At 49.4% G+C, this 115,308-nt stretch overlaps 2 protein-coding genes across 11 annotated transcripts; both read left to right on the plus strand.

Moving 5' to 3' along the window:
* Window positions 1-13,666: 13,666 nt before the first annotated feature.
* RNF157 (ring finger protein 157) lies at window positions 13,667-94,922 on the plus strand. 9 transcript variants are annotated; one of them, XM_047706099.1, is made up of 21 exons: window positions 13,667-13,979; window positions 37,711-37,829; window positions 66,906-66,980; window positions 67,338-67,426; window positions 71,438-71,584; window positions 72,038-72,155; window positions 72,595-72,661; window positions 72,940-72,983; window positions 73,328-73,375; window positions 75,710-75,781; window positions 76,299-76,458; window positions 76,609-76,721; window positions 79,207-79,445; window positions 80,387-80,495; window positions 82,659-82,770; window positions 83,184-83,371; window positions 83,653-83,721; window positions 84,743-84,803; window positions 86,533-86,643; window positions 90,301-90,341; window positions 92,058-92,194. In XM_047706099.1, exons 1-20 carry the CDS (start codon window positions 13,892-13,894, stop codon window positions 90,339-90,341), a joined length of 2,070 nt encoding a protein of 689 aa, XP_047562055.1. In that variant the 5' UTR covers window positions 13,667-13,891; the 3' UTR covers window positions 92,058-92,194. The 9 variants fall into 9 exon arrangements, with proteins under 9 accessions (XP_047562055.1, XP_047562057.1, XP_047562049.1 ...); XM_047706101.1 differs by having other exon boundaries at window positions 84,743-84,791; XM_047706093.1 differs by lacking the exon at window positions 90,301-90,341 and having other exon boundaries at window positions 13,668-13,979; window positions 92,058-94,922.
* Window positions 94,923-95,892: 970 nt separating this feature from the next.
* On the plus strand, window positions 95,893-100,927 carry FOXJ1 (forkhead box J1). 2 transcript variants are annotated; one of them, XM_047706103.1, is made up of 3 exons: window positions 95,893-96,192; window positions 96,750-97,422; window positions 99,148-100,927. In XM_047706103.1, the coding sequence occupies exons 2-3, from the start codon at window positions 96,925-96,927 to the stop codon at window positions 99,913-99,915; spliced, it is 1,266 nt and encodes a 421-aa protein (XP_047562059.1). In that variant the 5' UTR covers window positions 95,893-96,192; window positions 96,750-96,924; the 3' UTR covers window positions 99,916-100,927. The 2 variants fall into 2 exon arrangements, with proteins under 2 accessions (XP_047562059.1, XP_047562060.1); XM_047706104.1 differs by having other exon boundaries at window positions 96,753-97,422.
* Window positions 100,928-115,308: the final 14,381 nt, after the last annotated feature.

The following is a 115,308-nucleotide window of genomic DNA, read 5'->3' on the forward strand; positions in this document are numbered from 1 at the left end:
GAATCTGGTTGGAGAGGAATGAGGGTAGGGCTTCCTTTTCTCAGGCCTGTTAACGCAGGAGTGTCACTGTCCTGGGAGCGCAGGTAGAACAAATGAGGTCATGTTTGTAGAGGGCTTTGAGCTGCTGGGATGAAAGCAACTCTCCAAGTGCGAGGTATTATTAACCGAAGGTATCATTATTTTAATCTGAGTGGACAATGTGCGGCAGGTAAAACGGCAATAAAAACACGCCCATTAATAACAAGTCAAACAGTAGTAGCCTCAGAAGGAAGAAAATCCTCATTCCATCAATAGTCTGAGCTACAGAGCGAGCCAAGACCTGGAAGAGAGACGCTCTCACCAGTATTTCCTCTGGCAGCTCCCAAGGATGTTGTGAATGGAAGTCGAGGAGTGGGTGCTGAGACAGGGGACAGCAGCCAGAACCACAGCAAACCACCGCCACCTACCAAGCGCTCCCTGCGAGCCACGCTCCTTTCTAGGAGGTTAATGTCTGCGAACTCATTTCGATCTTCACAACAATCCAGAGTCCCATGTCATGTGCCAGGCAGGTAAGGCACACCGGAGGGTAGGAGCCTCCTCAAGGTCACAGTAGTTAAGAGGTGGTATGGGCTAGGGTCTAGTTCCAGAACCTCGCGGTTACCCGCTACCACATGCCTCCTTCCTTCCTGCTGGAGTAGTTGCCTTGTCCACACAAGGGCTGTCAAGGGCACTGGGATTTCCACTGGGGGCACTTGAACATGAGTGAGCCCCCCTTGGGGGAAAAGGGGCACCAGCTCTCTTGGTATCTTCGTATTTCTTATTTCTCTATTGCTTCAAGTTGCCAGGACAAAGGGACAGGTGGCCAGGAGAAGCAGAAAGAAGTTGGGAGAAGGCGAGGGAGGGTGGGAAGGATGCCCGTGCCAGGATGAGAAGGCAGCATGAAGGCCCACCGGGCAGCTGGCTGAGGCTGGAGGGCCAGCCCAGGAAGGGGGGGGTCGGGTGCTGACCGGTGGGACCGCTCCCTTTCCCTGTCTCGGACTCCCGATGCTACGGCTCGCTTTTGTGTGCTTCCCGCAACGTAAGTTGTGCTACCACTTTTCAGTGAAAATTGATGCTATTTCTACTATATAGAGTGGGTTAGGAAGACCTTGTCACTTCGAAGCACTAATTTTTTTTTCTCGTCTTTCTCCTTAAAGAGGATGGGGGCTGGCGCAGCAGTGCTCTCTCTACTCCAGGCAAATCCCAGCTCTCCGTGATAACTGAGATTTACGTCTATTGAGAATGTACTATGAACCCAACTCTGTTTAAAACCTTTGTTTGAATTACCTTATTTAATAAGGTAATTACTTCATTTAACAACCCGGATGAGGTGTTGTTAGGTGATAGGGACTGTGCCTATCCCCAATTAGCAAGTGAGAAAAGCAGGGTCAGAGAGGGTAAGTGACTTGCTCAAGGTCACTCGGCTACCTCGGGGTGGAACTGAGCTCTGGGCTCGGCTGCTCGTGTTTGCCCCCCAAGCTGGTGCTCTTAAATATCAGAATCTACTTTCTGTCCCTGCCTGCCCCCTGGCATCCATCTTTTCTCCTCCGTCGGTGTTACTAGAAAGATAGAAAAGCCAGTCTGGGTTGTTGAAAGTAGCAGAAAGGTCAAAGCCATTCCACAAGGGATGAGTTCATGCTGGTTTACACCAGATTACATTTTCACCAAACGTCCCATGTCCCCCAAGGGACAAAGGCCATACCATGCCCAGCATCATTAATGGCATTTCCTAAAAGCAGCATGGGTGGCCTGCACTGCACTCCCTGTCCTGCGCCAGCCCTGCGATAAGGCGGCCCCGCCTTCCGTTGCCAGGTGTATCTCAGGGTAGGTGAGTCTCCAGCAACCTTTCCAAGGGACACCGGAGGCTGGGTCTTTGCCAACGCAGAGAGAAAGGCAGGGTAGAAAGACAACTTTCTAAGGAAGGGTCTCCTTCTGAGGGGCCTTCGATTGTCCGCTTGGACTCAGGCTCGCAGCACTTTCTCTCGACCGTCTACGAGTTGTCAGGCACGGAGCTGGGCCTCTGTAGCCACACCCTTGCGTTCAAAACATAGCAGGTCTGTTGCTGTAGCAGCTGCTGACTTCAGGTTTTACGACAACCTTCTTACCTGACCCACCTTTTTTTTTTTTTTTTTGAGAAATATATCACACCCCAAGAGTTTGTGTATAACCTACGCACAGTTGGAGGAATGAAGAACGATCACCCATGTACCCAACACAGAACCCAAAATGTCCAAGACTAGTACCTTCGAAAACTCTCACATGAGCCTCCCCAAAAGCATACCCTCCTTTCCTTCCAGACCGTAATTCTCAAATTTGCATTCATCATTCCCTCGCTTGTCTTTGTCGTTTACTTTTGTACGTATGTATCTCCAAACAAGGCACTGTGGGCGCGACAGATTGATTCCTTTGTGGATGTGAGTCGCCCTTCTCCCCTCCATGCCTCTCGCATTAACTCTGCTGGGTGAGCTTTGTGCCCCCCACCCCTTACCAACATGGGTCTCTCACAAACAGGGCTGGCTCTCTTGTTCTCTTTTCCACGACCCCAGACAGAAACTCTGATCTGAACTAACAATCATAGGTGGGAGAGGAGATAAGAAGGCTCCTTGGGGCGCCTGGGTGGCTCAGTGGGTTAAAGCCTCTGTCTTCAACTCAGGTCATAATCTCAGCGTCCTGGGATCAAGTCCCGCATCGGGCTCTCTGTTCAGCGGGGAGCCTGCTTCCTCCTCTCTCTCTGCCTGCCTCTCTGCCTACTTCTGATCTCTGTCTGTCAAATAAATAAACTCTTTTAAAAAAAAAGAAAAAAAGGAAGGCTCCTTAGGGGAGGAAGAAGTTAGCTGGAAAGGATTCAGGGAGATAGAAGGAGAATGAAAGGAATGTTCAAAGAGGGAACGGAGTGAATCAAGTCACAGAGTTACTTTGAAAGTGAGTTCATAGCAAGGAGGATTCAAGGGGATCTATTGGGAGACAGGCTGGAGGTGATGCTTAGCTTGGATAGGCAAGGGTTAGAGTGGACCTGCTCCTGGCAGTGGAGTAGGAGGGGGTGGTTAGTATCCTTCCCTTTATTTCCAAAAAATGGCACTTGCTTTCTCAAGGTAGTGCAGAGACTCCTCAAATTAATCCTGTCGGGGCGCCTGGGTGGCTCAGTGGTTAAACCTCTGCCTTTGGCTCTGGTCACGGTCTCAGGGTCCTGGGGTTGGGTCAAGCCCCACATCGGGCTCTCTGCTCAGCAGGGAGCCTGCTTCCCCCTCCCTCTGTCTGCCTGTCTCTCTGCCTACTTGTGATCTCTCTCTGTCAAAAAAATAAAAATCTTAAAAAAAAAAAAAAATCTGCCTTCGGCTCATGTCCTGATCCTGGAGTCCTGGGATTGAGCCCCACATCAGGCTCCCTGTTCAGTGGAGAGCCTGCTTCTCCCTGTCTCCCTGCTTGTGCTCTCTCTCTCTCTCACTCACTCACACTCTCTGTCAAATAAATAAATAAAAATATTTTTATTTTTATTATTTTTTTAATTTTTTTTAAGATTTTATTTATTCATTTGACAGACAGAGATCACAAGTAGGCAGAGAGGCAGGCAGAGAGAGAGGAGGAAGCAGGTTCCCCGCCGAGCAGAGAGCCCGATGTGGGGCTCGATCCCAGGACCCTGGGATCATGACCTGAGCCGAAGGCAGAGGCTTTAACCCACTGAGCCACCCAGGCGCCCCAATAAATAAAAATATTTTTAAAAAATTAGGTGAGGCTGAGCTATGTTCCGGCAATTACAATCCTAAGGTCTTACTTCTCAACAACACTAAGTTTGCTGCAGTTTGGTGACTCTTAAGAACTGCCCTCTGGGCAACGACTTGATGACCCAGACTGTGCGAGTTTCTACGATCCTGAAGCTCCCAGTTGGTAAACTCTAGCCCTTTGCGGGGAGGGAGGCGCTGCCTGTTTTTATAAATAAAGTTTTATTGGAACACAGTCGTCCTTACTGGTATTATCTATGACTGCTCTTGTACTGCGGCACAGCTGAATAATTGCAGTATGGATCTCAAAGCCTGAAAGGTTTCCATTCTGCCCTTTACGCTATGTGGAACATTCCAGCAGCCAATGCGAGTGCTGGACAGTCGAGCCTTGGGAATTAGGTGTTTTAGCCCGAAAGTAACACACCTCTGTTCATGGTTCCTTGTCCAGAAGAATCACATGGCCTCTCCTAACCCAGGGGGAAGCGAGAAATAGAGGAGACCAGGGTACTGGCGATTACAACAGCCATCTAAACCGCCGCTATGTGGCTCTTCCCCAGGCACGAGGCTGTAGGGCAGTGAGGATGAGGCTATTTTCACCTGCTTATCTCTAAATCCCAGAGGCGCAGAGGGAATTTGCGTAGGATTCAACAGACCAGAGGGCAAAGCTGAAGAGTCTGGAGTTTCTTTCTTTCTTTTTTTTTTTTAAGATTTTATTTATTTTTTTGACAGAGAGAGAGAGAGAGAGATCGCAAGTAGGCAGAGAGGCAGGCAGAGAGAGAGGGGGAAACAGGCTTCCTGCTGAGCAGAGAGCCCGATGTGGGGCTCAATCCTAGGACCTGAGATCCATGACCTCAGCCGAAGGCAAAGGCTTAACCCGCTGAGCCACCCAGGCGCCCCGAGTCTGGAGTTTCTGATGAGTTGCCGCTTGAGGTTTCAGGAATGTTCAGGAACACAGGAAGTCAGGGCAAATCCTGGAAGAGATGGGTTTGGTTAAAATAAAGTCCCTGATCTTTTTTTGCAAGTTTAGCAGTGATAGGCGCCCTTTTCCTCTAGGAACACAGGGCACCTTGGGGTGAACATTGGACGTGGGCTATTTCCTGACCCGAAAAGCCCAAGCCACACGGATCATTTCTTGAACCAAGCATGGGCGCTGTAAATAAACACAGGGCAGCATTCCGCATAAAGAGGAAGGAAGTATTTACTGAGAACAAGAGCCCTGGGTTGTACACAACAGAGTTGGGAAACCACCAGATTGTTCCTCCACACTAGCAGTGCCCAGGCCTAGCCTGCCCCGGTGCCCGAGAGCAGTCAGAGAAAATCCCATGTCCTGCCCTTCAGGAGCCTCCAGACCAGAGCTGCCCCACTGACCAGACTGGGTCCGGAGCCTGGACACCAGAAGGGACGGCTCCCGGAGACAGGGCGTCTGTCCACGTCCGAAGGCAGTCACCAGGCACGGGGTCCGCAGAATTTATAGGAGGGTAAGGGTTTTCATCTTCCAGAGCTCTTGGAGAGAAGTTCAAGGCCAAAAAGGATTTCTATAGGACGTAGAGCGGCAAAGGGCTTGTTAAAAAATAGTCCTAAAGGGGAAAAAAAAAAAGGTCCTAATTCAGATAAGGAGATGATGTGGAAGGAAGTGGGTAGGATAAGGAAGGCAGAATAAATATGGAGGGAGGCAAGGCAGAGGTGGGGCTGGAGCGAGCGCCGCAAGCATTGCCCTTTATTACCGACATCGAAGACTGAACAGACGGAACCACTATGTCGGCTCGGGGACCAGCAGGCCTGGCACTGGGTTCCCATGGAAGCTGGTCTGAGACTGGCAGTCTGTGGGGAAGACCGGGGCTTTGGATTCAGATGAACCTCAGGCAAGTTCCTGCTGCTTCCATCTCGCTGAGGGAGCTTGAGTTTTGCTTATCTCATAGGGTTGTTTTAAAGATTCAGTGAGATAATCCATTCAAAAGCACTTGGATGGAGTGATTGCGCAAAAATCATTATTCTTGGGGTGCTTGGGTGGCTCAGTCAGTTGAACGACCAAGTCTTGATTCCCGGTCAGGTCCTGATTTGGCAGGTGGGGGCGGGGTGGTCCTGAGACCCCGAATGCGTGGGCACGGGCTCGGGGCTCAGCGGGGAGTCAGCTTGAAACTGGATCCCTGATCCCTCTCCCTCCCGCCTCTGCCCCTTGTCCTCCCCCCACATACATGTGAGCGTATGCATGGGCACTCTCTCTCAAAGAAATAAATAAAATTTTTTCAAACAAAACAAAAATGATTCTTCTTTGGGGCACCTGATTGGCTCAGTCAGTAGAACAAGCAACTCTTGATCTCCGGGTTGTGAGTTGGAGCTCCACATTGGGTCTAGAGATTCCTTAAAAAAAAAAAAAACTTAAAAAAAAAAATGATCAGGGGCACCTGGGTGGCTCAGTTGGTTAAGCATCTGCCTTAGACGTGGGTCATGATCCCGAGGTTCTAGGATCAAGACCGGCATCAGGTTCCTTGCCTCTCCCTCTGCTACTCTCTCCCTCCTTCCCTCTCTCTCTCTCTCTGTGTGTCAAATAAATAAATAAAATCTGAAAATAAAATAAAATAAAATAAAAATTAAAAATATGGGAAACAATGTATCCAGTCCTTTGGTTGGGGGTGGTGCATTCAAAGAAACCTAAGACCAGGTTGGCAGGTAAACTGGCTCAGGGCATGGGCGAAGCCCTGATGGGCAGCATTTGTTGGTTTCTGTGCTTTAAATAGTCTCATTATGGCCAATTTCAAGCTACCAACAGTTTAACAACTGGTTGGCAAAATTCCTGAACAATCAGCTCGAGAGAACAGGCCCTAACCCAATGAGCTTTCTTTCTAGTTAGCAGACGACAGGTGAGTGCAAAGTTAACAGTAGCGACTCACAGATACACCCCCGGCCCCCGGATCCACAGAGGACTGATACAGATCTTAGGAGCTAGAGGGCCATTTGGGGGTGGCCGTCCGTTTGAGTGCAGGGACTGAAGCTGTTGCATTTGAGGGAGGATTTCTATACCTTTCTATACCTTGTCTAACTGAACGTTCAGACAGCGCTGTGCTATTCTCATATCATTTATAGAGGAGGAAAGTAAGGCTCAGGGAGATGCAAGGACGTTCCCAGGGCACACAGACGATAACAGAAGAGCTGGTTTTGAACCTTTTCCTACATGTAAGTATCAGATGACTTATACAGAAAATTATTCATGCACTGGGACTTCTATGAACGAAGAATCAGCGGTGCCAGGGTTCTCAGAGGAGGCTTCACAGAGGAGGTGGGATTTCATCTGAGGGGGGGGATTCATCTCTGCACACAAGAGTGGCACCCATAGAAAGGTTTTCCATGAACACATGAACAGGAATGATAGCTGCATTCGGGGTACAAGTAGGTTATATGGGAAGCAGAGGAAAGAAATACCTCAGGGGTAAAACACTTGTCTTATTTAAGATAATAGGGAGCCAGGGCGCCTGGGTGGCTCGGTGGGTTAAAGCCTCTGCCTTCGGCTCAGGTCGTGATCTCAGGGTCCTGGGATCCAGCCCCCATCGGGCTCTCTGCTCAGTGGGGGGTCTGCTTCCTCCTCTCTCTCTGCCTGCCTCTCTGCCTGCTTGTGATCTCTGTCTGTCAAATGAATGGATAAAATCTTAAAAAAAAAAAAAAAGATAATAGGGAGCCACTGAAGGTATATGGGCAAAGGAGTAGCATACCAGGAAATTTAACCCAAGAGTGATTTTTATTTTTTATTTTTTAAAGGGTTTTATCTATACATATGAGAGAGAACCGGGGTGGGGGCAAGGGATAGGGAAAGGCAGACTCCCTGCTGAGCAGGGAGCTGGACCTGGGGCTTGATCCCAGGACCCTGAGATCATGACCCAAGCTGAAGGCAGACACGTAACCCACTGAGCCTCCAGGCGACTCCTTCCCCTACCCCCCACAAGTGATTTTTAGAAGCAGGACCAAGAAGCAGGAAGACCAGAGAGGAAGCTAATGAAATTGCCAGACTTCTTTTCATACATAGATTTCATCTTGGAATATAAAAGATAACAGTATATAACTAAGCAATATAATAATACTAAGCAATACTATGCACCAATATAATGGTGCATAAAAAAAATCTAGGGCTTCCAACAGTTCCGTGAGAACCACAACAGTAGGTAGTATCTGTTTATTACTCTGGAGGCTCAACACAGAGTCTTTGAAGTGCCCTAATGAGGATGATAGTTATCACTTAAGTAAACAAGGAATTAGCTCAGGAATAAACATGTCGTTGTAAATGAAGTCACTGAATCCTGGGCCTGGGGTGGACTTTAGGCCATACTCAGGCTTTAGCAGAAACACACCATTAGTGTGTATAGGGAGGGCACTTTTAACCCACTTGGTAAGAATCTGCTCTGACCCTCCGTGGCCGCTTTCGCTCCCCTCTTCTCATCCGCGCTTTGGTTCCTGTGCCTGCAAGGAGTTAGGTGACGATCTGACCTCAGCTCCAGTTTCCGAGGAGTAGAGGGGGAAGTGCCGCTGAGAGAAGCTCAGGGTTTTCTTATTCCTACTTGAGCGTGGGTGTGGACAACATCTGCGCAACCCGGTTTATCGCCCACTGCATCCGCACGGTTTGCGCGCTGGGTTTCTGAGCTTTCTCCTCGGATTGATTTGTCCTCTTACATTGGCCCTACCACAGCCTACCCCAAAATAAAAAGAAACCAAACCAGCAGTGCAGGTTTCCCTTAGCAAGACCCAGCGCATGGAGCCTGGGGTCCCTGAGTTCTGAGCCATGCTGCTATTTGTACGCCTTGGGCCAGTCCCTTGCCCTCCCCAGGCTGCAGCTGACTCATTTGTCAGGTGCAGGGGTGGGACTAGATGACCTTCAGGCTTCTTGCAGATCTAATGCTCCAGCCAGGACATGCATGGTCAAGAAACTCTAGGAGAACAAGAATTCGTTCTCACTTTCTTCTTTTGCATAGTGGATCATTGGTTAAAGAGGGGTACGGGGGCTGTCGCCACGCTGCCTCTCTCACACTCTGGTTTCTCCGGGTCGCCGGAGATAGAGGCTGGACTTTTTGTCTGCCTGGTATGTTTACCTGAGAAGGGCAGAAGGGGCAGCCGAGTGGATACTGGGCTGAAATGTTAGTGGTGGGTTCTTTTCACACTGACTTCATTGCACGGAATGTGCAGCCCCAGGTGGGGCTGAGCCCAAAACCAAAAGCAGGGCTGGGCAGATTAAGGCAGAAGTGAGTGTACTGACACAAGCTAACACAAGCTAACAAGGTCTGGTATTTGATAGAACCATCTGGAAGTCAACTGAAATCGGGGCTCTGGGTGGCTCAGTCCGTGAAGCGTCTGCCTTCAGCTCAGGTCATGATCCCGGGGTCCTGGCCCCAAGCCCCTCATTGGGCTCCCTGCTCTGCCGGGAGCCTGCTTGTCCCTCTCCCTCTGCCCCCGACTCACGATCTCCCTCCCTCTCTCTCAAATAATAAAAAAAAAAATCTTTAATGGACCTAAACTAAAATAAAGTGTAATAGAACGGACTCTCCTAATTTCTTTAAACTAGTGCTTGAATAGGATTCATGTTCCAGGTCCCTCATTTCTGCAGATGCCAGATGCCCAGACAATGGCGCTAAAACGAGGGAGAGGCTGTTGGGGCGTCCGCCTGGCCGTGAGCACGAGCGCCACCTGAAGCCAACGCACCCTAGCACCTTACTCTCCTCACCCTGGGCTCAGCCACACAGGGCATCGCAAGCCTCGTCTTTCATTTCGGTCTTACGTGGAAAAGTCGATTAAGAAGCTAGAGACCCAGCTGAAGTTTGCAGCCCTGTGAACAGTTCTCCTTTGTTAGCAGCACACAGCTGAGGAGGAAATTAACAATGAGGAATTCACATTTGGCAAGAAGCAAAATATGAAAGCCTGATTGCTGGCTTCCTAATGGACAAGGTTATTTTCCTCAACGGAGAGCATTAGGTTGCTCGAGGAACCATCGGCAGGGTCTGAAAGCATTTGGGATCAGACCCTTCTGTCGGCCTCAGCCTCGTCCATGGATCTGGAGTAGGATGTGAAATTCTCTTCGGGTCGTTTTAGCTTTAATCCACTGAAGCCATGGTCCGAGGACTGAGAGAGGGATCAGGAGCCACGTGTTGCTGATCGGACCCTGTCTTTTGGAGAGACCCTGCATTCACTCAGAACAGCCAGAGATATAATCTTCCTATCACACTATCAGGGACGGAAGGGCCAAGGCAACAGCAAAGAAGGGGCCTGTCTTAGCCCCAGCCCGTTTGGGTCCCGGAGGCATCCTCCCCTTTCCCCTGCTGTCTTGGGAATGCTGTGCTACCCTCAGATCTGCATCTGTCAGCTTTTCACCTGCAGGCTCTCTCTCCTTCCTGTTACAGGAATCTGTGAGAATCGTTCAAATGAGTGGATGTGTCACAAAGGTGGAAAATGCACGTCTGAGCTGAAATCAGGACAGCGCCAAAGAACAAAATTGAAAGCTCTAAGGGGCGAGCTGACCTCAAAATTCCTCCTCCCTGTGCTCTTCCCCCTGCTCCCTGCTGCTTCTCCGTCCTCCCTTAGACCCAAGGTTGAGACGAGCTGGGACCTGATACAATGTGCGGCTCTTCCCTCCCGGCCTTGCGTGGATGCTTAGAGGAAACCTGTGAGACCCTTAAACGCCGGGTTCTCTGCAGAGATTCTCACCAGGGCTGCCAGTGTAGCATGCAAACGGAGAGGATGCTGTGAGGCTATTTACACAAAGGATGCCTCGTATTTGCATGTTATTTCCTCCCGAGCGATGCCACCCCTCACCAGACCATATATTCAAGTTAAAAGCATTTTTATGGCTCTCTTGATGGCAATCACCTCTGGATTTTTTCCTTTGTCTGTGCCGTCGTCTCCCTCGGGCCCTCCCCTGGCCCAGATCTCTGGTGAGGGAGCCAAGTGGCGTCAGGGAAGGACCAGAGAGGAACGCAGGACTGGACCCCCAGAGGTGGCTCCTCCAAACCTTTGTTGCCTATCTCTTCTTTGCCCTGGGCACTGGCTGAAGCTCTTTTCCCCCCCAAACAACACTATGTGATTACGTTGTAGAAAGTGGGACTTGAACTCCATTCCCAGAAAGTCTTTTTGAGCTACTATTTTCTCCAAACTATCCCCTATCTCTTTCTCTTCTGCCTCATGAGCCTAGATGGCTCGTTATCACTTCTTTTTGTTTTTTTAAATTAATTAAATTTTTTTGGAGTAGATTCCACACCCAAATGGGGCTTGAATTCATAACTCTGAGAGCAAGAGTTGTATGCTCTACCAACTAAGCCAGGCAGACACCCCTACTGTTTCTCTTTAATTAATTAATCAAGCAATCAATTAATTTTTCCTTTTATTTCTTTTAAAGATTATTTACTTATTTGAGATAGAGGGAGAGGAAGCACAAGCGGGGTGGGGGGGTGGGGGGGTGAGGAAGGGCAGATGGAGAGGGAGAAACAGGCTCCCTGCTGAGTAATGAGACAGATGTGGGGCTCTATTCCAGGACCCCGGGATCATGACCTGGGCCCAATTGCAGACGTTTAAACGACTGAGCCACCCAGGCATCCCTAAAGATAAATTCTTAATAAAATAAAATAACCTGGCCCTCACTGCCTGTTATGAAGAAGTGATGAGTGAATCAAAGCTCAGTTAAAAAGAAATAATAAAAAAAGTGGTACCTGGGTGACTCAGTTGGGGAGTAGCCTTCCTTTGGCTCAGGTCATGATCTGGCGGGGGGTGTCCTGGGATCCCTGCTCAGTGGGGAGCCTGCTTCTCCCTCTGCCTGATGCTCCCCCTGCTTGTGCCCTCTCTCTCTCTGACTAGTAAATAAATAAAATTTTTAATGATTTTATTTATTTGACAGAGATCACAAGTAGGTAGAGAGGCAGACAGAGGGAGGGATGCAGGCTCCCCGATGAGCAGAAAGCCCAACTCAGGGCTCAATCCTAGGACCCTGAGATCATGACCTGAGCCGAAGGCAGAGGCTTAAACCACTGAGCCACCCAGGCGCCCCTAAATAAATAAAATCTTAAAAAACAAAAAGAATTTATCTTTAAGTAATCTCTACACCAGACATGGGGCTTGAACTCAGAAGCCCTGAGTCACATGCTCTTCGGATGAATGCTTTAAAATGTAAAAGTGTTCAAAACAGGGCCTGGCAGAGAGAGTGGACAATAAATGTCCACTGATATTATTGTGCGGTGGTTTGTTTTCTTCTCCTACCCTAAGCGTTGGATTCCTGACTCATTCGTGGGAGGAGGAAGCAAGTTACAGGCTTGCACAGTGTTATCTAAGATGAGAAATGAACCCGTTTCCCAGCCTCAAAGCAGACTGAGTTGAGGCCAGAACAGATCCTCGAAAACAACAGAACTGAGCTGCCCTATTGAACCACATCCCCACTGGGCTCTGACTGAGACCCTCAGGTGGGGGGGAACCCATAAAGAGGATGATGCGGGATGTTGAGGGTAGGAAGAACAAAGGTTTCTGAAGGGGCCCAGGATGATAAGGCAACATTTTACTGCAATGTGCTGAAGGCCTCTGCTGTTCTAGATTCTTCGTGATTGGTAGTTTACTTTATTGTTACTAGAAGGTAGGACCAGCACGTGGGGAAAGGAGTATCAAGGAGGACAATTCCTTCCCGTTCTCTGGGAAGGCTTCTAGTCATTAGGGCCAGGGGCTGGAGGGAGGGCTCTGAACTCTGCCGGGTGCTGGGGAGACAAGCCCACCAGCTTGTCTAGGTCAGGGACTTGACCTGTAACTCCACCCGTTCTTAATCAGTCAATACAAAACACCAGTGTGTTCCTGCCGTCCTGGGGTCTAGGGAGAAAACCAAGGCAACTGGGCTTCCCTACCTTTAGCAGCAGGTCTGTTGGGTGCTGTTGAAAAGACGGCAATGAAAACTGCAAAATATAATCAGGAAAGAGCTAGACTCTGTAAAAAGGCTTTAGGAACCTAATCAAGGGAACTGCACACGCCACAGACTGTATTTCAAACATGATGAAAAGTTGTTGAAGTCATGTTCTAGCAGTTGAAATTTCTGCTGAGCAGTCCACCCTCTCAGAAAAAAAACCCACCAGAACCACAAATAAAATAAATGGTTTAAAATACAGGTGTCTATAATTAAGCTTTAGAATGGCGCCTTCTGCCCGTCCAAGCCTCCCGCTGTCTCGTGTGTTTTCATCAAGAGGGGCCCGGTGTTCTGCCTGACCCTGTTCGCGTTCCCCTGCGCTGACTTTCCGCACGCAGGCCTCCGAAGTTTCCAAAAGATGCAATCAGAGGTTGGATGTCTTGATCTTATCTTGGGCTGATGCGCTCCAAACTTCAGAGTTACAGGAGCGCCTCAGGGACCCAAAAACAGGGTGCGTGGATAGAGCTCGGCGCTCGGAAAGGAGCTACGTGAGAGGGATGGCGACATCTTCCTAGCGCGGGTCACCAGCCTTGGGTCATCTCCCCGACCCCTGGGAGAAGGGGATCAGCAGGGTACTTTGGGGCAGAGGCGCTGGGGACGAGCGAGACGCGGACGCCACGCAGTTCTCTGCTCGCAACGCACTCGGACCGCCACGGCTGGGGGCCGGGACTGGGGGCCGGGACTGGGGGCCGGGGCTTGGGGGCGCCCCTCTGCGGGCTCCTGACCGCCCGCTCGCGGATGCCAGGGGCGGAGCCGGAGCAGCCTTCCCTCCGCCGGACAGCCGCGCACCGCCTTCGGGGGTCTGGCAGAAGGGCGACAGGCTCCGGGGTGGACTGTCGTCCGACCCGCAGTCCGCAGAAACACCGGCCCGCTCCGGGAGCCTCGAGCCCCCGGCCGGCTCCCCGCGCCGGGACCGTGGCCGCTCCCGCCGCATCCCGCCGCCCATTGGCTGGCGCCGCCGCCGCCGCCCCGCCCCGCCCCGCCATTGGCCGCGGCCGCCGCGGGCCCCGCGCGCGAGCGGTCGCTGACATCACGCGGCCTGAGGCGGCGGCGGTGGCGCCCCCGGCCCCAGCCCGCAGCCTCCCTCGGCAGAGGCGCCGCGGCGGGGCCCGGCGGAGGATGGTGCGCGGCGCGCCGGGGGCTCCCCGCCGCCAGAGCCGCAGCGCCGAGGCGGGCCGCCGACCCCCGCACCGCGAGCCGGGCGAGCGGCCGCGGTGAGGCGCGAGGGCGGCGCGGGCGCAGCGCCATGGGGGCCCTGACCAGCCGGCAGCACGCGGGCGTGGAGGAGGTGGACATCCCGTCCAATTCCGTGTACCGCTACCCGCCCAAGTCCGGTGAGGGCCGGCGGGCCGGGCGCGCCCCGGGGCCGGGGGCGGGAGGTCTGCGGGCCGGTGTGTAGGGGCCCTTGGCGAGGTGGCCGCGGTGGCCTGCCGGCCGGGTCGCCCCAGGACGCGAAGGGGCCTGCAGGCCGTGCTCCCGGCGACAGACACGCGTGCGGGGGGACTGCGGCTCCAGAGGGGAGGGGTGCCCGCGGCCCCGGCGGGGCCCTTGTCCGCGCCCGCTGTGCCCTGTCCCCTCGGGAGCTGGAGGCTCGGGGAAGCGGGTCCGGCATCCGGCACGGGCGCCTGTCCTGGCGGGGGGCGGGGGTGGCGGCCGGAGACCAGCCGGGGTCCGCGCGTCCAGGCCTCTGGAAAGGGAGGCAGGGGCGCAGGTTGGAAGTAGGTTTCTCAGGGCGAAGCTTCCATTGCCTGCTGCAGGATGGAGGCCCAGAATGCGTTTGCAGGGCTGCGCTTTTCCAGAGGCTGTCACAAGCCGAAAGAAGTGTTTAACAGCAGTGTTTGGGAATCTGAGTAGCAGACTGCGCCGGGCGTCCCTTTGCCAGAGTAGCGGCAGACCTGGTTTTTGGAATGGGGATAGCCTGGGGACAGGGCACAGGTCTCTAAAATGTAGTGAAGTATTGCGTTTGTTTCCAGAATCATTAAACAGATACGAGTGTCCAGCCTCTGGGTTGTGGCATAACCATGGGAGGTGGAGGAGGATTTGACAGCGAGGTAGAGAGGATCGCAAGTGGATTGAGCACTGGCCAAGTCTGGACTCTGGTGCCTGACCCAAGTCTATGCTCTTTATTTTTCATTGCTTTTCTCCAGACTTCTGGGGGACCGGTGGCTACCACCTTCTCTTTGGCCTAGGACCTGAGGAGGATGTGGGTGATCTTGGAGAGGTGTCAGAACTGGAGTCTTAGAATAAAGACATGCTAATGAGATGAGCTGTTTTCCCAGCAGTGTGTCCGGCCTGTGCCAGGTGGAAGCGGGGACCAGACAGCGGACCTGCACCCTGCAGACTGTCTGCGAGAGCTGTGTTTCCCCATGCTTTTGTGCCAAAGCGTGAATCCTTGCCGAGATAAATAAGCTTAAGAGCTGTTTAAAAACAGTCTAGGATAAAGCTGCCGGTCTTTAGCGTTTTAATAAAACTCCAGCTGATTATGACTATATGAAACCAATGCCCAAAAAAGCATGCACTTTGCTTTCTAATAGACAAAAATATGCACAGGATTTGTGGGTGGTTCCCCCCCCCCCCCCCCGGAAATCACTTAGCTTTTATCGATCACAATATGGAGCGTGTTTTGCTGAGCTTAGAGATTTTGGTGGAGTTCGCAGTCTCAGAAGAGGATTCACCCTCCCTTCACGTGTGGGAATTCGCATAGGTAAATCCCTAGAAGGCTGTTTCCCAAAGGATAGTAATACAAGTATGAGTCTTGGATGATGAACCTAAAAGGATCAAAAGGCCAAACTCCAACTTTTCTTAACCACACACTCAGGGCTGGCAGGCCGAAATAATTCTCTTCACTCCATCCGTGCTTTAAAAGCGTTAACTGGTTCTAAGTAATTTCTAATTGGAAGTTATGTAAATGAGACATCTTTACAGCAAGGGGACCACATTATTTATGTTGAAGATAAAGCAGAAAAAATAAGAATCAGGGGCACCTGGGTGGCTCAGTTGGTTAGGCGTCTGCCTTCCGCTCAGGTCATGATTGGGCTCCCTGCTGGACAGTCAGTCTGCTTCTCCCTCTGCCCACACCCGCACCACCCCCCCCCCCCCCCGCCCACTGGTTCCCCTCTCTCTCTCTCAAACAAATAAATAAAATCTCTTTTAAAAAAGTAAGAATCAGAACATTCAGGTGCCAGTCAGCAAACCTCTGTGTACTTGAGAATTTTTATGAACTTGTGTACGCTCTCGTTTGGAGGCGTCTCCTACCCTTCATCTGATCTTTAAATTGACCTTTTTGTAGGATGGTAGTATTGCAGACCTGAAAGGAACCTTTGAGAGAATTTCGCCCCAGCTCCGCTCATCTCACCAGTAAGAAAATGGAAGTCCAGAGAAACAGATTAGGATGGCCAGGGTCACCCAGTTCGTGCTCTTCTCTCTAAGCCATCAGCCTCTGCCTTTCACGAGGACTTGAATTTGTGATGATTTGTGGAAAGGAGGCTGTTCCGCATCAAGACGGAGAGAAACTCAAAGGCCTGTCCTTGCCGAGGAATCAGACTGGGTTGATTTTGAGGTCTTCCTATCTCCAGTACTGATAGAACAAAGCAAATAGCACCGTCTGCTTTCTTCAGGGGACCAGCTCAGCTGAGACCTCTGGCTCTCTGGAAAGTCTCAAACTCTGCTGCCTGTGGCAGTTTCAAAAAGCAGCTCTGTCATCCGTCCCTGTTGTGATGGCCAAAGGGCCCAGCACAGCTGCTTTCCTCCTTTTGTATTTTTACATTTCTGATGCTCATTGAACTGGACATATTTAGAAATTATTGAGAACAGTAGATTTCATGTTGAAACTTAGGTTTCTTTCTTTTTTTTTTTTTTTTAGAGATGGGTGGAAATAAAATAGCCTAAATCGTTTACGGTTATTTTGGGGGAGGTGCCTGGGTCGCTCAGTCAGTTACTTGTCTGACTCTTGATCTCAGCTCAGGTCTTGATCTCGGGGTCATGAGTTCAAGCCCCCCACTTTAAAAAAAATGATTTAGTTTCTCAATAAGTAATGTAAGTTACATGATTCAAAGTTTTTTTTTTTAATTTTAAAAAATTTTATCTATTTATTTAGAGGGAGAGCGTGAGTGGCGGCGCGGGGGATAGAGGGAGAGGAAGAATCCCCAATAAACTCTGAGTGTAGCCAGAGGCGGGACTTGATCCCACGACCTCGAGATCGTGACCTGAGCCAAAATCAAGAATTGGACGCTTAACTGACTGAATGACCCAGGCGCCCCCATGTTTCAAAGTTTAATAGAATGAAAAGTCATACAGTGAAAATCTCGTTCTCACTCCACGTTTCATCCTCCCAGTTTCTTCCCATACACCTCCCATCCCTGTGTAACCACTTTTGGTTTCTTTGGAATTCTTCTAGAGTTTTCTTGTGCAGTAACAAGCATAACATGCTATTTAAACTGTTCTGCATCTTTTTTCTACTCTTTAAAAAAGATTTTACATTTTATTTTTTTATTTTTTAAAAGATTTTATTTATTTATTTGTCAGAGAGAATGAGCACAGGCAGACAGAGTGGCAGTCAGAGGCAGAGGGAGAAGCAGGCTCCCCGCCGAGCAAGGAGCCTGATGTGGGACGCGATCCCAGGACGCTGGGATCATGACCTGAGCCGAAGGCAGCCACTTAACCAGCTGAGCCACCCAGGCGTCCCAGATTTTACATTTTAATATAATCTCTATGCCCAATGTTGGGGCTTGAACTCACAACTCTGAGATCAAGAGTCACATGCTGTACTGACTGAACCAGCCAAGCATCCCTTTTTTTCCCCACTTTTAGAGATTTTGAAGATCTTTTTATATTATTTCCATATTAGAGAATATCTTTGTTCTTTTTTAAAAAATATTTTTATTTATTTATTTGAGAGACAGTGAGAGAGAGCACGAGTGAGGAGAAGGTCAGAGAGAGAAGCAGACTCCCTGTGGAGCTGGGAGCCCGATGTGGGACTTGATCACGGGATTCCGGGATCATGACCTGAGCCGAAGGCAGTCGTCCAACCAACTGAGCCACCCAGGCATCCCTTTTTTTTTTTTTTAAAGATTTTATTTATTTATTTGACAGAGACTGTGAGAGAGAGGGAACACAAGCAGGGGGAATGGGAGAGGGAGATGCAGGCTTCCCGCCTAGCAGAGACCCTGTTGCAGGGCTGGATCCTAGGACCCCGGGATAACGACCCAAGCGGAAGGCAGATGCTTAATGACTGAGCCACCCCGGTGCTCGGTGCTTGGAGTGTATCTTTGTTCTTAACAGCTGTATACTATTCCTTTATATTCTAATGCCCTGTTTTGACATAGTCCTCTTCTTCTTCTTCTTCTTCTTTTTTTTTTTAGATGTTTTATTTATTTATTTGACAGAGAAATAGCGAGAGAGAGAACATAAGCAGGGGGAGTGGGAGATGGAGAAGCAGGCTTCCTGCTGAGCCGGGAGCCCGACATGGGGCTCAGTCCCAGGACCCTGAGATCATGATCTGAGCTGAAGGCAGACGCTTTATGACTGAGCCACCCAGGTGCCCCTTAACGTAGTCTTCTGTTGGTGAATATTTGGGAGATTTTTTTTTTCCAACTTTTTTTCAATGTTTTACTGTTGTAAATAGTGCAGCAATGATTAATGTTATACATGTGTTCTTCTGTGATATTTGGCTTTGTTAATAAATACATGATTATTAGTCATTTAAATAACAAGGCATAGTGGGAGCTCATTTCTATATAGTGTTTCGGCATTAGCATAGAAAGCTATTTATAGCACTGTTCTGCATGTGGTCGTACCTTTGTCATTTTTGAGACAGAAGCTATGCATGCTTATAAATCCTTCTCCAAGATCTTCGCTTCTTTACACGCCCATGATCATTTGTTTAGCAAAGGTGTGGCTTTGCTGAGGTGGTTGTTTTTATGCATGCATATTCATCTTTTTTTTTATTTTTAAGATTTTATTTATTTGAGAGAAAGAGAGCATGAGAAGGCAGAGGGTCAGAGGGAGAAGCAGGCTCCCCACCAAGAAGGGAGCCTGAAGTGGGACTTGATCCCAGGACTCTGGGATCATGACCTGAGCTGAAGGCAGTCGTTTAACCCACTGAGCCACCCAAGCGCCCTGCATGCTCATCTTTTGAAAGGGGTATCCACATGGATAAAAGTCATTAGGCCTGCTTTTTCTATCCAGCAAGAAATGGGCATATTCTATAAAGACAATTTAATTCATTGTAATTCAGTGAATGAATTACAATGAATCTAGTTTATTTCCTTCTACGTATTTGAGTAAATTGAAAAACAAGAGTAATTCATTTTGCTCAGGTTGTTAAGAGCTAAACTTGTTATAAAAATTCAGAATGGTAGAGTCCTGAGCAGCTAGCATCATTATCCTCCAAATTTTTGTTATATTGGAAAACCTATATGCTTGTCACACGGGTCTGTCCTATGGTAAGAGCAGGTTTTAAAGCACGGGTAATGTCTTTGTCCATTAAATAGTTATAAAAGCTTCTCTTAGCTTTTAGGAACATCAGTTTTGAAACCAAGGACTTAAAAATCTGGAACTCACTACAGAATAAAGAATTGTTTGGTTTTGGCAGTTTGACTGATGACGTCAAAATTAAATAAGTTCCTGAAATTCATACCAAATACATTTAATACCATAAAAAACGTAGATGTTGCTCCATTTAATGCTAAAGTCATCAAGATCTAGAGTTCAAATGCTAATATTCTTTTTTTTTGGACAGACAGAGATCACAAGGAGGCAGAGAGGCAGGCAGAGAGAGAGGAGGAAGCAGGTTCCCTGCCGAGCAGAGAGCCTGATGCGGGGCTCGATCCCCAGACTCTGAGATCATGACCTGAGCCGAAGGCAGAGGCTTAACCCACTGAGCCACCCAGGCTCCCCTCTTTTTTTTTTTTTTTTTTTTGAGAGAGAGAGCAGGGGTGCATGCACATGCATTGAGGGGAGGGGCACAAGGAGAAGGGGAGAGAGAATCTTAAGCAGGCTCCGTGCCCAGCACAGAGCCTGATGTGGCTCCATCTCTGAGGTCATGACCTGGGTTGAAATCAAGAGTCCATCACTTAACTGAGCGAGCCACCCAGGCGCCCCTTAAATGCTAGTATTATTTTTTAAACACTTAAAATGTAGTACTTCTGTTTTGTTTTGTTTTGTTTTGTTTTAAGATTTTATTGATTCGAGAGATGCTGAACCAACTGAGCCACCCAGGCACCCACCCCCCTCTTCAAACCTCTAATATTTTTGCTTCATTTGTATCTCACTTCATCGTTAACAGACTGATTTCTTTCACTTCCTGATTTTGTCCTCAGATTTAGGGCCTTTGGTTTCCTTCCACGATGGCGGTTACGTTCTTTGGTTCTTTAGCATCTCTTTCCTCTTTCTGGGTTACCATCAGTGTGCGTTATTGAGCACTGCCTGTGCTCCAGTTGCAGATTCTGATCCTTGCACTCAGTGCTCCGATCCCTATGGCAAGCAGCAGGATAGCTCTCACATCAATGTTGTAAGTCAGAATATGAGTCACAGAAGGGAATATTAACAATACAGGCTGTTCGTATGAACAATTCAAGCTCTTTGGTGGCAGAATCATTTAGGATTCTCCAAGAAACAGAATCAATAGGAGATATATGTATATTTTAAAAATATATGTATATTCCTTAAAATAAATAATCCCTTAAAAATATTTTTAAAATATATGTCTATTCCTTAAAATAAAAAATAAAAATATATGTATATTCCTTAAAATAAAAAAATAAAAATATATGTATATTCCTTAAAATAAAAAAATAAAAATATATGTATATTCCTTAAAATAAAAAAAAAGTATAGTCCTTAAAATAAAATAAAATAAAATGTCTATTCCTTATTTTAAGGAATATACATTCCTTAAAATAAAAAGATTTATTTTAAGGAATTGGCTCCTGTGATTGTGGGGGCTGGCAAGTCTAAAATATTTAGGGCCCGCCAGCAAGCTGGAAATTCAGACAAGAGTTGATGTAGTCTTGAATCTGAAATCTGTAGAGCAAGCTGGCAGACTGGAAACTCAGGCAGGATTTCTATGTTAGAGTCTTAAGACAGAAAATTCCTTATTTTCTGGGGAACCTCCGTTTTTGCTCTTACAGTCTTCAACTGATTAGATGAAGCCCAACCACGTTATCAAGGGTAATCTCTTTTACTTAAAGTCAACTAATTATAGATGTTAATCACGTCTACAAAATACCCTCACAGCAACATCTAGATTAATGTTTGGACAAACAACTAGGCACCATAGCCAAGCCAAGTTGACACATAAAATTTAACAATTATAGTGATTTCCTATTCTAACTAATTTTCTTGCAAAATAGGTGCTAAGCTCAAGGTTTTAGTTGCTGAAAGAGTGCTTATGCTATGAAAACAGTTTTTTAATCTAAAATATATGGCCTTTAAACATCATTATTTAAAAATTATGCTCCTTCCAGAATTTCAGTGCTTATCATCTAATTCAGAGGTAGAATGCAGGCATACAGAGAGAACTAAGGATACAGACTATACCATAACCAAGTAGGATATATCCTGAGAATGCAGGGTTGGTTTGATGTCTGAAATCAATGTTAATATTTTATGTGACAATGATTAATAGCAAATATAAATGTATTATTTTAGTAGAATAAAGAATAAAACCACATGTTTATTTCAATACGTGGAGACAAAACATTTGACAAATCCAACCTTTCCAAGTTGAAGAACACTCAGCAAACTAGGCATAGAGGGAACTTCCTCAGCCTGATAAAGGGCATCTGTGAAAAGCCTGGCTAGTAATACTTAACGGTGAAATACAGAATGCTTTCCTGCTCAGATTGGGAACAAGGGAAGGATGTCTGCTTTTGCCATTCAGTGTTGATAGGAGATTCTGTCTAGTATGGCAAAATAAACAAACACACATACACATTTAAAAAAATATCTTTAAGGTATCCAGATTAGGGGTGCCTGGGTGGCTCAGTCATTAAGCATCTGCCTTCAGCTCAGGTCGTGATCCCATGGTCCTGGGATCAAGCCCCGCATCGGGCTCCCTGCTCCTTGGGAAGCCTGCTTCTCCCTCTCCCACTCTCCTTGCTTGTGTTCCCTCTCTCGCTGTGTCTCTTTGCCAAATAAATAAATACAATCTTAAAAAAAAAAAGGTATCCAGATTATAAGGGAAGAAGTAAAACTGTCTATTCACTGATGACATGACCCTATGTGTAGAAAACACCAAGGATTCCACAAAAATACCACTACAATTAATAAATGAGTTCAGAAGTTTGCACATCCAAGATCAACATACAAAAACCAATTCTATTTTTTTTTTTAATTCATTTATTTGACAGAGAGAGATCACAAGCAGGCGGAGAGGCAGGCAAAGAGAGAGGAGGAAGCAGGCTCCCTGCTGAGCAGAGAGCCCGATGCGGGGCTCGATCCCAGGACCCTGAGATCATGACCCGAGCCGAAGGCAGCGGCTTAACCCACTGAGCCACCCAGGCGCCCCAAAACCAATTCTATTTTTACATACAAACAATAATCTGAAAATTAAATTAAGAAAGCAGTTCATTCCCAATAGCATCAAAAAGAATAAAATTCTTAGAATAAATTTAACATAAGAAGTATAAGACTTGTAAGACTGAAGATTCTATAAGACTGAAAATTGTAAAATATTGCTGAGATTGATGCTTTAAAGAAGTTTAGAAAGATCTAAGTAATTAAACATTTCATGTTGGAAAAGTCAATATTGTCAAGATGCCAGCGTTCTCCAAATTGAGCTAAAAATTGAGTCAAAATCCCAACAGATGTTTTTTAAAAGAAATTGACTGGCTGGTTTTGTTTTGTTTTGTTTTTTAAGATTTTATTTATTTATTTATTTGACAGGGAGAGAACAAGCAGGAGAGTGGGAGAGGGAGAGGCAGGGTCCCCATTGAGCAGGGAGCCCAAAGCGGGGCTTGATCCCAGGACCCCGGGATCATGACCTGAGTTGAAGGCAGATGCCTAACTGACTGAGCCATCTAGGTGCCCCATAAATAAAACCTTTAAAAAAAAAAAATGTACCAAGGCATTTCAACAGGAAAAGAATAAGCCCCCCCATCCCCCACCCCCTGCCAAATGGTGCTGGGACATTTGAATAATAACAAGCAAACAAAATAAAACAAAACTTAAACTCTTCCTTCATATCACCAAAAATTACCTCGGAATGGATGATAGAATGAAAATACAAGTCACAGGACGGGAGAAAATATTAGTAAATCATATATATGATAAGGGATCTATATCAAGGATATAAAAAGAACTTGTACAATTCAATAAGAAAAAGACAACCCAACTAGAAAAGGAACAATGGTCCTGAATAGACCGAAAAGGTGTACACATGGACAATAAACACAGGAAAAGATGCTCACTCTCGTTAGCCATTAGGGAAATGCAACGCTGATTAGTTACCGCTTCGCACCCCGCAGGATGGCTGTAGTCAGTATAACGACTAATAACAAGTTTAGTGAAGATGTAGAGAAACTGAAACTCCGGCACCCTGCCGGCAGAAATGTAAAATAGTGCAGTTGTTTTGGAAAATGGTTTGACAGTTCCTTAAATGACTCAGTTAATTCCACTTCTAGGTATATATACACCCAAGAAAAAAATGGGAAAAAATGTGTGTACATCAGTGTTCATAGTAGCATTTTTCATAATAGCTAAAAGGTGGAAATAACCCAGATGTCCATCAACTGGCAAATGGAACAGTTGATAAAATATGGTAAGTCCACACAATGGAACATTATTTGGCAACAACAGGGACTGAAGTATTGGTATTTGCTCCACTGTGGATGAACCTTGAAATATTAATGTCGAGTAAAAGAAGCCAGAAGCAAAATGCTGTACGTTGTATAATCCTGAATGTCCGTGAGAGGCAAATCCTCTGAGACAGAAAGTAGATTAGCGAGTGTCAGTGGCTGGGGGGAGGGGGAAAGGGGGGGACTGCTAATGGGTTTCTTGTTGGGATAATGAAAATGTCCTAAAATTAGTGCTGGATAGTTACATAACTCTGTGAATATACTGGAAAACCATTGGATAGTACACTTTAAATAGGTGACTTGTGTGGTTTGTGAACTATATCTCAATAAAGCTGTTTAAAAAAATGGCCCAAATGTAAGAATGAAAACTGTAAAACCCCTGAAAGAAGATACAGGAGAAAATATTTATTTGATTCAAATTAGACAAGGAGTTCTTTGATAGAGCATCAAAAGCACAATCCAGAAGAGGAAAAAAAATGGTAAATTGGATTTCTCCAAAATTAAGGATGTTTCTGCTTCGGGAAACATTAAGAAGATGAAAAATCAAGCCACCTTCTGGATGAAAATCTTTGCAAAACACATAGATAGAGGATTTGCATCCAGAATGTCCCAAGAACTTGAACAACTTAGTATTAACAAGACAACCCAATTTAAAAATGGACAAAAGAGGGGTTCTTACATGGCTCAGTTGGCTAAGCGTCAGGCTATTGATCTCAGTTCAGGTCTTGATCTCAGAGTTGTGGGTTCAAGCCCTGCGTTGTTGGGCTCCACAAAAAATAAAAATAAAAATGGACAAAGGAGTTGGATAGAGATATCACCAAAGAAGATAAAAGGGTGGCTAATAAAACCATGGAAAAATGCTCACCAGTAGTTGTTAGGGAAATACAATTAAAACCACAATGAGGTAGTATTTCACAACCAAGGGGATCGCTACAGGAGCTCCTGGGTGGCTCCGTGGGTTAAATAAAGCCTTTGCCTTCGGCTCAGGTTGTGATCCCAGAGTCCTGGGATTGAGCCGCATAGAGCTGTCTGCTCAGCAGGGAGCCTGCTTCCCCCGCTCTCTCTGCCTGCTTCTCTGCCTACTTGTGATTTCTCTCTCTGTCAAATAAATAAAAATCTTTAAAAAAAAAAAAAAAAAAAGAGGATAGCTACAATAAAAAAGACAGAATCAGGGCACCTGGGTGGCTCAGTGGGTTAAAGCCTCTGCCTTTGGCTCAGGTCATGATCCCAGGGTCCTGGGATCGAGCCCCACATCAGGCTCTCTGCTCAGCAAGAAGCCTGCTTCCCCCCTCTCTCTGCCTGCCTCTCTGCCTACTTGTGATCTCTGTCTGTCAAATAAATAAATAAAATTTAAAAAAAAAAAGACAGTATCACGTGTTGGTGAGAATGTAGAGAATTTGCAATCCTTGTGCATTGCTGTTGGGAATGTAAAATGGTAACAGCCACTTTGGAAGAGTTTGGGAGAATCTTAAAAAGTTAAACTTAAGTTTACCTTATGGTCTAGCAGTTCCACTCCCACGCATCTCTCCAAAAGATTCACACACAGACATGCATGGGAATGTGGGTAGCAGCATTGTTCATAATAGCCCCCAAATGGAAAAGAATCCAAATGTTCAGCAGCTAGTGAATGGATCAACAAAGGGAGATATATTCATACAACAAAATGCTGTTCGGCCCCTTAAAGGAATGAACTGATGATACGTGCTGCACTACACAGATTAGCCTCAAAAACATTGTGTTACGTGCAAGAAACTGGATGTAAGACTGTACATGAGTCCATTTCTATGAAATGGCTAGAAAAGGCAAATTTATAGAGATGGGAAACAGCAGTGTTTGCCTAAGGCTGGGGAAAAGAGTGGGAATCAGTTGTAAACAGTGGAAGTGTTTTCAGTTGGATTGTGATAGTTACCAAAGCTATGGAATTGTACGATAGGTGAATTTTATGCTGTGTATAGTATACCTCAAAAAAGCTTTAAAAATGGCAGTACGGAGGGGTTTATACCAACTGAATAAAACAGAAGAGCTTGATCAGTTAGGGTAGAGTTCTTGGGAGCAATGGCTCTTCTGAACACATTGAGGGACTCCCAAATAGTCCGGGTGGCAAGTAGTATTTGTAATGGCCTGGAGGTTGCTGGTGTACTTTTTAAAAATTTTTTAAGTTTTAATTTTAATTTTTAAAGATTCAGTTATTGATTTTATTTTTATGTAATCTCTACACCCAACGCCAAAAGAGAAAGCCAAAAGAGAAGAACCAGGTGGTGTTCTGAGGAAGATTGATCTCTTAGAGGTATAGTTTGTAGGGAGAAAAAGACTAGAAACAGAGAGAGTTGCTAGGGAGCTATAACGTGATAATCCACTGTCATTGAACTTGGAAAGGGCTGAGGTCTTGACAAGGATGCTTTGCAGAAAAGCCACATTCTGTGTGTGTGCGGTTTTGAGGACTATGACATTTTTAACCTGGGTGATCAGAGAAGTAAAGCACCATTGACAGAAATTGGGAATCTGGGGGCAGACACTGCTTGTAAAGTGAGCCTCAGGGCTCAGTAAAGCAAAGGCTTTACTGCTTCTCAAGATCTAAACAAACTAGACAGAAACCCACCCATTCCCCCAAATCATAGAGTGTAGACTTCTCATGCCCCTTCCAAGATTTCTGCAAATTCCCAAATGACCCATGGCACAACCATGTTGGCTACTGACCTCCACTTGTTGTCTCTGGCCCACAATAAATATAATTCAGTCCATTCTTCAGTTTCTCCAAAAAATTCCGTTCACATATTCGAAGTGTAAATTCTACTAAAGATTTGCAGAGGATGATGCAGAGCTGGGGTTCACACTGCAGGAATGCGGAGGCACAGTAAGCCTCATCACTCCCAACTGTACTTCAGCCGGGGAGTTTCACTGGCTCTTCGGTTCACCAACGGTCCTTTCTCCATCCTAACATTTCTTTACTCTTCTCTTTTTTTTTTTTTTTTTGAGAGAGAGAGATCACAACTACGCAGAGAGGCAGGCAGGTGGGGGGTGGGAGCAGGCTCCCTGCTGACGCAGGGCTCAATCCCAGGACCCTGAGACCATGACCTGAGCCGAAGGCAGAAGCTTAACCCACTGACCCACCCAGGTGCCCCCTTCTTCTTTTTTGACTCTTCTCCTTACCTTTTCCTCTAAGAAGAAAAATTACAAAGCAGTTCGAGTAGCATCAGCAAGTATCAAAGGTACCCGTGACCTTGGTGTGTTGCTCTCCATGCTAAGTAGCTTACTAAGGTATATTCCAAAAAAGACCAAGGCTTTGCTAAGAGGAGTTCTGGTGGCAGCTCTTAGGATAAAATATTCTTTATTTCTGTTCTTCCAGAAAAAAAAAAAAGTTACTGAATTTGAAGCAAAGATGGGATATCTAGATGAAAAGTAGGTGGTTAAAGATTTGGACTGAAACTCCAAAGAAAGATCAGGAGACAATGTTTGGGAGTTATGGGAAAAGAGAAGCCAATGTGTGTTAATTGCCCACAGGGCCTAAAAACAATCCTTTTTGAAAGAGGCGTTACTCATAAAGACACCAAAGCCCAAAAAAGTTAAATAACTTGTCCTAGGTCACACAGTGGCAGAAGACAGCACCTGGATCAGATTCAGCTTTGTCTTAAATCAGAGCCTCTGCTTTTGATTCGATGCGGAAGAGAAAGGAGGGGGGGAATGAAAGAAAAGGAGAGACCTGCGCTTTTGAGGACACGTCCATGTATGTGGGCTGCACAGAAGCATGAAACGAGTGGTAGGTAGGAAAAGACTCAGAACCATGAGGATTTTGGAAGTCAAGGGGAAAAGAGTCCAAAAATGAGCGTGGAAATCTGAGCATTCATAAAGGGAGTGAATCGTGAGATTACGTTTGGCCTGCTGGGTGTTCCAGGGAAGAGTTTCAGCAGAGTGGTAGAAAGCACTGTAAAGGCTTGAGGAGTCCTTGGAGGTGGGTGGGAGCAGACAGGAATGACACATGAGGGGCCAGTGGGCGGATTTTAAGGCATGGCACATGGAACTCTTTTTGTATTTGTTTTTTAAGTCAGGAAGACCAGAATATGCTTACAGTGTGAGTTAGGTAAAAAGCCAAGTGGAAAGAGGGATAGAAACACTGAGAGGGAGGGAGGTTGTTGATGGGGTCTCAAGGAGGTCGAGGGAGTTGGGGATGGGCGCTCAAGTGGAAAAGTAAACTTTGGAACGGGAAGAGAAGGACTGCCTTCTTGAGACCAAGAGACAGTATGGATGAAAATATGGGGAAGAGGTAAGGTGTTGAAACTTAATGTTTCAACATGTAATGTGGAAGGGTTTTGAGGGAATGTCACAAAGTAGAAGGAAGACAGGTAGAAGGGTCAGGGTTGGGACCTTGAGAATGAGGGGAAGGTTTGGATCTGTTGAAGGTTTGGATCTGTTGATGTGTATTTTTTTTCAAATACCAGAAAGCTACAGTTGTTAAAACTATGTGGTACTCACGCAAACCCACTTCATTGTGCTCATTCAGAACAGACTAGAGTCCAGAGCTAGGGATATATATAGCATGATGAAAATATATTTTCAACTTAGTGGAGGAAATGGAACATTCAATAAATGGTGTTAGTAAAGTTTCCTATTTGGAAAAAAATGATTAACGCCTTATCCCACACAGTCCATAAGCACAAATTACAGATGTAAAAACAAATAGCAATAATAATACCACTCGGGAGGGGAAAAAGCAAGCAAGCAATGTAGACGAGAGAGGAGGAAATGTTCATCGGTAGGGAACAGATTAATTAAATCTGGGCACTCAGTGGGAATATAGTGTAATGGATAAGAGTATACATAGGCGTTTTGTAATAAAAATAGCTGGATTGGGGACCTGACACTGCCCCCCCCCTTTTTAAGATTTTATTTATCTGGGGAGCCTGGGTGGCTCAGTGGGTTAAAGACTCTGTCTTCAGCTCAGGTCATGATCTCAGGGTCCTGGGATCCAGCCCCGCATCGGGCTCTCTGTTCAACAGGGAGCCTGCTTCCCCCTCTCTCTCTGCCTGCTCCTCTGCCTGCTTGTGATCTCTGTCTGTCAAATAAATAAAATCTTTAAATTAAAAAAAAGATTTTATTTATCTGACAGAGACTCAGCGAGAGAGGGAATGCAAGGAGTGGGAGAGGGAGAAGTAGGCTTCCTGCTGAGCAGGGAGCCCAGTGCAGGGCTCCGGGGATCATGACCTGAGCTGAAGGCAGACGCTTAACGACTGAGCCACCCAGGTGCCCCCTGACATTGCCTCTTAACTACCTGTGTGACCTTGGATAAATTACTTACTTTCTCTGTACATTTATGATTAGTTCTGTAAAATAAAAAAAAAATTTGTATCACCCACCTGATAAGGTTGTTGTGAGGAATATCCTGTATGATACGTTATAGTACAGTGCTGGTACAGAGTAAGTCCTCAATGTGAGTTATTGTTATGTAGTCATTAGGAATAATGAGTTCGATCCGTAAGTGTGGACATGGAAGGATGCCTACAGTACATTAGGCAGAAAAAAAAGTAACTTATAGATCAATATGTGTAATATCCCAATTAAGTTAAAAAAGAAAATAAAACAGAAAACCCGAACGTGTTTATATATGTGTAGGAAAATCTGGAAGACCACAAACCAGTTGTTAAAAGTAAAGTTACTTATCCCAGAGTAGAGTGGGATTGTCACTTTTTAAATTACATACTTCTATGCATTTTTATTTTTTCCAAAAGCATGTAATTTTTAAAAAGATTTTCTTTATTTATTAGAGAGAAAGAGCACAAGTAGGGGGAAAAGGAGGGGAAGAAGCAGACCCCCCCACCGAGCAGGGAGGTTGATGAGGGACTTGATCCCAGGACCCTGGGATCATGACCTGAGCTGAAGGCAGGCACTTAACCCACTGAGCCACCCAGGCACCCCTAGGTGAAGATTTTTCAAATACATGAAAACCTAATAGGATTCCCATAGCCAGCTTTCTCATATTTTAATGTTGAATGAAATTATTTTTAAATACAATTCCATTTTCTGCAGTAATCGAGTATATAGCTCCATTAGTTAAAAAGCAAATAGTTGAGGATTAACATTTTTCACTTATAAGCAGGATTATTTTTTGTTTGTTTTACTGTGACATCAACAAAAACACAAAGAGAAGGGAATATTGCTTCCCTATCAAAATACCATCAACATTTCTCACAGAGCTGGGACAAATAATCCTAAAACTTGTATGGAACCAGAAAAGATACTGAATAGCTAAAAGAAAGTTGAAAAAGATAAACGAAAGCTGGTGGCATCACAATTTCGGACTTCCAGCGCTATTACAAAACTGTCATCATCCAGACAGCCTGGTACTGGCACAGAAACATAGATTAGGGGAACAGAATAGAGAACCCAGAAATGGACCCTCAACTCTATGCTCAATTAACCTTTGACAAAGCAGAAAGAATATCCAATGGAAAAAAGTCTCTTCAACAAATGGTGCTGGGAAAATTGGACAGTCACATGCAGAAGAATGAAACTGGACCATTTACTTATACACAAAAATAGAATCAAAATGAATGAAAGAACTAAATGTCGGACAAGAGTCTATCAAAATCCTAGAGAACGCAGGCAGCACCCTCTGTGACCTTGGCTGCACAACTTCTGGCTGGACACGTCTCCAAAGACAAGGGAAGCAAAGGCAATAATGAGCTATTGGGACTTCATCAAGATAAAAAGCTTTTACACAGCAAAGAAAATGGTCGACAAAACCAAAAGACAGCCTACAGAATGGGAGAAGATATTTGCAAATGTCTTATCAGATAAAGGGCTAATATCTAAAATCTATAAAGAACTAACCACGCTCAACACCCAAAGAGCAAATAGTTTGGTCAAGAAATGGGCAGAAGACATGAACAGACACTTCTGCAAAGAAGACATCCAGATGGCCAACAGACACATGAAAGAGTGCTCCACATCACTCGGCATCAGGGAAACACACATCAAAACCACAATGAGATCCCACCTCACACCAGTCAGAATGGCTAAAATTAACAAGTCTGGAAACGACAGATGCTGGCGAGGATGCAGAGAAAGGGGAACCCTCCTATACTGTTGATAGGAATGCAAGCTGGAGCAGCCACTCTGGAAAACAGTATGGAGGTTCCTCAAAAAGTTGAAAATAGAGCTACCCTACGACCCAGGAATTGCACTACTGGGTATTTACCCCAAAGATACAAATGCAGTGATCCGAAGGGGCATCTGTACCCCAGTGTTTATAGCAGCAATGTCCGCAATAGCCAAAGAGCCCAGCTGTTTACTGACAGATGAATGATAAAGAAGATGCGGTATGTGTATACAATGGAATATTACTCAGCCATCAAAAAATGAAATCCTGCCTTTGCAAAAACGTGGATAGAACTAGAGGGTATTATGCTAAGTGAAATAAGTCAATCAGAGAAAGACAGTTATAGGATTCACCTATATGTGGAATTTAAGAAAACAGGAATGTAGAAAAAGGGAGGGAAAAATAAAAAAAGACTTATCAGACAGGGAGAGAAACCATAAGAGACTCTTAACCATAGGAAATAAACTGAGGGTTGCTGGAGGGGGTGGGGTGGGGCATAGGGTAACTGAGTGATGGCATTAGGGAAGACAAGTGATGTAATGAGCTCTGGGTGTTATATACGATTGAATCACTAAACTGTACCTCTGAAACTAATAATACACTGTATATTAATTAATTGAATTTAAACAAAAGAAGGGAAGATTGCTTATAGATCTTGCAATAAAAATTCCCACTTAGCATAAGATAGTGGCTAAAATCCCAAATACAATTTACTTTATCATTTAATCCACACAAATGTCAAATTTTTTTGTTAACTCAACATTTTTGTTTTCATTCTATAAAACATAAAGTTTACATGACTTTAAAAGTCTAAAATCTTTGATTTGCGGTTGTGCCATGACAGTAAATAAATTCCTATTACTTAGAGCCTTAGGCAGGTTTTTTTTTTTTCCCCTAAAAGCCTATTTCTACAGGCAGATACACTTAAGTAATGTCACAGATTTGGAAAGAGAAGTTGTTTTCTTTAATTAGAATTTTTGTTAACATGTAGAGTACCAATAAAGTTTAAGGTGTACAACGTGATGACTTGAGATATATACATCTTGTAAAAGGCATACAGAGTTGTAGAAAAATGGGAAATGGGTTTAATTGTCCTTTATTGTGTGATGTTATAGTTCATAGAAGTTTGGTGGCAAATGTCAGAGTATCTCATTGGGCCAGATGTAAATTACGGGATTGACTGAACAATATATTTTTTAAAGATTTTTTAAAAAATTTATTTATTTGCCAGAGAGAGCACGTGAGATCACAAGTAGGTAGAGAGGCGGGTGGGGGTGGGGAAGCAGACTCCCCGCTGAGCAGAGAGCCCAATTCGGGACTCGATCCCAGGACCCCGAGATCATGACCCAAGCTGAAGGCAGAGGCCTAACCCACTGAGCCACCCAGGCATCCCTTGCCTGAGCAATATTTAATTTCACTGTGATGTTAGGAATATGCCCTAATAGCTAACATTCAGTGGGTAAATTATTTAAGACAGTGAATTTTTTTTTTTTTTTAAGATTTTAGGTAATCTCACACCCAGCACAAGGCTTGAACCCACAACCCCGAGATCCAGAGTCTCATGTTTGGCCAACTGAGCCAGTCAGGCACCCCAAGATAGTGAATTCTGAGATTTTTTGCTGTTGTTCACATGATGAAGACCAGATAGGTGTATTTTTCATTGTGGGCACTTGAAGTCAATGTATTGATTTGAATTCTTGGTTCAAAAGCTGTCCTCGACAGGGTAGGGTTCCTTCAATACAAGATCCTTTGCAGTTGCTCTGATGTTTCTGTAGAGCCAGAAAATATTGCTAAGTGACTAAGATTAAATCAGTGGGCAAGGAGTAGTCTGGAGCTATGCTTTCTACTGTGGTAGCCTCTGGCCTCATGCGGACCTATGTCACTTAAAATGTGGTGAGTCCAAAGTGAGATGGGCTGTAAACAGTGGAAAACACGCACAGCTTTTGAAGACCTGTGAAGACTCCATGCTTTAAAAAAATAAAAAGAATGTAAATAGCTTCTTAATAATTTTTATACTGATTGCATGTTGATAGAATATTTTGGATATTTTGGGATATCCAATATTGAGACAAATAAAATAGATTAAAGTTAATTTTGCTTTTTTTAATGTGACTACCAGATAATTTAAAATTATGTATGGGGCTTGCATTTTTGGCTCATGTTATATTTTTATGGGACAGCCCTGATCTGGAGGAGCAGCACTAGTGTAATTTTCTTCCCTTATAAATAATTTCACTTTTTGCCTGGATGCCTTTTTTCTCTAATACTTTTTTCCTTTAATACTGAAGTTGGAGTAGTGTTGGACATTCTGGACCAAGGCTTATGTTTCTTTTCTTTATTTCTCTTTATTTTAGTGAAAAATATGTAACATCAGGGACGCCTGGGTGGCTCAGTCGGTTGAGCCACTGCTTTCGGCTCGGGTCATGATCCTAGGGTCCTGGGATCGAGTCTCTGCATTGGGCTCCTTGCTGAGTGGGGAGCCTGCTTCTCTCTCTGCCTTTGCCTGCCACTCTGCCTACTTGTGCTCTCTCTCTTTCTGAGAAATAAATAAATAAAATCTTTTTTTTAAAAAGGAGAAAAGAAAAATATGTAACATCAAATCTATTTTCTTACCATTTTTTAAGCATGCAGTTCAGTAGTGTTAAGATCTCCAGAACTTTTTCTTCTTACAAAACAGAAGCTCTATACCCATTAAACACTAATTCTCTCTTCTCCCTCCCACTCAAACCTTATGTTTTAAATATAATTTTGGAGATCTGTATATGATGCGTTTTCTTTTCTTTTCCACTTTCCTGAGATATACTTGACATATAACATTGTGTAAGTTTAGGGTGTACAATGTGATGATATATGTCTGTCTTGTAAAATGATTACCACAAGATGTGTCTTCTTAAATCCCACAAGGAAATCGAATATGAATTTTGGTTAAGAATTTATAGCTAACTTGGGGTGCCTGGGTGGCTCAGTCTGTTAAGCATCCGACTCTTGATTTTGCCTCAGGTCATGATCTCAGGGTCATGAGACTGAGCTCTGCATTGGGCTCCACGCTAGGTGTGGAACCTGCTTAAGATTCTCTCTCTCCCTCTCCCTCGGCCCCTCCCTCCCCCCTCTCAAAAAAAAAAAAATAAGAAGAAATTATAGCTGCCTGATAATGAAAAACTTGCAGTTTATCCATTAGTCATATAGGTCCCTATTAGCAAATAGGCAGAGTATTGTAGTATAGCTCTTTCCCCCTACCATTTCTGATTTTATATTATTTTTTTTTAAGATTTTATTTATTTGACTGAGAGAGATCAAAAGTAGGCAGAAAGGAGAGGGGGAGGGTGGTTGGGGAGCAGGCTCCCCGCCAAGCAGAGAACCAGATGCGGGGCTCGATCCCAGGACCCTGAGATCACAACCCGAGCTGAAGGTAGAGGCTCAACCCACTGAACCACCCAGGCGTCCTGTCCCGCATTTCTGATTTTAGAGCATAGTTCACGCTAAGAAGTAAAAATGTGCACAGGCTGTCCAGAAAGCATTTTTTTCAGGGACTGTTAGTGTGGTAGGGGTTACTGTCTGCTGATACGGTAGCTCTACGTGACCCCGCACTGGTTCGTGCCTTTAGACCGGCTGTGGCAAATAGAAAGCTTTATCCAGGCTGCAGATGGCGGATTTGCTGTCTCACTGGTCTAACTAGGACAAGTTATTAGAGGGGTCCATTTCCAAAGAAGCAACAAGCCAGCATTTGGTTGCCTTAAGCTTATTTTTTTTCTTTTTAACTGATGAGGTATTTGTATTTGTATTTTTTATTTATTTATTTGACAGAGAGTACAAACGGGGAGCCGCAGGCAGAGGGAGAAGGAGAAGCAGACTCCCCACAGAGCAGGGAGCCCAATGTGGGTCTTGATCCCAGGACTCTGGGATTATGCCGTAAGCTGAAGGCAGATGCTTTACTGACTGAGCCACCCAGACACCCCTGTATTGGTATTTTAAGTGCACCAAGGGAGATCATCTATTTTAAAGGAATTTTGCACTGACTCTGCTATTGAAATGAAAAGTCCTTTTTTTATCTCTCAAATATTGACCCTAATTTTATTTTTTTTCTTTTCTTAAAGATTTTATTTACTTATTTGACAGACAGAGATCACAAGTAGGCAGAGAGGCAGGCAGAGAGAGAGGGAGGAAGCAGGCTCCCCGCTGAGCAGAGAGCCCGATGCGGGACTCGATTCCAGGACCCTGGGATCATGACCTGAGCCAAAGGCAGAGGCTTAACCCACTGAGCCACCCAGGCGCCCCTAACCTAATTTTAAATCTTTTTGTGTTTGTGTTCTTGATTTTTAATGTAAGGCAAAACTATAATTAGCTTTACGCTACTTTCTTTTTTTTTTTTTTTAAAGATTTTATTTATTTATTTGACAGAGAGAGATCACAAGTAGACGGAGAGGCAGGCAGAGAGAGAGAGAGAGGGAAGCAGGCTTCTTGCTGAGCAGAGAGCCCGATGTGGGACTCGATCCCAGGACCCTGAGATCATGACCTGAGCCGAAGGCAGCGGCTTAACCCACTGAGCCACCCAGGCGCCCTTTACGCTACTTTCTTGATAATTCCTTCTCTTTTAATATTTTGGCAAAAAAAAAAAGGCTTTTCCAGTAGACCCCACGCTATCTTTAACCCTATGCTTCCCAAGCCATTAGTGCTGTCCTCTTGCTAGCATCAATCACTACCACCTGTAAGTTGATGATCTGGGTTTCACTGTCCCTTCATCCCTCACCTGACTGTTCACAGGCGCTAGAAACTCAGCATGTCCCATACTGAGCTGAACCGTATAGCTCCAGGCACCAAACCTGCTTCTCTCTGTTCTTTATCCATGACTTGAGTAAGCCATCCATCAACGTAAAATCTTTTTATTTTATTTTTTTTTAATTTAAGTAATTTCTATCCCCAAGGTGGGGCCTGAACTCACCACCTGGAAATCAGCGTCACGCGCTCTACCGATGGAGCCAGCCAGGCTCCCCAAAATCTTAACCTTTAAAATTTCAGTTAATGTATAATAAATATATAATCTCTAATGTATAGAAAATATATGTTGGTAAGGTTCAACAGTAAAGGACTTAAATTATTTGAGATGGCTGCTTCTACTTAAGGCAACCGGGCACCTTTCCCCTCTATAAATTATGCACTTGGAAAATAGGGCTTGCAAGTGCTGGACATAAATAATTGATAATTAAGCTTTCCTAAATGATGAATCTCACTGTCGGATCATGGCAGATGGCTGCTGGTTGTATTTTTTCAGTTTGGGTGGGTAACTTTCACGAGTTCCTCTGTAATAGATTTCGGGGGCTCTTACTCTCAAAGGATGTTTTCCTACTTGTTGTTTAATTAAAGAATGACCTCACTTTGTGGTGAGTGATTTTATCTACCTTGCTTTGTGTAATAAGTGTTTCTAGACTAAAGCTCCACGTGAAGAAAACCCCAAAACGAATATTTGGTTCAGTTTTTCTGTTGGAATTTTCTTCTCTCCAGGCCTCTGGGAGGCTCAGTTAAGTGTCTGCCTTCAGCTCAGGTCATGATCCCAAGGTCCTGCTCGGCGGGGAGTCTGCTTCTCTCTTTCCAGTTCCCCCTGCTTGTGTTCCCTCTCTTGTTATCTCTCTCCATCAACAATAAATAAAATCTTAAAAAGAAAAAAAAGAATTTTCTTCTGTCTTCCTTCCTGTGCCTTCCTCACGGGCGGAATCTCATTGTTTTTAGTTTGCTATAAACCTCAAAAGTTGAAATTGGTTTAGAAAATGTATCTATACCCTCGCTGTGTGACAGATGACAGTGAAGCCTCTCACTGTTTTATAAGTTTTTTGTCTCAATCTGGGAATTGGGATGTGTGAGGAGAGCCTTGAGAAGGCATGTCATCGTGTAAGTCCTTCTCTTCCGATGGCTTACCTTCCTGGGAGTACTTAGATGATAGAAATTCGGGTTAAGAGTCATTCATTTAATCATCTGGGTTGGAAAGTATTCCCAGATGGAATCTGTGGCGTTGCCTAAGCCTCCCATGGTGACTTATCAGTGCCGTCATATCCTGGCACAGTTCCTCATCTGTCTGGACGAGGCAGATGGGGAGTCTGACCCGTGACTGCTGATCGCCTCTAGTTATTGTAGTGTTAAAAATATCCCTGCCTCCTGGTCAGTCAAGGTGAGGCAAAGAGCCCCCACCATGACTGACATCCCCAAAAGCCTGGCCATTTGCAGTTAGTGAATTTGAGATCGAGGGGTGTGTGTGGACACGTGTATATGTGTGTACACGCATGTGTGCCTGCGCGTGCATCTTTTCATAGCGCTGGACTATTGTTCTGTTAAACACCACAATCTGTGTGCTGATTGGTAGGGAAAGCCAAGGACAGCGGTATTATTTACATGTGTAGTTTCCTGTTAACAATCATTTTAAGCAAAAATGAAAAAGGAGGAGCCTTCACTGGAGAGGGTTCTAGAGGTATATATGTGCGGGTAGGCAGGTGCCGAGGGTTCTGTGTCTAGGTAGCAGCTGGCTTAGGGAAATCTAGGCAAAGAAATTGTGTGTGTGTGTGTGTGTGTGCACGTGCGTGCAGGTGTAGGCTGATACCTGTAGTTAAGATTCCTGAATATACAGAGGATAGAAAATAACCACTTCAGGGGCACCTGGGTGGTTCAGTGGGTTAAGCCACTGCTTTCGGCTCAGGTCATGATCTCAGGGTCCTGGGATCGAGCCCTGCATTGGGCTCTCTGCTCGGCAGGGAGCCTGCTTCCTCCTCTCTCTCTGCCTGCTTGTGATCTCTCTCTGTCAAATAAATAAATAAAATCTTAAAAAAAAAAAAAAGAAAGTAACCACTTCAAGTTTAAGGGGAAAAATCAGGAACAAAATACATGTATATGTTCATTAATGTGCATTGTGGGGCCCTCCGGACTTTTGGCTGATGGTGTTAGAGACAGATCATTATAAGGATTCGATTAATGATGTTAAAGGGAAAATTGATCTATTTGTGTGGGTATCTTGGGTTCTCACTGCTATGATTTGGCTTATCTCGTGCTACTGTCTGAGATCCAGAGACAGTTCTCTTGGGGTCAACAGTGGTGTTACTTATCTGTTGGAAGGCTTAACATTTTTGGAGTTGGTTTTTTACTTGATTTAGTCTGACTGGTTTCTGTTGGGTGTTTCTGTCTCTCCCTGTCTAGGAAGCTATTTTGCTGGCCACTTCATTATGGGAGGAGAGAAGTTTGACTCCACGCACCCCGAAGGTTACCTATTTGGAGAGAACAGTGATCTGAACTTCCTGGGGAACAGGCCGGTAACGGTATGGTTATAACCTCTTTACTTCCATTCCGGGCTTCGCTGGCCTTGTCTTGTGAAAATAAGTTTGTAATCACTGGCTCAGCAGTGTCTGTGGCTTGGTGTGAGTGGAGGGGGGGCCCCGGGAGCCAGAACACAGCCCCTTTGCTGGCGGTGGGTCTTTTTTCAGTAGAGACTGACCCACGTGGAAAGGCTACAGGAGTCTGCCTACGGGTGCCTAAGGGTAGCGGAGTCTTCCTAAATGCTCCCTCTGCACCAGCCCCCTCCCAGCTCTGCTAGGGCACCCTCTCCTTGCGTTTCTCCTTCTTCATAGCACTTAACACCATATAGGCTTTTATTTCCGTCCCACCCTCTGCTTATTATCTGTCCTCTCTTTTAGAATGTAAATTGCCCAGGCCAGGAACTGGTTTTCCTGTAGCATCCCAGCACTAGAACAAAGCCTCGTATCTACCCACAACCCCTTAAAGATTTGTTGAATGAATGAATGAATGAAAAGTTTTCCCTTGATATCTGAGTTGACATTAGACCATGTCTCTGTTCATTCAATACATTCTGTAAATTCACACGGAGCAGCTTCTCTGCACCCAGCATGAGGCTTTGGGAGAATGGAAGAATGGCTACCCTGAGGCCATTCGTGAATAGCAGCTGTGTGCCAAGGAAGGTCCTCGAGACTTTTCGGACAGCATTCCTAACCTTCACAAGGAACCCCCTGACAGATTTATCATTATTCCTTTTTCTTTTTACTTTGTTTTTTTTTTTTTTTTTTTTTGTAAAAGTAAGCTCTAATGCCTAACATGGGGGACTTGAACTCACTACCCTGAGGTTAAGAGTCTTGTGCTCGGGTATTAAGGACAGCACTTGCGACGTTGTAAATGGTGGAGTCACAAAATCATACGCCCACAGCTAACATTACACTGTATGTTAACTAACCGTGATTTTTTTTTTTTTTGAGCAAACTTTAAATCTTTCTTGAGAGAATTTAAGCCAAATTATCAATATAACACACTGTATGTGTGGCTTCAGCTTCTCTTCTTTTTAACTTATGACTGTCCATCACCTGCTTCTTGAACTTTAGCAAATGCCAGATCAGGTGTAGTCTTCCCTTTCACATCAGGGCCATCTCCACGCTCACCTCCAGTCTTTTCCAGACCCTTTTCCTTTTCCTGGCTTTCAGCTTCCAGTTCAGGTTCTTGAACCCCACATGCTCCTTCTTCTCTCTCTTGTCCAGGCTCAATATCTGGATCCTCAGTAGGTGGCTCCTTTTTTTGAGATATTTTTTTACCTGGTTGCTTAGCAACTCCAGGTTCATCCAGCTTAGAAGATTTTTTTCCATCTCCCTTTCCTCTAGATTTTGATCTTACTCGAGCACTCATATTTCTCAACTCCTGGGAGAATGATGGAGTCTCCGGGACAAAGAACCCAGACAGAAAGACGCGACCGGCACAGCTCTGCACAAAAAGCTTTTTGCCCGTGATTTATTTTTTACAGCATTTTTTTAAATTTTATTTATTTGACAGACAGAGATCACAAGTAGGCAGAGAGGCAGGCAGAGAAAGAGGGAAGCAGGCTCCCTGTTGAGCAGAGAGCCTGATGCGGGGCTCGATCCCAGGACCCTGGGACCATGACCTGAGCCGAAAGCAGAGGCTTTAACCCACTGAGCCACCCGGGCTCCCCTGGGATTTTTTTTTTTAATTTTTATTTATTTACTTACTTTTAAAAGATTTTATTTATTTATTTGACAGAGAGAGATCACAAGTAGGCAGAGAGGCAGGCAGAGAGAGAGGCGAAGCAGGCTCCCTGCCGGAGCAGAGAGCCCGATGCGGAACTCGATCCCAGGACCCTGAGATCATGACCTGAGCTGAAGGCAGAGGCTTAACGCACTGAGCGAGACACCCAGGTGCCCCAACTAATCAGGATTTATTTATTCATTCATTTATTTATTTAAAGATTTTGTTTGTTTATTTGACAAACAGAGATCCCAAGTAGGCAGTGAGGCAGGCAGAGAAAGAAGGGAAGCAGGCTCTCCACTGAGCAGAGAGCCCGATGCGGGGCTCGATCCCAGGACCCTGGGAACATGACCTGAGCGGAAGGCAGAGGCTTTAACCCACTGAGCCACCCAGGCACCCCCTAACCGGGATTTAAAGAAAAACTTGAAAAAAGAAGAAAAGAAGAGCCGTGGGTTCTACCAAGTGTTCTGGCTAGGCGCCCCCAAAGATTTATTATTAACCTCATTTTATAAGAGGGAGAACTGAGGTTCCAAGAAACGAGTAATGGCTGTACTAGTGTTTGGAAAGTGCATGCTGTGTCCCAGCCACTGTTCTAAGTGTTTACGTGACGTCTTCCCAAAGTTAAAGAACCAGCCTCGCCTGGCGGCACACCGATGCCCTTTCCACTGCTTCCATTGCTTCAGCATATCCCGCCTTCCTCCAGAAGCTCCGGGGTATGGGGCAGACGAAACTTAAAAACAGGAAATGTCTGCAGAGCAACAGAGGTCTGAGTGATGGGGTGGTGCGGGGCGTGGAAGCGGGAGCGAGGCCGGCAGCCGTGGTTGTGGGTTGCTGGTGCTGGTGCAGAGCGAGGCTGAGGAGATGCTTGGGTTTTTGCCAGTGGGGTGGGGAAGGGGCTTTCCAGGAGCGAGGTGCAGAGTATGGGCCTAAAAACTTCCCCATTGTTGTTGGGTCAGCAACTGCTGTGTGCCAGGTACTGTGATAGGCGCTGGGGGTACAAAGCTGAAATGAATGTGGTTTGTTCCTCCCTGGAACAAATAAGGAAGTCAGGCTGGCAGGAGTGCACGTTTCCTGATGGCCAGACAGGATTGCAAAGGTAGGTGCAGGGCGCTCTGTTACCTGCAGAGGTTTTGACTCTGTCCTGTAGGCTGTAGGGAATATTGAAGATTTTTAGGCAGTAAGTGACCTGGAGGGAAAAAAAAATTTTTTATTTTATCTTATTTTTTGGTGATTGGTTTCCATTGTTTTCTTCCTTTGTATCTGGAGTGACCGACACCCTGCTCTCATTCACCGTCCAAGAGTGCTTTCAATATACCCCATCCTTCTGCTTCACGTTTAGTCCTGCCAACTAATGCTCATCAAATGTCTGCTCTTTGATTTGTTACTCTGCCTTGGCAATTAGAATAGAAGGATCTTTCTTTTTCCGTAGAGCTGGTAAGGATTTTTGCTTCCCTCCACGGGAGTCCACTTGTGCTTGGAAAACGGCCCTTTCTTCTTATGGGGGCTTGCTTGCCATTTGCTTCCGTTACTCCCTTTCTATTTCCTTCCCTCTAGTGTCAGAACAGCTTCTTTTTTGTTTTTAATTTTGAAATTTTGGGGCCATAGAGATTATTTAAACACAAGTAAATGCTTCTCTGGGGTCATTTGGAGGTTTCTGCTGGCTGGCACAGCTTCCCATCGCTGGCCTCGTTGACACTTCTCTGTGAACCCGCGAGCTCCTCCAGAAGCCCTGGAAAGCAGCCTTGACCTTACACTTGAGACTTTTCCCAGAGGAGCATCAACACTGGACTTTTTGTTGTTTCTATGCGGTCGTCATTAAATATGTGTGATGCTGTACTGAGCCCATGTTTCCAAAAGACATCATATCAGGGTCACTTCAGATAGGCAGCTCGAACTCTACTACACAGAGCGAACACAGCACATTCCCTTTTCTTTCCCTGCACGTTACTCTGTGACCGTAACAGCGAACGTTTGCTGAACACTTCCAGTTTGCCAGACATAGTCATTGTAAGCCCTTCGTCTGTTTGTCTCATTTTGTCCTCCCCCCCAGCTGAGGAAAGTGCGTCTTGGACAGATGAGGAACATGGGTACGAGGAATTTAGATGCAAATCAGTAAGCCTGTGAGTGCTTGAATCGGGATTTGAACCTAGCAGCCCAGCCTCAGAGCCGAAGCCCTCTGTGTTGCTGCTAGTCAGGGCAGGTGGGCTCAGGAACTCCGCCCACGTCATGTCGCTGAGCCTGTCCTCGTAGGTCATCAGGTGCAAACTGTGAGATGCGGAGAGAGATCTAAAAGTAGACCTAGTGGCAGGGACGTGTTCTCTTGGAGTAGCTCTCGAGAGAGCGGCCGTGTGGTGTGTAATTCCATCCGCTGCTGTGACCTCTGTGTTTTGCTGTTCCTGCATGTCACCCCTGGGCCGGGGGTGGGGGGAGGGTGGCCCAGAGATTTAGGATCGACTTGTAGCTTGGGTTCCGAGGAATTGACTTCCACTGTCTAGAAACATGTCCCTGGGGTGAATAACTGGGCATCTGGTTGCAGAGGAAAAAGAACAGCCTTTTAGAGGCATCGGGCAGGGGCGCCTGGGTGGCTCAGTGGGTTAAGCCTCTGCCTTCGGCTCAGGTCATGATCTCAGGGTCCTGGGATCAAGCCCCGCATTGGGCTCTCTGCTCAGCAGGGAGCCTGCTCCCCCCCTCCCCTGCCATCCCGCCTGCCTTTCTGCCTACTTGTGATCTCTCTCTATCAAATACATAAATAAAATCTTAAAAAAAAAAAATAAAGGCATCAAGCAGCCCCTCCTTCCAGAGAGAATGAAGATGGGGAGAGGAAGGTGTTGAAATAAATTGTTATATAAGATATAAATACCATAGACTCCCTGGCTTATGGGACTTGTGGTCTTTCCTGTCATTTCTGACTGACCGGACTAAAAAGTACCTTCTACAAACATATCACTCAGCCTGTAGTTTGTACCAGAGGCCTCCTGATCTACCACTTACTGTAACCCTTCAAAGTCAAATTTAGTGTCAAGTCCTAAGTGTCAGATTCAAAGAACCAGAGTGTGCATGTACATAGAAGGATGGTTGGGGACACCTGGGCGGCTCAGTCAGTTGAGCGTCTGCCTTCAGCTCAGGTCATGATCCGGGGGTCCTAGGATCAAGTCCTGCATTGGGCTCCCTGCTCAGTGGGGACCCTGCTTCTCTCTCTGCCTGCAACTCCCCTTTCTTGTGCGTGCTCTCTCTCTCTTTCTCTCTCTCTGACAAATAAATAAAATCTTTGTGGCACCTGAATGGGCTCAGTCATTAGGCGTCTGCCTTCTGCTCAGGTCACAATCCTGGGGTCCTGGGATCGAGTCCTGCATCGGGCTCCCTGCTCAGTGGGGAAGCCTTCCATTCCCCCTGCTTGTGTTCCCTCTCTCGCTGTCTCTCTCTGTCAGATAAATAAATAAAATCTTAAAAAAATAAAATAAAATCTTAAAAAAAAAAAAGGATGGTTGAACAGAGACTGGGATCAAGATTTCCGGTTTTGTTTACATCTTACCATTAAACCCTTTGCAGCCTTGGCAAATCTATCACTAAGGCTCTCAAATTACCCAGTGTAAACGGGGAGAGTTCTGACTTTATAGGAATGTAATGCTTAAAAAATGCCTTGGAATTGCTGCATGAAAGGGAGCCCAGAGCGACGGCGGCCACACTGCTACCCCGTCAGGTCGGTTATTCACGCAGCTACTGACAGTTTTGCATGGAGAGAACATTCACTGGCCTTTAAGTAAGTGTCTTAAGTAGCAAACAGGGCTTCTGGAGGGCTTTCTGTTCCAATCCCTGCATGTAGAGGAGCTGAGATTGCTGTGTTTATGCATCACAGTGACAAAATGTTAACTGAAGACCACCCTTCCCCTTCCTGGGTGGAGAAGAGCTGGCGCTGATTTTCTGCTCCTTTCCTGAGCGAGATCTTCTGTAGTCAAGGTGAATTACTACTGAAACTCTAAGTTATTTCGAGGCTCAGTGAACTGAGGCTTGTGAGAGAATCAAGTGGGACCTTGACTCTACCTGAGTTCAGACATATCCTCTCAAGTTTGAGGAAAGTAGTGGAGTTTTAGTCGAGCCTCCAGTGCTCCACATCATCTTGTGTGTTCTGTCCCTGGGCTGCTGGGACGGCTTCTTCCTCATGGCGTCTGCAGCCAGGGCGGCCCAGCTGGCCTTCAGAGCCAAGGTGCACGCAGGTGGGCCTTTCTTCTCCCCCTAATAGAGATATACCCTATCAATGCTCTGTAACTCGAACCCTTTTATTCCCATATGTGCAGGGAGAACAAGTACTTTATTATTATTTTTTTGTTCATTTGAGAGAGAACAAAAGTGAGACATACCACAGAGGGAGAGGGAGAAGCAGACTCGCCGCTGAGCAGGGAGCCCAATGTGGGACCCGATCCCAGGACCTTGAGATCATGACCTGAGCTGAAGGCCAACGTTTCATTGACTGAGCCCCCAGGTGCCCTGAGAGCAAGTTATTTAAAGGAACCTGACAGTATATTCATTTGTGAAGTAGAGTTTTACACACATAGAGCTTTATGTCAGTCATGGCGCCATTCATTTATTCAATAAGCATTTGCAAGTCCAATACTGCACTAGCAACCGGGACTGCAAAGGTGGAAAAAGCTTGGCCCCTGCCCTGAGGCACTCACGGTAGGATGGGGCAGGCGGGCTGCCCCTGACTGTGATCTAGTAAGTTCTATGGGACTGTGTAAGAGACAGGGCCACAGTGCTCTGAGAGCAGAGAGGAGTGAGGACGCTTTCTCCCCAGGGCACTGGCCCTGAGAGGTGGCTCTGTACTAGGCGGGATGAGCAGGCTTTCCCACGTGGACACCGGGAAGAGCATTAAGGCAGAATTAACAAGCAAAGTGAGGAAGAACTAAGATGCAGACGTGCCCGTTGGGCTTCCAGAATGGTGAGGAGGCTGTAAGGATTGGATCACGAGGAGCGCTGCAGGAGGGGAGGTTGGAAAGACAAATTGGGCCCGTGTTCGAAGGGTCATGAGGAATTGTACTAAGAAGTTTATGCCTTTCTTTGTAAGACAGTAAAGAAGGTCACAGTCATGAGTTGCTTTGCCCCTGACTAGCTTTGTGGTGTCGGTTAAGGTATTGGCCATGAGTGAGCCTCAGTTTCCCCACCTATAAAAATACCTACCTTGCAGATGCATTTTAAGGATTCAAATGACAGCTACTGTGATTTGATTGACCTTTCAGAACGTTAACTGCCTCGCGACATAGAGAGTGAATTGGAAAGAGAGGAGATGAGGGACCAGTTAGGTAGTCGTTTGTTTTAGTTAAGAAAGAAGATACTAGGACACCTGGGTGGCTCAGTGGGTTAAGCCTCTGCCTTCGGCTCAGGTCATAATCTCAGGGTCCTGGGATCGAGCCACGCATCGGGCTCTCTGCTCAGCGGGTAGCCTGCTTCCCCCTCTCTCTCTGCCTCGCTGCCTACTTGTGATCTCTGTCTGTCAAATAAATAAATAAAATCTTTTAAAAAAACACCAAAAACCCACCATAAACTGGGGCCTAAACAACACATATTCATTGGTCAGAGTTCTAGAAGCTGGGAAGGCTGAGATCAAGGTGCTGGCAGGTTTCGTTCTGGTGAGGGCCATCTTGCAAGTGACTGTCTTCTTCTTGCTGGGTCCTCCCATGCTGGAAAGAGAGTGCGCTCTCCCTCTTTGGCTCCTTTTAAGGGCACTAATCCCATTTTGAGAGGCCCACCACTGTGGCCTCATCTAACCCGAATTACCTCCTCATCTCTGAATACAATCCCATTGGGGGTTAGGACTTCAACATATGAATTTTTAGGAGGACATAGGAGAGCTCAAGGCAGGAACATGCCTCTTTCCTGTGGGGGGTGGGCATGCCTTGTAGGTTGAGTTATTTGCCTTTGGCACGCTGTCTGCTTTCTTCCTTCCTTTATAAACTGTACCACAACTGTGTTTGACATTTAATTTGGCAGTATTTACATTTTTAGTTATGCAGACCTTTTGCTCAAGCGACTTCATTTCTCTGAATCTCCGTATACAGGAGCAACACAGTCCTTTCCTTTATGTTCTGCTACAATGCTGGTTTCCTCTTGACACCAGACGTGGGCTTTGCTCACATCAGGCAGGAATTGTTAAATAAATTATAGTGTGTCTACACTAAGAACTGGTATTCAGCCAAAAATAAAGTAGATTTGTACCCACTGAGATGAAAATATGTCCAGGACCACATGGTTTGCTGAAAAAAAGCAAGTTGTTATGTGTAACGTGGGATCTGACTCCATTTCTGATCAAAACAACAGTGTGTCATGATATACGTGTGTTTGTGTGTTTATATTTGTAGGTGCATAGAATACGTCTGAGAATGACGCATTTTAGCCTGTCGCAGTGGTAACTCAATGTACGTCAGCGTGGGGAGGCACTGACTCCTGACTTTGTATTCTTCTATATAAATATGCATTTGAATTTGAATTTTTCCTAATGAACACATGGTTATTTTTAAAACAGAAACATTTAAATTTTCTGTAAAAATAGGAAAAGGGACTACTGCTGAGCAGGGGAGGAGGCAGTTCTAGGAAAATACATGGAGTAGGAAAGTTCCTGAAATTCATAAACTAACAGTCTCATTGTCTACTACAGTAACTACAGGAAGGGTGTGGCCTCCTGAGTGGGGTTGGGGGCTTGTGGAGAACAATGAAAAGATCAGAATAAGCATGGTGAGGACTGGAGCCAGGTAGCTTCATCCCACTGGTGTCAATACACAATGATTTACATGTAGAAACACTCGATTCGGGGCCCCTGGGTGGTTCAGTGCTTTAAGCATCTGCCTTCAGCTCAGGTCATGATCCCAGGGTCCTGGGATTGAGCCCCACATCAGGCTCTCTGCTTGATGGCAAGTCTGCTTCTCGCTCTCCCTCTGTGATCTCTGTCACTTTCGCTCCCTCTCAAGTAAATTTTAAAGAATAAAATAAAATAACTCGCTCTCCCTGCACACATGGGAATAAAAGGGCTCAATTTACAGAGACTTGACTCACCAGTTTTAGAAAATTATATAAATGAAATCATTGTAGGACTTCAGTTTTGAAATTTAATTCATTTTTATATTCTTGCCAAAAACTTATTCCATTTATAGTACTTTTCATACTTAATAAAGATGAAGAAATTATTTCAAATGCCTTCTTTAGGGAAAGTTGCTTCCTGCCACATAGTGAATAAATATTGAATATGTAAACAAACATTATTTTGCAATGTGAAGATAACATTGCCTTATTTCCAAATATCAAGAGAATATAATCAAATGGTAGATTTTATTCTAGATGGAGTTTGTTTGTTTAGTAAATGCTATACCCAACGCGGGGTTTGAACTCAGGCTCCTAAGATCAAGAGTCACATGGTTTACCGAGGGGCCGGGAATGCACCCCTCTAGAGTTAATTTCAACTCGCTCTTTTTTTTTTTTAAATTTATAAAGATTTTTATTTATTTATCTTTATTTATAAAGATAAATAAAGATATAAAGATTTATAAAGATTTTTATTTATTTGACAGACAGAGATCATAAGTAGGCAGAGAGGCAGGCAGAGAGAGAGGGGGAAGCAGGCTCCCCACTGAGCAGAGAGCCCCCCCGCCGATGCGGACTCGATCCCAGGACCCTGAGATCATGACCTGAGCTGAAGACAGAGGCTTTAACCCACTGAGCCACCCAGGCATCCCTCAACTCACTCTTGATTCCAGAGATAACAAGAAAAAAGCTTGTTCCTTTAATATTTTATTTTTATTTATTTAACAGAGATTACAAGTAGGCAGAGAGGCAGGCAGGTGGGGGGGAGCAGGCTTCTTGCTGAGCAAAGACCCCGATGCCGGGCTTGATCCAAGCACCCTGAGACCATGACCTGAGCCAAAAGCAGAGGCTTAACCCACTGAGCCACCCAGGTGCCCCAAGCTGGTTCCTTTAAAGGAGAGCAGGATTGATTTTTTTTTTTTTTTGGTAGATAAATAAGAGGTAAAATAGACTTGATGACAGGTGCAAAGTCAGCTATACCTTTGGAAAATAAATTATAGCATAAAAAAAGACAACTTTGGAAGGTAGTTGGGTCCAAGAATTTGCTCTTTGGCTCAAAAAGGGTATTTTTGCTCTTCTGTTCTGGGAGTTTTCTGACCTGACACCTCTGTTTGACAGAGTTGGGTTTCTGTAGTAGGTGGATCAACAGAAGAACGGGGTCCTGTGGCTGTGGGCAGGCAGCAGTGTGACGGAGGCCAGCAAGCCACGTCACCAAGTACAGCCAGGTGCGACCCTGACGTCTCCAGTGACGAAGACCTCAGGAAGGGTTGCTGCAGAAGTCAGACCCTTTGATATGGCTGTTCCCGCCCCCTGGTCTTTTTCTTTTTCTTTTCCTTTTTAAACCACTCCTTTTAACTTACTTTCTATTATTTTTCTTCTCACTTTTTCATTGAGAATTGTGAATTATTTGTGTGTGAGTATATGAACCATATATCTACGGTTTAAAGAAACTGTAAACAAACAGCCTGTACCGGCCGCCCAGATCAAGAAGCGGAGCATTGCGGGCGCCTCAGAGGTTCTCCCTGTGCCCGACCCTGACTGCATCCATATCACTTGGTTAAACAATAGCTTTTTGGAGGTAGAATTCCCCACCGGTTTCTGCATGGTGGAGTTACCGTCTTTCTTCTTGTCGTTAATAAGTATCTTGGGGAAGATAGTTTGAAACTGCTGCTTAGATTTCTTTTTTTAATACAAAAACATCAACTAAGTTTGCTCCTTCCTTTCACTAAATGTGCTGCATTGCCCCCCACCCCACCCCCCGCCCCCGCTTGTGCTCTCTCGCTAGGGAAACAGGGCGTTCCGTATTAGACCCACTGCCTCAACTTGAGACGTAAGACAGGGACCAAGGTTTTCTCTCTGGTGTGTAAACTTCAGGATATGGTTATATGGAAAGAATCTATAGAAAGTGGGGCGCCTGGGTGGCTCGGTTGGTTAAGCATCCGACTCTTAATTTTAGCTCAGGTAAAATTTTGATTTTAATTTTAATTTCAAAATTTTAATTTTGATCTCAGGGTCGTGAGATCGAATCCTATGTCGGGCTCCGTGCTGAGCATGGGATCTACCTGAAATTCTCTCTCTTCCTCTCCCCATCTCTCTCTCTCTCCAAAATAAATAGATAGGGACAACTGGGTAGCTCAGTCGGTTAAGTGTCTGCCTTCGGCTCAGGTCATGATCCCAGATCCCATGCAGGATCAAGCCCCACATCGGGCTCTCTGCTCAGCAGGGAGCCTGCTTCCCCTTCTCTCTCTGCCTGCCTCTCTGCCTGCTTGTGAGCTCTCTCTTTCTCTCTCTCTGTCAAATAACTAAAATCTTTTAAAAATAATAATAAGTTAAATAAATAAATAAAACCTTAAAAAGAAAAGCTATAGAAAGGGGTTGCAGTATAACCCGAAATGATGACAGAGAGGACAGAGATTCTCTGGAGAAGAACCTTTGCTGGAGATGGAGGAGGAACAGGAGTTTTTAGCAGCTGTCGGCCTCCAGTGGGTTACCGTCTCTGCATAAGAATCTCAAAATCAGTTTGGATTATAAAAGAGAAAGAATTATAAAAGGGAGAGGGAAGTAGAGGAGGAGAAGGAGGAGTTTTCTGTTCTTACCTTTAATCTGGTGTCTGTGCTGGCTAAGGTTTTCTATACTAATCATTAGGCTGTGCCCAGTGTGGATCTTTTTCCCCTCCCCATGACACAAACCATTGATTGACTCAATCACTCTTTCACTTTCATTTAGCATTTAAAAAAAAAAAGATTTACTTTGAGAGAGAGATAGAGAGCAGAAGGGGCAGAGGCAGAAGGAGAGAGAATCCCAAGCACACTCCACACTGACCACAGAGCCCGACGTGGGACTCAGTCTCATGACCCTGAGATCAGGATCTGATGCCCAGTGACTGCACCACCCAGATGCCCCTCATTTACCGTTTTATCGAACACCTCTGATATTCCAGGCTAATGTTAAACACTAGAGACACAAAGGCAGGTAAAATGCAGTCCCTGAACTAAGGAAGTTCTCCAACAGCCAGGAAACGAGAACATCTTGGAGGAGGGGCTGAGGAGGGAAGACACAGAGGCAGCTAAACGAGACGAGGTCGGTGTGGTCCAGACGATTCCATCTAATGAAAGCTTACCATCCAGAGGGCTGGGGAGCCAGGCCTAGATGGAGGGGCCTCGCCTGCCTTCCTGCCACATGAGATTTGATGCAAGTCTCATCTCAGGTTGCGGTGGGAATGAGGAGGATGGCCCTGGTACATGAGGCAGGACTTAGGTTGGCAACCAGTATAAGCAGCAATCTCGGCGTTGGCGACCGGACTATCTTCCAGGGCCCCCGAAAGGACGTGGCCTGCTAGTGGGTTTTCCCATTCTGTGTGGCGGACCCATCCTCACATGCCTACTCCTTTAAGCCTTTTGATCTTTTCTTCCAACGACTGCTGTGCCAGATTCTGGAATCCGTTAGTGTGGTCCGTTGCTTTTCTAAGCTCCCATGAGGCCACCTTCCCCAGCCCATGTTAGACCCAGGGTCCTTCGACGGTGTTAATTCTGTGTCACGAGAATATGTCCTCATACCAGCAGGCTCTCCCTCCTCTGGCTTTATACTCCACACCCCTTGGCCCAGCACCCTGAGACCACTCCCACATGTGTTGTTCTGACCCGCGCCTGTGTTCGCTTGGCGAACCTGCATACCTTTGGCGTAATAACTCCCTCTCTCTTAGCAGGCCTAGCAGGGCCCAGGTGAGTAATACTAAGATTTGACCGTAATTATGGCCTGTGGCCAGGTGGGAAGTGGGGCAGCGCCTTTGTAGGGCAGGCACTGTCTTGTCAGGCACTTGTCTGAGACCCTTGTGTCGTCCTCAGAGGGGATTCCCCTGTCTTCCAAGGAGAGGGAGTGGCTACTTTGCAGGCCCAGGGAATCTGAGGTTCGTGGTTCTCAAGTGAATGTACACAGACATCCCGTTCTCAAGCCTTCTCCAGAGTCCACTCTTTCCCCATCAGGGCCCCAACTTTATTAACCTGGGCTGAGACCTTAGCCTTCTTTTTGGTGTGGCCACTCCTTAAAGTTAGGTCCCGTGCCTGTAAGAGATGACTATCTTTGAAAATTGGCCACAGGAGTCTGGCTGCCTGTCATAGTTGGCCTTAAATTGTTGATTGCTGTATCCGAGACTGGCTTTTTCCCTTTTCGATGAATGGATGGCTCTTGATGACAGCCGCCCACTTCTACAGTTTTAATGTCTCCATTTCTCTTGTACTTCCTGTACCAGACCCCATAAACCAACCTGTGCGTCCCCGGCCCCATGTCCCACCACCGCAACGCGCCAGGGACCATCTGGGTGGGTGGGTCCTCCCTGCCATCTGGCAGGTGAGTAACCTACCCAAATCCCACCCACAGATACCAGCTTCTCCAGAAACAAACCTGAGACGGAGATCTTTGTGAGAGCTGTTTATTGAAGGAAGGCTCTCCTGGGAATGGGGATAGCAGAAGCCAGATGGGGGTAGGGGAGCAAAAGTGAACAACGAACGATGTGGTCTTGGCAGAAACTCGCTTTAGCCTGGTCCCTCGGGAAAGCTTCGGAGTATAGCTTGTACCGCAGAGTCTCCCAATCTTGAGGCAAGGGTCCTGGCCTTTTGTCTGCCCTTGCCCACGTCTCCCTGGCCACTGGTGGTATGATGAACGAGAAATCAGGGCCACTTTCTTGGACCAGGAGGCTCTGGTTTGTAATTGCTGGAGAAGGAGCAGCCCTGGGCTGTTTGTGGCCAACATTCCTGGCAGCTGGAGAACGGGAACAGTGAGAGCTGGAGGCAGGTGGGAGAACATCACTGCACAGCTCGTTCTCACTTCCATTCTTGCTTGCTTTCTCTCCTTGCTTTTTAATTGAGTAGCGCATCTTAGGAGATCATTCTGGATCTATTTATATAGGGCTGGCTTGTCCTTTTTAAAAATGATACTTGGGTGGGTGCCTGGGTGACTCAGTGGGTTAAAACCTCTGCCTTCAGCTCAGGTCATGATCTCAGGGTCCTGGGATCGATCCCTATGTCAGGCTCTCTGCTCAGCGGGGAACCTGCTTCCCTCACCACCCCTGCCTCTGCCTACTTGTGATCTCTGTCTGGCAAGTAAATAAATAAATCTTTTTTAAAAAATGATACTTGGGGCACCTGGGTGGCTCAGTTGGTTAAGCATCTGCCTTCGACGCAGGTCACAATCCCAGAGTCCTGGGATCGAACCCCACATCAGGCTCCCTGGTCAGTGGGGAGCCTGCTTCTCTGTCCCCACTCCCCCTGGTTGTGTTCCCTCTCTCGCTGTGTGTCTCTCTCTATCAAATAATAAATAAATAAAACTCTTTTTTAAAAGATAAAAGTGATACTTTTTGATGTATAACAGATACACTGAAAGGTAACAAATCCTACATGTACACTTGATTTTCACAAAGCAAACACACCTCTATGACCAGTGTCCAGATCAGGAACTAGAACATGGCCTGACCCCCAGAAGCTCCCCAGATCCCCCTTCCTATCACAACCCCTCACTCAGGGTAACCGCTATCCCATCTTCTCTCCTGATTTGATCTTTATGTAAGCAGAACCGTACACATGTGCCCTTTTATGTCTGGTTCCTTTCACGCAGAATGTTTGTGAGATTTGCTGGTCTCGTTGCGTAGAGTGATTGTTTCTTCGTGTCGTGCGGTGCTCCGTGTGTGATGTTCCACGGTTCACCTGCACGATGGTTTATAGCCTTCGGCACGCTGTCGTGTGAAGCTACGACGATGAATAGTGCTGCTGAGACCGTCCTGTCGTATGGATCTCGTGGGCCGCATGTATGCAGGTGTCTTCCAAGTGTGCCTGGGACTGGCCTTGCCTCGGCTTGGGAGTATGCTGTTGTTAAGACTGCTGAGTAGCATTCCACCGCAATTACACCAATTTCCCTCCAACCAGCATGGTTCAGAGTCCCCAGCCCCTACTATTTTCCATCTTTTTCATCCTGGTGAGTGTGTAGGGTTAATTCTTATTTTCCTAATGATTCATGAGGTCGAGCACCCTTACACACGTTTACTACTGCTCTGTGCAGCGCCAGTTCAAGTCTTTTTTTTTCTTTTTTTAAAGATTTTATTTATTTATTTGACAGACAGAGATCACAAGTAGGCAGAGAGGCAGGCAGAGAGAGAGGAGGGGGAAGCAGGCTCCTGCTGAGCAGAGAGCCTGATGCAGGACTCAATCCCAGGACCCTGGGACCATGACCTGAGCTGAGGGCAGAGGCTTAACCCACTGAGCCACCCAGGCGCCCTAGTTCAAATCTTTTCTGTTAGCTTGTTTGGTTTCTCTGTTAGCTTATCTGCTTTTTCTTTCTTTGTAAGGAATTACTAAGAAAATAGAAGTCCTTTCTGAGATAAATATATTGCAAATGTCTCTTCCCACTCTCTTCTCGCCTTTCACAGTCTCTTTTTCTTTGAACTTACGTGTTTTCATTGAGATATAATTGACATAGAGCATTGTGTAAGTTTCAGATGCACAGTGTGGCGATCTGATATATTCATGTATTACAGTGTGATTGTGGTGTTAGCGAACAGCTTTCTCAGGTCACATAGAGAACCCTAACCCCATCCGAAGCCCGGCACAGCTCTTGAGTGCTTCCTGCAGGATTCAGTAAAACTCCAGTATTTCGCGATGCTCGAATTACTCAATGTGAGGTCAAGCCAGATCTGACAGGAAGAAGAACATCCTATTGAAACTTCAAGTTTTTAGCTTTTAACAGAATTTTCTTATTCATCTATATTCAGCCCCAGCTACCGTAATTCATGTTTTCCTTTAATACCAGAAGTGCATCTAACCTGGAAGGAAATCAAGCTCTGTCCTGTGCCGTACCATCATGGAAGAGGAAACTAGGATGTTTACCCAGGGACAAATTAAAATGAGGCCTGTTTGGGGACTTGTAAGAGCTGCTCCCATCTCACCAGGATGTATCCTGCTTTCAGGAGAGGGTGTATGGGCATCCTGAGCCCTAGTGAATTTTGTTGCCCTTCGAACCCTCGAGCCTGGCTTCTCCCCTCTTCCTAACATACACGAGAGGCTCGGGTGGCAACGGAGCACACAGTGTTGTGTGGGAGCTGACAGAGGCTTTGGGTGTTTTATGTAAGTATTGGAAAGAATGTGTCTTGTCATTCTGGAAAGGGCAAAACTATAGGGCTAGGAAGCAGATCCGTGGTTGCCAGAGGCTGGGGTGCAGGGAGGGGCTGCCTACAGAAGGACCTGAAGCAACATTTAGGGGTGATGGAAGTGTTCTGTCCCTTGATTATGATTGTGATGACATGACTATATGCGTTTGTCAGAATTCAAAGAACTGTACGCTAAAAATGGTGAATTTTCTTTTGATGTAAATTAGATCTCAATATACCTGACTTTATTTTTTTTTAAGATTTTATTTATTTATTTGACAGAGATAGAGATCAGAAGTAGGCAGAGAGACAGGCACAGAGAGAGGGGGAAGCAGGTTCCCCGCTGAGTAGAGAGCCCGATGTGGGGCGCGATCCCAGGACCCTGAGATCATGACCTGAGCCGAAGGCAGAGGCTTAACCCACTGAGCCACCCAGGAGCCCCCAATAAACCTGACTTTAAAAAAAGTAAAAAAGGAGGGGGCGCCTGCGTGGCTCAGTGTGTTAAGCCTCAGCCTTTGGATCAGGTCATGATCCCAGGGTCCTGGGATCGAGCCCCGAGTCGGGTTCTCTGCTCAGCAGGGAGCTGCTTCCCTTCCTCTCTCTCTGCCTGCCTCTCTGCCTACTTGTGATCTCTGTCTGTCAAATAAATAAACAGATAATCTTTAAAAAGGAAGAAAAAAAAGGAGGAGTAGGGGGGCCCCGGGTGGCTCAGTCGCTTAGGCCTTTGCTTTTGGCTCAGGTCATGATCCCAGGGCAACCCAGGATCAAGCCCCGTGTTGGTCTCCCTGCTCAGCAGGGGGTCTGCTTCTCCCTCTGCCCCTCACCCCACTCCTATTTTCTCTCTCTCTCTCAAATAAATAATAAAAATAAAATCTTTAAAAAGAAAGAGAGAAAGGAATCGTGGTCCACAGACGTGCCAGTGCTGTCTCCGAGGCCTGCTCTCACCGTCGCTCAGGGAGCCCCTACCCGTGGGCAGGCACCACGGAGGTGCAGAGCTGGGGTGCACGGGGTGCTTCATGGGGTGCAGGGCAGCCTGGCCTCTGCATGGGCAACCCTCCGCCGCCGTCCGTAACCCCAGTTCCCCAGCAGCGGGTGCGCGTGTCTCCCTGCAGGACACAGGCTGGTTGTGCAGTTCTGTGCTTGGTTTTCCTCAGTGGCTCATGGTTGTTCCAGGTCACGTCGTAGAAGTCCTGGTTGTTGGATTGCCAGGGCCGCAATCTTGCTTACCTCCCGTTCCACGTTACAGAGTATCTCCCGTTGCCTTCCAGCTATAAGCTGAGAACCTCAAAGAGCCTTCCAGTCACCATGGTAGGAATTTCTATGTCTCCCCAAGAGCCTGCGGTTCCCGAGAGGTTGAATTCCGGTAGGGCATGTGGCAGATTTGCAGCAGCTCTCCTGGGTCACAACAAAGTGAGATACATCCTAATACTGTTTACTCCAAGTGCTTTGGGATTCACAGATAAGAGAGATTTACCTAATTGCTGATATTTCCTTCGTACATTCAGTTTTCTAAATACAGGTGGTCCTTGTTTCATGGGGCTTCATCTTACTGCGGTTCGCAGATGTTGAGTTTTGATTTTTGTTTGTTTTAAGATTTTATTTATTTATTTGACAGAGAGACAACGAGAGAGGGAACACAAGCAGGCGGAGCGGGAGAGGGAGAAGCAGGCTGAGCAGGGAGCCCGATGTGGGACTCAATCCCAGGACCCCGGGACCATGACCTGAGCTTAAGGCAGATGCTTAACCACTGAGCCACCCAGGTGCCCCAGATGTTGAGGTTTTTGGGGTTTTTGTTTTTTTTTTTTTTTTTTTTTTTTTTTACAAATTGAAGGTTTATGGCAATCCTGCACTGAGCAACTGAGCAAGTTCTAACAGCATTTGTTCCCTTCGTGTCCCATTCATTTGACTCACTTTATTGCAGGGGGTCTGGCCATGAACCCACACAAATCTGAGGTCTGCCTGCATTTGCAACTGTATGACAGGTAGAATTCTCTAAAGAAGATGGTGTTATTGTGGCGTCTGGTTGGCTCAGTCTGTTGAGCATGGGATTCGGTTTCAGCTCAGGTCATGATCTCAGGGTCCTAACACCAAGTCCCACATCGGGCTCTGCACTCCGCATGGAGTCTGTCCCACTCCCTCTGCCCCTCCCCCTACCATCTCTCTCTCTCTCTCTCTCTCTCTCTCTCATAAATAAATAACATCTTTTTGAAAAAAAGAACATAGTATTATCACTAATGAAAATCACAAGTGATCACTAATGATCACCAATATTTTCATAGCATTGTATGAACCTTAAAACACTTATTGATTTTTAATTACCCTCGGAGATAGACGAGGGCTGTAAATCCCATTTTACAGATGAGGAGACTGATGCCCAGAAACGATAAATTACTCCCCCGAGGTCTCACTCATCAGTAAATGGCGAGAATCAAAGCCTGAGGTGGGGTCTTCTAGCTCCTGGTGTTGCCATCACTTTATTAAATAGTCTCATTTCTATTCTCTAGTCTTAGCTCCTAGTTAAACTTAAGTTTTTTTTTAAGTTTATTAAAAAACACTTGGCGGTGTGTGTTTTCTAGTTATTCTGTGAACACTCTTGCTGCTAGCCTGCCACTTAGCCTGAGGGCCAGAGAGGATCCTGAGAGCCATCATGGGCCCTTTCTATGCTCTTCTGAAGACCTCATTGATGTATTCATACCTATTTCTGTCTTCTCCGTGTTCCGGTCTAATCAATCACTCTGGGTGATACGAAGACAAGTGCAACATGAATTTTTTTCCCTCAAGTTTATAATCATTTTCACAGGAAGATCAAACACATGCACACGCGGGGAGGACGTGATACACATGTTGTACAGTTTCGCAGAAGCTCTGAGAAAGGAACTTTATGACATAAGTTTGCTGACTTGGAAAGTGCCTCTAAAACACTTGAACTTGTGGTTTGTTGGTTAATGTCGTTTCTTAACAAACCAGCACACAGAGATCTGCTGTGGTATTCAGCAGTGAAACTAAAGCATCTGTGTTGTAGGAATTTCCTCGAAATTTCTTTGAAACATACTGGAGCTCAGTGTACACTCTCACCCCTGTTTCCTGTTGTCGTCGGACACGCCGCCTTACGGGAAACTATGCTTACTGCTGTTGCATTTCAAAGAAAAATTTGGTTAATTTTTTTCGGATTTTAAAGAGATGCATGGTAGCCTTAATTTATAACGAAACTGTTCTACAAATTCTATAAAAGTCAAAGATTCCTGAGTCCAATAACAGTTTGCTACATGTTCAGACTAGCGTCCCCAAGAAGCACCCTTATTGCCACCTGTAAGATGGCCTTGCCAGGCCCATCATGTAAGATGGCAGCCCCAGTCATTACAGAAGTCAGTCTTTAGAAGGCAGCACTGATAAATGAACTTTGCGTAAAGGTTGCTATCATACAAGAAGAAAACGTAGTCCCTAGCCGTTTTTCTGTTTATTCACATTTTAAATGCTGGAAACACCACGAGTGTATATCCTCAGCTAACCTGTACCTTAAAATATGTTTAAAGGAAAGAGCAGAGCACACGGGTGGCCTGAGCCCTTCACAGAAGTAATGATAATAATAAGAACCCGTGGGCAGAGGTGATGGTCTACAAGGTTATTTCACAATTAATAGCTAAGCCATTGTCTCCTGGCCTCTAACCTTCCCAGATGCTGGGGCTGGGGCCCAGGGGTCCCATTTCTCCATGGCCCGCAGTGCCCTGCCAGGCTCCGCCAACAGGGGGTGCTGGAAGGGTGGGGGAGCAGAAGGGTCCCCCTCAGAAATCGAATAGGATCTGCACCAAATCAGTAGATTGCTTTGGGTAATATGGACATTGTAACAATATTAATTCTTCCAATCCACGAGCATGGAACATTTTTCTTCCCATTTGTCTGTGTCATCTTCAGTTTCTATCAACTACACTTAAAAAGGAGAAGAGAAATTCTGAGTCCCAGGTTCAGCAGGTGTCTGAGATCAGATAACCTCCACCTCTCCCCTCTGTTCCCTCAGCCTGGAGGGGAGGGAGCTGCTTCCTGAGGTCACTCTCTGTCAGCTCAGTGTCCTCTTGTGTTTTTTTTTTTTTTTCATTCTCGAATGCCTATTGAACCAGTGCCTTATATTAGGTTCTATTAAAATAACCAGTGTGGTTTCTCTTTTCCTAACTGGACCTTGATTAATAGAGCCCTTAATCTCACAAATTATGAGGTGCGAATAGGAAGCATATATTACTGGTAATGAAGTGGGGACTTACTGAGTTACAGTGATTTGTCGGAAATTATATGACCAGTAGTGTAAGATCCAAGACCACACCTTCTAATGTGAGGTCCTCTGCTTTTCCATCGCATCTTAGCATTTCCCTTGCTGAATAACCTTTTACACAACCATGGTCCGTTTAGCCAAACTAAAAATTAGCATGGGTGCGTTACTACTTTTTTTTTAAAAAACTCCAGACTTTACTCAGCTTTCTTTTCACAAAGAAACCCAAACCAAAAAAAAAAGGGGGGGGGATCAAAATCAACTACTACAGACTTCATTAGGACCACACTAGTTTTTCCACTCATGTCTCTCTTTCCAATCCAAGATCCCACATCACCTCCTTGTCTTACCTCCTTTCATCTGGGCAGTTTTCTGGTTTTTCCTTATTTTTCATGACCTTGACAATTCTGAGATGTACTGGTTAGGTATTTTGTAGGACTTCCCTTCGTTTGGGTCTTCGGGTGTTTTCTTGTGATCACACCAGGGCTACAGATTTGGGGGAAGACTCCCAGGTGGTAAGTGCTCTGATCACCTCAGAGGTGCATGATAGCCCAGCTCAGTACTGCTGATGGCGACCTTGATCACTTGGTCAAGGTGGTGTCTGTCAGGTTTACCCACTATATATCTTTCCTTTTCCATAATTTATTTGTTAGAAGCCAGTCACTAAATCCTTGCTGAACTTTTGACTTCCCACTTAATTAGGGAGCTATGCTTTCTTAACAGATTATTAACTAACGCTTAAAGAATCTTTGTATTAATGGTCAAGAATTACAAACCTAGGAGTCAGATTAGCGATGTTAGGAGATGTGACTGTATATTGCTTCTTGGGGAATTATTATCCATTGTACCATCTTTTGTCTTGTACCATGTTGAAACTTGGAACTTGGCTATTTTTAGTCTCAGAAAGCTTATGGTTAATGCCAGGACACCTTTTTATTCTGGATGAACTGGAATCACCCTGACAGGCCCTGAAAGGTGATCAGAAGCTCAGGGTCTTGATAGCTCAGGGGAAATCAGTAAAAAGAGGAAGCGCCCTAGAGACACAGTTGCTGAGAAGAGGAAAATTGGAGATTTTAAAGGATGTAGCTGAAGGAGTGGAGATTTGCAAGAATGGGCTGAGAGGGGACAGGTGAAAGACATGGAGAGAGGCGGAGATCTCAAGTAGGAGGCCAAGGAAAGGATGGTGCTGGAACACAGAATGAGAGAGAAGCCAGTGACAAAAGTCGACCTTGGAGCTGGAGTGCATTTTGTCTCTGAGATTTACCTTCTGTATTCAGCCTATAAAGGTTATAGTTCTAGCTGCTAGATTTCACTATACGGAACACTTAAATGAGCTCAGGCTTTCATATGAGCCAAGTTAGATAGTTCAGTTGGGTTATATAACCTTGGGTATTCTTTGCTGTTAAAGGTGGCTGAAGAGTCAGAGCTCTCAAAACTTCTGGAAGTTTAGCAGGGCAGAGTGGAGCACATATCACCTTGTTAAATCAGCTGCAGAATCCAGATCATAATATTAATAACTTAGAAATTTAAAGTTACCCAGACATACGCCATAGGTTTTTATTATATGTTCATTATATGGGGTTTCCAAATCTCATGGTTAGTTGAAGAAAATAAGGGTTACTTATTTTATTGTTACTCAATAGGGTTATTGACTCAGAGTAACCGCTTTCTTCCTAGGGCTGTATCGGCAAATTGGTAGCCTCGCCAAACTCACCAGGCCTCACCAGGGCTGAGAACCCTGTCATTGATTGGCTTGTAAACGTACCTAGTTCTGCATTTCATACTGTTGTCCTTTTTCTCAAGCCAGAGTGTATTTTCTCTCCAGGAATATGAGAGGAGACTTGACAACTCTTATAATTAATCTTAGACCTTATTTATGTCATGTTAGAGTCAGTATATTTCAGTGGGAGCACAGAAGGACCCCTTTAACTTGAAGACCAGCTTACAGTTTTTTGTTTTTGAAATAAGGAATGAAGAAGCCTTTGTTCCTCTTGCCCATCTTAGTAATTGGCCTGTTGAAAAATGACTGGAAAACTAACACTCGGTGACATTCATACACTTCTTTGGGAACAGAAAAAAAAAATATGTGTGCTATGTTTTAAAATACCTATTTCGACTAATACCGGTGCTTGTCTCTCTGGGCACATTCTTTACATACAGTGTCAGGCATCTGAAAATCTCTCACTTAAAAGTGGATTCTTACTTGTGAGCTAGGTTATGAGTCTTTTGACCAGATGAAATCCGGAAGTCAGGCGTTCAGAATGGAGTGCTTGTCTGAAAGGAGTCGTTTCTCTGACCATTAGTCATTATTTACCAACTTGCTAGAGGGAAAAGATGACTGTGCCACTTTAATAAAAGCACTTCTTTTTTCCCTTTTAACCCCCCCTTAAAATTCTCTGGTGTCAAGCAAAATCCTTTATATCTAAAAACAGCTCATCTTCAGAAAGGTACTTTTATTTTAGAAGCACAGAATGAGTGGGTTGTGCTTTATCTGGGTCCTGTTGTTGGAGGGGGTGCGGAGTGTCTTGGCAAGAGCTTTCTATCAGTGGGGAACTGAAAGTCTAGTAGGTTTCAGTTGTCACCAAGGCAGTACACAGCAATGGTCACTGACCCAGATCTGTGTGATTTTATGGTGGGTGCTTTACTCTGCAGTGGATTTTTCATGCTTTTCTTATCACCTATTAGGGTGATTGGAGAGAATTGGTTAATTAAGAATAATCTCATCATAGGGTGTAAATATTTTGGAAAAGGTCAACATTAGATGTTATGTCACATAGCCATGACATTGGTCCTGTGTGCTTCCTGCCAGGGGACCTTGCGGAGGAGTTAACAGACTATAAATAGACTGCCTTCTTGGATTGACTCCTTTGGTAACCAAACCTGGACGCCGAGCATCTTTGTGTTAAGGTCATCTTGTGACACCCTCATAGCGTCTCCCTCCCATCTTTGATATACGTGAGAAGAGTGTCTTGCATGTTGTCAGCTTTGTGATCACTGGTCTTTCTACACTGGCGATTGACTCCCCACGAGGATTGGATGAGAAATCAGTAAAAAGGGGTTTTACTGCTGTAAATATAGCGCATTTGACGTTCTGGTCTACAGCAGGCACAATACAGTCTGTCTCAGGGCTGCAGCTAGTTAAATAGGCAAATTTGTATTCATTTCACAGCGTTCAAGCCAAGACTAAACTGTTCTCCCCTGACGCTGATTTAAGAAAATGTTCTAAAGCATCACCAGTCTAAAAATACCCACTGGTAAGTCTTGGACACACTACACATCTGAGAAGAGGGGAAGTAGAGAAAACTGAGAAAATAAGCAGACATCAAATGAAAAGGAAGTGAAATTTAAATATAAAAGCCCTATAATCTATAAAAGAAAGCATTCATGTAGTGCTGTAAATGAGTTATTCATACGACCCCAGATGTTGGTTTCCATAGTAACTATTATTTGATTCTTTGGCACAAATATTACATATCTGCTAATATATAAAATGAGTACTTTTCTATTTTAATTATAGATTGTCTAAAATAATCTCCTTTCTCTTTGGAAGCAGGGTTTTGGCATTTGGAGCATTTTCTTTCCTAAATAAAAACTGAATTAGTGCATTTTAATTTGTTTTTCTCCTTCACCCTTCCCTCCCCCCATTTTTCAGCCTTTTTTCCTATTAAGATTCCTTTCAAGGAATGTTCATGGCATCATTGTTTATGATAGTGAAAACTAGAAACAGATCAAGTGTTCCTCTTCGTGAAAGATTAGTGAGTACATAATGGTAGGAAGTAGACTTCTCTAAAAACAACCAGGGCTATTTGGGGACACGATCAGTTCCAGGTATGGAGAAAAACACGAGATTGACCTGGAATATCTTGTGGCCCTAGAAAGTAAGGAAGTGCTCACAAAATATGGAGGCATTGCAAAGGACAGAGTAGCCAACTGAAGGAGCCCCCAGTGGCCATATCTGGGCTGCCATATGCATATGACCAGGGCTGAAGCCAATAGAAAATGTTAGTAAATTATGAGGTTTTTAAAAAAGATTTTATTTACTTATTTGACAGAGAGAGAGTACAAGTAGGCAGAATGGCAGGCAGAGGGAGAGGGAGAATGAAGGCTCTTCGAGGAGCAGGGAGCCCGATGCGGGGCTCCATCCCAGGACTCTAGGATCATGACCTGAGTCGAAGGCAGTTCCTTAAACCGACTGAGCCACCCAGGCGCCCCAAATTATGTATTTTTAAAAAAAAAAAAAACTTTTTAATGAAGTTAGTTATTTTTCTGAATGACCGTAGTCCTTTTTATAGACTACTGGGAATTGCCCAATAATTTACAGCCAAAATAAGATATTTTATAACCTCATAGGCATTGTGATCATATTTTCTACCACAAAATCTGAGTGCATCTATTGGGGTGGTTTAACAAAATATCTGAAATTAGAATGGTTTAAAAAATCTAGGACGGGGCACCTGGGTGGCTCAGTAGGTTAAGTGTCTGCCTTCGGCTCAGGTCATGGTGCCCGGGTCTTGGGATCAAGCTCCGCATCAGGCTCTCTGCTCGGTGGGAAACTTGCTTCTCCCTGTCCCTCTACCTGATGCTCCCTGGCTCGCTCTCTCTCTCTCTCTCTCTCTCTCTGACAAACAAATAAATAAATTCTTTTTTTTTTTTTAATCTAGGACACATGGTTGATACATGTGCACACACATGCACACACACACAGACTCGTTCAGTCGCTCACCTTCCGTTCAGTCTAAACATGCAGTTCCTCATTTGGCCACTAAGTGGCACTTGGCCAGTGTCACGCAAGTGTAACAGGAAACCGATGAACACTGGGATAAAAGGCCGAAGAGGAACTTACTTGCTCAGTGTTCAGGCAGAACCTGGACGGACAGTCCCCTGGGGCCCATTGAAAGAATTCATTTGGCTGAGCCTGTACTATACTCCTGTCCTGGACTTGAGGTGTTCGGGATTTAAATGATGCTGAGACTTGGGCAAATTTCAGTACAGACACAGCAGGCCAGTCCTGGGAGGGTGATGGCACAGATACAAGCTGTCACAGCCCTGGGCCCCTACAGACAGAACCAAGAGAGGGGGGCCTGCACCCTCACCGAATCCCAGCCACGGCGCGGAACTCAGGGCAAAGTGCGGGTGTTGAACGGATGGGTACGCCTCTTTGTTCTTTAAACAGAGTTTCGCAGAGAAACCACTGTGTTCTAGAAATATCTATCAGTGCCACGCTTTTGAGCAGCTCGGCAGGAGGTGAGCCGCGGCCGCTTCTGCTGCTGTCAGTGCTCTCTGGCACCAGCATACCCTGAATGTACGGTCGTGTCTTCTGCAGGTGCTCTTAGATCTTACAAACGAAAGGGTTTTGTCCTGCTGTGCTCCAAGAAAGCTTTCTCTAAGACCTTAGATACTCCAGTTACAATGTGAAAGGAGTACGGTATTAGGTGTTCTTTTGTCTGAACTGCTGGCTAAGCATAAGGATGTAATCCGGAGTTGTGACTGGCTTCCAGAACCTGAACAGGATTTGGTATCTTTTGCAGTGAGTGTTTAAGTGTCAGACTCTGCGCTGTGCTCAGGCTCCTGGAGGACTCGCGGGATCAGAGCAGCGTCCCCTGCACGAGCTGAGGCAGCTGCCGTGGAAAGCGGTGACTTTGGAGTCAATTCCCAGTTCTGGGTTCCAGTCCTGACGCTGCCACTCGTTAGCCCCGGATCTTCAGTAATTACACAAATCTTTTACACAAAATTAATTACACAAAACTTAGAATCCAGTTTTTTTTGTCTGAAAAATGAGGATGTCAGTCCTGACATTCTTCATTTATCTAATCAACCAACATATTTTTCAGCTCCTTGAGGACCTGACAGTCTGGTGTGCACGACAGACGTGTCTCTTAGTGTTGAACATATTAAATAAGAATGTATTTCTTAAATTTATTTTTATTCTTAAAAAGATTTTATTTATTTATTTGAGAGAGAGAGGGCGCACACGAGCAGGGGCAGAGGGAGAAGGAGAAGCAGACTCCCTCGCTGAGCAGGGAGCCGGACATGGGGCTCAATCCCAGGACCCTGCAATCGTGACCTGATCCGAAGGCAGATGCTTCACCAACTGGGCCACTCAGGCACCCCACTGAAGAATGTATTTAACCTGAAGGTTGTGGGGTGCCTGGGTGGCTCAGTGGGTTGAGCCTCTGCCTTCGGCTCGGGTCGTGATCTCGGGGTCCTGGGATCGAGCCTCACATCGGGCTCTCTGCTCAGCAGGGAGCCTACTTCCCCCCCTCTCTCTGCCTGCCTCTCTGCCTACTTGTGATCTCTCTCTGTGTCAAATAAATAAATAAAAATATTTTTAAAAATTAAAAAAAAAAAGAAACTGGAGGTGGAGGGTGGTGATGGTAGCATGACCTGTAAATACATTGCAGGCCGCGGAACTGTGTGCTTAACATGCTGAAGGTGAACGTGTTATATGTATTTTATCACAGTAAAAGTAAGATGAAGAAGTACGTACCTAAAGAACCCAGCCTGATCCTGGCACGTCGTACATACTCAGTAAGCATCCACTGAGTTAGAGAGTGAATGGTAACAAGGAAGGACCAAACAGAGTTTTTTCTCCCAGATACAAGTACCCCGACACAACTAGGCCAGTCAGGAGGAAGAAATGGCCTTTTCGATCTTGTACAAAACATGCCACCACCAGGCCCACAGGTGGAGGAAGACTGCCAGGGCTTCTGTAAGATCAATCCTGATTTCTTGCCTCAAGCTCAAGATGGCCTTATGGAGTGCCTTCCCGTTTCTCAGACACCGTTCTGGGCTACAGAAACTGAACAGCCTCATGAAGGATATCTACATGCAGTTTCTGGAATTCTGTTCCACTTTTCATTAATGAACACAGGCTTTAGGTAAAGACTAGTGTGCAAGGAGTAAAGTTTGATCTGCTCGGAGACTAATGGACCAGACCTTCAAGGTCAGTACCTTTCTGACAGAGAATGGAAACTCCAGGATTATTCCAAGTGGAAGACGAAGAACTCTCATCTTTCTTTTTCCCTTTCCTTTTGTTTTTCTTTTTTGGGGGGCAGGGAAGGGTAAAGAATGAAAGAAGAATCATCTTTTCTTTTTTTTTTTAAAACTCAGGTAGGATTTATGGGTAACTCCCAAGTACCTGTGTAAATGAGTATGATTAACTTTGCTACTCCAGAAAAAAATTTTAATCCCAAAGTCATTTATTTTGGCTTTAGAATAGACTAGCATTTGTGTCGGATTTTCTTGCCTAATTACTTTTTGCTTAAGCTTATTTTAAAATTGTTTTAAATTCCTTTAGTGTGACAGCCTAGGAAAGTGGGGGGTGGGGAAAACGGGCCACAGATAGGATCTGAACTAGAAATTGCAGCTTTCCTATAGAAAAGCCTCCTCATATGTGCCAGTGGGAGAGCAAAATTGGAATCAGCTTTCTGGAGAACAATTTGGCAAAATATTTTTTAAAGTCTTAAAAATATGCTTACTCTTTGATCCAGTAATTCCACTTCTAGGAATTTGTCCTAAGGAAGTAATCAAACAAGCACGCAGAAACGGAGGAACAAGGCACTCACCACAACATCTGTATCGGCAAAAAAAGAAGAAAAAAAAGTGTAAAACCAATGGAAAACATTGAATACTATGAAACTGATTAAATAAAAGATGTCCCTTTCTCCAATGTAGTAATAATGTTGTCTGATTATAGACTTTTGAAACATTTACCACATCTTTCTAAGTGAAAACGAGAATAAAACAGTGGGCACAGTTTGAAACTGTGCCTAGACACAGAGGAGGGTAGGTGAGTAGCTGGACAGATGGGAGGATGGATGCCTATCTGGAGAGACACATGCTACAGAGTTAACTTTAGTATTGCCAAGTGGTGAAATTGTAGCCGATTTTATACTTTTTGTGTTTTTCAAATTTTCTGCTTGAACTTGTATTACTTTGTAATTAGAAAAACGAACAGTCCTAATATTTTAAAAGAATATGCGTGTAGTGTATCAATGAATAAGGTCAATGTTGCTATATAATACCCACAAAGTGGGTGACGTAAACACGCGTAACGTAGACTAAATGTGTTTACTTCAGCGTCTCATTCATGCAAGTGAATTATCAACAATCATACTGAACACATAAAATCAGATGTACCTTAGATTAAATTATGTTTCCCAAGAAAAAGAGCCACATTCAGCAAAAATCTGTGAAGGTACAGTTAGGGGATCATGTGAGTGTCCTATTTCTAATCCCAGCGCTAGGAGGTAGACACTTCTAGAACTAGGAGTACTGCAGTTTCGCCAAGCTACAAAGACTGGCCGGCGGATTTTCTCGGAATTTTGTGTAAAAAATGTTTATTGTTCAGGGCACCTGGGTGGCTCAGTGGGTTAAGCCTCTGCCTTAGGCTCAGATCATGGTCTCGGGGTCCTGGGATCGAGTCCCGCATCGGGCTCTCTGCTCGGCAGGGAGCCTGCTTCCCCTCTCTCTGCCTGCCTCTCTACCTACTTGTGATCTCTGTCTGTCAAATAAATAAATAAAATATTAAAATAAATAAATAAAAATAAAATAAAAAATTTAAAAAATGTTTATTGTCCAGATAACACGAGAATACTGACAGCGTTTAAAAATCATTCTTAATAGTCTGAAAGCAAAGCCCACTTAAGTCTTGTACTGTGTCCCCCTCCGTATCTCAATTTCATCATCCACAACTCCCCATCCCAATGGGGAAAGAGTGAAAGTGTAAGGTAAATGACAGACAATCATAAACCTTTGATGACCCCAAAATAGCTCTTGGCTCCCATTTTCAGAAACTCTGCTTTACATAACCAGCTGCGGGGAGAATTTGTTCTTCACTGTTTGCAGCCTCGGCTCTGTACACACGATGGGGTTCTCTTTTATTTGCAGTTCCTAAATGCCGAAGACACCATGTGGTTTCACGGAAGGAAAAAACCATGCAGGTCTGGCTCCCTGTTGTCTCAGGTCAGATGGAAAAGCCTTTTGTGATTAACTCGGCCACAGTGTGTCCTTTGGTATTTGGAACTTCAGTGGGCGTTTTTATTAGCTATCCACATTTTGAATGCTGACTCAAATAAGCTGCCTACAGTGGAAAAAGCAGATAAACCTAGGCCTTTTGACGCCAAATAGAATCCCCGTTCGCCCACTGGCCGTGACCTTGAGCAAGTTCACTTAACATGTCGGGTCTCTCGGTGTCCTCACTTAGTTAGGAGAGTTGTGCCTTCCTATCTCACCTTGAAAGGCTGTTCTTTGTCAGCCCTGGTGGGGGACAGTTACCCATCTCTCTAAACACACTGCCTTCTCCCACTTTGTTTCTCACAGTTTCCTTACGCTGCCCCGCCTCCCCAAGAGCCTGTAAAGACTCTGAGAAGCCTGGTCAACATCCGGAAGGACACACTAAGACTCGTAAAGTAAGTTCCCCGGGGCGGGGGGGCTCACCCAGGTTTTGGTGCAGCACAGCCAACTCCCCCCAGAGACTTAGGAAGCAATTTCTGCAAGACGCAGAGTCTGATCCCCCCCGGGGCTCAGGGATGTGATCCCCTCCCCCGGCAGTGACCGAGCAGTCCCCGTCCATGTCCACGGAGATTAGGTCTCCCCGCATCCAGATTATTCAGAACTTGGCGTCTGTGTTTGTGGAGGACTTGTCCCTTTCCTGGAAGCAGTCCTTATTATCCTTGTTTTACGATTTAAAAAAAAAAAAAAGAAGAAGAAGAATTATTGAGGGAAAAACTGAATTTTGCAGCTGCTTCAGCAAGCCTAGGGGAAAATGGGATATTTGAGGTTGGAATATAAAATCCTTGTTTTACTGCTTACATTTACTCGTCATCTCCTGTGTCCTCCCTCTGAGGAACTCGTAGTGCTGATTGGTTAATCGTCATCAATATTAATTCTCATCAACATTTGCCTTCTCTGTGCCATCCCTAAGACAGTGTAATTTTGACACTGTTGCTCAGGGTAGCAGGCCAGTCTGCTGAGGCTCTCAGTGCTCCCCTGGGAAGACGGATTTGGCGAGGGCAAATCACGGGTCCCAGATTTCTCTAAATGGACAAGAAAGATGTCAGTCCTGTTAGTACTAGGAAGTTTATTCCTCTCAGATAATTGTTTTAATATAACTTCATGAAGGTATAACTCACATGCTGTACCATTCGCCCTTTGAAGTGTACAGTCCAGTGGTTTTTAGTATATTCAGAGTTGTGCGATCATCACTACTGTTGAATTTTAGAACAGAAGAGACCCTGAGCTCACTGAGGGTGAGTCCACACGTCCCCCGAAACCCTCTTCTGAACCTAAGCAACCGCTAATTTACTGTCTGTCCTTCGCTCTTCATTTTTATATTTCATTTGTCCCTGAAGTTTTGACTGCTTCCCCAACTATTCCCCCACCCCTGGCGTCCGCCCTGGGGACCAGGCAGCCGTGGAGGTGCTCTGCCGGGGAGCTGCCCGCAGCTGGGCCTCGCCCTCCCTGGGGCCCTTCGCCCTCCCTCGGGGGGCCCCGTGACAGCAGAATGGATTGAGGCTCCCGAGGCCAGACTCTGCACCTTGTTTCTCTCTCATCACGCGTGGCTGTGGCTCAAGGGCCGGGGCTCCATCAAGTGCCGTGCTGGGAGGCCCTAGCTGAACCCGCCTGCCTGGAAGCCGAAGACCAGCCTGCTTCCCAGCCCTTCCAGCTGCCCTCGAGCACCTCGATCACACTCTTCCTCGAGCTTCAGGCTTCCCACCCGTAGAGACTGCACCATACTTCACCTCTCATGGCTGTTGTCAAGGTTCAACAAGATAATGGGAGGGAAAACACCTACTATTCAATAACCGTTAGACTGAAGAGTGTTCTTGCTCTGTTTTTCCCAGATTACGGGAATAGGGTAGATTCTGAGTCACAGACTTCCAGGGAAAGATGGATGATTGAACATCTTTTGCTTCCAGCCAAAACCCGCCAGTAAGAGCATTGTTTAAAAGGATTAATCCAGAAGGACTGGGGGAATGGGAAAGGAACACCAGCAGTGTGGTGTAGGGACGAGAACAAAGGCAAGTGTTAAATAACTTAGCAGGCCACGGACATGAGAATCCTGAGTGAGCGGAAGGAAAAGCTGATAATCACCCACTTAAACTGTTACCCCCCCGAGGGCTCAGGAACTAGCAGTACCAGGAGCTCTGGACGCTGAGGTGGAGGGGGAAAATGAAGACGATTGGTGGGAAGCTTGCTGAGGGGCCGTCAGATCCCCTCCCTTATGCTGCACAGCCAGAGCTGCCCTCCCCACACCCTGGCCAAAGGCCGGCAGACAATTCTCAGTGGAAAAGTTAAAACACAGACTCTGGACTCGGGGGACCCCGGCACAACTAAAGTTGAGTTCAGTACTAAAAATGGGGGTTAAGTGAATTTAGGTGCACTGGGTGTTGAGCCCTCCAGCCTGCCCCCCTCACATCTTCTGCCCCCAGGCCCTTGTCCAAAGAGAAGAACACTGTCTCTGAGGAATAGGACCCTCCCAGACAGGAAGACCAAAGAGAATGGCTTTGGAGATTCCTCCAAAGACCCAGATAGGGCCCTGGGGAAGCCCAGGGTCCCCAAACCACACCATGCACTCAGAGTTCCAATAATGGTCTTTTCTTTTTTTTTTTTTTTTTAAGATTTTATTTATTTATTTGACAGAGCATAAGCAGCGGGAGAGGCAGAGGGAGAGGGAGAAGTTGGCTGCCCGCTGAGCAGGGAGCCTGACGTGGGGCTCTATCCCAAGACCCCAGGGTGGTGACCTAAGCCAAAGGCAGACACTTAACTAACTGACCCACCAGGCGCCTCTGGGGTTTTAAATGTCTTAAATAGGAGCAAACACCAAAGATTCTTAGATGCGTAGGAATACCTATAATATGAAAGACAGAGGCAGAACAAACCAACAAGAAAAAAAGGATTCAGAAATTAAAAACATAGTAGCCGAAATGAAAAAGCCAATGGAACAGAAGAGGAAAAGTCGAAATAGTCCAGAAAGTGGGGCCAAAAGGTTGAGATACAGAAAAGAGGAAAGATACAAAGAATAGAGGGCCAGTGTACAAGGTCCCACATGCAACTAATGGTTCTGGAAAGAGAAGAGAGAATATAGAAGGAAGGAGAGCATCATTAACGACTGAATAATTTAAGGAAACTTCCCCAAACCAGAGGGCCTGAGTTTCCAAATGGCAGGGACCACTGGAGCGCCCAGCTCAGTGGATGGTAAGGCAGAGATCGTACATCAGAGGAAAACAGGATCAGCAATTGGAATGGCTTCTTCTTGGGAGCAACGCTAGAAGCTGAGAGATAATCCGGCAATGCTCCAAATGTCTTTTTTAGAAGTATTTATACCCTAGAACTCCTTATTCAACCGGACTTTCAATGCAGTGTGACTGTAGAGTAAAATCTCTCAAAGAGTTTATCCCTCCAACACATCCTTTTCCAGGAGGCTAGTGGAAGAGGAGCCCTGCCACAGGGAAGGCGTACCCTGAGGAAGAAGGCAGGAGATGTGGAAAAGAGGTGGCGGGCCCTCCCCAGGGTCATGGGGGAGGCTGGTTCTGAGAGGCTGTGTGCAGGCTCAGAGAGCCTGGGGTCCAGAGAGCATCTCGAGAAGACATAATGCACAGAACGCTTGGTGCTTTTGAACGTGGAGAGAGACATGTAACCAGCCAGAAAAGGACTAGGGTGTGGGTGAGTGAAAAGGACATAGGACACTGAGCCACTGAAGTAGGAAATGAGCCCAGACTCCAAGAAAAACTGACGAAGGAAAAGACAATCAGCGACCACTCTGTGGCTAAGCTGATCATGTTAATATAAACCCAGTAATGCAGACACAAAGGTGCTGAGCTCCCAGAATCATGATGTGCACACTTAGGGACAGGGGGCGTACTCATATGGGGCCGCTTGAGGGAAGTGAAAGAAATCCTGGCTCCCATGATAGGAGGTCCATGGATAACACCTGAAACTGAAGTCAAGAATCACACAAGCATGTTCTGTAGGAACACACAGGTGAATGCCAAAATGGTCAGCTGGAAGAGGTAGAGATGGTCTCTGAAAAGGAGGAGGGGAAGGGGTGGGGCCTGCTGCTTTTGTGACAAGCCTTGTGGAAACTGTGAGTAGAAACTTTGATCACAGTAAAAACAAAACAAAGCAAAACAAAAGGGGGGCTGGCCAATGCCCAAGTGTTCACGGTAGCACTATGAAGTATCAGACACCACTGAAATGCCCCCCGTAGTGGCCTTGAGGGACTCTGCTGTCGTTCAGAACGAAGATGTGGGCGTAAGTCTATGACCATGGAGAGAAGCTCATAATGTAGTAAGTATAAATACACGTGTGTCTCTGTGTGTGTGTGTCTGTGTGTCTTTGTGTCTGTGTGTCTGTGTGTGTGTGTATTTAAAAATACTGATTTGCTCTCCCCAAAGTGCTGAGTCTTTGTGGTTTCCCAGGTGTGCGGAGGAAGTGAAGACCGCTGGAGAAGAGGCCGGCAGGGCTAAGGTCCACTACAACGTGGAGTTCACCTTCGACACGGACGCCCGGGTGGCCATCACCATCTACTATCAAGCCACGGAAGAGTTCCAGAATGGGATTGCCAGGTGAGAACGAGAGACCAGGTGAGCCGAGTCCTCCGGGCGACGGGCGAGGGTCCACACCTTCCCCACTCGACCATGGAAGAAAATCTTCTACCACGAGGTGAAATCTGGCTCCTGAATTTGGGTTTTCTTCTCCAGAGCCCCACCTTTTCACCTTTTCCCTTCAAACTGTGCCATTGTGTGCCGTGGCAAGGGGCAGCGGAACCTTTTATGTCATCAAGATGCTATTAAACATCCATTAAGCTGCCTTTTTGGGGATGGTGGGTTGAATGGATAAGTTTAGCGGCCTGATCAAGCAGGAGCAAAGGAAACAGACCATGAAGGAAATATTTTCTGTCCTATCCTTTTCTGTCCCTAGAGCCTGTTGATGTTGAGACCAGGCGTGGGACAGAGGAAACAGTCCCTCCGTCTGGGCCAGATACTGACTTTCGCTCTGCTTCCCTCTTTGCTCAACAGCTACATCCCCAAAGACAACAGCCTACAGTCGGAGACGGTGCACTACAAGCGCGGGGTGTGTCAGCAGTTCTGCCTGCCCTCCCACACCGTGGACCCCTCGGAGTGGGCGGAAGAGGAGGTGAGTGGCCTCTGGGACCAGGCGACGGGCTGCTGGGCAGAGGCTCAGGAACAGGGACCTAGGGCCACATCTGGACTACAGCCAGCAGGTCCGCTGTCCCCCATGCTTGGAGACCACACTGTCCTTCAGCCCTGTCTCCTTCCCACCCTTAAGATAGGCCCAACACCCTTAACTTTTCTGTTCCAAAGGAGCCCATTCACCTCAGATACTTGGAGAAAGCCAGGAGCTTGCAAGGAATCTGCAAAGTTAGAGGGTTTCATAGCCACAAGGCTTTAGAAAGAGACAGTGGCCTTCCACGGGACAGACTCAGGTGGTCACGAGGTTGAGGAATGAGAGCACAGATGAATTAATGCGTCTTGACGACGTCTCCTTCCCTGATGGATTACTGTGTCATCTCAACATGCTAAGTCCTCTTTTCTTTCCTTTTCTTTCCCGTTAGCTTGGCTTTGATCTGGACCGAGAAGTTTACCCTTTAGTGGTCCATGCCGTGGTGGATGAAGGAGACGGTAACGGGCACCTTTTATCTTCTTCCGCTGTACACGCTGCCCTTTGGTGGTGCACGAAGGACAGGCCCTCTCCGTGGGGCCCAGGCAGGCGGTCCCTGGGTCCCTGGGTCCTCAGGCGGACAAGAGCAGCATGGATTACAGAGTGTGCCCCTTCTCACAGCCCGGAGCATCGGTTCGCCGGGCACAGGGAATCGGGGAAGTTAGAAGGCCAGCGAGGTGTGTTGGGCTTTCTTCCTCATCCATGTACCTTTGTTTATTTATTTATTTATTTTTTCCAGAGTATTTTGGCCATTGCCATGTACTGCTGGGCACTTTCGAAAAGGTGAGTAACTTTACGGGGCCTCGCTTTATTCCATTTAACTGGCTTTCATGCGGGGTCTCGGGCAGCCCTGTTTGCTGCTGCCTGAGTTGCAGCAGGATGGGTCCGGCTCGGAGGCTGTGGTCAAGCCAAAGGAGCCTCACACCGGGGGCTGCCCTTGGGTCTAATGCCAGCCCTGCTACCAACTCGCTGCGTGACCTGCAGCTCTGAGCCCTGGGTTTCCTCTTCTTCAAATGGAAAGATCACACTGGATACTTGGAAGGCCCTGCGAGTGTGAGGGCGGCAACCAAGAACACCTGTGCCTTCTTGCCCTCCTTCCGGGTCATAACGGTCCTCTTTCATTCCAGCACACGGATGGAACTTTCTGCGTCAAGCCCCTCAAACAGAAACAAGTGGTAAGTATTGGACAGCCAGGGCTCCTTGGTGTCCCCCTCCACCCTTCTTTCTTTTGATCGCTCATTCTCTTTTTTCTCTTTTGCTAAGCACCCTTCTTTCTCTCCCACCGACCCCCCTTTTTTTAATCAAAGAAAAGTAAAAAAGGGAGTACTTTTGTATGTTAGAAACTCCTTGGGTGGCCTGAAAGGAATACTGATTTGGGGTGTCTTTATTGTTCCAGAATTGTTGGTGTTGAGGCGGCCATTATCTGAGCAAAGGACTTAAGAAATGAAAGGACAAGATTTGTCTCTTGACATTAGGTTTCGGGAGAGTTCTTTTATTTAAAATGCCAGGGTGAGAAACATTCCAACTGAAGGATAAAGTGTTGGGGTCCAATTCAGAGCCAGTTAGGGCCCTTGGCTTAATTCATCCCACCACTGCTTTTCTAAATCCCAAGTTTACTGGCCATCTGCCCCCTTCCCAGAATGACCAGCAAGTTATGTGTATGTCTGCTCCTAACCCCCACTGGGTCCCAGCACTTTTTTTTTCCCCACTTTTGTCCAAGCAGAAGCAGAGTCAGTGAGGAGGGGAGAATGGGGTCAGGGGCATTGGCAGGACCCCCTGTAGGTGGGTGATAGAGGTCTGAATTCTGTATTGTTCATTCTTGGGGATTAAGTGTTCTCCCGTCTTCATGAGGTCAATAGCAGTCAATAACACCTGAACATAAATTTGTTGATAATATCCTTTCCAATTTAACCGATTAGTAAGTTGAAACAAGTTTTAAAAGGCAGAGGAGAAAACAGATCCTGAGCCCAGGATACTGCCTAGGAAGGCCAAGCCTTGGTGAGTTGGCTCATGGGGAGGCCTTGTTCTCCAGGACGCCTAGAAAGGCTAGGGAACTGAAGGTAAATGATTTGTCTATTTTCCTATTGCTAGCTTGACATTAGCAACAGACTTTCAAACTGGAGAGTGGGTATAAAATCAGTGACAGGCTCAGTCTTAGGGGAGGGGATCAATAGGGGACAGGTGAAGCAGAGGGAGGTGTGAGATCACACAGAGAGACAAGGGAAGAGCCTGTTTTGGCACTGACATGGCCCAGGCTAGGGCAAGTGGGCATTGAAGTTGAGGGTTTTTTTTTTTTTTTAAAGATTTTATTTATTTATTTGACAGACAGAGATCACAGGTAGGCAGAGAGGTAGGCAGGGAGAGAGAGGGGGAAGCAGGCTCCCTGCTGAGCAGAGAGCCCGATGCGTGGCTCGATCCCAGGACCCTGAGACCATGACCTGAGCTGAAGGCAGAGGCTTAACCCACTGAGCCACCCAGGCACCCCTGAAGTTGAGGTTTTAAGGGTTAGGGCCAAGAGGGATCCTTGGCCATGTGGGTGATGGGGTGGCTCGTGCAGGTGGAGGGGCTCAGTTGTCTCCCCTTCAAGATCCTACTGTCTTTCTGTCTCTCTTCTCCTGTTTTCCCTTCCACTCCTCCCCTTGCCTGTTTCTCCTCTTTCTTTCTCTGTTCCATCCTTTAATAATAAAAATAATAATATTTGTAAAGATTTATTTCTTTACGGGGCACCAGGGTGGCTCAGCTAGTTAAGCGTCCAACTCTTGATTTCAGCTCAGGTCATGATCTCAGGGTGGTGGGACCCAACCCTGCCTCCCGCTCCGTGCTCAGCGGGGCGTCTGCTACAGATTCTCTCTCTTCCCCTTCCCCAGCTCCTCCCCCTGCCTGTGTGCTCTCTCGCTCTAAAAATAAATTAATCTTTAAAAAAATAAAATCTTTTTGAGAAAAGATTTATTTATTTTAGAGAGCGCGCACGAGGCAGTGGGGGAGAGAGAAGCTTTAGCAGACTCTGTGCTCAGCATGGAGCCCAGTACGGGCTCAAAGTCGCCACCCTGAGATGGTGACCTGAGCTGAAGCCAGGAGTCAGGTGCTTACCTGACTGCGCCCCCCAGACAACCCCCATCCCTTTATTTTTGTAATGTCCGCACTTCATGTCTGTTACATAGCCAACACTTTAATTTTGATGCATAGGCTCCATCCTTTTGCTAGTCTCTGCCCTTCTTAACTCTGCTTTCCTGTCTGTGACCTTGAGCTGTGGTACACGAATTAGTGTTGCATTTGTGAACTTTTGTGCTCCCTCTTGGGCAGAATGGTGGGTGGATTAAACATTTGATTTTCGTTTCCCTGTCAGAGGGAAAGCATAAGTAAATAAGAGCACCCTTTACTTGTCTAGGCCTTTGATTTTTTTCATTGTGAGTCAGTAGCCCCTGGTTACCAGAGAAGGTTGAGGGACGAGTTCCCACTTTCTCTCCATCCAGTCAACCTGCCCTTGAACTTTGCTGTTTGCTCTTCAGGTAGATGGGGTCAGCTACCTCCTTCAGGAGATCTATGGAATCGAAAACAAGTACAACACACAGGATTCTAAGGCAGGTTCTACCCCAAATTCTGAATGTGCTTTTCCCGGGAGGCGGAGGGAGAAACGCTTTGGTGAAACTCGGATCCAGGGAGTCGGCGTGCTGAACTCTGGAATCAGTATGGTCCGAGGAGGGGATTTTCTTCCTCATTCCAGATGCTTATGTTCATATTGCTCTGGAAATGAAAAGCTTCGGCAGGTTTGGATGAGTTCCCCTGCAGAGCCCCGGCCACCCATTACCGGGCTCCCCTGCAGTGTTCCTGCGTGGCCCCCCGCCCTTCCCTGTGTGGCCGCCTTACTCCGCTGCCCCGAAAGTTGATCCCCGACAGCTGATCCCGTAGGACAGCTTGAGAGAAGCAGCTCCCAGAATAAGGGCAACCCAGTATGCGAATGCACGTGCTAAAGTCCGAAGTAAATGTAGGATATGGTTCTCGCTCCTCATCTCTGCTCTTCAGGCAAGCTGCTTGCAAAGAACAGAGAGGACACGAATGTCTTTGTGTCACTGGCTGCGTTTCTGTCTCCTGGGACAGGTGGCTGAGGATGAAGTAAGTGATAACAGCGCTGAGTGTGTGGTGTGTCTCTCAGATGTCCGGGACACCTTGATTCTGCCCTGTCGTCACCTCTGCCTGTGTAACACGTGCGCCGACACCCTGCGCTACCAGGCCAACAACTGTCCTATCTGCCGACTGCGTGAGTCCCAGAGCCCTAGGCCGAGACCCGCCAGGAGGGTCTGCAAACTGCCCGCCCCCCGGGAGGGGGGACTGTGGTTTCTTCCCCGGGCTCCCGTTCATCCTGACTTCTGTTATCAGGATGGCCTGATGATCTGTTCCCTTCTTGTAGCCTTCCGGGCGCTGCTTCAGATCCGGGCCATGAGGAAAAAATTGGGCCCCTTGTCCCCAACCAGCTTTAACCCCATCATCTCGTCCCAGACGTCTGACTCAGAGGAGCATTCGGTGAGTTGGGCCGGACACGGGACCACCCGGGAACCAAGCGCTCTGGTCCCCTCGCTGGCCCCGTGCACCTTTCATCCTTCTCTACTTGACTTTGCGACAAGTAATTAAACCTTGGCACGCTGCAGTGTTCAGTCAGCTGGCTGAGGTCACGTCGTGTTAAAACCAACCAGTATTACAACGGAAAATTGGATACTGATCATTAAATCCCCCTTTTCCTTCTGGAACTCAGCTCCGGTTAATATTTACCCTGCCTGGAGAAGTCTGCTCCCAGCCTCACCCTAGTCGGGAGCTTCCCCGCCCAAAGCAGGAACAAGGGTGTGATTGTCTTGCATTTGAATACAATTTACTATGTTTATCTGGGTCATTGAAGGAGGTAACTGTTTTTCTTGATCCCATTTCATGGCTCCAGCAACTGGGAGCCAAGTGGATGACACACTTCACTTCCGTGTCCCTGTGAAAAGAGATAGTGCTGGAAGACAGCCTTGAGGCTGTGCGGTCCTAGCAGACGCCATCTTCAGATTCACTCACGAGTGGAGGAGAGTCGTCCTTCCATACGTGGTATTAGGATAACTAGTTAGCTATTTAGGGAGGAAAAATCAGCTTAGCACTTCACTCCTTACCAGATTAGCAAATAAATTCCAGACGGAGTAACTAGTTAACTATATTAAAGCAAAACTACATTAAAGCAGAAGTCAAGCAAACCAAACATTAAAGACTGAGAATAAATTCTAGGTGATTCTTTAGTTGGCTTTGAATGGGAGAGGACTCTCCAAACTTAAAAGCAGAGGAACGCTACAGAAAAAAAAAAAAAAAAGTGTAGATTTTACCACATAAAAATATTAAAAGTTCAGATGTGTAAAAAGGATTAAAATTAAAAGACAAACCATGAATCATTTAAAGAAAAAAAAAGTCTTCGCAACGTTTATATCAGAGAGAAGCCTAATATCTTTGCCGTGGCTCCTATGAATCAAACAGAAATAAATGGACAAAGGATATTATTTAAGATTCTCAGGAGTGGGGAAAAAAATTAAGATTATAAAAAAATCCTCAGAAGAGGATGCTTAGCTGGTTAAATATCTTTTTTTTAGTTAATCATATTAAAAATCTAAAATATACGAATTAAAATGAGATACCATTTTTCACCTTTCAGATTCGAAAGCTTTTTAAAAGAGACTCCATGGCAGTGGGGGTGGGGGGCATCTGGGTGGCACAGTCACAGTCCCTTAAGTCTTTGGCTCAGGTCAAGATCTTGCGGTCCTGAGATAGAGGCCCCATTGGGCTCAGTGCTGAGTGAGGAAGGCGTCGGCTTCAGATTCTCCTTCTCCTTCCCCCTCCATTCCTCCCCCCCCTGCCGCCACTCACTTGCCCCACACAGGCACTTCTGTGTGTTCTCTCTTAGATAGACGGATGGATGGACGGATGGATAGATGGCATGAGCACCTGGGTGGCTCCTTGGGCTGAGCCTCTGCCTTTGACTCAGGTCATGATCCCAGGGTCCTGGAATCGAGTCCCTCATCAGGCTCCCTGCTCAGCCTGGAGCCTGCTTCCCCCTCTGCCAGGTGCTCCCCCCCGCTCATGCTCTCTCTCTTTCTCTCTCTCTCTGTCAAAGAAATAAATTAAATCTCTAAAAAAAAAGAAAGAAAAGAAAACCACTAAAGTAAATAAATCTTTTAAAAAGGGAGAGAGACTTCATGCTGGTGGAAAGGCAGTTAAAATAGGTTCTCTGTACTGCTTATGGGCGTGCGGCTGGAAGGGTCATTGAGGAAACAAAACAGAGTAGCTGCAAGTATCAAGAGCCTTAAAAATACTTATATCTGATAACCAAAGACCTAAGAATTTAATATCAAGAACACGATCCGGAAAAAAAAGGGTTTTGTGGGAGCACCTCTCTTTTGCTGGATGGATGCTCCCTGATTCGCAAATTGCTTAAAAAAGCCAATCGAATCTTCCAAAAAAATAAAGATTTGTGCACAAGGAGGGAATGTCAGACACAGCTGAATCCCCAGCACCAGTAGAAGAGGTAGGAAATATGGACTCTGTGAAGGGAAATATTTATGTTTGCTGACATATAGGGGATATAAAATTGTTATTTACAGTGTAACTTTGTAAACCATACAGAGAAAAAGGTTGGAAGAAAGTATACCAGAATGGTAATGAAAGTTGTACTTTGGGCGATTTGATTATTAAATCTTCCTTCCCCTCCCCCTTCTTTTTTATCTTCATGTGTTTTTCAAATTTCCTGTAATGAACATATATTTCCATTACAATCAAAAAACAAACACTACTAAGAAGTCCATCTGTAAGCAGAATCTAGGAATATGTGTTTCTTTGACTTTTTCTCATTCTTTGGCCTCTTCTACAGACGCTCCGCTTGCCAGACCCGATGTAAAAGAAAACCTTTTTTCAGTGTAGAGCAAGGAACGCGATCCTGCCGTAAAACAAAGAGTACTTAATTAATTTTTCAACCTGTCTCTGATTCCCCTAGTCCTCAGAGAACATTCCACCAGGTTATGAAGTGGTGTCTCTTCTGGAAGCCCTCAATGGGCCCCTCACCCCATCGCCAGCAGCCCCTGCCCTCCACGTGCTTGGGGACGGCCGCCTGTCGGGAACACGGCCTGCCTACGGCAGCGAGGCCCATCCGCCCCCCGGCAGGACGCTCCCCCCGCCCGGCCACCTGTCTGACCACAGCAGCCAAGGAATCAAGCTCAAAAGGAGTCTTTCCAGGTGAGTGGTTGGTGCTCAGCAGTGGTGCCCCTGGGGTCCCTGGTGACGCACTTTCACGCGTCTTCCCCTGCTCCGTACTGGCTTCCATCCTGGGTCCCCAGGACAGTGTGGACCCTCTGGGCTGTTCCCAGAGCTTTGCATTTCATGGAAGACCTGGGGCTAACATTCAGGTGGAAATAAGGTGGCATGTGGGTACTTAGTGGAACCCAGACAGGCAAATCTCCTGTGTTTTTGGTGGGGGCATGGGGTGTAGGGAAGAGGACACCCCTAGGATCATTGAGGCCTGTGGGGAGCATCACTTAGGCTAAAGACTGAAGGAAACCTGTGATCTGCACCTATACTCTTAAGCATTTAAACCCATTAAAACCCAACAGGCACAAGTCATGAGAAACTTTCTGTGGCAGAGTTAAGGAGCGTGTATTATAGATAAAAATATTGAGACCCTAGGGGCGCCTGGGTGGCTTAGTCACTAAGCGTCTGCCTTCAGCTCAGGTCACGATCCCAGGGTCCTGGGATCCAGCCCCGCATCAGGCTCCCTGTTCGGCAGGAAGCCGCCTTCTCCCTCTCCCATCACCCCTGCTTGTGTTCCGTCTATTGCTGTGTCTCTCTCTGTCAAATTAATAAATAAAATATTTTAAAAAAGAACATCGAGACCCTGAAAATGTCACTGGTTTTCCCCTGGTTCAGACACAAGTTATTGAAGGAGTTGAATGTAAAATGGAGATTTTATGACACCCAGAAGAGCTCTCAGTCCCTCCCCAGGGCTCTTTCCAGCCTTTTCCTCCTCCTTAAGACCTGGGTTCCGCCTCCCCTGCTCCGTTCATCCCCTCCCCTTTCCTCTGGGCCCCCTTCTTCCTGTGGAGTCTGGCTAACGGGTGCGGCCAGTTCTGTTCTTTACACGGATGCCGGGTTCAGAGGCTCTTCTCCCCGGACTTTCGCAGGTCTGTTTCCCAGAATTCTTCCGTGTTGCATGAGGAGGAGGACGAGCGCTCCTGCAGTGAGTCAGAGACCCAGCTCTCCCAGCAGCCGTCAGTGCAGCATCTGGAAGAGGTAATCCCAGTCTCTGTTTCTTGGACGCTGGACTGCAGGTACTTCCGTCCCACCTGCCTCTCCAGGTCCATCTGCTTTCATTCACTCCCAGGCACCTCGGAACCTTCTTCGAGACAGCAGCCAAGGTTTCCTTCCGTTCATCCTTTCAACAGTAGACCGAGCCTGTGTCACGTGCCAGGCACTGTTTTGTACGCTGAGAACAGTAGCAGTAAGCAGACGACAGAAGTCCTGGCCCTTGTGGCACCGACAGTCTTGATACTGGGGTTGGGATGGACCCCAGGGCAGTAAAAACTGGCTGTGGGTCTGTGTGTCAGGAGAAAGGGGGAGCTCGAGGCTAGAGGTGGGGATTCCTGTCTTTAAAGGGTCGTCTGTGGACAGAGACGGAAGGAGGTGAGAAAGTAAGTGTGCAAATGTCTGAGGAAAGCGGGTTCCAGGGACAGGGACAGTGGCGGCGGAGCCCGGTAGAAGCGCACTGGGAGCCCAGTGCGGGGTGGTGCTGCCCGCCAGCCCCGCAGGCTCTGTTTAGCAGGCTTGGGACACCTGCAGTCTGGACGGCCGTGAGCTAGGTAAACTGCGACTGGCAAATGTGATCAGGTGGGCCCTGACTCTGGGTGCTCAAGGTCTAGTTGGGGGCAGGGCAGGCGCACAGGTTACAGCACTGGGTCTAGCATATGGTTGTTCAGTATGTATTTGTTGGGTAGATGAATGATGCTTTTTCTTTAAAGAGTTATTTACTGGGGCGCCTGGGTGGCTTAGTGGGTTAAGCCTCTGGCTTCGGCTCAGGTCATGATCTCAGGGTCCTGGGATCGAGCCCCGCATCGGGCTCTCTGCTCAGCGGGGAGCCTGCTTACCCCTCTCTCTCTGCCTGCCTCTCTGCCTACCTGTGATCTCTCTCTCTCTGTCAAATGAATAAATCAACTCTTTAAAAAAACAGAGTTATTCATTTACTTGTGAGAGAGAGAGCAGGCATGTGCACCCCAGTAGGGGGAGGAGCAGAGGGAGAGACTCTCCAGCAGACTCCGCTGAGTGTGGCACCTGACACAGCTCCCATCCCACAACCCAGGAGATCATGACCTGAGCTGAAACCAAGAGTCGGACACCTTACGGACTGAGCCACCCAGGGACCCCTGAATGAACGAATCTTCGCTCTAGAGAGCACCCCCCCGCCCCGCCGAGGCAGGGACAGCGTGGTCTGTGGCAGAGACACAAGAGATCATGTTAAGTGGAGAAGCCCAGGGAGCTGTGCTGGCAGAGTAGCATGTGAGCTGGATCTTGGCGTTTTAAGACTCCCAGATGAAGGCGAGAGAAGCAGTCCAGGGGGTGGGGCAGTCTGTGCAAAGGCCCAGAGCCGAAGCTGGGGTGCTGGGCAGGCCAGGGGTATGTGGGAGCGTGGCCCACGAAGGCCCCCCTGATGCCGTTGCAGACCGGGCCTCCAGAGAGCAGCTGAGCCCTCGGGAGAACTCCCTGACTTGGGCAGGACACAGTGTCTGAGCTCGGATGAAAGCAGAACTCCCTGGGGCACCGGCCGGCTAAGTGGAGCTTGCAGTGCTTCATCTCAGAGTCATGAGTTCGAGCCCCACGTTGGGTGTGGAGCCTACTTTAAAAAAAAAAAAAAAAACCCAAACCACAGAACTCTTGGAGAAAAGGGGGTAGGAACAGAATCCCCATCTGCCAGGAACAGGGTGGGGGTTCTGGCACAGGTGGCTGCTAGCTGGGTGTCAGGAGGGGCTTGTGGCGGGGGGGGCAAAGGCGGTATTTGTGTGAGGTCGGTAGAGCTGGAACCAACCCGATATCCAAGCGGGGCCGCCTCACAGGCAATGAGGCCTCTGCCGGTTTTGTGTTCTCTTTAAGAAGGAAAGCAGTTTCTAATCCCGGGAAACCCAGGGTATTCCCGTGTCACAGCTGCTGGGTGACCTGTGTCACCTGAGCTCCAGCTTTTGTATGGCCCGAGCAGATGCTGAGCCTCCGGCAGGATGTGCTGACTGAGGCTGGAACCTCCCCTGGGAGGCAGCCCTTCCAGCCCAGGGCTGCGGGGAGTGGGGACAAAAGAGAAACCGCCCGTGCTCTGCACACAGCCTCCTGACGCTGGGGCCCTAGGCCCTCCCGGTGTCCCACTCCTTCCCCGGGGCCTGGCCCTCACCCCCTTCTTCTGTGTCCCTCCAGGAATGCGGGGTAACCCCAGAAAGCGAGAATCTCACCCTGTCGTCCTCGGGAGCTGTTGACCAGTCGTCTTGTACAGGGACACCGCTCTCTTCGACCATCTCCTCCCCAGAAGGTACACGAGGGAGCGGGAACGACTGCACATTCTTCTGCTCAGCCCAGTCCTCAGTGCTCGTCACAGCCCCTCCAGAGGGACTCGGGGCTGGCAGGGTGACACCTAGGCTGCACGAAAGCCAGGCCCCTCCCAGAGCCCAGGGGTTCTGCTGACAGCAGGGGGGAGGGGGGGCTCCTCTTACCCCCGGCCCTGCTGTCTGGGGCTCCTTGAAGACTGAGTCAGGGACAAGCAGATCCTTGCCCTCGGCTTGAGTTCTGAGCTCCAAAGTGTGAGCCTCGGAAGGCCTGAAGCCTAGCGCTCGGTCAGTGAGGGCCTGGCGAGGCCACTAGAGTCCCCGCTGCGTGAGCACAGGGAGGCCGCTCCCAGAAGCCATACCTGACCTCCCGTCTCCTTCCTTCCACCCGTCTCCACAGACCCTGCCAGCAGCAGCCTGGCCCAGTCGGTCATGTCCATGGTGTCCTCCCAGAGCCAGCACTCCCAGATCAGCACTGACACGGTGTCCTCCATGTCCGGCTCCTACATCGCCCCTGGCACTGAGGAAGAGGGCGAGGCTCTCCCTTCGCCCCAGGCCGCCAGCAGGGCCCCCTCGGAAGAAGGAGAGGTAAGGGGGGAGCACGGGCAGTGTCTCTGTTGCTCTGCGCGCTGCACACGTGTCCGGACTAGCTCAGCCCAGGGCCTGCGAGGGATTCCCGCCAGGCCCCAGCCGCGCTCGGAAGGGGGTGCCGTGGGAAACGAGCTGGGGCTGCTGACTCAGACTCCGTCACGTCTGACTCTTCCCTCTGGTGCCACTTCTGTCCCTAGGACCCAGTTGGGGGTTGCTGCCCTGCGGGCCGGGTAGGAGAGCCGGGGTGTCTGGGCCTTGATTTCTGGTTTGCTCTTAAGCAGGTGATGCTGGGGGCATCTCCGGACAGCAACTTTGTTGGCCTCGCCGCCGAAGAGCTCGACGCAGAGGTACGGCCGGCGGGCGGCAGGGCTCCTCCCACCAGAGGGACCGTCAGCGCTGGTGGGGGACGCGATAGGCTGGGGGCTGTTCTGAAAGCAGCCTCCCGAGGCAGCGTGTTTGGATCAGTTCGGGCTGGGCTGTGGTGTAGAGGGGAGAGCAGCCACACGCGTTGGTCCATGGACTGTCCCTTAGCGCAGCGCACTGGTCGCCATGTAGCAGGCGTGGGGTGCGTCCTGGAGGGAGCGCTTCCCAGCCAGACCCTGGACCTGAGGATGTGTCCGTCCTCCGTTCACTGAGTACTCACACAGAATGTGTCGCAGGCACCGCCTGGCACTGGAAGACGTGAAGACCCCAGTGACCTGGTCTTAGCCTCCCTCAGCCCCCCACCACCAGCTCTATATCTTCACTCGGGGGTGCCCGACTGGCTCAGTCAGTGGAACATGCAGCGCTTGGTCTCAGGGTTGTAAGTTCGAGCCCCACGCTGGTATAGAGATGACTAGAAAATAAATAAACTATAAACTCATCCAGGAGCCCCATGGCAGGTGGAAGGGACAGGATTACAGTTCACCCCAGAACGGCCTGGCGGAGGTGTTCAGGAAGCCCCGGTCGCAGTGAGGGCACTGGAACTTACCTTGAGCCAGACGCTCTCACGGGAGTCTCTGGATAGGGTTTGGGGTCCGAGGAATTTCTGGAACTTTTACAGTCTTTCTGATAGTCTGTTATTTGGCAATGTTTATGTCCACCTTTAAGAGACGGTATGAGCTGAACTCTTCCCAAGGCCATGCCTGACATCCCCTGGGTACAGCAGTAACAGGCCTCAGTCCTGGTCCCTGCCGGCAGACCGGTGCCTCCCCAAGCAAACTCCGCCTCTGCCAGGCCCCCCAGGCTTCTCAGACACAGAAGGGACTGGACGCTCTGGACGAAGGCCCTGAAGTGAGATACCATGAGGCCAGTTGCTTCCGTTTTCAGCTGATCAATATGTCCATTTTACTGCTTTTATAGACTCATAGCGCCTTCCTTCTGTCCTAGGGCAATGATGTTATAGAGGAAGAAGACGGATCGCCCGCACGGGAAGATGGTGAAAGACCTGGTCTCTTGCTCCCTCTTACTTGATTTCTTTCCTGGGTGTTCTTTAAAGGGTACAGAGAGGGGCCCTGATATGACTCGGTGGCTCTACTCGGTTTTGTGGCCGTTGGGGAAAGCTTGTCTTCTTGACGGACTAGCAGGGCAGGCAGGGGATTTGGAGACCGCAGTGGTGGTCTTCTTGGCTCTTTTAAGGCCTCAGTGCCAGGGATGTCAGGACGCAGCCGCTGCAGAAGGCCTGCGGGGAGCTCTGTATTTGCGCACACGGGGTTCAGCAGCTCCTGGGCCACCCCTCACCTTCCTCCTCGCTTCCGCTTTCCAGCCGAGGCCCGCAGAGCTGCTCGGGCAGCCCTGATGTTAGCAGCAGCCGAACACTTTGTTCCACTCGGAAGAAAGGCCTGTCAGGCAGTTGGTTTGGTTTTGCTTTAGCAAAGGGGGGGCCGAGACGTCTCAGTAGCAGAGAGTTAGGACCTTTGGGGCCAGGGGGCACTGAGAAGGTGTGAGAAAGTCCAACGCCCGAGGCTCAGCGCAGACAAGCATTTGCAAGCTGTCAGAACGACTTTCTTCACTATAACTCAGGCCTCTGTTACACCTTCAGATGGAAGCGTTTTGTGTTCAGGAAGTCTGGGAGAGAAGGAACTATCTACAGCGCAAGGAAGTGGGAAGAGGAGGCTGAGCTGGGAGAATCCCCCTGGGAATGCCCCCCCCACCCGCCCCGCCAGCTCCAGGAGCCCGCAGCTCTGCCTGTGCTGCTCTGAAGGGCCTCCCGCAGAAGGGCACCTCCAAAGCAGACCCGGACCCCAGCCCGGATGCACATGTCATCCTAGCTGCTTCTGCTTTAGCTGGCCGTTGCTTGGGGAGTTCAGGGGTGTGCATGCTGGCCTGACCACTCTCGCCTGACCCAGTCACCCTGAAGGAGGGCCTGGCCGCCAAGACTGTGCCTCTGCCGCACTTGCACGCCAGCCCAAGACACGGTCGGGCCCCCTCATGGACTCAGGGGACGCCTTCACTACTCGAGGTTCCCAAGTCACCCTCTATGATCGCTCCCCCCCCCCACAGAACGTTCACTTCTGAAAAATGCAGGGTGGCGGGCGGTTTCCGCCTGACATTCCGTAGCCCACACGATGGATTTATGTTTTTTCCTCTCCCTTTCACCAAGAGAAAACCGGAGGCATGGGGAGAGCTAGGGAAAAAAAATCTGAACCCTTCCCCTTCCCTTTCCACGTCTGTAGGTTTCTGCTCAGACCCTTGAAACATACTCAAAGTAACAAACTACGTTTCCTCAGAAAACAAAACATAATCTTGTGAATGTGGTGATCTCGACTAATACGCAAAATTATGGAACCTGAGACCTTAAGTTTTTGTTTTACGTGTTTATCATTTTACAGAGCCTTGTGGTCACAAACACCCAACAGGCCCCTGCAGATGCTGGCAGGACAGGGACAGCCTCTCTCTGCGCCCCGTGCGGCTCTCTGTGGAGCCCACATCCCTCAGCCCTCCCAGGGGCCAGAGCAGGAGACAGGGCAGGACAGGGCAAAATCACAGACCCACACAACTGATTCCTTTATCGTCCACTCTCTACCCACTTAATTCCTGTCTTTTTTTTAACATATGATTTGATTTTTTTTGTCTCCATCCTTAAGATTTTTTTTTTTTTTTTTTTTTTTTTTTTAAGGACAGCAGAGCAGAGAAAAAATATAGCCAGCCCCTCTCTAACTGCGTTAACTCCCTTACAGGCCAGAGGACATGCGCATTTCTAGGTATGGAGTGTGACAATAACAATGACTTTGGCATCGCCAGCGTGAAAGCACTGGACAATAAGCTGTGCCCTGAGGTCTGCTTACCTGGTGAGTGGCAGTCTGCTGAACATGAACTTGGTGGGAGACGCTCCCCTGCTCGCTCCCCTGCTCTCACCCTGGGACACCCACCTCCCTGCCCTGCCTTTCCTGCAAGAAGGCCTGGGCTGTGCTAGGATGCTGGAGCCAGATGCAGGAAGGAAGGGAGGCGGCCTCGGGCGAGTCCTTGAACTTTGTGCAGAGAGCAAACCCTGCTCTGAGCACGACTCTTGGGACAGGAAGACCGCAGTAAAGCCCCCTCTCCTTCCAAATTGGCCCGACCGTGCCCCCCTCCACCCCAATCCTGGGGGTCCCATGGCAGGTGGCCTGGTCTTATTCTCATCAAGAGGAAGTTTGAGGCAGACCCCTGCCTCTCTGAGAAGGTCTTGAAAGATAGCCTGAGCCCTTGAAAAGGGGATCTGATCCACTAGCTCCTCGGAAGGAATGTGTCTAGTTAGGAGCAGGGAGGAATTTGAAAGCCGATGTGGTTTTAATTAGCACATGGCTTTCTGAGCCAGTGAGCTGTGGGTCACCAGTCGCATTGTACTTAATAGACTCAGATCCCAAAAGAAAGGTCAGGGGTCAAGGGTGACTCTGCTCCCTGGAGCCCTAACTTTGAATTTGGTCAGGACGGTCAGCGTGCCCCTTGTCCCTTCTGACGCTAAGCTGAACCTGGGGTACCTCTTACGCAGGAGCCGCGCTCATCAATCACACTGAGCACTCACGTCCTTCTAGCCTATGTGTTCGTTCAAGGGCTCCACGAACCGCTTCTCCGAAGCCACCCCTTGCCCGGGCGGACTAGGTCAAAACCGCCCTCCTGGTCTCACAGCAGAGACTGTCCTCCACACGGTGGTGTCTGTAATCTTGTCACCATCCCCTGAAATGAAGACTTACTTGAGCTTCAGGACAGCCACATCACATCACGGGTCCAGTGCTTTACTCGCTCAGCGAAACGGCTAGAGGCGTTGGAGCGCCCAGCCTCCTGTGGCGGCCGCTGTCCGTCAGCCTGTGAGAGACACGGGCCTCACGCGCCTGGCCCCACGCAGACTGGTGGCCCGGCAGCCTTAATTCCCAGAAGATGCTTTCTCCCGCCTTTCAAAGGCCTCTCTCCGGGTTTTTTTCTATTTAGCGTGTCCTGAAGATACTGCCCAGGACTCCTCACTCTCCGTGAGGCCAAAAGATGCCATGTCCGTCCTCCTGCTTCTCCCGCCTGCCGGTGGAGGAGGGAGTGTGGACCCAGTCAGGCCTGGACTGGAGCTGTGGGGCCGGGGCACACGTCACTTCCTGCCTTCCCACTCCTCACCTCGCTTCCGTCTGTCCATTTGTTTTTCACGTCTTTTTGCCAAACGCAAATCTGTCTGTCTGGTTTGTTTCTTTTGAAGCTCATTTCTGTTACGTAGACTTCGTGTGGAAGTTCATGTTCACCGCGCCAGCACTGTCCCCGCCCCCCTGGCCACGCTGTGTCCCACACCACGCTTGCTGGGCGCGCGCTCCTCCCAGAGGCTCCTTCTTGTGTCTCCAGTCCTAACTGGCAAGGGCCTGCATTTGATAGATTCTCCGAGAAAAAGTATTTGCAAGGATATATTAATCCCTGCACGTCCACAAAACATGGGGACACTTCTGTGGCGAGCATCGCGAGGAGGATTTGAATTGGCATCCCGTGTCACGAACCGGGGAAGATGACATCTCTGTCCTCTCTGCCCTGTGTCTGTGGCCACTCTATAGCCGGTGGCTAGGCTCCTGTCTCCCCCACCCCACCCCGAAGGGCAAGCCCCCCCTCCCGTTTTTTGGCAGAGAGAGCTGCTGGGAACTGTTCGAGCCAACCATGCTGGTGGCAGTGGAGCTTGTTCCTTCGCTTCCTCCTCCTCCTGACCCCCTCGGCCAGCTGCTTGTTGATATTTATTCCACCTACGGGATTGCTTGCGGGAAGAGGAAAGAACCCTTGGGGTTCCTTACGGTGCTGCCAGGGGCCAGTGGGCTGAGGTGAAACTCGGTTCACTGTTCAGGCCAGTCGTGCAACCAAATGCCCGTAACGCCTGTCGGGAGAGCGACTTGGGTGGAAGCACTTGAGGTGTCTTCCAGGAGAAGGCACGTCTGCTCTCTTGGTGAACCGTTTCCCTGGTTCTGCTCTTGGTGTCACACTGGTGCAGTGGGCTGGGGGACTCCCGGGAAGCACCCGTTGGGTGAGCAGCAGGCGTGTGCACTTGTGTGGGTCCCGTGGAATAAATAGGCCTCTCCCTGCTCAGCTCCCAGTCCACACTTCCGCCCTGTGCCTGGGACGCCCGCGGGCCGGGCTGGCTGCAGGCTGTGCGGCCGTCAGGACGGCTTCTCAGGCACTTGGTCTCCGCTTGAGTCTGTTTCCCTCTCCAAGTGGCGCCGCTCCCTTCATGGAGGGCGGAGGAGAGGCCGAGCCTTGGGGAGCATCCCATGCTCGTCCCTGTGCCACACGCGCCCTCCCCACGCTCACGTGCGCTCTGCTGGGAGACCCAGCTGGTGACAAAGACCACGGGGGTCCCCATCCTCACCACTCTCATCACACTCGTGGGAGTGTCACTGAGAGGGCACCCGTGTCCCGCCAGCCCTTCTTCCCCTAAGAAGCTTCTGAGCCTTCTTGGGCCCCAAGACCAAGGGGGTGGCATGATCTGAGATTGTTCTGGAAGGTCTCAGAGGGAGAAAGTCGACGTGGACAGGTGCAGGTGGTGAGCAGGTTAGAACTGTGAAGCCAGGCTGAGTAGATGTGGTTCCGGGGAATTGGAAGGAATATCACACAGGTGGCGAGACAGTGGCCAGGGGACCAGTGATAAGTCTGTGAACAGGTTCTGGGTAGTGTATGTGGTAGGGGAAAAAAAAGCAAAAATCGTTAGGGTTTTTTGGTGGAATTAGAAATATATTTTTAAATGACCTCATTGTGCAGGACTGGAGGTCCCCAAGGAAACAGCAACACCTACAGAAACCTGAAATTCAGTTCACTCCTCTCTTCGGGCCTTGTGACCTGAGACGGAGATGCTGCTAGGAAAGCTTACGCTTCCTGGACACGAAGGGAAAATCTGAACTCGGTTTCTCTTTCCACTGGAAACTCTTCGAGACCATCAAACTATTGTAGCGCTCACGTCTCATCCGTGGCTTGGTAGAGGCAGGAAAAGGGGGTGTGGAATTCCCCCTAAGTATGCTCCCCAAATCTACCTCTAGAGGTCTCTCTGCTCTCCGTCTCTCCTCTAGATGGGCCCTAAGGGAAAGCCCCTTGCTGTCTCCAAGAAGGATTTTCAGTGCCGAGCTCCAGGGTCTGGCTGGAGGGCCTGGCAGAGCAGTAGGAGAGCGGTCGCAGGGTTTTGCTGGGGGCCCATCAGACCCCTTGCTGGTGGGGGGCGACCTCGTTATTGCGGCTCAACCTCCCCCTCACCACCGAGTCAATCGAGAAGCCAGGGAGAGCAGATACTAGAGCTCTGAGTCTTGAGGCTATTCCAGAAGGAGCGGGTTTTGACCCTGCAAAGGACCCTAGAGCGGTGGAGCTGGGAGCAAGGACTCCCGTGAATTCAGAGTCAGGACGGCCTGCCGGTCCGGCGTTCCGCGGCGCCCTGGCTGGCGGCAGCGGCGTGGATTGTGACGTGTGCGTGCGTGTGTGTCTTCTCTCTGGTTCACCGTTTGCTTTTGGTCTCTCCCACCAAACAGCCGCCGTGCCGGAGTCCTGCCCCATAAACATTGAGGACTAGGTATGAGATCTACCGAATTCTCTAAGTGAACGAACAACTCATTGCATTCTGGGGGTTCCTAACCTAAAGGACAGTCTTGCCTTCTCTTCATCCCGTCATGCTTGCAAGTGCCGCCCTTCTAGAGGGGAGAGCACTTCTGACCCATGTCCCAGACTCCAGGGATTCCATCTGGATTGTGAATTTTCTGTGTCGCCCACTTCTCTTCCCCGGGGGCCACCTCCACAGGCCGATGTTAGAGCCTTAGGGTGGATTATCACTCCAGGACCCTTAGGGGAAATCAGCAGTTTATACCTACTTAACCCTAGTGTTCAGACCCCTAGGGGGGCTTGGGCTGGCTCTTCCATGAGGCTGGCCCCAGACTTTGGAGCACAGCCCCCTGAAACATGAGCACAGTGAGATTTGGGTCTGCCCAACACCGTGCACCCGGGCAGCCGGGTCCGTCGCCCACTAGAGTCTTCCAAGAGGCCAGGCCGGCCCCAGAGGAGGGCAGGGGTTCCCGGTTCCCTTGCAGTGTGAGATGTGCACGGTGGCGGCCAGACAGGTTAGGGGGCACCGTGGAGCACGCGTGCCTCCCCAGGCTGGGGGGCCTTGTGACGGTGGGCCGCGGCAGGTGCAGCTCCGGAGGGCTGCGGGGAGGGGGAGGTGGCAGGCGTGGGGCCCCGTGCAGTCAGGTCTTCACCCAGGCCCTCTGCCTCTCAGGGAGGTTCGTGCTGTCCCGGAGGGATTGGATGAGTTTGTCTGGGTCAAGAGGACAGTTGAGGGGAGACCCTGGGAGAGGGGAGGGTGGCCTGAAGAGAGCGTGGGGGCTGGTGGTTGAGTGCGCCCCTGCGAGTCAGTCCTGCCAGATGAGCCCTCAGCCCCCATGTGACGGGTGGGAGAACCAAGCCTTCCAGTGAAGTGAGCTGCCCAGGAGCGTGCAGCCAGGCAGGAAGGACCCGGGAGGGAAGCTCAGGTTTTCTGACCACAAGCAGACAAGCAGGAGGTCATGATGGATTAAATCCAGAGCGCCGAAGACAGGGGAGACAAGAGCGGGCTTCCAGTACAGGAGCTGCGGCAGATTTGGGGAAGGATGAGAAGTTTAGTGGGTGCTGCCTAGGGGACCCCGGGGATCCCAGGGCCCTCGGGCTAGCGTCTCCTGGGGTTGATGGTGACCTCAGCGGGCTGCCTGGGGCAGGAGGGGTGCTGGAGCCATGGCACCAGCTCCCCCCATGGCCTTCTGTCCCCAGCGCTCTGCTGGGCTACCAGCCCCTTCCTGCCCCACCCAGCCCCCACAGCAAACACTAACACCGGACTGGGACCCGCATTAACATGCTCTCCCACCCCCCGCCACTGCTTCCTGCGAAAACCTCCGCTAGACCTGGTTTCTTTCTCCTCTCCACCATAACACACAGGCACACTTCAGACAAATAAAGACACAGAAGTAGATGGCAGGGCAAGTCCGCAGAACAAGAGATCCCCTGCACGTTCCTCTCTGTCAGCGATCTCCACGGTGGCCTGGCCGTACCTAGCCCATTAGGACAGGAGCCGTCCCCTGCTCCCCGGCACGCCCACCGTGCCCCGTTCTCTCTCCCTCGCTGTGGCCCGCACACACATGGGAGTTTCAGATGACACGCGCGCTGCTCACCTCCGTGCCGAACTCCTGGGCCATCGTGCTGGAGAGGCCATCTGGACCTGGCCAGAGACCGGCTCCTATACCCTCCCCTCTCTCCTCTCCAGGCACCTGGCAGGCCGATGACAACATTGTCAGTCGTCGGAACACTCAGCGTCGGCGCTTATCATCCAGCAGCCTGGAGGACCCCGAGGACAGGCCCTGTGTGTGGGGTCCCTTGGCCGTCTGAGAGCCCCAGCCCGTGCACCTGGGTTCCCTCCTGCCCCACCTTCCATCCCAGCCTCACTGGGCTGCTGGCCTCCTGGGTGTCCTTCACGAGAGCATGAAGACTGCATCCAGATGAAAGCTGGACATGGAGGTCTGCCTGCTCCCGCTCCCAGCCCGGTCTCCATAACCATGCCCCTTCCCCTCCCAGAAAGATCTGGAAGCCTCCTCTCTCCTTGTGGGCTGGAGCCTCTCCACGAACTGCAGCTCAGGAGACCTTTTGCAGAGACTCTCTGGAACGTCTCCCCCCGGTCTGGATCTCCAGGAGGAGCCGAGGTCCACAGGCGGCTTGTTTCCCATCTTTCTCTCCTTCGGGGCGTGCCGGCGGGACCTAGAGTTTTGGCAGCTGCATTACAGACACCCGTCTGGCATATTCTGGTCTCTGAAACATCATAAGCAATTTGAACCCTCCATTTGAGGGTGGAGCTGGGGATGGCCCCTGGGAGAAGGGAAAGCCGTTTTGCACTCAAAGCCAAGTTTCCCTCAAAAAGTGTCAGGAGCTCCGTTGTCACGGATGAGAAACGGCGGCAACACCAAAAGGTTGGTGGGGCAGATGGTTCTTGCTTCCGCCGCACAGCTAGTGCCCTGTGCCTCGCGCGCCCGCTTAGGGAGGAGGCCTCGGATCTGACGACACCCCCAGGTACGTGACCCCCCTTAGGGGGGCCGTTTACGGTCAGGTGCGTTTTTGAAGGCCTGGGATGCCATCTTAAGGTGACTTTTCCAAAAAAAACCCCCACATTTTTGACCCCTTCGATGTGCCAGGCACTGTCAGCTGCCCTATAGTTTCACATTTCCTCGCTGTACCCCGTCAGGTGGCATCCTACACCTGTTGTCCCTGTCTTCGCCCCTTCGTGTTAATAGTTGAACAAATAGGCTGAGGGAGGGGTGGCACAGTGACCCCCACACTGGTGCCCAGGAATCCCAAAGGAAGTGCTGGAGCCCACTGCCGAGCTGAGGCTAGCGGTGATGGGGAGGCCTCCCAGTCCCGCTGGGTTTTCTTCCCTGTTTCCTTCCCTGCCTTCCAGATCCGCTGAGCCTGGGCCGGGGGAGGTAGTCCTTCCCCAGGCTCTTTAGAGATTCAGGGATACTGTTCAAGCCGTGTGCCCCCGACCCCTCCAGGGCCTCATGTAAGGCGCGTAGACAGAAGTCAGAAACAGCAAGGCCAGGCTGTAAGCTGTTGGGACTTACTCCTTCTCCCTCAGCACTGGTGTTACCAGTCGGTTCTAGCTGGTTCTTGGACAGATGTGTTGTTGACTGGCTTTGGGAAAAGGTGGCCTCCTAGCGGAGCGTGAGCTGGGGAAGCCAGGTCAGACACAGCCACTTGTGAGGCCGAGATGCCACAGGGCCTTGGACTCTGCCCGTCGTGACAGCCTGTCTTCATATTCGGAGTCGTTACCCTGAAGGAGTTTTTCAGGGCTGCTTCCAACACCCCAAAGAGAGCCCAGTGCCCGGGGAAATCTTCACACCTTCTGTGTGGCTTCTTTGCACTGTCAGGCCTCGTGGTTATGCCTCAGGTCCTGCCCTGGTTGGGGGAAGGCCTGTTGTCCTGACAGACGTGACATCAACCAAGCCGGAATCAAAGCTTCTGTCCTGAATCCCCATGTCCCCCTCTCCCTCCGAGGTCCTGCGGGGGACTCTGCTGCTTCAGGCCCTTGCCTTTTCTTTCCCCCAACATTCCTCCGGCCCCTTTTGTGTTTGAGATTGGAGCAATAACCCCACTCCTGATTTCCTTGAAGTTTAAGCCCCAGGGATTGGGGAGCGTCCCTTAGCCTGGGGCGGTGGCACACAGCCTCCCCTCCTCTCCTAGCAGGTCATGTAGTCACGGTGTGGTGTTACCTGAGGTGAAGGAGATGCAGGTAAACAGTAGCCACGGTGGCCAGGAACCCTGAGAGGAACCCATTATCACCCTCTTCTGAGGAGGGCCTGCCTGTGTCCTTCCTCACAGCACATGCTGGGCCCTCCCCCCAGCAAGAGGCTCACGAGGATTCTTCAAGGCCTTGGTTCCATAATCGAGACATGCCTGGGTTAGAAATGGCCCTTTCACTCCTGTTCCTCAGACCAATCCTCCATATCTCTCTCTCTCTCTCTCTCTTCTCTTTCCCCTCTTTGTTCTTATTTGGCTCTTAGGCAAGCAGAAATATCCCACCCAAAGTTGCTGGTCGTTAGTCAGCCCGGTCAGGGAATAGCTGCCAACCCTATTGCCCCACTGGGTCACCCGGAGACCGTCGTGTTCCGAGCAGCTGACCCAGAGAGAAGGGGCTGGGGCCTGGCTCTTCACTCCAGGGCGCAGACCACCTGGAGGCCTGTGGCTCCTCCCACCAACTCCAGCCCCAGGTCTGAGCTCTCCACTGGCCTCCAGGTGGTGTGGCCATCCTGGCCTTTTTTCCTTCCTCACCCAGTTCCACCCACAGAATTTATGCCCACGCTGGGGCATCTCCTGGGCACAGACCCACACACTTCGATCCGTCTCACCTGGGGAGAGTCGTGTCCTGCCGCCTGACACTGGCATGCTGGTTGATAACTTCACTTTAGGACCTGCACACCTGGTGTGTGCACGTGTGCGTGTGTACTGTTTGTGCCATCCGTGTACCCCTCTCACTCGCTGGAGTACACTCGTGGGCACACTACAGTGGGGACATCAAGGATGCAATATTTATGGATTGCTGCATGATTCTTAAAAACGAATAAAACTGTTTACAAGGGAAGGAGAGCTGGTAATTGTGCCCTTGGCTTGTTTGTGAAAGTCTCTGACTTTGTCCAGTGCTCAAATATTTTTACTCAAGAGAATCTAGAAGTGGAGGAGTGGGAGAGGACAAGGGGTCGGGAAAGCCATGCTACCGGGTGGGAGGTGGGAGTTGACGTGCCCCCCCCCCCCCCGCCCGTGGCATAGGCTTCCCACCCCGCCCTCCTGCTTCTGGGCAGAGGCGTGAGTAAGGAGCCCTCACCCTACCCTCACCCTTGAACTGGATAACTTCTGCCACTGCAGCTCCTCAATAATTGAAGAGCCCATAAGCTGGTGGCGGGAGGGACGCAACCCCTAGTCCTTGCTACTTAAAAAGTTGGTGACACTAAACGGGGCAAATGACCCTGCGAAGAGAATTCGGTGAGTCCGTGGCTTCTCTGAGTTTCACTCACCCGCTCAGTTTCCTCCGCTATCTGAAAAGGAGGGAAAGCCCTTCCGCAGAAGCCTCTGGAAAGTCAGCTTCCGGGAGCCTTGCTGAGTACAGGGCTGGGGAAGGAGCCGCTTACCGGGAAACCCTACCCGCCTTGGGGCGTCTGGGATCGGTGCAGCCCTGGCGGCGGACCCGAGCGGCAGGTGGCATCGGAGAGTCGGGCCTGCTTGCGGGCACCGAGACGACGCTCGGGGTCGGGAGGGTGGGAAAGGGCAGAGAAACGTGAGCCCAGATGAGAGGAAAGGAAACCCCAAGCACACGGTGCCCGAGCTCGAACCCGCTCCCAGTCTGGGCCGCCCCGGAGCAGCCGGGACGGAAGGGAGCAAGGCCGGGAGAGCGGCGGCGGGGGCAAACGGCTCGCGGGCGTGCCCTGCGCCTCGGGCGGGAGCCGCGCGCCTCTCCCGAGCCCTGCGCGGGGCCCTCGGGCGGGAATGCGCGGACCCGGGACGCGGTGGCGGGTAGGGGGCTGGGTGGCGCGGGAGAGGGCGGCAGAAGGAGGGAGTTCCAGGAGAGTTACCGCCCGAGAGAGTGGCTAGAGCCCGCGGTCTCCTTGGAAACGTGCTGACCAATAGCAGCAGCGGAAGCTGTTTATGGGGGCGGAGCGTCGCCATGACAGCAGAAGAAGCCTTTGCAGCGGCTACTTAATGCCGGTCCGGGGGCCACGGGCGCTCAGAGAGGCGCCGTCGGGCGGGGGGGGCGACAAGAGGCGCTGGCGGGGCCCTCGAGCTGGGAACAGAGAGCCGTGGGGGGGTGGAAGGAACTTCTTCCAGAACCTTCCTTTGGCCCGGGCTGCGCTCTGAGCCAGGTAAGGGACTGAGACGGCTGTGGCCGCGGGAAGGGAGGGTGTCCGTACCAGCCCGCTCTACCATCCGCCCTCGACGGAAGTGGTGGACCCGGGAATGACATCTGAGTTTGGGGGACACTTACTTATCGCCCCCCTCTAACTCCTATCCTGTTTCCTTCCTTCCCTATTATCCCCCATCCTAATACCTCTTTTCAAAGACCAGACGACCTCCCCGTCCCCCGCCCGGTGATACTGCCCTCCCGGACTCCCTCGCCCCATTTCCACTTGTTGAGGGGAGGGGGGCTGATTTCCTGCTCTGGAGGAAGAAGTGATAGCCTCAGAGGCCCCTTCGCTGTCCCCTCCTTTGGCTACCAAAGTCTCTTCTAAAACCTCGGAGAGAAAGGAGAGACGGGCCCAGTGGGGGTCGGACCCCCACCCCGGCACTGCTTCTGTCTCCCAGACCTCGGCCAGAACAGATCCTCCCCAGCAGCGGGGACGATTTTCGGGGAGCCGCCTCGCACGCACGCTCCCCTCGGGGGTGGGGGAAAGCGCTCAGCTCCCGCTGTGGTCCTCCCCAGCAGATACCGCATTCATATTCGGAGGAGACGACCCCCTGGTCGCCGCGGGATGGAAGCGCGCGTCCGGGAGGCCCTGTAACTGGAGCCGCGGGAGTCAGAGAGCTAGAGAGCGCGGCGCGCTACCCCCGGCTCAGCCCGTGGATGTTGACCGCCCCCTCGGAGAGTCCCCGCAGACATGGCGGAGAGCTGGCTACGCCTCTCGGGTGCAGGGGCGGCGGAGGAGGCCGGGCCAGAGGGCGGTCTGGAGGAGCCCGACGCCCTGGATGACAGCCTGACCAGCCTGCAGTGGCTGCAGGAATTCTCCATTCTCAACGCCAAGGCCCCCGCCCTGCCGCCGGGGGGCACCGACCCCCACGGCTACCACCAGGTGCCAGGCTCGGCCGCGCCGGGGTCCCCCCTGGCGGCCGATCCAGCCTGCCTGGGGCAGCCGCACACTCCTGGTAAGCCCACATCGTCGTGCACGTCGCGGAGCGCGCCCCCGGGGTTGCAGGCCCCGCCCCCCGACGACGTGGACTACGCCACCAACCCGAATGTGAAGCCGCCTTACTCTTACGCCACGCTCATCTGCATGGCCATGCAGGCCAGCAAGGCCACCAAGATCACTCTGTCGGCCATCTACAAGTGGATCACGGACAACTTCTGCTACTTCCGCCACGCTGATCCCACCTGGCAGGTAGGGGAGGCGCGGGTGGCGGCCGCTCCCTCCCCGCTCCCCTCCTCCCTCCCCATGCCAGGGCGGACTGGACTCAGGTTCCAGGTCCGCACCCCAAGTAGGCTTAGTGCAGCCAGGGCCCAGGGGAGGAAGGCCATCGAGGAAGGACCTCAAGGGAGCCTAGGGCTTGGAACTGTCCCTCCTTTGACATCAGAAAGGGAGGAGGGAGGATATTTAAAGGGCTTTAGAAAGGATGCAGACCCCGAAATTCATGGGAGAAGCACCTGTCACTCATCTAGTAGACCCAGCCCAGAGGCCAGGGCCAGACTGTGTGTGCACATGGTCCCCTAAGAGGATGATGGACTAAGGGACACATTTTTGTCCCAAGTCCTCGAGTTCCTAGACACCGCCCCGCCAAAGGTCACTTGTCAAGGCCCGACTCAGAATCGGATGCTGGAGCATCGCCCCTGCCAGGCTCTGCATCCTGTCTTGTTTCAGTGGGCTGGTGGAGGTTGGGGCTGGGGAGAGGCAGTGGGGTGTGAAGGCCAGCTGTGTCCCAGAAGTGGGTCTATGGGGCCTTCCTAAAGTAAAGCTGCTGCCCCAGCCCCCCACCCCAACTCCTCCCCAGTTTCCTGCCTCCTGTCCTCCCCCTCTTCTCAGTCAGCCTCCCTGGGGGGACAATTACCTGAGCCAGGTGCTTTCCACAGGGGCTCTCCCTGCCGCACTGGCTTCATGTTCCAAGTCTCCGGAACCTGGCACAGAGCAGCCAAGGGGCCGGAGCCTCCATGTAAACATCCCAGCCTTGCCAGGGGGCGCGACCCACCCACCCACCCTGCCTTCTGGGCTCTAAAACCCTGTCCGCCAGCATGGTTTGGACAAGACAATGCACCCAGGAATGAACAAGGCAGGATGGTGATCTGAGGCCACGCAGACACGAGTCTGCTGCCATCAGAATCAGGGGCTACTTAGGGACAGAGGCCCCAGAACATCCGGACTTTTCCCCGGGGCACCCGCAGGCAGCAGACGGCAGAATGGCAGTCCCAGACTCTTCCACATTTGTGTGGGCCCTCACTCTGGGGCAAGCGCCATTTGTACCCTCATTGAGAAAGCAGAGACACCCCCAGCCCCCACTCTCCCCGAAATCTGTGGAGTTCAGGGCCTCAGGAACGAGGGCTGTGCTCTAGGCTGGGTAATCATCAACTGTGGCCTCAGAGCCTGGGTGGGAGGAGGGGGCCATGCGGGCGAGGGCCCAGGCTGGCAGGTAGCCAGCTCAACAAACAAGGAAAAGTCATCAGGTCCCCCCACCCTTCATCCCTATACACACCCCGGCTAGCCCCGTTCCCCGCACCCCTGCCTCAACCCACCCACTCACTTCACAAACAGAGAGGGCCCGCCAGGCCCAGGCTGAGTGAGATGGCCGTCCAGGCCCTGGGGGAGCTGAGGCCTTTGGCCAGAGGCCGCAAGCGGTGGGGTAAGGGAGGGAGGGCAGGGTGGGGTGGCACGGCGGCGAGCCACCCCGCGGCTCAGGGCTCGGATGACTGAGCAGGCAGATATCCCGGCAACAGGGAACAAAAGCCCCGACAGCACTCCCGGCTCCCGGTGCCCAGTGGCTGGTGTCCCAGAGCCACTGGTCAGAGCGGTGCGTCCGTCCCTCCTCCCGTGTGGCCAGGAGCGCCCGTTGCCCCCCATTGCTGGCCCTTCCCACTCACCCAGCGACCTCTTTCTCTCCTCTCCCCCCGCGCCCAGAATTCCATCCGCCACAACCTCTCCCTGAACAAGTGCTTCATCAAAGTACCCCGGGAGAAGGACGAGCCGGGCAAGGGGGGCTTCTGGCGCATCGACCCCCAGTACGCCGAGCGGCTGCTCAGCGGGGCCTTCAAGAAGCGGCGGCTGCCCCCGGTCCACATCCACCCGGCCTTTGCCCGCCAGGCCTCGCAGGAGCCCCGCGCCGCCCCATGGGCCGGGCCGCTGACCGTCAACACCGAGGCCCAGCAGCTGCTGCGGGAGTTCGAGGAGGCCACCGGGGAGGCGGGCTGGGGGGCGGGCGAGGGCAGGCTCGGCCATAAGCGCAAACAGCCGCTGCCCAAGCGGGTGGCCAAGGTCCCGCGGGCCCCCAGCACCCTGCTGCTGACCCAGGAGGAGCAGGGCGAGCTGGAGCCCCTCAAAGGCAACTTTGACTGGGAGGCGATCTTCGAGGCCGGCGCCCTGGGCGGCGAGCTGGGCGCGCTGGAGGCCTTGGAGCTGAGCCCGCCGCTGAGCCCCGCCTCGCACGGGGACGTGGACCTCACCGTCCACGGCCGCCACATCGACTGCCCCGCCACCTGGGGGCCTCCGGGGGAGCAGGCCGCCGACAGCCTGGACTTCGACGAGACCTTCCTGGCCACGTCCTTCCTGCAGCACCCCTGGGACGAGAGCGGCAGTGGCTGCCTGCCCCCGGAGCCCCTGTTCGAGGCCGGGGACGCCACCCTGGCGGCCGACCTGCAGGACTGGGCCAGTGTGGGCGCCTTCTTGTAAGAGGCCGGGCCCCGCCCCACCTCCGGACAGTGCCCAGGTCAGGGCCCAGACTGCCCCCCAGCACAGGCCCCTGGGGACACCCTACCGCCCAGGCGGGGGCTGGGCCAGGTCTCCCGAGGCTGGCCCCACGAGGCCCCATGGCCCCCAGCCCGGGCTGCCCTCAGCCCTGGAGGCTGACAACGGGGGAGGGGGGCGCCCAGGTCCAGAATTGCTGCCTCCCCGGCCCCCCGCCCCCCCATACACACAGTGTTTCATGGCTCCTCCTCTCGCCAGCCCCCCGCAAAGGGCTCAGGGCCCTGCCCTGTGGGAGCTGCACCTGGAGGGGCCCTGGCCAAGTTGGGGAGCAACAGTACAGGGCCCGCCCCAGGGCACCTCAGCTCGACGCCTCTCCCTCTCCCGCTGTCCTCCCCAGGTCTCTATACAGAAAAAGTTCCCAGGTACAACAAATGCTAATTAGGTGACAGCAAATTAACCCCCTGGAGGCCTCTCCCGGCAAAGCCTCCCTGGGGCTGGGGAAGGGTGGGGGCGGGGTAGGGCTGGGGGGAGGGGGCAGAGGGCCCTCGCAGAATAGGGTCGGGGAGCCCGGAGGGCAAGGAGGTTTTCTAAGGCCCCTGGGGTCTTCTCCTGGCCCCATCCCTGGAGCTGGGGCAGGAAGCGTAAATCCCTAATCTTTGAGCCTGACCTGAGGCAGAGCGCAGCAGGGAGTTGGGCTTCTGGGGGGTTGGGGGCAGGGGCAGCAGAGCTGCGGTGGGGAGTTACAGACAGACTAATGTAGTGAGTGTAGCGATAGCCGAGGCTTAACAGGGAGGGATGCAGAGCTTGCTAGAACCTCTGGGACCAGGAAGGCGGGGATCACCGGCATCCTCGTCTGTACTTGCTGGGGGCGAGTCTCCCTCTACCCGGAGCCCCTCCGTCCCCGTCCTGCAGCCACCCTCCTGCCCTGTGGGGCAATTTAACCTTTTTCATGGAAAGTTATTTACAATAAACACATTTTTAAAAATAAAATGTTTAAAAATCTGAAAATGGACCTGCTTGCAACTTTAGGGCCAGTGTGGGAGGAAGAAGGTCGTTCTCTTCACTGCCAGAGGGGGAATGGCTGGGAGGAAGATGGGGGGCGCCGAAGACCTCAGGAGTCCCCCTCCGATGAACTCCCCATGACCTCTGTGTCCCCAGGGAGAAAGGGGCTGAGAGGCAGCCCCCTGGGGTCCCCTCCAGCCTGGGCCCTCAGCACCTCCATCTGCACAATGGGGAGAATGGCACCCTCGGCCCTAGGGAGTGGGCGACAAAGGAGACACAGCCCCCTCCCTGGTCCTGGGAACTCGCAGGGGCCGAGCCCGCCCAGGGCCCAGCTCACGTGTCCCTGACCACTAGGGCCTGCCCGGGCTCGCCTGTCTTGAGTCTGCGGTCCCGGCCCAGGCCTGTCTCCAGCACCACCCTCCCTCAGTCCTCTCCTGGAGGGACAGGGTGTGAAGCCAGAGAGCCCCAGCCTGGCGCGTGCTCACCAAGCCTTGCGCCTTCCCTCCCAGGCCCAGAGTAGGCTGGAGGAGAGGGAAGGCCACTGGGGAAGTCAAGGTGCCCAGACCCTGCTTCCCCGATCGCTCACACCAGCAGGTGCGCTCCGGGAGGGACCAGAGTCCTGAGGGGGAAACCAAGGCACAGGAAATGTGTGTGGGGGTGACACACAGCAGCACCTTTCCCTCCCAACACCCCAGCTTTGTCTGGCGCCCACTTCTCCACCCAGCCCCCTTCCACACACGGGGCACAAATGGGCACTGTCTCGCACAGCCCTGCCCAGCCTCCACGGACCCCTTCCTCCCGAAGCCCCTTTCTTTCCCTTCTCTCAAGTCTGGCGCTAGGCCAACCTGGCATTCCCAGTGCTAACTTGCGGCTTTCAATTGCTAATTATTCCAAATATTTCAGGAGGACGCACACACTGCTGGGCCAGCGGGGTAGGGCCTTCCTGAGCCCAAAGCCAGCCCACCCCGGCCCACAGCAGGCTGAGGAGGTCTGCCTTCCGCTGAGACTCTCTTCACCGCCCCCCATCGACTCCTCCCTCCCTCTACCCACCACCCACCAGCCTTTCTCTCTACAGTGCCCAGCAGAGGCCTTCTCCAGGGACCCCCAGGGTGAGCCTCCAGCTCTGGCCAAAGGGGGGTTGGGGTGGGGCCTGGGCATTAGCATTTTTAAGGGTCCCCACAAGCTTCCAATGTGTAGCAAAAGCAGGGAGGCTCTTTTTTTTTTTTTTAAGATTTTATTTATTTATTTGACAGAGATCACAAGTAGGCAGAGAGGCAGGCAGAGAGAGAAGGGGAAAGTAGACTCCCTGCTGAGCAGAAAGCCCCATGTGGGGCTTGATCCCAGGACCCTGGGATCATGACCTGAGGCGAAGGCAGAGGCTTTAACCCACTGAGCCACCCAGGCGCCCCACGGGGAGGCTTTTCTGAAGGGGCTGGGCCCCTGGGCTTGGCGTGTGCGCTCTCAGCCCGCAGCATCAGGGAGTGTGGAGAAAGCACGCACCTGTCGCTTATCCCTCCCATCCATCCCTGCTCTGGTCCTCGGCCGGGTGGCTTTTTAACAAAGGTGTTCATTTACCTTATATTTATTTATAAATTCAATGTAATCCCAATCTAAATAGATTTCACACCATTTCCCGGTAAGTTGCTGACCTGATGCCCGTAGCACTAAATACATTGGCGTCTGTTTCCTTCGAATAAGGACTTTCCCCTGTAAGCCCAGCGCCACTGCGACAGCCCGGAAACGGAGGCAGCAGATGGGTGACCCCGCTAGCCACAGACCCCCATTCACATTTTGCAGAACGCCCCACCCCCAGCCTCCCACATCTAGTGAGTGGTCCTATTTCTTTGTGACTTTGCCCCCATGACCCAAGCTCTCCAAGCAGGCTCCTCATGTCCTCTGATCCTCCCCCCACCTTTGAGGTGAGAAGCCCCCTGAAACCACTGTCTGGGGACAGCACCTTCCGAAAGCAAGGAGGCAGCCTCCAGCCTTCAGACAGGCCACCTTTTCCACCCTCCTCCCTCCAAGTGTCCCCCCAGCCAGGAATGTGATGGGGGGATGAGCAGAAGCTCAGACCTTGGGAGCCTCCCACTCCCTGCCTCAGTACATCCCTGTTCCATGGGAGAGGCCGCCCCCCAGCGCCCCCAAATCACTTTCCATGTCTGGAGGAACCCCCCCCCACGCCCCACTCTGGGGGGGGGCCCAACCTGGAACAAACAGGCCAGGCCCCCTGCAGAGCCGAGGGCGGGGCTGGCTCTCCACCCCACCCCCACTCCAGGACCCACACTTGCAGGAGGAGGAAGGTGAGAGTTGGGGAGAGGTGGGCAGGGTCAGGAGATCTTCCATCCTGGGCAGAGGCCTAAAGGCAAACAGGTGTATTTGGACTCCTGGCAGGGGGCAGTGGGCTGGCCACATGGGGCAGGCCTGGGCCTGTCCAGGGTGGGGATGTGGCCAGGAGACCTTCATTAACAATGGGACGGCCAAGTGGCCCCAGGTCTTGCTGACACAGTCTTGTGTGATGAGGAGGAAAACACAGGTGAGAAGGGAGGGGAGAACCCTGGGGTAGGGGACAGGACTTTGTGAAGCCATCCACGCTGGGGGCACCCCTCTGATCACTTGTATGACAGCCCTGGGGGAGGGGAGTCACCTTCCTCCTGAGGCCCAGGTGTCCATCCCAGGTCCCAGTCGGTGGCTCCTCCCAGGTGGGACAGGTCAGAGCCACGACCATGGAAGGTGTTGGGCCTGGGCTTGCCCTGGGTGTCAGGAGCAGGCAGGGCCCAGCTGGCGGGCGCTGCCCCCCAGAAACCAACCGGCCTGAGCTGACCGAGTGAGGTGGGTGCACATTAACCAGGGGGAGCGACCGGGCCGGCGGTCTCAATTTGCCCCCGCGCCCCGCTTCCCCGGCTCCCAGCACAACCTGTCACCCTGCCTGAGGCTATCCCTGGGGCTGGCCCCAGACCCTCTTTCCCTTTGAAGGAAGCTGAGCTCCAGGGCAAGCAAGAGCTCCAGGTTCCAGAAAGTGGGGAGGGCAGACTGCTTACCTATAGCCTGCCCCCCGCCAGGCCTCCAGGGGAGCCTCTGAAGGACTGCCCAGGCCCTCCGAGCCCCCCCATTTGCCCAGAAAATGGAGCTGAGGCTCAGAGGCTGCCCAGTCTTCTCTGTTCCCGGCTGAGGCACCACCACTCTGTCAGCCCCCTGCTCCCACACAGGCTACCCAACCTCCTCTACGCCTCACGCTGGGCCCTGAGCCCCTGCCTTTATCCCAGAGGGTATCCCAGTTCCCTTGAACTTGCTCACAGTGGGCTGTGGTCCTGTGTTGGCGGAGCAGGCAGGGTGGAACGGAGGGGGCCCCCAGCCCCTGCCTCAGTGTTCAGCCTCTGAACCCTAGAGTCTAGACCCCTGGGGTCAGATGAGCTGTGGGTCTCACTCACCCAGACATTCACAGGCTCGAAGACGGTGCCATTGTTTCCTAAGTGTTGAACGAATGAAGAGGGCATGAGCGAGCCGTCTAGGTGTAGGGGTAAAAAGTAGAAAAACATGCCAAGTAGCCTTGGCAAGATGCCACTGCAGACAGTGAACACGAAGGGGCTCTCTGGAGGCATCGGTGGGGGTTAAGAAGGTTCCAGAAGCCCCCAGGGCAGGGAGCTAGTGGTGAAAGTGCTCAGGCCAGGGGGATCTTTGAGAAAAGCTCCAGTGCACCCTATTCTGGAAACAAGTAAGAGGCCCCTTTGCTGAACCTGTGGGTTGGACTGGGGTAATAAAAGGGCCGGGGGGGTCCTGAATGCCAGTGAGCGAGACATGTGGAAGCTGTGGTCGGGGAAGGGCACCCTTGGAGGAGGAAGGAGTGAAGGGAAGTAGAAGAGGCCTGGCCTTCCTCCTTCTTATCTGCCTCAACCCCTCCCCCACCAGGGGCCCGAGAGCCACGACTGGTGTGGACAAACAGGCCAGCAAGGAGATCACCAGAACAAAGCAGGACCCAGCCCCGACATCCCAGCTGTCCCTGGGCACTGGGACGGGGCCCTGGGGCTGCTGAGCCTGACACCCTTGGGGCCGGGCTACTTGGGGTCTAAGTGGAGACCAGGAGCTCTGTGAGGAGGCTGGGAGCCCCCAGAGCCTGGTGTTTGGATAAGATTAACCCTGGCATCATGGGAACTGCCTGGGAGGCTAGGCCAGGAGCAGGCACTGTCCCCCAGGCCAGGCAAGGCCCATTTTGGAGAGAGGGGGTGGAGTGTCTAAGCAAGAGGGTAGACCTCACAGAGGGCCACGACTCAACCCCCATCTGTGTTCCCTGCGTCCCTCGTCCCTCTAGGCTCCCTACTTCCTGTGTGGATTATTGGGAAGGAAGGACAATGAGGGTCTCCCAGCCCCAGAGGGAATCACGCACGGGAAGAGAATCACCAACTGGGTCTGACAATGTCCACACAGAAAGAAGAGGGTCACGAAGAGAGAACAATCTCTATCCTGACCCCCACCCAAACTTCACCTCCTCTGGCCCCGAAGCTCTGTGTAAAGGAAGAGTCTGGGAAAAACCGGATGGGGGACGGGAGGGGAGGGGAGGCAGGAGAGTCCCTGACACCTGGTTCCATGTGCCATGGAATGTGCCGATGCCCTCATCTTGCAGAAGAGGAACCTGACGTCTGTGGTCTCATCCCTGACTGTGGAGTTGACTGGCCCTGTGGCCTTGGGGGTTGAGGGGGCTGGTTCAGAAGCAGGCTGGTAAGTCAGATGTCAGCGGCCATCTTGCGCCTTCCCCCACCTCCCCTTCCCCTGATTCTCTCCTAAACTCTTCCTGACCCAGCTGAGTTGGGAAGCAAGTGGCCTTGAACCTGAGATCTCTGAGTGCATTCCCAGAAGCTAGCACAGTGTTTTCCTCAGGACTCCAGGCATCCATGTCAGGGGAGGAATTTTGTTCTCAGAGCTTTGCTCACGGGGTGTGGTTCTTCTTCTCAGCTGACGCTGAGAACCTCCTGCCTTACCCAAGAGACTCCCAAGTAGGTGCCCACCTCTGCCATGGGCACCTCAAACTCTCCGAACCCTCAGCCTGACGGCCCACTTCCCTGACAGATTCCTTCCTGCGACATCCCCCGCTCAGCCACCTCGCCTCTGGTCAGAACTCCTGGCGTGGTCTTTTCATCCTGATGTGCTCTCCATCTGGTAGCCAGTGGATCTTTCTTTTTAAATAAATTTTATTTTGTTTACCATAACGATATACATACTTCTACTTAAAAATCAGTTTTATTTATTTTTTTGAAGATTTTATTTTTAAGGGGCACCTGGGGGGCTCAGTCATTAAGCATCTGCCTTTGGCTCAGGTCATGATCCTGGGGTCCTGTGATCAAGCCCCACGTGGGGCTCCCTGCTCAATGGGAAGCCTGAGTCTCCCTCTCCCACTCTCCCTGCTTGTGTTCCCTCTCTCACTGTGTCTCTCCCTGTCAAATAAATAAATGAAATCGTAGAAAGAAAAGAGGGAAGGAAGGAAGGAAAAAAAAAACAGGTTTCTGTTTCTGTTCACTGGCTTCTCTCCGCTCATTCATTCACACATTCATTCATTCAACGGATCCAGACGGAGGGAAAGACACTTGCCTGGGTGTGGGGGACATAGGCAGAAGACCAAATGCTCAGAGCAAGTACAAGTGGGCCCCAAGAGTGCACTGGGGACCCTCAAGGCAGGGTCATCTCCATCTGGTTCAGTCCCCTGCCTCATGGCAGCTACTGGGCCAGGGAGGGAGACCTTCTGGTTTCCCATGACAGAGGCAGGACCGGGGAAGATCTGGCCCGGAGCCAGGTCCCTGGGGGAATTCTCCATGTCCCCTCCACCCTGGCTAACCGCTGCAGCGTCCCCTCTGTGCTCCACGACCTGAACCAGACCACTTCCTCTCACTGCTGTCTCCTGAACCCACTCCAGTTATAGTCCAGATCAGTGGGGTGGCCCCTCGCTCGTGTCCCTGCCTCAGGCCACCCTGCAGAAGCTCCTGACCACCCTGAGCTGATTTGGTCCCCAAGGCCCCCCTCCTTCCCCTCCCAAACTAACTCAGCTCTCCCCTCTGGACACCCCTTCCCAGCTTCGAGTTGCCCTAAGGCTAGCCTCTCTTCCGGGGGTCCCTCTTCCCAACTTCAAACTCCAGGCCACACACCCGTGCCTCCCAAGGCCTCCCTGAGCTGCCCGAGGCGCAGGGGGGCTATGATGCTGTATCCCACAGGCTTGCTGTGCACCCTAAATTCCCCAATGTTTCCAAGAGGGCAATCTTCATTTCTACGAACTGAGCCAGCAGCGGGGGTGGGTGCACCCTGCGCAGGCTGTCGGGCTCCCTGAGACACTAGGCTCTGGGTCAGCGCCCTTGAGTTAATGCGCAAGTGACTGAACCTGCCCTCTGCCCAGAAAGTTCCACGCCGCTTGGAGGGAGGGCACGTCTGGGGTCCTTCCGGGCCCCTGCCCCAAGCAGAGGGAGGCCACGGCCCTGCTCTGCAGAGCCCGGGGCGGCGGGGAAGCGCGGGAAAGCGCTGAGTCACGTTCAGGGTATGGGGCCCCGGGGAGCGCGGCTTTCCGGGCGGACGGCCGCTGCGGGAGCGCGCGGGCCGCCCGGGGGTTTGGGGCTGCGAGGGGGCGCGCCCCAGGATGGGTGGGTGCAGGGGGCGCTGCTGTGTCCGGGGTGGGGGGCGGGGAGCGCGCGCACGGACCGCTCGGGGCGGGGTGCGGTGCAGAAGCCGGGGGCGCGCCCGGGGGGTCGCTCAGCACCCCCGAGGGCAGCCTGGCCTCCGGCGTCCTCGGTAGCCAGGAGCCACGGGATCGAAATGCGGTGGGTGCCCGCGGTTGACGTCACCGCGCGCGCTGGCCCGGACCCCCCTCCGCGAGCCCCTTCGCCCCCGCCCCCAATCGGACGCCCCGGCCGCGCTCCCTCCCGGCTTCTGCCCGCACCCGCGTGCCCTCCCGAGCGTTCCTCATTTGCTGGCTTCGTCTCCGTGTTACTCTCTTCAGGGACCCCTCTCGCCCCCACCCGTCTTCCACCTGTCCGCCTGCCCTTGACCTTTCCTGGCACCCCCGGGACATTCTCGCAGGTTCCAGTCTCCGGGAGCCGCCGACTTGTCCGTGGGTGTCGGGCGCCCCCTCGCGGCCCCCTGTGCCCGGCCTCGGTCGGGGGTGGAGACTGGGCCCTCGCCCCGCAGCCCCCCTACCTGCCTAGAGACTGCTGATGCCCGGGGAGAGCGGGCTGGAGAAGGGACAGAGACAGACAGAGACAGAGACAGAAAGAAGGGGCTGCGTCTTCCATTTCTTTTTCTTTTTTTTTTTTTTAAAGATTTTATTTATTTGTCAGAGAGAGAGAGGAGAGAGAGCGAGCACAGGCAGACAGAATGGCAGGCAGAGGCAGAGGGAGAAGCAGGTTCCCTGACGAGCAAGGAGCCCGATGCGGGACTCGATCCCAGGACGCTGGGATCATGACCTGAGCCGAAGGCAGCTGCTTAACCAACTGAGCCACCCAGGCGTCCCGCGTCTTCCATTTCTTCACACGGTTTTCCGTAGAGCCCGCTGGGACCTGCGGGGAGGGAAAAGGGGTGATAGGGAGAGTTCTGGCCAGGACAGAAATGGGGAACTGAGTCAGGAGTAAAGGGACAAGGAGTAGCCCCCTGACCCTGGACGCTCTGGAGCCATGAGGAATCATGTGGCCTTTAGGGACTGGCCTCCCCAGCTGGCTTCCAGCCAGGCCTTAACCCTGGGATCAGAAGCCAATCCCTGCCTTGTCCAAGCGGGGCTGACTGGGAGCTAGAGTTTGAAAAGCTCCCTCAGGTGTTGGTTGTCCTCTGGATCCACACAGCGGAGAGCCTCTTGCCAGGTGGCTGGTGTCCGAGCCGGTGGCCCACGACAAGGCCTCTCCGGAGTCCTGGAAGCAAAAGTTCCCTGGGCCCAGGGACAACATGGGCTGTGGCATGTGTAGGGCCACAGGATGCTGTCAGTGACTTGGGACTGGTTTGGGACAGACAGCAGGAGGTAGGGGGTTCCGAAGGTTCTGGATAAACCAACAGTTTGGAACTCAGAACATATTCCTGCCCCCATGCCCCCCGTAGCTTTATTGAGATTTAGAACACATTTCTAAAGGTTTTTTAAAACTTATTTATTTGAGGGGTGCCTGGGTGGCTCAGTAGGTTAAAGCCTCTGCCTTCGGCTCGGGTCATGATCTCAGGGTCCTGGGATCGAGCCCCGCATCTGGCTCTCTGCTCAGAGATTCAACTGGGATTTCAGCTGGGATTTCAACAGGAGCCGGCCACCTCACAGAACATACTCCTTGGAGGAGATGTGTCCAAGGCCAGGCTGCTACCTGCTCCACAGACCTCTCCTGGGGCCCACTCTGCCTAAGGTGACAAGGCGGGCTGGGTGGAAAGCAGGGGTGGGGTGTGGGGGGTCTGAAGAAGGGCTGGAGCGGGTAGCGATTCTCTGCAGCCACGTCTCTGCTGGTGTTTCTGTTCCTTGTGAGTATGTTGCTGGGATTTGCAGAACAGAGAGGTTCACAGTTGTCTCAAAAGACGCCCCCGACCGCTTTCCCCTCCGGTCCCCACTCGGAGACATGGACCCACCCGGTCAGCTTGGGGCTTCAGTGCTCTCTCCGTGCTCCCGCTCCCACTCCCCCCTCGTCCTCCGGCTTGAGCCATCACGCACTTTTGATCGGGTCATCAGAGACTCATCTCTGTGTCGGACCCAGGCTGGGTACGGGGGAGGCAGGCCGTTAGAAGGCCAGTGCAGGGGCGCCTGGGTGGCTCAGTGGGTTGAAGCCTCTGCCTTCGGCTCAGGTCATGATCCCAGGGTACTGGGATCGAGCCCCGCATCGGGCTCTCTGCTCCGCAGGGAGCCTGCTTCCTCCTCTCTCTCTGCCTGCCTCTCTGCCTACTTGTGATTTCTCTCTGTCAATAAATAAAATCTTAAAAAAAAAAAAAAAGAATTTAGAAGGCCAGTGCAGGTCTTCCTGTCCCCCGCCTCACGCCATCAGCCCTGGAGGCCAAGCTTCCCTCTGGCTTTTGCACTTGCCTGCCTTTGATGTGCCCCCAGCTGGGGCTCCCTGGGGTCCGGCCACTCCTCAGCTCTAGCCTTTGCCTGTGAGGCTCTTCCTGCTCTCTGCTGGTCACTTCGTGGGCTCCACCAGGAAGGCTCTGGGCCAGCTTTCCAGACCCCCTCTCCGAAGTCACACTTTGCCTCCATCCCTCAAGGTGACAAGGTCCCAGCCTCTTTGAAGACCTGAATGCAAACCAGTTTACTCAGGGGGGGACATTCAATTTACAATGTGACAATGATTTTAAAGTTCACCAAATAAAAAAATAAATAAAGCAGAGAATATCTAGAAAGTTTTCTTGAGAAGAAAAAAAAAAAGCCAAGGAGGAAATATGCAACATTACATGTGTTAAATAGTTAAAGTTATGTTCCTTTAACTGGTCTGATGATGCTGGTACTGACAGAGGGAAAAGTAGTTCAGTGGAACAGAATATACTCCCTCAAAATAGGTTAAAATATATGTGGAACATATTTATGCTATAGGTATCATTTCAAACTAGTGACTGCACGGTGAATTATTGAAGAAATGATATTGGGACCATTGGTTATCCATTTGGGAAAAATCCAGATGGCTCAGTGATGTAAACATCATTGTTATAGTAAATAAATAAATAAATATGAACAAACCAAAGTGGTTTAAGAGAAAAGAAAAGAAAAAGAGAGCTTACTTGCAGTGAGCCTTTCCATGAAAAACACAAAATCCAAAAGCTATAAAATAAAAAGTCTGGTCAATATGAATAAATAAAATAAAATTCTAGGAGAAAAAAAAATCAGCAGCAACAGAAGTAAGCCACATAATAATGAAAAAGGAAAAAATAAAGTGTTTGCACATAAACGATAAAAGCACATTTCTTTAATATACAAAAGATTTTGCAAAACTAGTGTGGTCACTGAATAAGAAAGATGCTCGGACTTACTTTTCTTAAGTCACATAGAGCTGACATGCAATGTTATGTCAGTTTCAGGTGTATGAGGTAGTGATTGGACAACTAGGTACATTAGCTCACCACTGGAAGTGTAATTACCATGTGTCACCACACAAAGTTATTATATTATTAACTGTCTTCTCTCAACTGTCTTTTTTTTCTGTTCTTTTGTTTTTTACTTTAATTTTTTATTTTTTATTAACATATAATGTATTATTAGCCCCAGGGGTACAGGTCTGTGAATCGCCAGGTTTACACACTTCATAGCACATACCCTCCCCAATGTCCATAACCCCACCACCCTCTCCATCCCCCCCTCCACCTGCCAACCCTCAGTTTGTTTTGTGAGATTAAGAGTCTCTTATGGTTTTCCTCCCTCCTGATCCCATCTTGTTTCATTTACTCTTTTCCTACCCCCCAAACTCCCCACATTGCCTCTCAACTTCCTCATATCAGGGAGATCATATGATAATTGTCTTTCTCTGATTGACTTATTTCGCTCAGCATAATACCCTCTAGTTCCATCCACATCATCGCAAATGGCAAGATTTCATTTCTTTTGATGGCTGCATAGTATTCCATTGCATATACATACCACATCTTCTTTATCCATTCATCTGTTGATGGACATCTAGGTTCTTTCCATAGTTTGGCTATTGTAGACATTGCTGCTATAAACATTCGGGTGCACGTGCCCCTTCGGATCACTACGTTTGTATCTTTAGGGTAAATACCCAGCAGTGCAATTGCTGGGTCATAGGGTAGTTCTATTTTCAACATTTTGAGGAACCTCCATGCTGTCTTCCAGAGTGGTTGCACCAGCTTGCATTCCCACCAACAGTGTAGGAGGGTTCCCCTTTCTCCGCATCCTCGCCAGCATCTGTCATTTCCTGACTTGTTAATTTTAGCCATTCTGACTGGTGTGAGGTGATATCTCATTGTGGTTTTGATTTGTGTTTCCCTGATGCCGAGTGATATGGAGCACTTTTTCATGTGTCTGTTGGCCATCTGGATGTCTTCTTTGCAGAAATGTCTGTTCATGTCCTCTGCCCACTTCTTGATTGGATTGGTGTTGAGTTTGATAAGTTCTTTATAGATTTTGGATACTAGCCCTTTATCTGATATGTCATTTGCAAATATCTTCTCCCATTCTGTCAGTTGTCTTTTGGTTTTGTTAACTATTTCCTTTGCTGTGCAAAAGCTTTTGATCTTGATGAAGTCCCAATAGTTCATTTTTGCCCTTGCTTCCCTTGCCTTTGGTGATGTCAGCTGTCCTTTTTTTTTTTTTAAAGATTTTATTTATTTATTTGACAGAGAGAGAGATCACAAGTAGGCAGAGAGGCAGGCAGAGAGAGAGAGATGGGGAAGCAGGCTCCCTGCTGAGCAGAGAGCCCGATGCGGGGCTCTATCCCAGGACCCTGAGACCATAACCTGAGCTGAAGCCAGAGGCTTTAACCCACTGAGCCACCCAGGTGCCCCTCAGCTGTCCTTTTTATCTCCCCGATTCATTTATTTCATAACCAGAAGTTTATATCTCTTAATTCCGTCAAACTTACTTTTTTTTTTTTTAAGAGAGGGAACAAAGGGGAGGAAAGGGCAGAGGGAAAGAGAGAATAGTAAGCAGGCTCCATCCATCACGTTCAGCACAGAGCACAACGTGGGGCTCAATCTCATGACCCTGAGATCATGACCTGAGCCAAAATTAAGAGTCAGATGCTTAACAGACTGAGCCCCCGAGATGCCCCTCAAACTTACTTTTAATTGAAGAAAAAAATTAAACATGATATGGCATTTAAACCTCTTTTATAAATAGCTTTTATTTTCTAGTGGAATTGTAGGTTTACAGGAAAAATTGTGCAGAAAGTACAGAGTTCCCACATGCCTCCCGCTCTCTCTTTGCAAGAGTGAGGATTCCTACCATGATGTCAGTAGTACTGGTGAGAGTGGGCAGGCTTGTCCTGCTCCCCATTTTAGGGTGAAGTATCTAGTTTCTGACTAAAAAGTAATGATGTTAGCTATAAGCTTACTGTAGATGTTTTTATCAAGTTAAAGAAGTTATTCTTGGGGCGCCTGGGTGGCTCAGTGGGTTAAAGCCTCTGCCTTCGTCTAGGGTCATGATCTCAGGGTCCTGGGATTGAGCCCCACATTGGGCTCTCTGCTTGGCAGGGAGCCTGCTTCCTCCTCTCTCTCTGCCTACTTGTGATCTCTGTCAAATAAATAAATAAAATCTTTTTTTTTTAAAAGAAGTTACTCTTTATTCTTGGTTTTTTGATGAAAATTGTTATGAATGGATGTTGGATTTTGTCAAATGCTTTTTTTGCATCTATTGATATGATCACATAATTTTTTCTCATTAGCTTGTTGATGTGATGGATTACCTTAATTGACCTTTTCAAAAAAGATTTTGTTTATTTATTTATTTATTTATTTATCAGTGAGAAAGGGAGAAAGAGGGAGAGGATGAGCAGGGGGAGAGGGAGAAGCAGGCTCCCCCCTGAGCAGGGAGCCCACACAGGACTCGATACCAGGACCCTGGGACCATGACCTGAGTGGAAAGCAGAGGCTTGACCCGGCTGAGCCGCCCAGGCATCCCCATAATTGACTTTCAAATGTTGAACCAGACTTTCACACTTGGGAATAAATATCACTTGCATAATAATCCCACAGTGCATAATTCTTTTTAGACATTGTTTGATTCGATCTGCTAATATTTCAAGTATTTTTGCATCTGTATTCATAAGAGATACTGGTCTGCAGTTTTTCCTTCTTGTAATGTCTTCAGCTGGTTTTACTTTTAAAGTGATGCTGACCTCCTAGAATAGGTCTGGAAGTATCTCCTCTGTTTCCATTTCTAAAACAGAGTGTAGGGAATTGGTATCATTTCTTCCTTAAGTCTTTGGTAGAATTCATCTGGACTTTTGGTAGAAGTCATCTGGACTTGGTGCTTTCTGTTTTGAAATTAATTACTGATTAAATTTCTGTCATAGATGTAGTCCCATTCAGATTATTTACTTCTCTTTGTATGGGTTTTGATAGATTGTGTCTTTCAGTAAATTGGCCTGTTTCATCGAAGTTATCAAATTTCAGACCATAGAGTTGCTCATAATATTCCTTATTATTAATGTCCATGGGATCAGTAATGATGACCCCTGCTTCATTTCTGATATTAGTAATTTGTGTCTTCCCTTTTTTTCTTGAGTAGTCTGAGTAGAAGTTACCAATTTTATTGATCTTTTTAAAGGACCAGTTTTGATTTCCTTGATTTTCCCTACTAATGTCCTGTTTTCAATGTCACTGATTTCTTTTTTTTTTTTAAGATTTTATTTATTTGACAGAGAGAGAGAGATCACGAGTAGGCAGAGAGGCAGGAAGGGGGGGGGGAAGCAGGCTCCCCGCTGAGCAGAGAGCCCAATGTGGGGCTTGATCCCAGGACCCTGAGACCATAACCTGAGCCAAAGGCAGAGGCTTAACCCACTGAGCCACCCAGACACCCCTCTCTACAGATTTTTAGAGTAAATGTTTTAATTTAGGAATGTGTAGATGTCTGTACAGGGGCGGTCTGTGCGGGATGTGCCAGCCATTATGCATAGGGGTGGAGTTTCCAATAGCAAAAACCTGGGAAGAACCCAAGTGTCCATTAATGGAGGACGGTGTTGCTATATTGTATCTCTTCCGAGAAACACTGTGCAAAGGACGCAGGAGATCTCTGATATCGATATTGAAAGATGATCAAGGTATAGGGGACACCTGGGTGGCTCAGTGGGTTAAGCCTCTGCCTTTGGCTCAGGTCATGATCTCAGGGTCTTGGGATTGAGCCCCACATCGGGCTCTCTGTTCAAAAGGGAACCTGCTTCCCCCTCTCTGCCACTCTCTCTGCCTGCCTCTCTGCCTACTTGTGATCTCTCTCTCTCTCTCTGTCATAAATAAATAAAATCTCTGGGAAAAAAATAGTTTGAAAACCAAACCGCAGGTTTGTGCCCACAAGTTTTCGAAGCTAACTCTATCCTTTGCACTCTCTTCCTTATAAGAAAGCACATGAAAGGCTGCCCACCCCTGGGCTCTGGACACCTTGGTCCTTTCTCTTATTTTGTACCTGCGAGGAGTTCAAAGAAAAGAAAAGAAAAAACACCGTCCTGACCACTCTGTCAGATGGCACTGTTAATGGCTGGTGGTTTCTCAGTGAGCAAGACAGGCTACTTTTGATCATTACCAAAAAAAGGAAAATTTGTTTCCTTAGAAGTGTTTTAATGGAAAGGTAATTTTAACTTATTACCTTTAGAAACTAGAGAAACTGAATCATCCATTTACTTACTGTTTTTGGAGTTTGTGTTTTCCTGTTTTACAGTGAGTCAGCCATATTTCCGATGGCTGTAATCCCAGCCATAGGCATATGTCCCGGCATACAAATGTTCCGCG

Source organism: Lutra lutra, chromosome 16 (genome assembly GCF_902655055.1).
Source record: "Lutra lutra chromosome 16, mLutLut1.2, whole genome shotgun sequence".
Classification (NCBI taxonomy): Eukaryota; Metazoa; Chordata; class Mammalia; order Carnivora; family Mustelidae; genus Lutra; species Lutra lutra.

Excerpts from the sequence above, each read along its gene's own strand:
- FOXJ1 (XM_047706103.1), top strand. The coding sequence starts at position 96,925 with ATGGCGGAGAGCTGGCTACGCCTCTCGGGTGCAGGGGCGGCGGAGGAG. Across the intron at positions 97,423-99,147 it reads ACGCTGATCCCACCTGGCAG|AATTCCATCCGCCACAACCT; the intron begins GTAGGGGAGGCG and ends CCCCGCGCCCAG.
- RNF157 (XM_047706093.1), top strand. The coding sequence starts at position 13,892 with ATGGGGGCCCTGACCAGCCGGCAGCACGCGGGCGTGGAGGAGGTGGAC. Across the intron at positions 13,980-37,710 it reads CCGCTACCCGCCCAAGTCCG|GAAGCTATTTTGCTGGCCAC; the intron begins GTGAGGGCCGGC and ends CTCCCTGTCTAG. Across the intron at positions 72,662-72,939 it reads CGTGGTGGATGAAGGAGACG|AGTATTTTGGCCATTGCCAT; the intron begins GTAACGGGCACC and ends TATTTTTTCCAG.